Source organism: Microchirus variegatus (assembly GCF_963457635.1).
Source record: "Microchirus variegatus genome assembly, chromosome: 16".
In the NCBI taxonomy this organism is placed as follows: Eukaryota; Metazoa; Chordata; class Actinopteri; order Pleuronectiformes; family Soleidae; genus Microchirus; species Microchirus variegatus.
Window position 1 is genome coordinate 10,962,364 of NC_139817.1, and position 143,266 is coordinate 11,105,629.

Genomic DNA, 143,266 nt, shown 5'->3' on the forward strand with positions numbered 1-143,266 from the left:
AATCATGTGTGTACTTCTACCTTCACTAAAACATTAAAAAATTACACTAAAAAAAGAACCGCAAAAGGAGAAAGAAAAGAAAAAATCACCCCCTAGTTCTTGATCCACAATGAATTCAGTGCACGGAATCCACGAAGTGTGGTCTCGCATCAGAACTGCTTCTGCAATACCACAAAATCCTTATATACACAACATAAGCGGCCGTTTCATTTTCAAAAGTGCCATCAGTGCTGCCAATTAAGTACAGGTTACACTGATTCAGAACGACACGGGTGACAAACAAGGATTTGGATCTGCAACAGGACAGGACTCCAGCTAAGTGATGTATATATGTATATACACACACCTATATATGAAGAAGTCAGTGTGCAAAAGAGACAAATCACATCACTTACAACAACGCTTCAATCACTCAGCATGGGAACTATCAATAGATATTTGATGCTACAGTTCTGACTCAGACTTGAGCGAAAAGACACTTTTATTTTAAAGAGAAGCTGCAGTGGAAGGTAATGCATGCCTGTCCAGCAGCAGCAGCAGCAGCAGCAGGAGCTGGATCAACCCTCCTCAGACACCACCACCCCCCCAACCCCCACCCCTTTTACCCTGTAAATTATAGCAGCACTTTAGCTAATGAAAGAGTTGAAGACCGGGCACTAATAAAAGCCATTAAGTGAATAAAGCACTTCCCCCTCTAACAAAATTAAAGAATCTACCCATTTGGAGAGGGAGGACTTTGTATTAATATTTATGAAATGCGGAACCAACGGCCCCCCCAAACTCCTCGACCTGCGTCCAATCCCAGCCTGACCAAGTCCTCCTTGCCATTGCACCTATCCCAAGAGAACATCGCCAACCCCTCCTAGCTTGAAGGAGGGGCAGTGGATGGGGACTTGAAGGGTGCTGAGGACGCAGACAGGACAGTCTGTCTCAAGTCGAGCAAGCTGGAGGACTCCCCAAGACAGCTCAGCACCATCGCGCCTTCGCCCGCCCTTCAACCAACACCAACCTAGCATCGACTTCTGCGGCCAGCGGATGGGGGGAAAAGGTGGGTTTCTTTGGGGAGAGAGACCACAAGCGTAGAAGAGATCTTCTACAGACAGAAGCCGGAGATGGTCAGTAAAATACAGAGTAAGTTATTACTAAAATCTACCATTTTTAGCTTTTTAAAAAAAAAATAATTTCTTGGTATAAATTTGTGCTCTAAATATAGATAGTAAAAACTGTGGTCATTCAAATTTAAAGTCAAATTCTGAGATTTGTACTCAACTTTGAAACTCCAAATACAAGGTAAGAGAACATCCATAATGTCTCACAATCATTTTTGTTTCCATAAAAATCCATCACACCATCTCATCAACCACCAAGCATTACTTCAAAACATCCTCATTGTTCTGTTTCCCCAGCACCACCACCATCACCATCACCATCACCACCACCATCACCATCACCCACCACCACCATCACCACCAACCACCACCATCACCCAAACTACTCCCACTGTCATAGCACTTGGTCACGACAAGCACCGACTTTTCCTCCATGATACATTCATACGTATTAGGGTGTAATTTCATCACGCAGAGTGGCTCAGTTGCCCGAGGTCTAACTTGATTATCGCACCATGCTCTCTCATTTTAGTAAGACGTCCCCGGGGAGCTGAAAGAACTGCAAACAGAAGGTAACAAGATTGTCAAACGGGGGGGAGAGAGAGAGAAGCTATCCAAAAAGCTTGACATGACTCTTAACCATTGCACCTAAATGACCGTTAACACAGTTAGGAATAGAAGATTTGGAAGAAGCTTTGTCTCGACAGAAAACGTCCTTAGAAGGACAACGGCAGTTTAGCTGTAACATCAGTCTTGAGTTCATTGTGCGACAGGCCAACCAGACTTCTTTTTTCTTTTTCTTTAGTCAATTACAAGTAAAATGTCACAGACTGAACTCAGTGAGATGCGACTGAATTATCCAAACTCAGTTTCCATTGATCAGTTGGAAAAAAAAAACCGACCAACCGACTGATGGAGACCCGATTGGATTGAGCCTTGAACATTCTCTTCAGGCCTGCTGTAAATGTTCGAAATGTTGAAATGTTGAGTATTTCTACAAAGACGTTTGTAGATTTGATTTAATTTTGAAAAAAAAAAAATTGTCGTGTACGATCGAGTCAGGCGCTAAGAACAGGAGGGAGGGGTTTGTCGCAGTTCGTGCGCTGGAAGGGTGTAGCCCTTTTTTCCCCGCAGTGAGTTTGACCTATGACTAATCATTGTCCTTTTCTTTTCTTTCTTTTTTTTTTTTATTCTGAAGATGCTCTTAACTGGATCTGTGTTGCATTTTATAATCGTCATATTTTGTACGATCACCTTTGGACTTCTTTTCCGTTGCTCGTAGGGCAGATAGCACCGAATCGTAGGACTGTCTTCAATGCTGCCAAGAAACCAAGAAAAAGAAGTTAACAAATGCAAAAATATAACTTGTGTTTTTCCTTTTACATCAATTTCCCATTATTTTACCCCATTTAACAGCTTCCAACTCCCTCAGATGCCTCACACTAAACCTGGATCGTGTGTTGGGTTTTTCCTTCTTTGCCCATGACTCCATTGTGCTTGATCTAACCATGCAGTGCATCGTCTGTCCATGGTTGTGCCAAGCACCCTGGAGGCTTCGGAGCACTATCAACCTGTTGTCGCGAACATGGAAAAAAAAACGATTTTAAACCACCGGTGTGCATTTGAATTTGAAAAGAAACATAGAAACCTTGCAATAAAAGATGACATTTGTGGCGCCAACAGCAAAGCCAAAGATACAAAAAAAGATGAGGTGAGGTTCATTTTTATGAATCACAGTTGGTCATGTTTTTATATCATGATGTATGAAAATGATCAATAAATATCTTTTATACATTCTGTGTCTTTTACTGGCGCAAACCTGTGTGTGTGTGTGTGTTACGGTGGTTTTACAATAATAAAAATGTCATTTTCTACAAGCTGTTCGGTTCCAAAATGGTAGATTTGTGGAAACGATCAATTACGGTTAAGTGCTCAGTGGCTCTTAACTGTGGCTAATACTCCCAGGTGGTCGAGGCCATATATATTAAAACAACGTGCACTCTGTTAAGACACTGGACACACCACAGATCTATAAATCAAAGAACGACACGTTGTGCAACACCTGAGACGCACGCACGTGGTTTTAAGGGAGCGTGTTAATAAAATGATATAATTGCTCTGGTTTACTTATTGTGAATTCAGTCAGCGATGTCTCACACGTCAAAAATCTAAACCAATAAATTTGAAATGATTAAACCCTGACTCATTTCTTCAAGTTCAAGTTTTTCGAAGCATAAAATATTGGGTTTTCGTTTTGAGTTGCTTTCATTAAGACCATTACAACAACAGTGTTGATCCTGGATTTATTTTAGACACCGCACTACATATTTTCAGGCTTGTGGGAAACGCAGTCGTCTCGACACTGCGGTTAAAATGATGGATACTGCTGCTGATAGTTCCAGCTGTTATTAAATCACACTGCCCTCTGACCACGGATGAAGTGATATGCTATTCCTCATTTGAAGTGGTCATCCTAATGCAGCCAACACCACTATATATGATGTTTTGAATACAATTCATCAAATAAAGAAAGTAGAGGACAGACAGACTCTGTGTTATTCAAGTTTCTCAGGAGACTTTTCTGTAGCTGAAGCAGCTAAATGGAACGTTACCTTCATTAACACAACATTAAAAAACAACAACAGCACAATGGTCACAACATTTCCAACACTGTAAGTGACACTCAAAGATAAGCTGTCGCACTGTGGAAGATCAGATTCAACAAATTCATATTATTATTGGTTTTTTTTTTGGGAGAAGTATAATCAGGTTATGCAAATGGTTCTAACAATTTACTCTTGTAACATGTTGGATCACAAACCAACAACTTTGACTTCATGAGCAGGAAGAACCGTCTCTATATGGACTTCTGATTCCTGATTGGATCAAAAGTATAGAGCAAAAAGTTTCTCCTGCGTTCATTTACACTTAATTTACTTGTGAAGTTGCATTTTGCAGCTGAAAATCTTTCTCCTCAGCCTATGAAGCCTTCAGTTAACATCAAAACTCAAATTATTTTTTAAGAACACGGTGGTCCAAAATGGCAGCCACCATAGATGCATCCCAGCTCCTGCTATAAACATAAAAGGCTCGTTCAAGGTAATAATAACGTGAAACTACTATTACTATTTTGTCATCAACTTCTGCCAAGTCAAAATAAACTTTGCCTACCTTTGGCTCCATCGCTCTTTCCTCTCTTTCATCTTCCAACTGCATCAGGAAACTACAGTGGCCTTTGCATATTTTTTTTTATGTAATAAGCTTCTGCTTTAAAGCACGAAACACGCACTCCAACTGATCTTTCTGCACCGCTTACTTTTACATTGAAGCATTTAGCAGACACTTTTATCCAAAGCGACTAACAAAAGAGGAATAAGCTACACAGAAGAAGTCTTCCACTAGATAGGTTCCTTATTTAATATAGAAACATCCATCCATGAGGGTTGCTGTGCCAATCCTAGCTGACATAGGACCAAAGGCGGGGGGGGGGGGGGGGGTACACCCTGGACAGGTCGTCAGTCAAACACAGGCCCACAGAGACAACCATCCACTGTCACATTATACCTAGTCAATTAAGAGTGTCAAATATGCCTAATCCACAATTCTGCATGATTTTGGACTGTGGGAGGAAGCCGGAGAACCCGGGGGGAAAAAAACCCTCACACACAGAGGACATCTGGTCTTCTTGCTGCAAAGGCAGGAGAGCTAATCAGACTCAAATTACTTTTTCATTTTAAAGCAGTCATACATGTATACAAACATACTAACTGTAAGGGCAGTACATAGTAGTTCCGCTGATAAACCATCCTTAATGGTGCACACTAGACCTTTAACAGTCTTGTAAGATAAGGCTGATCAGTTGACCAGACAGTGCTTCCATTAAACCGTGCAGCCCATCACCGATCTCATGCCCAGACAGGAAACATAAGATTAAAGGTTATATCCAATTAGGCTGGAGGCTGATTTGCACAAGCACAAGGGTAACGCAAAGTGTTTCAAGGACACAAGGTTAAACCCCCGCCATGTCCTCAAACACCCACGTGTTCAACAAGAGACACACACGGCTAAATCGCACTTTGACACACAAAGATCTGTTTATTTAATCGGATTAGTCGCTCTTCCATTTCAACAACTCCTGAAATCATGGGGTTACACAAGTGCACAAGCTCATTATCCGAATCACGCGGTGACAAATCAAATGTCAAGTGTCTGCAGAAAGAAAAACAGAAGCACGTCAAGACGGTTGCAGGTGGCATGCAGAAATCTACACACGACAAATATGAAAATGTTACAGTCTCACGCTTAACAAACAAATGTTGAATTTTCAATTCGGTCATTTCATGAGTCTCAGTTTTTAACATAGAAGCTAAAAATCATTTCCACAATTTCCTTCCTCTTGTACCGCAATCGTTTTAAAAATTAAAGAGCAGTAAAAACAGAAGATGTTGGAAACATTAATACTGGACACTGGATTTCCGATGCACTTCAGCTGACTTGCGTTGACGTACAATGTAGGGACGTTACATTTCAGTGCATGAAGTTGGTGGAAGAGATGGAAATTTGAAATACTTGCATCAGATTGTCATGCTGTAAACAGTGTACTTTTAATAGGCGATGTTTGACGGTGGTGCTCTTAGTACATTCATAACACCCATGGCAAAAAAGAACACGGGGGAGAAAGAGCTCGTTTTTAGGTGGCAGGAAATTCACAGCGAGTTCCAGTGCACGGAATATGGCGTATGAAGATCGAGTGCTGTAACACGCAGAAAACACAAACACTGATGTTTTCTAATAGTGCAAACGTAAATGATAACTGTTAATGCTGGGATAGCAAAATAATTAGACAACGCAAGGTTAGTATTTTTACCGTTATGAAATGTTAAGTGAATTTCTGTTTTTTCTAGAAAGGGCACGGGTTTATTTGTCTGCAGGAGAGCCGTGAAGGAGCACATTAGTACCATTGAATCTGAGGATTGACTTGGTTGTTATAAGACACTGTGGCCCAAACGCTGATGGACTGGTTTGCTGTCACTCGGAAGGCTGTTTTGTTTAGTCAACACTGGCAGTTTTTAAAAGTCACACAGTGCGGCGGACAGAGTGAAACCTCATCTGTGCTTGCATTACGCCAATGCTCCAGCCCCCGACACACACACACACAAAAAAACACACAATATATTACATTTTGAATTCCAGGTGTTCCAGTAACAGAAACATTTTCAAATTTCATTTTTTTCAATCCATCCCATCCAGTCATATGACAATCAAACAAGCACTTATTCTGTAAGCAAACAGTTGTGATCAGTTGCTTTGTTAAGCAATATGTTAAGCTGGGGGACGCACTACAAGATTTTGTTTGCCCAATTTCACCAACGATTCACAGTTGGGCAGAGTCGGCACCAGTCAGCACTAGTTGGGGTTGGCTAGTTGGCACAGAAATCTCTTGAGGATAACGGGCACAACTTCAGTCGCAACCAATCAAACTTTTTTGAGCTGAATCTGGACGTGTGACACATGTTGCCAACAGCCAATGAAAAAGAATAGGTCAAACACAGGAAACAGCATCAGAAGACGAAGGCGACAGGGACTAGCGGGAATATCAAAACAAATCAGTAACGACTGTGAACGTTGTGTAATGTGTCCCCAGCTTTAGAAAGCATTTCTGTCGAGGGCTCTCTCTTGGTGCAGGCCTTCATCTGTCTGTAAAGAATATTTAGCTCAATGTTAAGCAGAAGCCAGTCATATAGTTGCTGTCCTACCGTTTCCACTACTTTGCAGCACATTCCCATGGCAACTGACCAAAATGATACCACAAACACTAAGAGAGTGACAACAAGGCTGCTGGCGATCCAGACGCGTCGAGCCTTGAAAAAGACGGGACATTGATTTGAGAGAAAACCGTTTTTTTGGCAAAACACCATCTCCACAAACATACAATTTTGGCTTAAGGTGTCCAATGGCTGCAGGACATGATATTATTATAAAGGAAGCAGAAAATGTGATGTGGCATTGGTTGGCTTAGAGAAAAAAAATTTGGGCCAAGGCCATCGGTCTGGACGAATGTTTCCCTGGGAACATTTTCTGCAAAGGACAGTGACACAGTCGTCAATACAGTGCATTGTTCTTGTGATAAATCATCTATAACCACTACATCCATATCTATGGATGAACTTTCACTGTATGCGTTTTTAACCGTTCGATTCAACTTCCAGTTGCAGTTCACACAATGTACCCACGTAGCTGCTGCTGTTGGAGGGTTTGATCTGCATTCAAGTATAAGTGAAAACCCTCAGACACATAATGTGATCTGTAAAATGTCCATTTCAAGCGTAGATCGGTCCAGGACCACCTGTGTGTGTCTTGTCTCCACCGAGGCGCTCCTTGCTGGATTTAATGACACCTACGTAGTCGTGGATTCCAACTTCCAAGTTCTTTGCCCTCAAAGCAGCAGTGTGCAGCTTCTGCAGAAATTCAGGCATACCTGCCAGGTGCAAAGGGAAAAACCTCTTAACTCTCAAGAGAATGGCAGGCAAACATGATTTGTATGAGGCAGAAATACATTCACAGCGTATACAATTGTAATGTACATTGACTGTCAAGAGTAAGGGTTAATTGCTCACCACTTGACACCATCCAGCTCACACAGTAACGGGGGAAGACAGTCTGAGGGTCGTCACTGTAGACGAGCAGGTAATCGAATCCATTCTGAGAATAGAAACAACAAAATCAGACTCACAGGCTGCACAGCAGAGGAGACTGGCTGAAACGTCCATAATTCAGTACAAACCTCATCGAAGGACTTGTGGGGGCGAATGACCATCCTCGACTGGTATGAATGGACTCGCACAAATTCCTGACTCTCGGGAACTCTGGGGTGCTGTACAGCTCTGTACAACAAAATTACACGTATAAGGTAACAAAACTAACATTTAAAGTACTGTAATATCGATCAGAGCTGACGCTAACAGTACTGCTAGTGGTATTTTTGGGTAAATTTGTCATTTGTCAGTCACAGATTTTCGCTGTTCACAAGAGAAGATATCTCTGTGTGTGTCTCTGTCCCCGCCTCCTGCATGTTTGTGCATGCAGCCGTATAGTTGGCAGTAGCTAACAGATCATCCACATATTCTCAATTTTAACAACATTTTGGTTAATCCCTGCAGCTGATGATCATGTGTTGTTAAAAAAAATGGCAATTTGAGCATAGTAAAAAGTTCTGTAAACAAACATTCTATGAATATTAAACTTCAAAATAACTGCTTTAAAACAGCACTGTTTGAGTTCTCCTAAATGTTAATGAGAAATAAAATGATATCATATTTTAACTCTTACCTTGATACCAACACCATGAGGTTGTTGTCAACATCAACATCATAACGACGCACATAGACGTAGTCTCTTGAGTACAAAGGATACTATGAAAGAAGATTAAACAATATTACATTAAGAGCTAAAGTGACTGATTAATGTAATATAATATTTGGTCATGCACTAAGTGTAATTTTAAATGACCCTCACACTTGGCTTGTACAACAAAAGGCAATGGTGTCGTGTAAATACACATTAGACAGAATAAATAGGCTGACACATTACAGGTTATACACATAAACTCACAGGAAAGTGCGTTGCCCAATGCACAACTTCAGAGCCTGAAGCACAGTCTCTGTCCACAACTTCAAGCTTGATAACTAGAGAATCCCAATTCTTCCTGTACTCGGTATCCAACTAGAGGAAAGGGGAAAGGCATAAGTCAAGGGTGTGCTTAATATAGTTCACAGTGTCATAAAAAAACAGTTGCTTTTGTATTGCATGTGTACAGCTAAGCCCTGCAAGTTACGCAAGAGCAGCAATGGAAAAGGTGCAGAACAAGCTGTAGATACCATACAGGCGTAAAATAAATCAACATGTGAAATCCTCACTGCTATCAAGCATTCAACCTTTCAGCCATCAGCCAGGTACACTTACATAACTGTATCTTTGTTTCAGTAATACAAACATTCCCCATGTTTCATGAGTTGAGATAAGGTAAGGAGGAGATTGCTGCATGTGCCAAAAATCCAGATAAAGAGGTATTTGTGCCCTTTTTTTTGTTTTTTGTATTTATTGCAAACCCAGACACCCAAGTAGAATACATTTTCACTTTATTCCTTCTGTACCTGTACATTGAAGAACTGTCTTGGTGTGACGTCATTGTAGGAGCCCAACACTGCAATTACCAATACAGAAACGGAAGCCGACAAAAATTGGATCAATATACTCAGAACCAGAAGAAAAAAACAGACATTTAAATTTTCCATGATTAAGAAACCTGGTGAACCATGTGACACGAGGACTTAACTGACCTCTGTATTCATAAAGGTGACTGTTAGGAATAGGCCGCCTCCACACTTTGAAGTCTGTCTTCTCCATCACACCTTCCCAGCCATTGTCAGCCTGCTGTCCGACCACCAACCCTGAGGTGGTGCTTGGGCTTCTTGCCGCCTCAAGCTGCTGCAGCTCAAGCCCACACCTGCATATACCAGGACAGGGTATTCAGAATAACACAGCTAAGCTTCAAGATAATAGTCAAATCAGCATGAAAGGCTGCAAGTACACATAGGGAAAACTATGCAATGTGGATTAGTGAATTGTAGAGTCTCAAAACAATGTCAATGCTACATTGCAGATTCTACAGATCCTTATATATATTACTTCCAAAGGTTTCTCTCTAATTCATTGTTTTTGGTTATATTGACGGGTTTGCTACTTGTCAACTGTTATAGTTGTCAAAATTGTAAAAGTATAAGTATACCACATTTAGTGCCCACTGCTAATATCACAATGTGTAGTATATATCAATATGGGGCTGCAACTAATGATTTTTTTCTCGACTTATCGAGTGGTTGCTTGGTCCATAAAACCTCGTTGATCAGTGTTTCCCAAAATATCAAAATTATGTTAGGGTTGTCTTATTTTTGTTTACAAACCAAGATCATCCAGTATGAACAATTTATTTATTAAATGGAGCAAAGAACCAGAGAATGTTCACATTTAAAAGGCTGCAAAATCTGAGAGCTTGTTTTCATTTAAAAAAAAACAAACAAACTCAAACTGATCAATTATTTGTCAAAATGCTTAAATTCAATTAATAGTTGCAGCCTTATGAAACCAGTGATTTCATAGTGATTTACCACGTGTATCAAATGTGCAACCCTCACTCATCTTCTGGACAAATTGCATTGTTGATTCTACTGTTCACCTGATCATAATCCAACCATGTGTACGACACATTTTAGGAAAGATTACTCACCTGCGAATATCCTCATCTTGAATCTTCTCACTTTCCCACATGAACACACCAGCCAGAGCCGCGAATAATCTTCCAGAGGGGGCATGCTTGCTCTGTAATCTGCGCCAAATATTCCCAACCAGGCTCCACTTGGTACGCTCAGAGTATAGATTAGAGTAAAGCTCGCCGACCTGACAGGCGCGTCTTAACCTCTGTCCAGTGACAAAGCCGCAATGGTCCGCAAAAATAGAGAGCAAGCCTTTCCTCTTCTTGTCAGAGCCCGCGGCCTCGCGGGTACCTGCCCTCTGGATCCATGACAGCAGCAGGCCCACGTTCCTGCCAAGCCACGGAAACCTCTCCATCTGAGTCGGAGTGGTCCGCCTGAGTGACCTGCTGCTCTGAAGCCTTATCGTATTGACGCCGCTTTCGCAGATCAGACGACTGGACACAGGGTGAAACATGACTGCTGTGACCGTGACACAAGTTCTCAAAGACAAACGAGATTACCACACGCTGCCTAGTGCTGCGGCTCGCCAATGCACTTCGTGGCCACGAGACTACAACTTTTACGAGATACGAATCACCTCGAAAAAAGATGACGGTACGGCACGGCGACCAAAAACAGCGATTATAATCACGTCCCCACGACAGTTACTGAGCTAACTGTGAGCATGCACCACGGGATGCTAATGCTAATGTTGTTTATGTTGTAGTGCGACGCACCGGAACACAAGACAACATAACAACGACGTCACATTTATTTGTGAAACTAAATGTAAAATCTATTGTTTACTATTATTCCAACATTATTATCTACCTGTGTATTCCTGCTGGAAACACACACACGTTTCTGAAAGTCCTGCGCTGCATTTGACCTCCTCTTCCTGCTGTCTCTCTCACGCCCACCCGGAAAGCCCGCCTCAGAACTTCCGGTGAGAGCGCTGATTGGACGTGTGTTCTCCAGAGGCGATTTTCATTGGTCCTTGTGCTCGTCTGTTACAATCTAGCAGCAAGATGCTTCTTCGCTGATTTGGGATCAGACTTCGTGTCTCAGTCTCTCAACTGAAGCTCAACGATGTCCAAAGTCCACTTATTCCCTCACGTACTTCACAGAAAACAAAAAAAGAACAATCACAATGACAGGAATAAAACTACCCCACGGAACGCTGCATGTATGAATGAAGTAAAGTAGACAAAGCCGTTATAACATTCTTCCTAATGACGTCACGTTCTCCCTTTATGTGTCGCAGGTTTGACCTCAGTGACACATTTATTTCACTTTACAACAGAATTATGACACAATTACAACTCGAGACATCAAGAATTTAACTAGGACTTGTCATAATTCCTGTTGAAAATGCCAAATGACTTTTAGAAATAGATTTTTTTTAAATCAGCTTGCTATCTACTGACAAGAGCGACTTCACTTAGGGACCACCAACAAATTAGCGTTTTCTAAATATCTTTCGACTTGCGTCCATGTAGCAAGAAAGTTGCACTGCGAAAATTGCACGAAACAAGTATTGTGTGAAACAACTGTGATCATTGCAAATATGGCACAATTCATTCAATCATTTATTTATTTTAAATGTTTCAAATCTAAGTTGGTGCATTTTTGTCAATAGCTTTTAGGTGTCCCTGTAAATAAAGGAATTAGACACACCTCTTTATCTGTATTTCATTGGGCCTTTTTTAACGGAAAAATCAAAATAAATATATATATTATTATATTCCAGGTCATGTGAAAATTAATAAAAAAAAAAAAAACTTACTTAACAAAAGTACACTGAAAAATATTAGGGCGAAATTAGGAATATTATAATGACTAGTTTACATTTTAACTAATAAACTGTATAAAACTGTAATTATAACTGCTATGTGATGTATTAATTCATGATTTATTTAGCCCTTACATTGCCATAAATGAGGGAACGTTAGAGAGAGAAATCATTCAACGAGTATCCAGAGAATTTGATTCATAAGACATGAGTCATATTTGTGTTACGCTCCCCAATTTACATCCATTTGTGTTTATATTGTTGAGTTAAAAAACAATGCAATAATATTCTTCATGGATTACTGTGTGTTGTCTTTTCTAAAAGAAAAAAAAACATTTCTGAACCTCTAATGACCAATAACAATGGGATGATGGACATCCAATACACACAAGAAGTCAAACCAAGTGCAGTTTAAAGATGAAAAGAACAGAAAGATGAGAAAAAGAAACCCAATCTACAACCATCAAACGTGTTGCAAAGATTAATTTAGCAGCCCTTTTGTTTGTGTTACTTCATTTCCCTAATAAAGACAAACATCTTTTTAGTTTGTGACTTAATTACATGTGAATTTACCTTTATGTGTATGGAATTTGGCATTTCTCTGTGGAGAGAAATTGTGCTTGTAAATCTGTGCCCACGGTGTTTGCTGCCACTGAAAAAGGAACAGAGGTTTTATGTCATTGCACATTTCAAGTAGAGGTGAGAAAAGGTGAAACTGGACACATAAGACGTAGATGTAGACAAAGAAAGTATTATTGAGTCGAAAAATGTTATATGTAATATACACAAGGTGGTGCTGTTGAACTATATGAAGAGTGGGAAAAGACCCATCTCATGGAGGCTTTTTTTGCTGTGAGCGATTTGGGATCAGTGTTTTTTCATCACTACAGACACTATATTGACTACACGTGGCCCTGAAAAGGCCATTGTGTTATCAGGCTCCACATTCTTTCAGCCACTCCTTCAATTAACTTTTCCTGAATTCATCTGGTCAAAAAAAACAAAAAAACACAAATAAAAGACAATCAATATCAAAAGGATCGGATGCCCTTCAGGCCCTGCACTGTTGATTTAAAACTCACATGTGTATTGCTCATGAAAGCCGATGAAGAATCATAAGACCACGAGACGAGATGTTTTTGAAGAAATAATGAGGCACACATCACGTGCCTCTCATTGTTGACTTAGCTCAAATGCAAATATCCTCACTATCGTCAGTATTTTGACTGCTCCAGGGAGCTGAGCACTATTTGCATGCAGGATGTCTATGAATATAATGTCGCCTTAAGGACAACTTGTTTGTCAAATTTAATATAAAGTTTCATTTAGTGTTTTGAGTCCATCTGGTCTCGGTCTATTTTATACCCTATCGGGTCTGGTAATAACGAAAATAACAGTAATGAATTCCCTCTTTGACTTTGACAGTAAATCTAATCTGTGATTAAAGTGAGGTCACTTTCCTGGCTTACAGATAAGCGCTCTTTCGAAAAATATGTCCCACAAAACTTCTACATAGAGTTGGAAACGTTTCTATACCGGAAAAAATATTACAAATACATCAAAATTAAACTCCAAAAAGAAATATTGTACTTTGTACTGCTCTTTACACACACTTTTAAGAGAAATATCCCTTTCATTTATTTCATTTATTTGTAATACTTAGATGAGGCTATTGAATGCTCTGATTCACACTTTCACTGACACTTTTCCATGTGCCAATGTGCAGGATATAGCCAGTGTGTTTAATGTTTTTACCATTACTCACTGCCTCAATTGTCATGCACTCACGCGTCAAATAAATGCCCAAGAGCAAATAAACATAGCCCACACAGACAGACCCAAACAGGCACCCATAGTAACCATATAACACTGGTGGGGGTGATGTTGACTGTGTGAGACAAGTGTCATCCATTGTGCAATTGGTTGGAAAATGATAACAACATTCACTCTTTAACAAAGGTCAACATATGCCTGCTTGTCTGTCTGTCTATTTGTCTATCTGTATAAGTCCTGTGTGAAAGAACTGTGGTAATTGCAAATATGGCACAATTCATTGATTCATTTATTTATTTTAAATGTTTCAAGTCCAAGTTGGTGCATGTTTTTCAATAGCTTTTAGGTGATGTAATCGAGCAACTTAAATGTCCCTGTAAATAAAAGGAATTAGACACACTTTATTTTGTATTTCATTGGTCCTTTTTTACGGAAAAATTAACATTTTGAAAAACGTTTTTAATTCCACTCAATTTAAGATATACTTACTGGCCTTTTATGATATCTAAATAACAAAAGTAAACTGAGAAATATTAGGGAGAAACTAGGAATATTAGAGTGACTTATTATGAATGATATACGATATAGTAATCCTTGATAGTTAAATGTAGCCCTTACATTGTCATAAATGAGGAAGTTAGAGGGATCAACAAGTGTCTAGAGAATTTGACTTATATGACATCCACTTGTGTTTATGTTGTTGAGTTAAAAAAAACAAAACAATGCAGTAATATTCTTCATGGATTACTGTCTGTTGTCTTTCTAAAAGAAAAAAAAATATTTCTGAAGTTCTAATGACCAATAACAATGGGATGATGGAAATACACACAGGAAGTCAAACCAAGTGCAGTTTAAAGATGAAAAGAACAGAAAGATAAAAAATGCGTGTGTACCAGAAACAAAAAAACGCAATCTACAATCATCAAACGTGTTGCAAACATTAGTTTTGCAGCTCTTTTGTTTGTGTTACTTAATTTCCTTAATTCTGTGCCCACTGTGTTTGCTGCCACTGAAAAAGGAACAGAGGTTTTATGTCATTGCACATTCCAAGTAGAGGTGAGAAAAGGTGAAACTGGACACATAAGAAAGATGTAGACAAAGAAAGTATTATTGAGTCAAAAATGTTATATGTAATATACACAAGGTGGTGCTGTTGAACTATATGGTGTGTGGGAAATGATCAGTATCATTGAGGCTTTTTTTGTTGTTGTTGTTTAAATATTACATTTACTTTTATTAATAAAAAAACAACAACAACATAACTATAAGACAATTAATGATGCCCTTCAGGCCCTGCACTGTTGATTTAAAACTCACATGTGTATTGCTCATGAAAGCCGATGAAGACTCATAAGACCATGAGACGAGATGTTTTTAAAGAAATAATGAGGCACACATCATGTGCCTCTCATTGTTTACTGAGCTCAAATGGTAATAATGAAAATAACAGCGATGAATTCCCGCTCTGACTGACGGTTAATCTAATCTGTGATTAAAGTGAGGTCACGTTCCCGGCTTCCAGATAAGTGCAAGAGAACAAACAAAGATGCTAACGAAACATTATGATGAATAAGTTGCAGCTGTTTATGAGTGCACTTTTCCAAATTGCTAATGTGAAACACCTTGAATTAATAGTCTTGAAACAGATATTCTATACAAAAAGACGCTGCTATTGTCGCCCACTCCTTCATCTGTGGAATGCTGCCTTCAGGTGTTCGGACAAAGTGTACAATTGCATGTATCCTGGTAAACAGACTAAACTGTTCCCAATACAGTGTGGGTGCAGGAAATTTTCCATGATCTTCAAGAGCAGTGATGTGCGCAAGTGGGAGAAGACCAGAGTGAACTGGTTAGGGTTAGGGTTAGGGACACACACACACACACACAGACAGACAGACAGACAGACAGACAGGCAGACATACATATAGACAGATAGGCAGACAGACAGATGTTGGCCTTTGTTAAAGAGTGAATGTTGTTATCATTTTCCAACCAATTGCACAATGCATGACACTCGTCTAACATAGTCAACATCACCCCCACCGGTGTTATTCGGTCTGTTTTGATTGTATCCTTATGGTTACTATGGGTGACTGTTTGGGTCTGTCTGTGTGGGCTATGTTTATTGGTTCATGGGCATTTATTTGACGCGTGAGTGCATGACAATTGAGGCAGTGAGTAATGGCAAAAACATTGAACACACCGGATATATCCTGGAAAAGTGTCAGTGAAAGTGTGAATCAGAGCATTCAATAGCATCATCTAAGTATTAATAATAAATGAAAGTGATTTTTCTCTTAAAAATGTGTGTAAAGAGCAGCACAAAGTACGTCATTTCTTTTTTGGAGTTTCATTTTGATGTACTTGTACATTTAACAGTTTTTCCAGTGCAGAAACTTTTCCAACTCTAAGTTGAAGTTTTGTGGCACATATTTTCTAATTCACATTTTAATATTGTGTTTATTTTTGTAAATGCTACATGGGGCTTCTCCAATGGCGTGCACAGACATTTGAAAGGGCAGGGTATGTACAAGGGCATGTATAGTCAGACTCTGCAATTGCCTGTCTTAGTCGGACTACGGCCTTTGTTCCATTAAACTGTGCATGTAATCGTACTGAGTGTCTTATAGGGGCAGTAGAAAAACTTCATAGCAGCACCCTTTTTGATCCTTATTGGGCACTGCATCCTTTAGAAACAATACTTTTTTTATATTTATATTTTGCTTTAAAGGCCACATATGAATGGCAGCCAGTAGGACACTTCCGCCTGTTTGTACCACTCATGAGGGCACATTACTGTGTAGTGTTAGTGAACCAGGGCTGGGGATTCCACCCCCGACCCCTCCACACGCCACTGAGCTTCACAGTTATTTTGATGATTACTGAATTCTGGATTTGAAATAGTGATTATAAATTGGTATGAAGGACAAACAACATTCTCATGTCAGTGTTATCTGTTGACTTCAATAAACGGGGGCTCGTGAGCTTTGCTGATCTTTTAAGCGGCCTCAGGTTTCTGGACTTTTGGGAAGCCCTGCTGAAAAGAAGAGACCATGCACTGAGCACATGATCAGTTAAAAAAGGGGAAGAGCGAGCGAGAGAGAGTGGGGGGAGGAAAGAGGTTGTCTTGGTGACAGCTGGACGGGGCGGGGCTTCGTGGTGGGTGTATCCAATAAATAAAAGAACCTCCTGTTCTATAGACCGGCACGAGCAAGTTCTACACATGCGGCACCGAAGCTCCATCAATTGAGGTCGTCCCTGAGTTTGTAAAGACGGATTTATTACATTTCGAGTCTGTCAGTCGTCGATAATAACCGTTTTATTTTATTTTTTTACGTAAGGCAGCTATTTATATTTTTCCGGGAATATATTTAAATTTCGTAGTCAGTTTTTTTCCCTCATTATCCCGCGCGCGCTATCGTAGCGTTGAGTGCGCGCTCTTAATTAGCTTACCTGCTAGTAGCAAGCAGCCGTTCTTCACAAGACTGACAACTGCAACGTGTGGTGAGTTTTGACATGTTTTTGTCTTTTAGTTTGAATTAATAGTTCGTCGTGTGTCACCCACCGGACATGTATGATGATTAACGTCGCCATTCAGTGTGAATATGAAGCTAAGGCTAATAGTTACATTGAGTAACAACCGGTAGTATTACGTCTTAAACAATAATGGCACGAGCCGAATGATTTATGAGGAACTGACGTGTTATACGAGTGAATGCGGGCACTTTTGGAAGTGAAAGGTATTGTTTGGACGACGTTAGATAACGAGTGTTGTCAGTGTGTTCCCGTTATCTCCAGGTCTGGGTAACATTTGGATCGGAACAAGGTTATTTGGCGCAATGAAAGCCGTTATTGAATGTCAACATAGTCTTATCAATATTGACTGTTAGTCCTAGATTATTTTGCAGATCGTGGCTGGACACACGGCGGAGACTGTCCTCTGTCCTCCCGGTCATCAATGGGAGTCACATCCGGTCTACGGTTACGGCCCCCTTTTTTTTTACGGAAAATTACGTCATTTAAACATAAACACGGATAATAAAGACACGAAGCAAAAATTGCTTTTATAATTTCGATAACAATAGTCGTCATGTTTGAAGTTGACGGTCCTGGTTGTTTATCTTTTTTACGGGTGCGTGACGGCGCTCGTATTCAGGGTCGTGTTCTATGAATGGATGACGACACGTGCGCACGTAGGATATATAATGCCCCGTGTACAAAGAAGGCACGCCTTATCTTTTACGGATTAAGTCGTCAATTATTCCGAACGAAACAACAGTAAACGTTAATAAGTGAAGTAGCCGAGTCAAATGTGATGACTCTGTCGTATATCAACACACGGCTCCTTCCTGCGTCACATACTAAAAATGGCCCCGAAATGGCGTTTCTAGACAAGGCAGTCGCCAGATGCTTCTTCCGGTCTTTTCGTTTACTACCGGCGTTTCCACACTTCTGTGTGATTTTACTTTAATTTGACATGTACGTTGTGCTATAACACAAAACCTTGAATAAAATAAAATGAGGCAAAAAAAACAAACTCTACAGAAAAGTGCAGAAATGGAATAGAAAACACTCGGGAATAAAATCACTTAAACATCACATCCACATATAGTCCATTGTAAAAAATAAAAGATTCCATGTCAGTCTTGCAAATAGCAAAATTGTTAAGGCAGCAGTCGTTTTTGTGTTATAATTTGTGCTAGTAAGGAAATAGAAGACCGTTTGGAACCATTTAATCTTTACACTAGTATCCCTGCATTAATGGTAGTTAAAGGGGTTATTCTATTTCTCCATCTTGATGTGAATCAAATCACTTCTGCAAAGTCTGTCTGAAAAATCCCAAGTACATGATTCACTTGTGTTGTTCAGCTCTATTTACTTGTGATGGTATGTGGAAGTTATTATTAAAGCATGCATTTTCTGTCTTTTGTCTTTTCAGGATGTACACCTGCTCATCTGCAGTTACATTTGCACAATGGCTGTCTCTTCACTCAGCTTGATAGCTCAGCGCCCTCAAAACAACAACAGATCTAGTTTAATTACAGGATAGCAATAGGCCCTCCTCCTATCCCCCATAATTGTTTACCTTAATTGTTTTCTGGTCAGTTCCAGATAAACATTTTTACCAATTTGCACTGCTGAATCTGCTGAAATCCTGTTTTAAGACAGTGAATCTGTAGAGAAGCTAATTATTTATTTTACCTAGTACCTCTTTATTTTACGAGCTGCTGTCTAGAAATAGCATTATACGTTACATTCCCTTTTAAGATTGTGAACCAGTTACATAGACTACAATCATGGTTTCAACAACTGCAGCAACATTCATAGTGGTCAGCACAATAGCAGCAAGCCACACAGCTCTGACAGAGTACATGTGGCTGCTAATTGTTGGCTTCATCATTGCCTTCATCTTAGCTTTTTCTGTTGGTGCCAATGATGTTGCCAACTCGTTTGGTACAGCTGTTGGCTCTGGAGTGGTCACCTTGCGACAGGCTTGTATTTTGGCCACAGTGTTTGAGACTCTAGGCTCAGTACTCCTTGGGGCCAAAGTGAGCGAAACCATCCGGAAAGGTATCATCGACGTGAACATGTACAACGGCTCCGAGCATGTGTTAATGGCTGGATCGGTCAGTGCCATGGTTGGTGAGTATTTCTTGGTGAAACGTAGAGCCTCCTGAGGAGAGCCCTGGCCTTACAATGTCTTTATGCATAACAATTCTATGAAAAAGCTGTGATGTCTGATGTCGTCACGTCATTTACTCATTAGGATCTGCTGTGTGGCAACTGGCTGCCTCCTTCCTTAAGCTCCCCATATCTGGAACACACTGTATTGTTGGTGCTACTATTGGATTTTCACTGGTTGCCAAAGGCCAGCAGGGAGTCAAGTGGTTTGAACTCCTACGCATCGGTAAGCCTGACACTGATTATCTGACCTAGAAATGTCCTCTTTGTTTAGGTTGAAGTGCATCACATGCATGTGTGACATGCAGTGTTATTGTAACACATTAACAAATATTTTGTCATGAGTTTATGAGCCTTTGTTAGTTTGGAGTTTTGTCAGGTTCAGTAAAGTTAAATACACTACACCACATGGAAATATGTAACCGATTTGAAATGTAAAACTGCTTTGATCCCAGTATTTCCTGGTTTACGGTCAAATGAGGCATTATTGTTTAAATAATGCTTCATTTTACCAATACCCTTCGACTATTCACGGTAAAAGTAATTACTAAAATAGCCAAAGGATGTCCACCATATAAGGAAAATTATTTAGTTAGGATTGGCAAGTGGTATAACTGAGATTTCCTGTTTTCCAGGCTTATCAGGTATTTAATTTCCTTGAAACAAAATGCCATTAGATTTCCCAGAAGATGATTAAGGGGGAAAGCATTTCAATATTTCCACGAAGTTCCTCATACATAAAAAAAAAAAAGAAAGAGATTGTCTCTGTTTATGCCAATAATATAAACAGTCTAAAAGCCACATCCAGGTTGATTTTGTGTTGTTGCCGATTACATAACTCATAAACTCTACTTTTATTTCTTTCATTTGCAGTTGGTTCATGGTTCCTGAGTCCCCTTTTGTCTGGATTAATGTCAGCTGTTGTTTTCTACTTTGTGCGCGTTTTCATCTTACACAAGGTAAGTTGGCTCTTGTCAACGTTGTGGTAGTGTGTGTGTGTATTTGAGTAAAATGAGATACATCCGGGTTGATGTGTGGGTCAGTTTCAACACTGTACTTCCCCACAGTTACAGTGAAATGGAGGACATGTTTGTAATAAAAGTACTGCTCGATGACACAGTCATTTGCATCATTTTACCACCAAGCCCCTGTAAATTGTTACCAGGCTACAAAAAATTGTTTTGTTGTCACTGAAAACTTAATGTCTGATTTGGTGCTGTGCGTTGTCCTCTGTAGAAAGACCCTGTTCCAAATGGACTGAAGGCCCTGCCTGTCTTCTATGCGGTGACCATGGGAGTCAACCTGTTCTCCATCATGTACACTGGAGCTCCGAGTGAGTATCATTGTTTCAGTCATTTTGCTCTGCATGCCTGCCTCCAGCCACAGCTTAAAATAAACTGCTCCCTCAGACAGCCGGATGCCCACACGTATTCCAGACTGAACCAGGCTGTGTTTACCATTTTCACAGAAGCTGTGTTTTATTTTAACATGTTTTTTTTAAGGCTTTTTTGCTTGTGGTTGTATGTGGGTCATAGCTGCAATAAAAGTTTTTAAAGTGGAGCACGACAGGGAGATGGAAAAAGGTTTTCACTTAACTGTTGACATCACTGACTGTGCCCTTCAGACATGGAGGAGGAAAAGAAGTAAAGAGGGTATTTGCAATGCTCGTAGTATGTACTGCTGCTTAGTAATGCTCTGAATACTTGTCGTCCTCCAGAAACGCTTTATTAAATGAGCAACTTTTGCTCCTTTGTTTGTTTTTCTCTCTACAGGGCCTTACAGTTCAAGATGTTAGCTGGCCTGGGCCATTAAATGGCTGCTACAGGCCAGAGTTTGACAACATATGGTGCGTTGATGTGTGCGGCACATCAGCGCACTCAGTGGAGATCTCATGCAGTTCCAGCATGGCCCATAACTGGGGTTATTGAGGCACATTCTGTACAGTTGTGAGAAGTCACCTCAACACAGTGTTCATGAGGACCTGTACTTGGGTACCTCACAGACAAAAAAGGTGCGAGATTGCATTTAGACACCTAAAGAAACACCTTGCAGCACACTAGCCATACTTTCTTAATACTGTCGATGAGGACACATTGTCAGCACACACATAGTAAAGCCTCAAGACTGCATTGAAGCCAGTTCAACATTAGGATAATCCTCTTCAGGTTAGCCATAGACGTGTCGACACAAAGCAACACAGCTAATTTATGTCCAGTGATTAACTTAAACACACTCACAGTTTCGTCAGCCATTCCATCTTTATATCATGGTACGCCACGCTTAATGCGGTAGCAGTATCTGCAGCCAACTTAGTGGAGTGTATTTGGGTTCCTGTGATAGGAGTGAAGGCCACGTCCCTCTTATTGACATCGTATCGCTGTGGTGCGATTGGACACCAGGCAGCCCACAGCACATTCCAGTACTCGGTATATGCTCAAGCGCCGGAGACCTCAAGTCAGCATGAGTCAAAATTTGGGCCAAAGAATTTGAGGGTCAGCTGACGATTCTTTACAGGCGTATAGTGTGACCTGGGTTCTTCACACCTTTATAAAAGATTCAGTAGCTGTCACTCCACTGCAGCCCCATCATTGTGAAGTGAAAATCTACCCAGATTTATACATGGCCTTAACTGCCGACCTCTTAAAATGTCAGTCAGCTGGATGTGACCATCAAGTCTTCTTGGCATCTTAGAGATACTAGGTTCGGTTCAAACATCTGCTGCCTTCACAGAGAAGTGTCAGAGCCTGCTTCTTGTGCACACAAAAACACTTTTTGTTTAGCATAGTGCCGTGTGTTACACAGGGTTGGATGTCATGGTGGTGATGTAAATCACACTCACACAGTTTTTTTTCAACTTAAATGTGGGATACATGGGTTACACTTGGTGGCGTTGGTTGTTCTTGGGACACAAAACAATCAACTGTGTAACTAATACATCACACTTACAGAGGTTTTACTTAAACCTAAGCCATTATCCTCAAACAAAGTCTAAAGTTTCCCTTGTCAATCAGGGATAGATGCAGATCCATTCAGTGCAAATGCAGCTTAATTCCTTAAGTGCTACACTGGGTTGTAGTTCCAAAAAAAACACAACAGGTTCTTTGCCAAGTGAGTCATAAACCGCCACCATAACTGTAATTTTAATTGAGTGTAGTGGTGAGTGGCACATATTCCAACCTGGGGGAAAAAACAAACATGTTGTGAAATATAGGCCACGGGATACAGAGGTTCCAGGGAGGGGTGTGGAACGTAGCCGTGGTTAAATTCCATTTCCTGTGCAGACCTATTCATCCCACGGCATGGCTGTGGTGTAAATCACTCCCTTTTGTGTGGGAGTGTTTATCGGACGCCTAGATCTGGGCTTTGTCTTTTATATTTTGTGAAAAGTTATTTACAAAAGAACTCTTGGTGAAGAGTTGCCACATAAATACAGTCCGGCTCACCAGTTATTTTTGGTGTTTTGTGTCTCTTTTTAAGAACACCAAGTTCCCATGTCTACTGTACTGGCAGTGTCACAAACCAGTGAAACAACCCCTGTTGTTGTCTGTCTCACCACATGTGAGCTGATGTACTTTAGAGAAAAGACCTGGGGGCTCAGTTGTTCCACAGCCACCTTACAGTGTTTTTTTTCCTCATCCTTGTGTTGTCCTGTAGGAACGAGCTATTGCGTAACAAAATACACATGAGCGAGGTGCTTTTCGGTCTACTGCTGCAGCGTGACACTGAAGAGAATGCACCATGGACTCTGCCCTCAAACTAGCACAACAGATGAGACACTTATCACATAGCCTTGGTCCTCATTTCCTTTTGTTTAGCTTAACATTCCCAAACAGTTCCAAGCTCGTGGTATTGTTATTTTTTCTTTTTTAATTATGCATGGCCAAGGTCACCTAACCAGAGGTTTCATCTGGAGTTTTCAACAGCTCCTGTTTTGTTTTTCTCCTCACTGCTCTGCTAACATATACCCCTGCTGTGTGATGGAGAAGACCATGTCCCCAGGGAAATTAAAATAGTTGTTTCTTCCAGCATAATCTGCATTACATCTATACCTCTGCTGCATCAGCTTTGCTGCAGTCTTGGCAAGTGGCTGCTTTTATTGCTACAGCAAACTGCTCTGATGTACGAGTACACCACCTGCTCAAATAATGTGGCCTTTTAAGGTGCATGCAGTCCATGTGTGCAGTTATTGGCAGGGTTCTTGGGGGTCATGGTGACGTTTTTGCTCCTTCACCTATTCGCTATTGCATAACTGTTCAAATCCAGGGCCACACATGCTTTCCATTTTTAACAGGACGTGACACAAAGAGGGCAGTGCTGTCAACAAGTCATGTTATGTTATATTAGTTAGCACCTTGTCCTTAATTCAGTGAAGCTGTCCATGTTTTTTAACACCCTCTTAGCCACTCCTTTTTTTTTTTATTAGTTTCGTTAAACTGTTTAGTTGTAAAACATATTAAGATAGTCTTATTGAAATGTAAGTTTGTGTGTTGTCCTAAAGAAAGGTAGCACATGCTGCCTTGTTTTTTAAAAACTGCCTTTCTGCTTGCCTTTTGTGTATCTGATTCTGTCTGTGGCACCTGGCGGTCCTTCAGTGCTGGGATTTGACAAGATCCCTTGGTGGGGCATCCTGCTCATCTCATTGGGCTGCGCACTGCTGACTGCCTTTGGGGTCTGGTTTATTGTATGCCCTCGTCTCAAGAAGAAGATTGAACGTAAGTCACATTTAATTTTTTTTGTTATTTTTCTTGGGGGGGGGGGGTACCTGAAAATCCCAGTGGTCACCAGTTTGTGCTGACTACTACTGAGAGGCTTCCTGTGAGGAATTTAACACTGCACATGTAACCTAAGCCTATTCACACTAAGGGCTCGTATTAATTCAGGAAAATGGAGTTTAGAGACATAATCCAATGAAAAGTCTTTAAAAAGTTGTCACAAGTGTTTCCTTATATAATCCTGGATTAATGTAAAAAGCCATTTGTACACTGTGGCTCTGGGCTAAAAATCCTGTCAGTAAAAATGAATGTTTATGTAGTTCCCTTGTTAAATATGTCAATATTCAATTTTCTGGTCAAAAGCTTTAGTCTGACTTTATTAGCTTTGCTTAAAACTAACAAGAATAATTGGTATATTGGTAATAATGGCAGTTTCTTTAAACAATGTGGATAAACCCGTTTATTGACAAACAGACGTGGCTGTAAGAAAACTTGACATAGTTATACTGACTTTACAGGTTATGTATTCGCTCTTACTCTAAGAGAGAAATGGCAGGTTTGATTTGTAAAGTCTAGATCAGCCTCTGTTCTGTTAATTGGCAGACTAATTGACTAATAGTTGTGATCCACCAATTGGTCTTTGCCTAAAATAATCCATGGTTGATTTAAGGTGTTGCCATGGCATTACTGTGCAGTTGTTGTGAGAAAGCTCAGGGTGACTTACCAACTACTTGTATGATTGTTTCTGAGAAAATATTGGTACTTAGTATCTGGATTCACTTTAGAACCACAAACCGCTGTCATGTGATCCACGGGGTATTATTGCTCGCCATATGTAAAGCTGCTAGTGGTTGTGAAAATATTTCCCTTGTAAGGTCATAATCCCTTCTCTGATCCTGGGAACACAGGCGCTTGCTTTTGAACACAGGTAACGTCGCAGTTTTAGGACCAAATGTTTTCGGTGGACGGTGGTTATGTTATTGTTCCAGCTTGAAATGAAACGCATGTGCTGTGCTAGTGTATATGTTTGGACATGACCCAACTAACATCTCGCTCCAAACTCCTCCCTGACCAGGAGATATCAAGTCCTCCAGCCCCGCTGAAAGCCCGCTGATGGAGAAGAGGGAGCTGAGAGAGGCTCACTGTCCAATCCTGAAACAGACTGCCAAGGAAACCTCTACACTAATCACCCCAGCTGTCAATCAAAGCACTCCTGATCTGGCCCAACCGCCATCTGAGGAGCGCAGGGTCGCGTTTGACATTGGAGACTCTGAAGATGTCGACAATAATAAAGAACGCAGGGTGGCATTTGACATTGGAGATTCTGATGACAGTGACTACAGCAATGCTAATGGTGGTGAGTGTGCCATTACATTTTATGTAATGTTGTCACTTGATAATATACATTATAACCCCTCAACTGAATGATTGCTCTGAAAGATTACTACAGAACTAACAGGTTTCAATATTTTTTTTTTGCAGCACCTAAACCGGTCCAGGCAAACGGCCAGGACCAGAACCAGCAAGCCCAGCACACCAACGGGTCAGCAAATGCTCCCACTCAAGTCCAATTAAACAATCAGGCTCAGTTCAACAACAGGCCAGCACAAATGCCAAGTAATGGTTACAGCCAGTACCACACGGTCCACAAGGACTCCGGTCTCTACAAAGACCTCCTGCACAAACTCCATCTGGCCAAGGTTGGCGACTGCATGGGTGAGGGTAACGACCGACCAATTCGGCGCAACAACAGCTACACTTCTTACACTATGGCCATCATCGGCATGCATGGAGACTTCAGGCATAGGGAAGGTGACTTCCGTGCCAGCGAGGATGGTGACAAGGGCCCAGGGACAGGCAGCCAGGAAAGAAAGCGCATCCGTATGGACAGTTACACCAGCTACTGCAATGCTGTGGCAGAGTACACGACTCCTGAGGGCTTGGGAGCGGGAGACGTGGCAGTGGAACTAGGGAAGGAGGATGCAGGTAGCAGCCAAAGCTCTCTGGAGGATGATGGGCTTGAGGCAGACAAACCAGAAGTCTCAACTCTCTTCCAGTTCCTGCAAATTCTCACTGCCTGCTTTGGATCCTTTGCACATGGAGGCAATGACGTTAGGTACACACACTGTTGTGTTGTTTTTGTTTTCCTGGAAAGATGTTTGAAATAATTTTCACCTCAAAGTCTCGGAGTCTTGAAGTGACCTAATTTCCTCCCTTTGCAGTAATGCCATTGGACCGTTGGTCTCGCTGTGGTTAGTTTACGAAACCAGCAACGTGAACTCAAACAGGTCTACGCCCATTTGGCTCCTGCTGTACGGTGGTGTGGGCATCTGTGCCGGACTCTGGGTCTGGGGTCGCAGAGTGATTCAGACCATGGGCCGGGACCTCACTCCCATCACTCCCTCAAGGTACGGACAGACTTAGTCATGAGACCACATCCTCTGCAGACGTTACCAGTCTTTTGAATTTAGCAGGCATGCTCAGAGACTTAAGTGTTGTTGTTTTTCCTTCCCCCACAGTGGCTTCAGCATTGAACTGGCCTCAGCCCTGACTGTGGTGGTGGCCTCCAACATTGGCCTGCCTGTCTCCACCACCCACTGCAAGGTAAGCTGGTCAAACACTGTGGTCTGGCAGGTAGACTCGTCTAGACGCTCTAAATGTGGAACTTTAAAGTTTTTAAATGATGATTTGATGACCTGACAACTGCTGTGTTTCCAGGTGGGCTCTGTTGTTGCCGTAGGATGGCTGCGCTCCAAAAAGGCAGTGGATTGGCGTCTGTTCAGAAACATCTTCATGGCGTGGTTTGTGACCGTGCCCATCTCAGGCCTGATCAGCGCTGCTATCATGGCCCTATTCTTCTACTGCATCCTCCCCCTGACAGCTGGTTGATGTTGGAAGGCCAAAATACATTGCTTACCTCAAACCAACAGAGAACGAGGGGGGAAAAAAATAAGTGTTGAGGACGTGATATGGGCCTGTGGTTCTTGGCTGCATTATTTTCAACCTAGAATTTGCCGTTTGTTCCATTTGGCCCACAAAACTTCCAGAGGGAAGCTTGCATATCTTTGTTCTGACTTGCTTTTTCGTATCTCATCATTCTGTAAGAGTTAATCTGAAAGCATCAGCTGATTTTGTTTTCATTTTTCTATTGCTCATTCTTCCATATCATTTTTTTTTACATTGAAATTATGTGTATATACAACCATTCTGTTTTAATTTTGTTTTAAAGATCATACAGAAATGAACAATAAAATGCAGCATTAGACTTTTGCAGACGTAACTCCCATCATAACACGCAGAAAGTAATGTTAAAGCGAAAGGAATATATTTAAGTGAGGTAATTGAATTGGTGTGTAGATGTTTTTCCCCCAATTTCAAGACTTTGTTGCTAAAAGATTTTTCTTTGCATCCCTTAATAAGAATGCTGTGCTGGAATTTTTTTTTTTTTTTACTTTCAACTAAATTTGAATTTCAGAGAGGCTGGTGAACCTTTATCCACATGAAGCAGTCTGTAGATAAAGCGCTAATTGTAAAACACTGGATAACCAGCAGCAAAATAACATCAAACGTATTAAAGACAGTAATGAGAATCTCCTAAGGCTCTAGATTCTTGAATGGGCACATAAGTGACCAATTGAAATATCTTTGGTGACTTGAATTAGAGAAACTGTAAAACCACAGAATGTCAACTATTGCAAAAACATGCTGAAAAAAACAAGACCTGAATGATCTCCTGTTAAAACTTGATTGCATTGATGGTTAAATGCTTTAGGGACCTGCTTCAGACTTGTTTTTCTAGTTCACCTTGTAATGGCTGCTTCCGAGCTGGGTTGATGTCCCATCTGCCCAAAACAAAAACCATCATCTCCCTTTGCCTCCCTCCCTGTTTCCCTCTCAGCTTGAGAAGCTAGAAGTTACAGCGTTGACGCGAAAGAGGAACAGGAACCCAAAAACAAAACTGGAAGTCACCAGAGTGATGTGGTGTGGTGCTAATCTGGGCAGGTTAACATATGTTGCATGCCATTAGTGTGTGGTCATTTGGCTGCAGAACTAAATGCATTTCAGACCTGAAAATGCTGTAGTTGCCTTCATTGTTTTTATTTTCCCTTAGATACCAAAGACGAGGTTGTTTTCTTTTATTTTTCCTTAAAAAAAAAAAAAAAAAAATACACATCATACTTTGGTCCACGTTCATGGATTCCAAAAGAGAAAATAAAAATAAAAATGGGAAAACACTGGTGATGACTTTGAATGAAGCCTTTTTTTAAAACTGTACGAATGTTGTGTATATGAGCACAAATACCATTGCTGTGTTAATGTTATTGTATCACGATACAAGCATAAAGGATGACACAAGTTCTGCAGAGAGGTGGGACGTGTTCCCTTTTTATTAACCTTGAATTCAGTGCAGCTCAGGCATCAGGTGATGAGTCAGTGCTGGTGTCCACGCGCTGCAGCGTCTGCCCCTCGCTCAACTACCTCTGTGACGCAGGGACAGACAAAAGAGAATTCCTTTACGCTAGCTTTCGATTGCAAACGCAACAATTCAGTAGTTTTCCAGCTCCCCGGCTCGTATAGAAGAAAAACATGAATCGTACGTCCTGGTTTTTTCTAGAATGACTCACTTGTGCTGCTGAATGATGACAGCACTGCTGTAAAGCACAATGCCAGTCCTGTTCTAAGGATTTAATACCCCTAAGTTGAGTTTATTTTATGTTTTTACAACAGAGTCTTATCTAACACAGAAAATCACCCAGTCGACTTATCGCTGCGTCCATGACCTTGGGTGAAAAGAATCAAATCAATTCTGTTTTGAAAAGAAAAAGGCCTTTCAGCCTCCTTCAGGACAGGGACAGTGTATCTATTGGTCTAAAAATAACCAGAAACCAATGATACATTATAAATCAAGCACAATAAGCAGCAGGGGACGTCTCGGAGTGCCCTGGATTCTTGTCCTAGATTTACTCACATACAAGGATAACTGTTTGTATTCATCAAACCTGGGGGAAAAAAAGGAAAACCTTAAGGGTTTTTGAAAGGCTAGTGGGTTTTAAATGTGTAATTTACTCAGTGTTTTCCTCACGTAGAAGTCAGCCAAATTGGGGGTGATTTGGTCTGACACTATTTAGGTCTAGGCCAAACTGGCTGTGACTGGCTCTTTCTTTTCACTGTCCAGTTGATTGCACAACCTACAATTTTCACTTTTCACCGAGTTACACACTAAAAAAAACACCACATCTTGCGGCCACAGCAGGTAATTTTGCGGCGACCCCCCCCCCCCAAAAAAAAAAGTTAATCGCCGTCTGGATGATGCGAGCAAAAACGCTCACGTGAGCCTCTTGATGTGATGTGATGTGATGTGATGTGGGTGTTCAGTACTCACGTAGAGTATGGGTGCAAGATTTACACCTTGTTCTTGGGTCGGCTCCTCGTTGACTTCATCTGCAGAGAAGGAATGGAAGAAAAAAAAAACGGGATTATATGTGAGATTCATAAGTGTAGTCTAGTTCTAGTTCTCAGAGGCCAGATTTAACTCAAAGTCTTACCCAGAGTGCTCACTGCATCATGATGCTCTGGGATCACATAGAAAAAAAACAGTTTTAATTAGACTTTAGCAATAGTTTTATGGAACCTAGAAAACCTAAAGCACGGGGTTCACATCTCATTTCTATAAGGGGACCCATTGGGGTCAGGGCCCCCCTAAGTTAGACACCTTTGATGAATAAAAAATGTAACGATAAGACATTTGAATAACTGATAATAAAACCTCATGTTTTACACATTTGTTTTACAAATGAGTACATGTGTAAATGAACGTACCGCGCCTCTGTCTGCCTGCCAAAAACAACGAGAAAGACAGGATTTATGAGACTGAAGGTCAAAACTTTAAAGCCTTAACTAATGTGTGATGTCACAGTCTCACCTTCGACTTCCTCAGAAGATTCAGATTCTGTTTCTGTGGTTAACAGATGCAGGAAATAAGTCAATATACATATTCAATATATATATATAGAGAGAGAGAGTGTGTCATTGAATTGAGAGGTGCAGTCCTGCAGTAGTCTCAGTCCTCGCCTCTCTGTCCTTTGTTGCCATCTACAGGTCGAAATTCTCTTACCCTCGTGAGCTGCAGTGTCAGAGTGGCCGCCTCCCTCTGCTGTAGGAGGAGGAGGAGGAGGAGGAGGAGGAGGAGGAGGAGGAGGAGGAGGAGGAGGAGTTCACAGTTACATAATGTTGGATATTAGATAAGAAAAAAAGGGTCACACTGTCCGTCAGACACCAGCCAGATGCTTCACTCACCCGTGCTGTCGACCTCAGGCTCAGCGCGCTCCTCCTCTGTCACAGACATTAACACCAGGTCACTCTGACTTTCAAAGCAAACACGGTCACTGTGTGGAATGAGAGCGACTCACCAGATTCATCCTGAACGGCCTCTGTAAAGGGGAACGAAGATGTGAAGGAACTGCGTTAGCAACTGAACCCGGAATCTGACTCACTCAGATCTGTGTGATGTCAGGTGTCATGCAATAGTCTCACCGAGGTAGTGGACGTCCTCGCTGGGCTCCGTCTCTGTGCCTGTTCAGGTTAAAATACGTGATGAAAGAGAAAGAGTCAAGTGTGCATATGTACCTCAACGACACAGTCCACTGTAGTCTGTGAGTTTAAGAAGATAATTTACCGTTAATCTGAGCCTCACTCTTTTGAGCAGCTTCAAATTCAATCTGGTCTGAAAAAGACAAAAGCAACATCCAAACCAAAGTCATACATGGACGGTGATAAAGAGACGTACAAAACAAGTTCATTTAAAAACATTAAACAAAGGAATTGAACATATTTGCACAAAAGGCTGTTTTGTAGGTGTTGGATTAGATTAGGGTTTTTTGTTTATGATACTTGTATCACACTACTGGTAGGGATACTGAACGATACTGATTCCCATAGGAGAAAGAAAGACACAACGACACAAAGGGTCACAACAGCATGTAATAACAGATAAATAAGATTATTATTAGACATAAGAACAGGCAACAACATGTCAGAAAAATATAGAAATGCTATATACAGTAAAAAAAAGAAAAAAGAAAAATGCATTGTACACAAATAAATGTGATATATGCATTGATAAAGGACACCCAGAAAAATGAACACACCCAGACTTCAACATAATACATAAAACTAATAATATACATTATGCATATAGACATTAAAAAAATGCATTGAAAATTAGCTGCACCGTACCTATTTTCTGCAGTTCAGTGAGCCCGTCTGCATGAAATTAAACAAGAGATCAACTTATATCAGTTCGAGACGTACAAATATCATCACACTAAATTCTTTTTTATGTCATTTCTCACCATACTGGGGAACTTTCTCCTCTTTTTCCTCTTTCTCTGCAGACTCCAGAGATGCTGAAAGAGCTGGAAGTCGCAATAAACACACCAGTCAACATACTGGAATTCTAATTTCATTAAAGCCTTGTTGACATTAAAAACAGTGGCATCTTTAGGGGATCAGCCTTAAATTCTTTCATTCAACATTAAAAATTCCAATAACTTTCTGATTCCTTTGACAATCTTGACCATAATCAGTGGTCGTTTCTTACCGCTGTGAAATGCTGCCACAGTGAGGAAAACAAGCACAGGCTGTAAAAACCTCATGGCTGCTGCTGCTGCTGCTGCTGCTCTGTCGGCCGTGGAAGAGTTTGGATGTCACTCTGGGATTAATTTGGTTGCGTTTGTGTTGTTGTCACTCCACGGCCGCCTCTTATACCTCGACTCACATCACATGCTCTGCAATGACAGGCGGCTCTGGTACGATTGTCCCTCCACTACCTGAGAGGACAGCTGGGTGTCACATCGGCACACAGACGCGTCCTTATTCAGGCCGTCAATGAAGACTATTGTTGGCTCCTCGGTCACATGCGCCGCCGCCGCCGCCTCTATTTGGGATGTTTCTGTGTCTGTTTGATTTAAAAAAAAAAAAAAAACACAACAAAAACAAAAAAAGAGAATGTCCTAACCCTAACAATGTTCTCTTCCAAACAAACAGATCATTACTCATAAATTAATCAAAGAGATCCTGAAATCTCAGTTGTTTATTGTTCACCTTACATATATATATTTTTAATGATAATATGAAAATGAATGGAATTTTACTGATGAATTAGACAAAATAAGAATCAACAGCAAATTGGAACATAATTATAGTATGAAACTGAAGATGATTAATAATTCCGGGGTGTATCTATGGACTATTTTCGGGACTAAAAAAAAACATTGTAAAATGATGAAAACTAACAATTATTTTATACTAGTTTACCGTCATAAAGGAGCAAAAAACCCCAGAAAATATTCACGTTCAAGAAGCAGCCGAAATCACAAAACCTTGTTGTTAAAAAAACACACAAAAAAGCGATTAGTTGGTTTCCATAATTGAGTCATCGATTATTAATTGATCTGTTGCAGCCCTACGTAAAGTGTATTAAACCCTCATTCGGGTGACACACACGCACACACAGGTTTGCACAGCTATTCTTCTTGGGACACTGCATTAACTTTAATTCATCTAGAAAGCGTAAACAAAGCCGTGTCCCGAACCTAAACTATTCCTAACCTAACCAACATTTAAATCTTAGCTCTAAACTTAACCTGTTCGTCAGAGATAAGGTTCTCTACTACTGGTGTTAAAGGTCCTAAAAAGGTAACAAATACAGGTATAAAGTTAGGCAATAGTTTGATCTTTATTTCATTTTGACTTTTTGTTTTTAAAATTAAATTTTTTAAGAGCGAGTTTGCTCATTTTTATTTTTTGTAAATGCTTAGTGTTAGTTTAATTTGTATTCGTTTTTGTGTTATTTTCTGTAATATGGACTATTTGCTAGGTGCAAGATTCAAAAAGGTCATAAGTATTGTACCTCAAATACAACCTTTAAAAACACATTTTCGCTCCAATTTTAGTTAGTTTTATAAACACACAATTCAGTTTCAGTTAGTTATCTTTTTTTTTTAATTCTATTTTTTATTATTTCAGTTCAGTTTGAGTTTTTGTTACCTATAATAACCTTGGTACACACACCATTTGAAGCACGTTCACAAAAGTAAATCTATACATGACTAAGATGATGATGAGTAATCTGTCAATAAGTGATTCACACATAATTCAGTTCAACATACACTGTTTGTCTGGTAGGATTGAAAATCTAATTTATTTGTAATTAAACATCTCACTGGGGTTGTTTTTTTTTTACATTTGCAGATATTTGCAGTATTAAAGGTCAAAGCGGAAGCTCGATTAAAGTGCATGAGAACAGTACGTCATGAAGCACACTCACAACCACAGTGCCCCTTTCAAAAAACTACATTCTAGAATACACACATACACATTTAAGTGTGCAAAAAAACAACAATCTGCAAATGTGCCCAGAGAAGGACATGGGTACAGTGTCTATGTTACATGACATCAGATAAATCCCAGGTATAGAAAAAACAACAACAAAATACAGAAAGGAATAAATTAGCCTCACTACAGTTTGGTCATGTATTTAGACTTCTCACTGCATTATAATAAAATTTAAAAAATTTAAGAGACTTTGCTTACAGGCACCACATTAGTGTGATTAGACTCACTCCACTTACATTAAAAATAACATTATATTCTTGATTTCTAAGAGTAAGAAAATACATTAATTTCTATTTTTTAATCAACGTCAAGTTGTTCACAAAAATAACTCTTCTTGCTCACAGCTGCCTGTTCTCACCATCATGTACTGTAATGAATGAATGAACATGAACGCATGAAGGACCATCATCCTTCAGCATGATAGAGAACGCTACGCAAGAATAATTATGGTTGAAGGGGAACTCGGATGACTTAGACGTTCGCTTTTTAGTGTTTAACCACAGCAACTATTAAATATTGATTAAACTATGTGTTCCCATTCATTAAAATATTGTTTTTGTGTTTCATTTCTTCTCACTTTCAGCCACCAGGGTGATTGTGACATTCACTATATTCTTATTATGATCTTTAAATGATGTCCTGGTTCAGGTTTAAATGATAGTGCATGCTGCCGTTAAAATCAGACTAACTACCTCAATTTCAGGGGCACTCACTTAAGAGCTGTATCCAAAAAAATCAGTTTAAGCTGCTTGTTTAAAAAAAAAAAAAAAAAAAAAAAATGTTTTTACTGCATTGTCTTGTCGTGGAATCTGTTGCAATTCCATCCAGGCAGGCACTGATTAGTTATTAATCTGTCAGATTATTTTCTTGATGACTAATTCAAGTTTGTCCGCATAACAGTTGATTAGCAGCATTTGAACAACAAATAGCGGTAAAAGCGACAGATTATGGCTTAATGAGCCTCTTCTGCCATGTCTCACATGGAGGACATGAATGGAGACAGACACCACCCTGGCTTTCCTTTATGCAGGTTACCATGGCAACAATGGAGTTACGCACCTGTCAAAAAGAACACACCAGTGTGTGCAGTGTACTTAGTTTGGATAAGAAATGGTAAGGGAACAGGTACGAGTACGTCCTTGTGTAAAACAAAGGCAGCGATTAAATTCTATGTGAATAATCACATATCAAACCTGTTGGAGATCTTATTCTCTTCATATTTGAATTCAATCATGTCTAATCTACTGCCAATATCTGAGAAATAGCAACAGAGGACAAAATTGCAGAAGAATGCAGTCTTTCAAAAGTTTGGGGTCACTTAGAAATGTCCTTATTTTTGGAGGAAAAGCACTTTTTTTCAATGAATATAACATTAAATGAATCAGAAATACACTCTATACATTGTTAATGTGGTAAAAGACTATTCTAGCTGCAAATGTCTGGTTTTTAATGGAATATGTACATAGGTGTATAGAGGCCCATTTCCAGCAACCATCTCTCCAGTGTTCTAATGGTGCATTGTGTTTGCTAATCATGTTAGAAGGCTATTGGATGATTAGAAAACCCTTGTGCAATGATGTTAGCACAGCTGAAAACAGTTTTGCTGGTTCTTTGACGAAAGGGCAAAATTATTACTTTGAACAAAAATCATTATTTCTATTTGTCAATGTCTTGACTATATTTTCTATTCATTTTGCAACTCTTTTGATGAATAAAAGCGTGACTTTTAATGGAAAACACAAAACAATTGTACAGGTGACCCCAAACTTTTAAACGGTAGTGTAAAAAAAAAAAAAGGTCAAAACAATGAGATACCTGAGGAGAGGTTTTGAGGTTTGCCCTGACTGGAGTTCTGACAGTGCAGCAGACGTGTCTTTGAGCATCTGTATGGGCGACGTACACCCATTTTATTGCTGGTGGTTTTTCAGAGTTCTCCTCTCAGGCGGGTGTGCAGATCCTCCTGGTCGATCTTGTCGACCTGTCCGTGCCAACGATGGTGCGCCAGCAAGGCCACGTTCCTGGCAGAGATGGCGCTCATCTCCATGGCGCTCCCTGCCCACTCCACAGTATTGAGGTAGTACAGCCGGTTGTGCAGGGTGAAGGGAGGCGTCTTGCGTTGTGGCGGGCGGTACTCGGGATACGCCAGCCACCGGGTCTCAGACACAAAGTCCCAGGAGAGGAACATGTTCTTTAGCTGCTCCTGAGACAGCGGCTGCGGAGAGAACACCTTCCAGACTTTGGTGTGGCTGGCAGGGGGACGTTTGTACCCAGCAGGGATGTGCACCGGGTCGAGAGAAGACATGCTGTGGACAGCAGAGCCCTTTGAGTCAGTAGTTAGGATATCAGACACGGTGAAGTCTGAAGCCAGCTGCGTGGTCCCGAGGTAGGACATGTTGAGCAAGCCGTGGACCAGAGTTGACACGGTTTGGTGGTAACGTCCAGGATAGTGAGACGGGATGGGAGGGGAGAAACCTGAGAAGGTGATGTCAGATTTTCCCTGGTGCAGCGGCGTTGCAATGACTACAATGTCGTAGAGGGAATGAGCTGAGCCCGACTCCTCCACATAATTGACCTCATAGAAACTGGCCGTGGAGCCTGAGAATGAGACAAAAACATGAAATGTTTAATACTGTAAAAAGAGAGCGAGAGAGAGAGAGCGAAGGAGCTTTTTGTCTTCTGCTCAGTAAGAGAAGACTTTTGTTTTTACAGAAGTTTGGAGTTCTGTGTCGTATACATTTTAATATATTTTTAAAGACACATAAAGCACATATTTTCAGTGCTGGACGATCTTATAAAAATACGATTGTGTCCACGTTTAGCGATTGGATTCACCTTTTATGAAGCTTTTACAGACACAGTCCATCTGTATACACCCACCTCACTTCATTAGCGATATGTAGCTATGGATTTCAATGCAGCGGACAATTGTCTATATTTAAAAGTGATGCATTACAGGTTAAATTAATACCCCCCTATTTCAAAACATTTTGTGCTGCGCTAAACTCAAAACACCTCTTGCTAGCTGGATTGTTGAAATAAATAAACAAATCCAACTGCAACATCTCTCATTGCAACTGTCAACCAATTATTTTCTTCTTTTCTCTGCCCACCATGTAGTTATGTAGTAGTACTTAAAGTGTATGAGGTTGTATGATATGCTATCATATTGGGAGAAAATGATGAAAAAAATGATTTAAAAAAATTTCCTTTATGATGAGCTCCTGGCGAATTAAAACTAGCACAAAAAAAACACACAGTTCAAGCAGTCTGCAATATGCATAATATGCGTGTGGGTCACTATCATCACTGTGATAATACATTTTTGATATATTCTGTATGTAAAAAAAAAAAAGAGAAAAAAATCACATGACACACGCAACAATAAGAGAAACAGAGAATTTTTGTATCAAAGTGTGCGTGTTACCTGTTTTAGAAGGTCGAACCTTGACGGAGATGGAAGTCACTCTGGCCGGGATGAGCTGACTCTTACTGTGGTACAACAGTCCGTAGCAAACTCTCTTGTTGCCACCGTCCACTGCCCACAGGCCTGAATCTGCCCCGGCTAATGCAATGGCACCTGGACGACAAGATGTGAGTATTAACCTCCATTTTTTAAAGCTATATTGCGTACCTTTTAAATCCTTTACATTCAAAAACCACTGTCCAATGAGTTTACACAATCCCGATTAAACCTATGTGCTCCACACCCGTGTCCCAGTGACATTCAACCACTGCACACAGGAAGTGACTTTGTTTGTTGAGGCAAGAAGAAAGAGCAGCAGCAATATAATGCTAGTTGGCTACAACAGCTGATATGAAACAAATTTAATTCTACGGATACAAAAATCATGGATACCATTTGACAGGAGAAACTCTTCTAGCAACCTGGTAGCAAGATCACGTAAGCATACGTGCTAAAAATAGTGCTTACACACAATAGAGGTTACACAGTGGAAATTTAAAGGTTTCCTTCCAACAAAAAAATGCTGTATTTTTATGTTTATGCAACATACCCACAAAGCCGTGGATGCGAACACTTTGACCATAGTTGACGCGAGTGATGGGTGCGACCATGTCGTTCATGTACATCTGTGAAAACCCATCGCTCATCATGGTTTCCTCCAGAGTCTGATTCATCAGCGAGAGAAAGCGGTCGCCGCCCATGGCGTGCAAGAGGCTCTCCACACTGGAGAAGGAGTAACCGTACTGCTGGTACTGGTAGATCCTGTGAACAACCAATTTTTTAAAAACTAAGAAACCCAGACAAAATTCTGTGTCGATATTCCTGGATGAAATTCAGCTGCTTTTGCTCCTTACCTCATAAATTTGTCCAGTACACTCTCCACCCACATCTTCATTCGAATCAAGTTGAACCCATATCTCCAAAGCATGCGGAAAAAATTAATTATGAACCAGTCACTCTCTTCAAACGTCAGCTCCTTCCCATCAAAGATTGCCACTTTAGAGGAGACATCTTTACGTGGAGGAATACCTAAAAAACACACAGAACTCAGAGTGGAATATTCTGGATTTTATGTTAATGATACATTTATTTTGGGCTCTGTTGACTGTGTTACCTAATTTTTCAATGAAGTGCTTCATGTGCAGGTTTAAAGGATGGATCACTGAACCTCCCGTCTCATACTCATCGTCCCCAACCTTCACTGTCGCGAGTCGACCGCCAACGACGCCGGACTCAAACACGTCGATCTTCACCCCGGGTCCAAACTCCTGTCTCAGGTAAAAGGCAGCTGCTGTGCCGCCAATGCCTGCTCCGACCACAGCTGTAAAGGAACAATGACAACAACGATGAGCCATCTCCGGAATTCGTTTTCGACAAAGTTTGCATGATTTATCTTAACAGCTTTTAAGCAACATGGCTATTTGAGGCTATATGTCAAATAGTCCTGCAACACGTATAATATTCATCATTTAATATTTGATTACTTCATTCTCAACTATTTTGATAATAAATTAATGAAGTTCAGTGGTTAAAACAATTACAGCTTCTTAAATATGAATATTGTTTGGTTTGCTTGTTTGTTCCTTTATGGCAGTAAACTGAATGTCTGTGGTATATGGACAGAACAAAACATTTACAAGCATCATTTTAAATTCGATTGAATTATTACAAGTTGCTAACATAGACCAAACATTTCAGTTTCACAACTTCACATTAATAGAATGTAAATAAATATTAAAAAAAACAAAAAAAACTTAATGAGTTAAGCATTAAAACACAGCCAGATTATTTATTTTTTTACTAAATGTTATGCATGTTGCATGTAAAGTTGAGTTTAATGATTATTAATAACTCTTTATAACCTTTTTTGTGGCCCAAAACCAAAGTCATTTACAATCAAACACATTCGTATGTAGCTCTGTCTACTCTGACCACCAACCACTCCATTTTCGCTTCAGCAGAAACACCAAGTAATGCATATTATGGGGTTTGATTATCTCATATATGAACTTTAGGCGCATAGATTGTGTTTTTCTTGCATATCTTTCCATATAATAACGTTTCTTAGGGCAATTGTATTCTGGGTAAACACTAGGGATTAATCATTTTTAAATAAATGCCTAATTGTGATTGTTTTGACCGAAATTGCAGTGCGATATGCGACGTTAGAGGGATTTAAAATGACTGCTGTGTGTGCAAATTGGTGCAAAAACAAATATGTTTTATGTGTGTAGGTCAGGACGATATTTAATCTAAAAATGGTACTTTGATATGCATTTAGACATCAGAACTTCCCACAAATCAACCTCAGTCACCCCAAGAAGGATACTGCTCATCTAACCTGAAGTGGAACAAACATTAGAAGATGAAAACATCAGACTGAATAAAGGAGATAGTTATGGACAGAACGACAGCTTTGGTTTGTATCTCTGGTTGCAGCCTGGAAGTTGGGCGCTCACCTATCTTTTTGGGCTGCTCCTGCTGCTCTGAGGCTGAGGCTGGATTTCTGCTCAAGCTCACCAACAGCCACAGGAACGACAGAGCAATTAGTGACAGGGTTTGACGTCTCATGGTGGATGTTCTTTACAGTTCTGCACTGAGGAGCATCTGTGAGAGAGAACACACACACACACGCGCGCGCGCGCGCACACACACACGATAAGTTATTTAGTTCTTATCAGTTCAGGTCAAAGATTACAGGGTTTCAGGCTCAGGCAAAGAACAAACATAGAAACTTGAGTTGTTTTTACGCAGTTATCATGTCTGTTAACTCGTTTAAACTTTATAAAAAACACAAGTGTTGAGGGTTGCAGAGATAGGACTCACTATTTAAAAGTCGCCACAGGAGGGCTGTCGTCGTATATCCAGAGGTAAACTCCCACACACGTATCTCCAACGTCACACTTCGACGTTTCGTTATTTTCAAAACGAATTCGGAATAAAATACATGAAAAAAAAATCAGTAGAGCAGAGGTGGAAGTAAACTCCCTAAACTCGTTCCACTATTGAATCATGTCGGAGCTCAGTGACGTCACTAAATATCGAGCGACCTTTCCGGGCACGTTTACGTTCGCTTTTCACAATAAAAGCCTCGGCATAATGTGATTAAATAATTCGAATTATAATTAGTTATTTTAGCACACAAACCAATTAGTGATATTTTAATTGACCTCCGCATTTATCTTATCCTTTTTGGACGTACACAAGCCGGTGGTAGGAGTCCAGCACTGGCCTGTACCGGGATTTGAACCGGCGACCTTCCGGTTATAACAAACGTAGCATACATACAACAAAATAATCTGTCATCCAAGTGGGATATGTGCTCATCCTCTCGGATAAAATCGAAACATTTTGTCCAACTCCACAAAACGGAAACAGATTTTATTTTTCTGAAGCCGAATCCGGAAGTAAAGCGGAAGAAGCTCTTCTTGAACCATGCTTGAATGGAGGTGACCTTAGATATCAGCAAATAATAACGTAAAGAAACGCGGCGGCTGCGTCGTTGTGGACTTGGTAGTTGCCAGGTGTCAGATGCGACTGAATCACACATTAGTGAAGACTTAGAGAGAAGAAGCAGCAGCAGAGATGGCCGAGGCGCATCAGGCACGAGTGCACACTGTGGTGGAAGACATGGTCCAAATCCTGGAGAGAGACCACATCCGTAAAATGCAGGTAGGGGACAAACATGGGCATGTGTATGTAACCACCCCCGGACAAAGATGGGTATAATTCTATACCTAATCCCTATGTCACCCCAACATTTAAAGCAATAGCCCCTAAATTGTCTGTTTACACATATAAATTCTTGGTGGCATCCTCAAGGTTTTTAATCTCTGCAGACTCTTGGTTCTCAAACTGTGGTACCTGTGCCACCAGTGGTACGTGAGCATCCACTGGTGGTACTTAGAGGACAATCGGAAACACTATTCTACTGTATATACCAGGGTCAAGGAAAAATAAACAAAATAATAAGTAGAGTCACTTTATCTCGTGAATAAGTAAATCAACTTATTTTGAATAAATCTGCCTCCTGTGAAAAGTCCATAGCTGACTTTGCTTGGTCTATTTACGCCACTGTATTCTAAGGTTGGTGATCATGGTGTTACTTTGAGCACTTGATTTAAAAAGTTCAGAAAAAAATGAAACCACTGATATACAGTAGATTATAAAGGTGTAATCTGACAAAAACCTTGGAAAAGCCTGGGTTATTGACATGTAATGGGATCAGGAAACTGGGAAACTGGCTACTAGTTTTTTGGGGAGACTCATATGGGGTCAAGGCCTGTTTCGGCTACATTCAGATTTCCAGGCTTAAATAACTAATTTCCGAATTAGATTTGTGGCACATCAGTATGTGGTGTGAAAAACAAAACTTGAGTCACATATGAGCCAAAGCAAATCATATTTGTCCACTTGAGAACATAGTATTTGTTCCGTCACTGCAGCTTGAGTTACCAAGCCTTTTCCAAAAGTTTCCCAGCAACCTGCCCTCTTTTGCTACCTTGTCAAAACTGTGCATGCAACACTTCATGTCTCACGTCTGTGTGCTCCCGTTGTGTAGGGTCGCATGTTCAAGTGCAGCGCGGACTGCTGCGATCGTCCCACAGACTCTATGAGTCAGGTGCATCACTGCATCGACAGGTGTCACGCGCCGCTGGCCAAAGCTCAGGGAGTGGTCACTTCTGAGCTGGAGAAGTTTCAGGTGGGTAAACTTGACGTACACTGAAAAAACCTGTTCAAACGACAAATATACAGTGATTGTTAGAAAGACAAAGCAGCTATTTACGTTTATTCAAGCGTCAATTTTAATGAATTGGTAAAAATATTAGGTTCGGTTTTTCACTTTAAAGACCTGACACACATAAGTGTGTAAAGATGTAGTCGGTTTGTAATAAGCATCAAAATCTGGACAAAACAGGCACTGTCGTGACACTAAAACAAGTTTTAACTTCTAAACTATTAAAAAAAATAAAGAAAATGAATGTGCAAAAAAATATACAAAACATACACCCCAATTCTTTCATATGCTGCTACTCGTCTGTCCTTTGTCACTTGGTCCAGAAACAGAAGTCATTTTAAAAAAAGAAGAAGATATAACCTTCTAATGCTTCTAAAAACGTTATTTCTTCTCCTCAGGATCGTCTGACCAGATGCACAATGCACTGCAACGATAAAGCGAAGGATCTTTTTGACTCTGGCGCTAAGGAGGCAGCCGTTCGATCGATGATGGACCGCTGCGTGGGCAGCTGTGTGGACGACCACATTAACCTTATCCCCAGCATGACCCGTAGAATCATAGAGAATCTGGACTCTTTAGAGAAGTGATGAGCAGGGAAGTCGGAGGGAGTGCGGAGTTTAGAATCAGGTGAAGCCAGGTTTTCAGAGGCGGCGTCTCTTAATTTAATCCACTGTGACGTGTGTTATTGTAATAAACTGGAATCTGTTAACAGCAGCCTCTATGGACACAAGGAGCTGAATGTTTTTATCTTGTTAGTTCAAAATCCAGTGATAAATGTGGCATCATATCAATGTGTGTGAGTGAACAGGCGTGCGTTTGTATTTGAGCATCTTCTCAAACAGCGTGATTGAGATGTCTAATTATTTATGCACAGTTCATAAGTGCTTTATGTGGTTTCTGAAGTCCAGCATCATGAGCCTCCTCATCCCATCATGTTAATCTTTTTTATTATTATTATTTCTAATAGTAACTTGTTCTGCAATTGTCTCACCTCTCACAGTGAGATGTGTTCATGTGACCCAATTAAAAGTACTGTAGACGTTTCCGGTTTGGGACTGCGTTATTCTTAATTATATCATGAAATCTAACGCCAGACACCAGTGAGACTCTTCTACATGTATTTAAATGACTTGAATATTGTCAAGTTTGTACAGGAAAGGCATCACAGTGAGGTGACGGACTAAGAGACAACATTGTAAACACACTGTGCAGACCTGATCTAAATCTCAACCAGTGCATCCACTGTCTGTGCTCATTTACAAATAATAGAATAATATTACATCTAGGCCAGGAATTAAGAGTCAGCAGATGATTTAAAGCTGCAGTGAAATAATAAAACACATTATCAACGAGGGAATCGCAGCACACAAGTAGTAGTTTTCTGATAATAGTTACTGGGATGGAGCTTATTTGGGGGGACAAAACACCAGCTTTGTACTGCGAATAACAAATGATTTGAGAAAAGGAGGAGCACCAACCTTAACTGAAGAGTCTAAAGAGACATTGAAATTTGAGCCACTGAGGAAAGAGCTATAAACTGACATTTAATTTACTTTTTACATGGTAGTTTAAATTCATAATCTCTCTCGACCAGGCACCTTGTGGTGGAAATATTGCCACTTAATACTGACCTGTTGGAAAAGAAGAATTAATTAGCAATAATCCTAAAATCTGCATGTTAACAAAGAAAATGTAAAAAAAAAAAACCTGCAGAGATTATGTTGTGTGAGAGGAGCTGCTGGGCTTTCTAATAATTTGAATATGGTGCAATAAATATTTTCAAGATTAATCATCGCACAATCCAGTCAATCCAAATCTAAAGCGCACAAATAAGCCGCTGTGTTAAATGCACAAATGTCAACGAATGCCATGTTCTATTGAAATTCAACATTTAGCTGTAAACCCAGAAATAACAACAGAACTGAGCAGGTTTAGTGAAGAACTACTGTAAAAAACAGATCACGGGATATAGCACCACAGCCCACACCTATGGGCATTTTATTGGCAGTTGATAGTACATCGTGTAGGTACATATTTTTACCTTTGCAAAAACAAATCTGTACAAGTACGAATGAATAAAATATAAATAAATGGCAAATAAAAAAAGAGAAACACCTTTTAGCGTCTTAACCTGATGTCAGTTCAGAGGCAAAGTCAGACTGAGTAAGAATTGACTTACGTGTCAGTTTTCAACAGCATGAGGTAACAGATGTCCAAAATTAGAAAATAAATTGAAACCATTAAAAAAAAAAAAAGAACAACATAACTGTAAATAGACTTCATGTGACAAAAGGGGGGGGGGGTTGTTTAAAAAGGTGCTCATAAATACTTACACAGCACAATATACAGTTGATATCATGAAATGAGCAGACTGCAAAAAAGAGCAGACTGTTACTGTTACCAAATTCACTTACCCTTAACCCTAAGGTGTTTTTTTGTATTATTTGACGGTTAATAGGTCCGGTCAGGTCAGGTCAGGTCCTATTGGGGGCAGTGATGCCACTTTCTTTCTAGTGAAGAGGTGGTTGACGTCGTAATCTGAAAGCACCTTATATATAAAAAAAAAATCATGCACACAAGCCTGTTTTAAGACTGAGAAAACAAAAGTGAGATTAACCCATGGACCCAGTGGAGTTTACAGACTTAAAACAGTTCCTGTTTTCACCACATGTGTGTTCAGTGTCATCAGCTGTGCCCCGATCACCTGTGCTGGTGCCACAAGTAAAGATGCATCGTAGATGGAGAAAGGTGATAAAATCAAGTGTAATATGACACTGAAACTCAAACAGCAGCAGGTTATAGATGCAATGATTAAACTCATATCGCTCCTCTTGTGTGTTCACCCTTTAGATTATATCACAACAGATATTATGATGCGTTTACTAGTGCAGATTGTTTTTTTAACCATGCTATGTGTATACAAATAATTTTAACAGTGCCAATTAAAAACAAAAGTGGAAAACAGGTTCCCCAGATTTGGTTGAACACACCCATCAGTGGAGGAAAACACCCCATGTTAATGATCATTAAAGCAATGGATTTAAGAACAAAAATCCATTACAACAGCTATTTTTCAACATTTAAATTCATATTAATCTCACTATCAGGATTATTATGAACTGTAGAATCCAAATGCTGATGACAGCTCATCTCACAGGAAGCACAATGTTCATCTGCAGTTTGTCAGAGCTTTTCAAAAGGTTCAGTTTCACCCTCTGGTGATGTTCCCACATTTCCAGAATGATAATGATCCCCCGAGCACGCACACACACACACACACACACACACAACTGTTCCAAGGCGTTTTCATTACCCAGGGTAATACAGTGAAACACCAGGTCTATAAAATCATGCAGCCATTTAAAAAGTTCTGTCGAGTGGCGTCCAAAGCAGATTTCCACCATTTCAAATGAACGGAGGATTTCCTTTTTGACAGACGTCCCAAGATCTCAGTGTTGACAGTTAATGACAAACATCTTAGGAGAAGTGAAGCTGCTCTAAAGGCACTGTGACAGCGTCTCCATGCACAGGTAACTCTGAATGTGCCAGAAAGACTGAAAATGTGGTTATAAAACATACTCCGGCCACACCTGCAGACAAGAGGTCTGATGTGGAAATGCTGTTGAATATGGTGAACTGTACATACTGTACAAGCGTGCGTCAGTGTCTCGGCGTTGCCATGGGAATGGAAACTGTTGGACTGGCATCAAGACACGATGCGAGCAGGGCTTTCTTGCTCTGAGGAATCGGAACGGTTGTCCAACTGGGGCGACGTGTACAGGAAGTTACAGCACACGTAGAGGGGGAATGATAACAAGCGGCTGTCCAGGTTCATCACCACATACTCCTGAGTGATTGAAGGGAAGAATATTTCTTATTGTATAATAGAGCCACAACTGAGCCATTTACATGCGCATCCATGTTCTGTAGATCTTAACTGACCTGGTCTTTCTCGAGGGTGAGGAGCTGGTAGCCTGTTGAGCGACTGCAAACCAGCTTTCCACGAGTATCAAAGGAGGCAAGACGTAACCTGAAAAAGGGAAAAAAAGAAATGATGATACCACGTGTACACTGTATCTTCGAATAGAATAGAATGTAAAGCCTTTATTGTCATCACACAAGAGAATATGGTGAAATATTCATAATCAAATAGTCAGTGAAGTAGTTCATTTTAATTCCTCTGCACAACTGACATACAGTTTGTCTTCATGCTAACATTTCCATTCCTCTGAGTTGATTGTGAACAGATTCTGTATTCTCCAAGACAGAAGGTCATTTTTTATTTTTAACATACATTAATAATTAATAAAGTGCACAGGTCCACTACGTTGTCACATTTAAATGCCCGTAGGTTCAGGAATAATGCATTACTTGGTTCAATATAATTAGAATAGGTGATTATTCTGATAGTGATTTTTTCACAAAATAAAACTTTGTTTCTAAAACATATAGGCAAATTAAGACAGATGCTCACATGTTGGAACAGACAGAAACATCAAAAATGGGGTTGTGCATAAGGCTGAACGATTTTGAATAAATATCTAATTGCAATTATTTTGACAGGAATTGCGATTGCGATATCCAAGGGAATGGTGATTTTTTTTTTTACTCATTTTAATTCAAAAAACTTTTTTAAAAGGATTTTTGTCTGATATTTGTGCAGATCTGTAAGAAATAAACATGTTCTCTTCAGTCTGTAGAGTAAGATGTGTATAGATCGAGAAAATAATTTATCAAAAATGACATTTTGACACACATTTTGGCTTTAACAAATATCGTGCCTCCTGCGATTTGAAAATTGCAGTAAAATTGCAGTAGGCCGTGTTGCGATTACGATATAATATCGATGAATTGTTCTATTGTCCTAGTTGTGCACTGAGGTGGACGCCTTTACATGAGACTTCTGTGATATTATGGAAAAACTTACTGGATGTATTTTCTCAATAGATCCACAAATTTGCAGCACGGTTGTGAGAAATGACTTTGTGCCTTGCCAGGAAATGTAGCAATGACATGTAAGTCTAAATCCAACCTCCTCACAGCTCAATATTTTTTTCAGAAAACCAGTTGCATTCAACATGAAATGAAAAGAAATGACTTACACAGACTCCTTATCAGATTTGCTACTACGTGTAAGGATTAAAGGTTGACTGTGTTACTGACCTGTATGCCAAATGCCTTCGTGGTTGTAGGCTTACAGCGCCCCCACATGGCTGACTCAGAGTATTCCTCTTGAAGACTATGAAGCGGTTGGTGTAGGTCACCAGCAGGTCAAAACCGAAGTTAAAACCTGTCCATCGCCAGCAATACTGAGGGGAGATTAAAAACATAACTCGTTTTTAATCTGTGGGAATTTAACTACTATGTACAAAGTGTATGAGAGTCAAAGAAAGTGTTACAGTGAGATTGTTAGACTCACGTCTCCATCTTTTGTCAGTTTCCTTCCACACCTCATGCTGCTCAGCTCAAACTCGTCCTTGTTCGCTTCCTGGGGACTGGTGACAAATGAGTCGCAACTTTAAAATGATGCAGTAGTTGAAAATGATTGTAAATCCACCGACTCTGTCGCGTAAAGAAGTTTCAGATATACGCACCCGTTGTCATTGTCAAACTCTGTGCGGAGCATAGCGAACCACTGGTTTTTATACACCGATGTCAGCCAATCTGGAATATGAACAGAAAACTGCTGAGGCCAATAAAACATTGCTATAAAATGTCTACTCTTACACTGAAATTAGAAAACTAAAGCAACTGAATCGAACAGAGAATATTGACAGAAAATAACATTAAACACTACATTTTTCCTTTGAGTAGCTTGAATTAAATTATGCACCGTGCTCCAAATCACTTAACTTCTGTGATATTAGGAAATTCAATTTTCCCGAGAGCATAGAAGAAGCAAATGATGACAAAGCTATTATATCAGGCAAAAACAAATCTTACCGGGTGGCAAAATATTATCTCTCTCGAGGATACGTGCAGACGCCAAATCGTTGATGATATACTGCAGACGAACGTATTTGAACACGGAACCAAAATGCGCACCTTCCTCTGTGTTTAGGAAGGGCTCTTTTTCACACAGATCTGCAGGTCAAGTGAAAACAAGGGTCAAACGTCTCTGTGTGTTTATAAACAACACTGACAAAGCAACAAAAGACACTTTTTTTAGTACCAGTCCTGCGTTTGCATAGCCAGGCATCAGCGTCAGCCAGAAGCTGCTTAATGGGACCGTCCCACGATGGATTGAGCTGCAGGAACATCCACTACAGAGAAACAGAAATATTAGGTGAAAAAGTCTGATTTAAAAGTGACTTCAAATAGATGTAATGTTTTCTTGTACCTTTTTCAGAGCAGTGTATACATCCATCTCCACCTGCATGACAAACAGGTCTGATGACTGAATGAGCTGCTCCATCACCTCTGCCCTACAAACGCAGAACAGAAAGAAATGCTATTTTCAGTCATAGGAATTCCTTGACCTTCAATGTCATGAAGGTCATAGGGACATAACATTTGGTCTCATTATCCTCAAAGGAGAGACCGAACCAGAACAGTAACACGAGAAAGGACACATCACAACTAAACTATGAGCGGTGAACACACATACCCGAGTTCTTTCATCAATTCTACATTTTGGTGAGTCATCAGGTTGTTAAGAAGCCACTCTAGACACCTGCAGGAAGACATATAAAACAAATGCATTTATTAATTATAAATATATCGATTCACTATAAATCAAACTATAAGTTGAAGGACTAAAGACAGACTTTTTCATGACTGAATCCAACCCGTAGATGCTGGCACAGGCATAGTAACCACACACAGTCTTTGCACTGATGTTTTCCTTCATGGTCTCTCCACACTGCTGGATCAAACCATCCTGTAGATGACAACAAACCACAAGGCTGGATTAGGTTTTGTCGCATTTGACTCCAATTATGGAAAATATAAGCAATAAATGACTTCTTTGAACTCACTCACCAGTTGCAGCATACAAGCAGCAGCCAGAATACTGACGACTCTGCTGGGCTTGATCAGAACATCGTCTCGGTACAGGGATCCAAATACAACCTGTAGAGCTACATGCACAAAAAAAGTAAATCAGTAAAATCTATAAACACACAATCACAACAACTTATCTCTGCGACTTAAGCACTCTCACCTTCAGTGTCAATGTTCTGGTCCGGTATCTCCAAGTTGATTTCCATCATGTTTGACTCCTTCCAAGAGCCACTGAACATACTGGAAAAATACCCTGACTGCACAATGCAAGAAATAGAAAGAGCACCTCTTAAATTGAGGATTAAATCACTGACCATCTTTTGAGTGGTTTGTGATCTTTATGAGTGCACAAAATTGTTTAATTAATTTATGCTGGACACTTGAATAATCAATCAATCTCTATATTTATTTACCTGGCAGAGGTACAGTTTGTGTAAGTTCCACTCCTGTCCAAGAGCACAGATGCGAATATCACTGTTTTCTCCATTCAGGAACAAGGTTTGATAAATGTACCTTGATGTGCTTTTCAGTTTCTTCCTGCTCAATTCAGAAAACACAAACAAGCAACAAAAGGACAGACCAAAACAAGGTTAAAAAATAAGACAAGGCTAGGCTGATGGACTGATGACTGAAACACATAAATGAATCACAGTTTGTTTTGACTGAACGTGCCTGCGAGGGGTATCTAATAAGGTGTCATCCTCCTCTGCTTCACTGTCACAGTCACACGGGGCATTTCTTTTCCTCTTCTTGCACTCACAGCTGTGCTTGCGGCTGGTACTTGTGCCCTCTATAATGTCCTCTGGTCCCTGAGGGAGGGACTGGAACCTGCTGCTCAGATTTCCCATCTTTATCCTTTCAAACGAGACATGGAACAAATATAACAGGTCAGCTCTATTTTATCTTTACATTGCAACAGGGCTATGCAAGTCGATATGAAATCAATTGCATGAGAGCCAATACCGCTAAGGACTTTGGCTTTAGCAATGTTGTGATATAGCATGTTATTTCCATTAACAATAGACCCAGGTCCATATTTGATGGACAGAAATGTCAGAAAATCCAAAGGGATATTTTCATATTACAAGTTATGTATCTACAGCGAAATGTATAGTTTGAACTGAAGATGCCTCCAGGATGAGAGGTGAAACTTTACTAAAGTAAGTCCAGTTGCCTATATCTAAACTCCTGAAGATACAGACTTGGATGGCTGAGAACTATACGACATGTGTAATTTTTTGACATCTCTTAACTGACAGATTATCAACATAGCTGTTGATTAATTATCTGTTGAAATACCAGTCTATATATTTTTTAATTACCTTAAAATTGCATGAACTTATTTCTCAGTAAGAGACAACATTGCGTTTAATGATACCGTTGTATACAGTAGGGTAGGGATGCACAATATTGGGCTTTTTGCAGATATCTGATATTGCAATATTGGAGTGCTTGGGCTGATAACTGATACTGATACCGATATATGTCTTTCCTGTTAACATCATATTTTAAAAAAAAATATGTCGCAAACAAATGTGGATATAAAATCTCTTCATTGTGCAAAATAAGTTAGTATCAAAAAATGTTTTAGTCATTAATCATATTGTCTGTATGTTTTCTGATAATACAGTAGGGCTGTACAAATAATCACAAAATACACAACTGCAATTATTTTTATAAAGATCACAAATGATAAAAGGCAACATGAGGGTTTCAACAATACAATAAATATTGCTCTCTAGATGAGAAAATACGTTTTGTTTGTTGACAGATTACAAGGAATGTCAAAATGATACTTCAGATTTTTACCATATCATGCATTTCTAGTATACTAGGTATTCTGTAGACATCCAATCAAACCTGTGATGTTTTATGTATCCCCTTATTCAAATGAAATTCAAATCAAACATCTAGGTTACAGAAGTAGATGCCTTGATATTTACATGTTTATTAGTTTGTATTTATTGTGCATTTGAAGAGAGAACATCAAGGCTTGATGCTATGACTTCCTGCCTTATAGTCTCTGTCAATCACACAGTTTTAAACAAAAAAAAGATGCAGCATCAACCCACCTGTTGTTCAGCAGCGGGCACACTGAAGCAGAGAAGCGGGTTTAATGTGTCTGATGATCAAACTCAGTGTCAGTCACGCTATGGCGAGTCCACAGAAGAAGAGCTCACAGCCCACACAGCTAGCTTAGCTGCCGAGCTAGCTCATGTATTCCCAGCGTCCTTTAAGAGCAGCTGCTCCTCGACACGAGCCTCCAGGGAAGCTGAAGCCTTGCTGCCTCCACTTACATGTTTGTGGAGCAGAATTAAAGCACATTAACGCACAGGCGACAGATGATGCTACAGCCCCGAGTCTGTGCCTGCTTTTGTTTTTCCTCTTCTTCTTCTTCTTCTCTGGATGTTGGTAACGTGGCTACGTCACAAGCGGCTGTACTGCTCTAGTACGCCCCCCTACGGTGGAAATGTTGAACTGAGTCAGAAAAATGTTAGAATGTAAGATTTTCCTAACCACTGCCTTTCTACACGAGTTATAGATCCAACACTGTAATATGTGTTATATACAAGGAGTACATGTGTTCTGTATATGCGTTATCAATAAAGTTTGTTGAAACAACAACAACAACAACTGCTGTGTCATATCTGTCAGTTTTTAATTTTGTTTCTTTTCAGCTGGGGCTCGATGGTCCGGTCGGCAGTTGCAAAGTTGCAAGGGCCTGGAATCGAACCCACCACCTTGTGGACTCATTCCCGTGGCTGTGAATAATAATAAACCATTTCTGACACAAATTGGGTCTCTTTTCAATCTTCACTTTGGATGATGACCTTTAAAAGGTCCTGGTCCTGACAAGAACTGAACCCACAACCTCAGCAACTTCACAGCAGCGTTCTTGTCCACTGACAATTTTGGCCATTTTTCGACGACATACTATACGATAATGTTTTTGACCAATTATGGACGACATACACAGCACACACATTTATATGTACTTGTACATAGATATAGTTTTACATAGTGTAAGTATATATGCATAGTTATGTACTGTATCATGTATATACCTAATGTATATACAGTACATGTATATATGTACACAGACTGTGTGTGTGGAGAGACAGAGTTCCTTCCAGACAAATAATGAAAAGTAAAGAAAAGTTGAGCACACACACTGTTGTTTGGCAAGACGGTCATCACTGCAACCAGGTCAACCAGTTCACAAGGATGTCTTTCATGTTTTTCCAATTCAAACCATTTTAGACCACAACCTTGCTGCATGGAGCCTAGTAACCTCTGAGCTGAACAAAATGTTTAGTCTACAACCACCTACAATGTTCAAAACAAACCGCTGGTTCCTACAAACATTTATGATTCAACCGCAGATAGAACCAGCTCCAAAAACTATTTCCATAAATACTTATCTACCCATCTCCACCATGTGATACAATCTTGATTTACGTGACACAATAATAATTCCTCAACTCTTGCCAGGAGATTGCACCCACAGGCACAGGAGAGGACCTTTTCTTCAGAGCCTCTGGGTCACTATGACATGACTGCCCTCCAGTGGAATCCTGCTGTATTGTTGTTAAAATGGACTGGAAGTGTCTGTTCATTTTAGGGTCAGTAAGTAATACGAGATGGTGTTTCTGTGAAGACCATAAAATAAGATATACGCATTATTCCTACATGGCTTAATCTCTTGGCACTTTAAGGCTAATATCTCCACACACACATAACCTATATCACAGATAGATAGATAGATAGATAGATAGATAGATAGATAGATAGATAGATAGATAGATAGATAGATAGATAGATAGATAGATAGATAGATAGATAGATAGATAGAAGAGGAAACACAATTAGAACAAACATCCTGACTTCTTCTGAGATTAAAGCTACAATTTGATTGAAAGTCACAACTCTGACTTTAATCTGAGAATTCAGGATTTTTTTTTGATTTGTTTTTGTTTCCTTTTTTGGCCCGAATCCTCTTCCGTAATTAGCAGCGAACTACGTGTCTGCAGCGAGTCTAACACCAACAGCACAAATAACGTTTACAAAGATGACGTTTACAAAAATAATAAAAACAACACGTACATTATCAAGACACAATGATGATATAAAGGAATTGGAAGTATAAGGAAAGAGAGATACAGTCAGTCACTTATTTTTTTTTCCATCGTTTTTTTCTTTTAGAAAAGCAGGATGTGACGTATAATGTGTTCCCTTTAATGGGCGTGGTCTTAGGAGGAACCAACCAATAGACGACGAGTGCCTCTTTCACAACATTCCACTCTCTCCCAAACCATCCTCCTCTTCCTCCTCCTCCTCCTCCTCCTCCACAGCGACCAGAACTGTCTGTGAGTGTCCGTGCGCGCGTGCGTGTGTGCGTGGACCTATGACACGTAAACTTTGTGACCAGACAGGACACCCCACCGTGGACCCGGGAGAACAAAGACGGAGCGTTTTCGCAGAATGGAGGCGAGGGACGCAGCGGCAGGTGAGCGGTTCGAGTCGGCGGTGACAGCAGACCTGAGTGTCGCCGAGCTGCGGTTCAGTCACTGTAATAACCAGTTAAACCTGCATTTAACCAGAAATACGCTGCTGTATAAACTGTAGCTCAGTTTTGGTGCATAAATATGGCTCAGGGTTGAGTAAATTACTCTGTGGGTTTTCACGTCTCTCATTAAATCACAGTAGGCTTAGCAAACATTATCTTGCTCTTACTCATGAAAAAAAAAAAAAAATCTCAATGTCAGAGGCGTTTCAAGGTACTGTGGGGGCCCAGGTTAAAGTACCAGAGGGGCCCCCAAAGTTTAAGGTTGTTTTTTTGTGTGACTTGCAGGTATTTTGGATTTGTGCTTAAAAACCTGAAAGGAAAAAGTACCAAGCAAATCTGTGGTGACACAGGCTTTAAAAGTTTGTGACACACACTGTTTATCTTAGTAACTTAACTCCCATTAGCAGTGGAGAAAACCACACTTTTATCTGTATGGACAGAGACACGTATATAACACAGTTACTTGCATTTGCTTCCTTCATGACTTGACCTATCGGCTGTGAACAAAAAGCCACTTGAACACTTCATTTCGGGGTCTCTGTTAGTCTCACAACACAAATCCCATCTCTGTTTTTTTTCCAGCATTCTTGTTTCTCGTTAGTAGTACTTAATCAAACGAAGCAAGCATTTGCAGAGGAGAGAATCGGCTTTGTGTTTACACCGAGCTGCACATGCCCAGTGTACGTACGGGGGACATTCTTTTTAAATTAAAACAAAGTAGTACAATGTAGCCTGAGGGCATTCTCCCTGTTGTTGCTGTGGACTAACATTATCATTCTTTGCCCCCCCCCCCACACTTTTTTAGCTTGAGCCCCAGGCATTTACCTCCTGTGCCTCCCCCCCGTCACTAACACCCCTGCTCATTTTCTTCTTCAATCTCCAGGTGCTCTTGTGAGCAGTGATGGAGAGAAACAAACTGCAAAAAAAGGTACGGCTCCGAAGAAAGACAAAGCACAGACTAAAAGCAGAATGGAGCAGATCTTTGGGTTCAGGAAAGAGGACCTGACCTCCTGGCAGAACCTGGTGACCCTCCTGAATCGTCCCTCTGACCCGGCATCCCTCGGCATCTTCCGCTGCTTGTTCGGTGAGTCCAGTTTAACACAGTCTTAGTTTTGGATGGCACTCAAACCTTAAGGCCAGGTTATACTTAAAGCATTTTTTGTCCCTGGAGAACCCACTTCATATTTGCAGTTCTGTTTCAGTCTAGCATTCCATGCATTTGGTCTTGATCTCATATTTGCCTTCCTTTGCATTTACTTGCATTGTTTGTGCTCTTTGAACTCTTTATATATATTATGTTGGTGGGCACCAGTGGATTTAACCTCAAGCAAGTTTCCATAATTACAGACGGTCTTCTTTGACCAAAATAAGAGCGTTCCACCAACTGGACTGCAAAGTGTTTGTTCTACAGGGAGCATGCACTGTACGTGTGTCCAGTCTGCGCCAACTGGAGTAGTTTCATCTACACAGACCAAGATGACCAAATGTTTGTCACATGGACTGCTCATTCTGATCGTTAAAGGCTAAAAAAATGCAGTACATGTTAAAAACAACCGTAAATCTCTCAAGTAGCCAGTGAGCGCTTGTTGATGTGTGTGGTGGCGTCTGAGAAAATAGACCTGTCTTTGTATGGTTTGCCTGCTGATGAAACATGGTTGACCTTTTCTAATACCACAGATGAAAAGGACATAAGTGACATCAATGTCCTCCCTCTTCCTGCGTCTTGCGTGCAGGTTTGCTGATGGTCATTGACATCACACAGGAACGAGGCCTCAGTCATCTGGACTACAAGTACCTGGACGGCGCTCCTGTGTGCCGCTTCCCCCTCTTCAACTTTCTGAAGCCCCTGCCGATGGACTGGATGTATCTGGTGTACGTGGTGATGTTCCTCGGTGGGTCACGCTCCTGTGTATTGTATTTAAAGCGTATGTTTAGAAAATTTAACACTGGAAAGTGTTTACAAAGGTCTGGAGAAGAAAGCTGTTCCCCCCCTGCTCTTACGAGACTGATGCTGTTGTTTTTTAGCAGACAGTCTCTGCAGGGTGGCTCTCTATGGTAAAGATGAAAGCAAATATTCCAGACATGCAGTTTCCCGCTTTTACTTTCCCCCTTCAAGTCAAACGGCTAACTGTGCGCGAAAAGAGTTTATCAGGGACTGAGTGACTTAAGCAAGAAGGCAAACAGAGAAACAGAGGAAAATCAAAGTAACTCATTATTGATTAGTCACTAGGACAACACACCACATAGACCGGGCCTTGTCAATCATGCAACCACACCAACACTTTTATCCTTTCCCCAATGTTAAAAAAGTAAAATTAAAGTTCCTTTCATCTGTTTTTCCAGATCCAATATTGAAAATTGATTACTATAAATTGTAATGCAAGCAGTCGAGACTTTTACTTAAGGTTTGTTGACTCGGTGGTCAAAATTCAAACCAGGCTTCTGACCTTTTGTCCTGAACATGGGTCAGACATCAAACTACATTTCCCACAATGAAACAGGAACAGATTTCATTGCTCTCTCAATCTCCAGATCTTATGACACGTGTCATTCCTTTCGCATCACTCAACATGTTAACTAGTTGACAATAAAATACATATTACTGTTAATGATAGTGTCATAACTTCAGTTGTGTGTGTTTCTGTCTCTAAATGAAGGCGCCTTGGGCATCATGCTTGGCTGTTTCTACCGTCTCTCCTGCCTCATGTTCATCTCAAGCTACTGGTACGTCTTCTTTCTGGACAAAACGACGTGGAACAACCACTCCTACCTCTACGGCCTCATTGGATTTCAGCTCACGCTCATGGACGCCAACAGATACTGGTGAGATATCATGTTTGTGTTGGGCAGTTGTTTTGTGCATTGCTGTCCTCGTCTCTGCACACGAGTGAGAACTTTTGAGCCTTTGCCTGTTTTCTAGGTCAATCGATGGATTGAGGAGACCTTCCATAAGAAACGCTCATGTGCCTCTGTGGAATTACACCTTGTTGAGGATACAGGTTTGGTATTTCATTTTTTATTCCTCCTATTTTATTCACGGGAATGGATATATACAATTTATATTTTCTGTTCCTAACAGATATTTATAGTGTACTTCCTTGCTGGAATAAAGAAGTTGGATGCTGACTGGGTGGAGGGATACTCCATGTCATACTTGGCACATCACTGGCTTTTCGATCCATTTAAGTAGGTATAATGAAGCAGCTCAATCCAAAGATATTTTTGGCTGTGTATTTATACCTCATTGCTACCACTCTACTATTTCTTCATTGTTTTTACAGAGTAATACTCCCCGTGGAGTTAGTGAATCTGCTGGTGGTGCATGGAGGAGGTTTGGTTCTGGACCTGAGCGCCGGCTACCTGCTGTTTTTTGACGCCACTCGACCCTATGCCATTTTCTTTGTCTCCTACTTCCACTGTATGAACTCTCAGCTGTTCAGCATTGGTGAGTCTATCGCCTCACTTCACTGGAATCTCTTAAATGTCCAGTGAGTAGAATTGAATGCCATTTAAAGTCTCCACACTGGTCCTTTAAACATGTTTCCTTCTGCCCTTTTAAATTTATGTCATTTTATCTTAACAGGAATGTTTCCCTACGCTATGCTGGCCACATCTCCGCTCTTCTGCTATTTTAATTGGCCCAGAAGATTCTTCTCCCATTTCCCAGCATTCCTCAGGGCAGTCCTGCCGTTCACCTCACAGGAAGTGCAGCCCAGCTCCTCTTGTGTTTACCCTGAGATCCAGAGCAGCAGCTCTGAACGCAGTGAGGCTACCACGCCTGTCGCTAAAGCCCCCAAAATGAGACTGAAACACAAGCTGGCAGCCATTTTTACAATCATCTACATAACTGAACAGCTCTTCCTGCCGTACTCACACTTCATCACACAGGTATATTTGCCTCTCATGGTTTCACATTTGATTTAAAAACCTTTTTAGTTAATATTGGCATACATTCATTTTAGAACTTTTCTGCACTTTCTGCACTTTCTGTTGACAGTGATTGTACACAATGACCAGAAAAGGCCTCATAAAGGTTCAGTGTGTATAAGTGTACTTAAGTACATATAAAAGGATTTTACTAAGCTTATGGAAACCAAACGGTTTCAATTTCAGAGCATTATACACTTACACAAGCATATTTATGGGTAGTATGTTCAATGTCTGCAAGAAAACACGTCCTAAATGTTACACACTGGACCTTAAACACCAAACAGAGAGTTTCTCAATCAGAGTCAACATTTCATTGGTCTACAGCAAACAAAAGCTCAGACTGGTGATTTCATCAAAAAGCCCTAAAGACATGTACACTTGCTCCTTTTTTCCCTCTTTGTTAATTACGTTTATGTTTTTTTTTTTTTTTTAAGTGATAAAAACTTAATTTAGTAACATCATCATTTTCTGAAAATGATATCATTGTCCAGGGTTATAACAACTGGACCAATGGCCTGTATGGCTACTCTTGGGACATGATGGTTCACTCTCGCAGCCATCAGCACGTTAAGATCACCTACAAAGACGGAAAAACAGGAGACATCGGATATCTGAACCCAGGGGTGAGTTTCTGACAAGAAAATGACTGAGAATTCTTATTATTTATACCACTTTCTTGCCCATTCTTCTGTTTGCTCAGTCCTGATACACTAACAATCATGCTGTCTGTGCACTGCAGGTATTCACACATAGCCGACGGTGGAAAGACCACGGGGACATGCTGAAGCAGTACGCCACGTGCCTCAGTGACTTACTGCCTGGCTATAATATCACTGATCCAGAAATCTATTTTGACATCTGGGTGTCCATTAACGAACGCTTCCAACAAAGGTAAGAGGAGCTTTTCACACACGCAATACAAAAAAAGAGGCTATTAATGAGGGATACGTACTTGAGATATATCGTGACATATCTGTATCTGCTGTGGACTCTTTCCCGAAGGATCTTTGATCCTCGCGTGGACATCGTAAAAGCCGAGTGGTCGCCGTTCCGGCCGAACATGTGGCTGATGCCTCTGCTGGTGGATCTGTCACCGTGGAGGACCAAGTTCCAGGAGATCGAGGGTAGCCTGGACAATCAGACAGAGATCGTCTTCATTGCTGATTTTCCAGGTCAGGAATGTTCTCTCTATTCACACAGATGGGAAAGTATAGTTATTAGAATGTGAATGTCTTGAATGTATTTTAATTGTTTCAGCTCTAATAGTTATGCTTATTTATTTTTGAGTAATGTGAGCAAACTGACAGCATTTCTTACCTTTCAGGTCTCCACTTAGAAAACTTTGTGAGCGAAGATCTCGGCAACACCAGCATCAGCGTGTTGCAGGGCAAAGTGCAGGTTGAGATCGTGGACGAGAAGAAGAACTACAGTCTGCAGAGTGGCGAGCAGATGAAGGTACAGCTGCACACGATTCAATGATATCGTTATATTACACTGATATTAACACATGTTCACATCAATGTTTTGCAGGTACCTGCCGGGGCTTATCACAGGGTGTACACGGTGTCCGAAAACCCTTCATGCTACATGTATATCTACGTCAACACGACAGAGGCGGCGCTGCATGAGAACTTCACCAAGCTGTTTGAGCTCCAGGAGCGCATTCGCAACGGGACAGGTGAAAACATGTACAGGCAGTTTAAGGGATATTGCACTTGGTTGGTTTCATTTGGCTTATTCTGTATGAGGCTCCACTCTGGGAACCAGCCTGACACGTGGATACTCACTATGTTCTCTAATTCTCATGATTGCAAATGCTTGGTGGTAAAATACTCCCTTTCCCACACCAAAGTCCATAGGGATTTTACATCACAGTAAACACAGGCGTGGTTTATCCACTGTGTACTCCCTCAGTAAGTTCAAATATGTTATTTTGTGTCTTTGGTGTTTGAAATCCTTCATTCAGATACACACAAGTGACCCAAATTGTCAAAATGTAGTACTGAGCTAAAAATGTCAATTTTCTCTATTGACTTTGGTGCTAGAGAGCGAGTGGACCTCAGTTACCAGTTGCCTGAAGGCTAAAGTGGCAAACACTTTCTTGAGATATCATAGACATAATGAGGCATAGATGTTATGAGGTATTTTGGCAAAAAAGCTACTATCCCTATTTCATGCTCGTTTTCTGTGCCAGCAGGGGGCGCGTTCTGCTCAGGCAGCGTTCAGTTTCCCACCTCAGTGTGTCACATTGCTCCAGGGATTGAAAATGATCAGATGCTGACTTCATTTTCATCCCCGCAGAAACCGAGCCACTTCCTCCCGAGCTGCAGCCCCTCGCTGCGGACGGCGATCAGGACGAGTCGGAGGTGGACGTCGCTGACCCCATCGTGCGTCTGTTCCTGAAGAGGCAGCGTCGTCTGAAGGAAGTGCAGAAGCGCAGGGAAGCCGGCGTGCTGGAGAAACTGGAGCGGTTCTCTGTGAAAAAGTACTACACGATACGTAGAGGGTGAGTTAAATGACATGACAGGTTCTGTTTGCATGTGCACACCGGGTTCCTACCGAATTTACTTTGTTCCATTTACCTTAAAGGATCCTGATGGCGGCCATCGCTATGAGGAACTTGGCAGTGGGGCTTCCTCCTATGGAGCAGCTCACGAGAGAAGTCGCCTTCGCCAACATGAAAGCACCTCAGGCTGAAGGGAACCAGGACGAGCGGCTCAAAGATGAAGTCGGTCACGGAGAACTTTAAAAAGCTTTTGCTGGAACAGAGATTCTTGACGTGTGTGTGTGTGTGTTATTACTACTGGACTGTTACTGCCCTGGGACAGTGTTGCCCAGAAATCAAAGATTCTTTTTTTTTTGTAAATTTCCTATGCTTCTGAAATATACTTATATTTTAGATTGTTTTTTTAGAATTTTGTGAATTTTTGCAGAAAAAAACCCAGAATACTGTACAGTAACTGTGCCGTGCAAGATTACATTTCATGTTTATTTAATTTTTACTGAGGAAATTTATAGACAAAAAAAAAACGCTGACAATATTTTAAGAATTATTTAAAGATCAGAGCTTTATGATGCTGGAATATTATATATTCTGATGATTGATCTGTTAAACCATTAATGCTACTTTGAGGTGGAAACATGTGACTGAATGATGAATGAATTTAAAAAGGGGCCAGACTTTTATGAAGTATACTGACATGAAGGGGATCAGATTGGTCAAATCCTGTCCGTATGTGTTCGTGTTGTTGCTCAGTTTTGCTTTTGGAAAGTGAGACAAATGTAAAGGTACAATCTGGAGATTTACATCTCTGTACATGTAACCCTTTAATGTGATTTAAAATAATAACCAAATATTTTTAAAGTCACTTTTATAATAAATAATTCATGCTGTCAAATAAGGATGATATTTTAATCAAAGGTGCTTTGTGAAAATTAGTTTTATTGGAGTCAGTCTTTTTTTTTTTTACACTTTGCCCATTTTAAAGTGCTACAGTTGAACTTCTGTAGGTTTTATATATTATGGCACTTTAACGATATTTTTTCACATAATCAGAGCATGAGGAGCACAATGTCACATCATATAAACAAACAAATCTACAAAATGGACGAGTAGGACCGCGTCAAGTGTTTACAAAACATAAAACCATGTCTAGCAGAGGTCGGATGCTCAAGATTCATTGGTTAAAACACATCAAATGTGCAGTTATCGTCTTGCTGTAGTGGAGGTCACATGATAAAACACTGACAGCAGCTCAGACAAAGCGTTAGTCCTGACCGCGATGTGATGTTCCAACACATTTACAGTGATCACAAAAAGAGATGACTTATAGTTTTACTCACATTTATCGTTAATAAAACAGGGAACAAACTAAACAATGTCTTATTCATATATATATCGTATTGCACAGTTCTATTTTACAGGTTCTATTTTAGGTCGACGCCTTCCTCGCACATCCCTTTTTTTTTTTTTAAACTGACCTGAATAAATTCAAAATTAAACACAAAATGACGAGTGTTAGTGTTTGACACCGACCATGAACAACTTTTACAAGTCATTTTCCTGACCCTGTACTGAATTGAGCTGGATGTGAAAAATCTACAACAGTGCAAAGACCATATTTGTGCAGAGTGAGGCTGGTTTTTCTTTTCCCTCACAGTCCAAGTAAGAGAGAGGTTGTATGTGTGTGTGTGTGTGTGTGTGTGTGTGCATGTGTTGTGGGAGAGCAGGTCAAACCCTATGATTAGTTCCAATAAATATCTCCCTGCTTCGCTTCTTTCCTCATACTTCACGTGGGCAGAGCTACAGAGGGAGGAAGATAAGCAAGTTCAAGAAGTACAGAGGAGGAAATGATCCTCTTTAAACGCTACTTCAACATCTAGTTTGTTTACTGAATGTACACTGCCGTTCAAAAGTTTGGGGTCACTAAGAAATGTCCTTATTTTGGAAAGAAATCACTTTTTTTTCAATAAATATAACATTAAATTAACCAGAAATACACTCTATACATTGTTAATGTGGTAAACGACTATTCTAGCTGCAAACGTCTGGTTTTTAATGGAATATGTACATAGGTGTATAGAGGCCCATTTCCAGCAACCATCTCTCCAGTGCTCTAATGGTACATTGTGTATGCTACTCGTGTTAGAAGACTATTGGATGATTAGAAAACCCTTGAAAACCCTTGTGCAATTATTGCACCTTTGCACCCTTGTGCAAGAACCAGCAACAACAGTTTTGCTGGTTCTCTGACCAACGCAAAATGATTATTTTAAATAAAAATCATTATTTCTAATCTTGTCAATTTTGACTATATTTTCGATTCATTTTGCAACTCTTTTGATGAATAAAAGTGTGACTTTTAATGGAAAACACAACAAAAATTGTATAGGTGACCCCAAACTTTTGAACGGTAGTGTATCTCTGCGCAGTCCGCACTCACAGGTTGTGCCAAATATTTTTTTCCTTTGTTTCCTGGTTGAATTTGGGACACAAACACACTCTGAACTGTGCATGTGTAAAGACGCTGCCCTGTAGTCACCGTCACTGTAGCCACAGCCTCCTCTACAAAAACGCCCTTCAAAAAAACCCCATTTCCACCCTTGTCATGTGACTGACGCTGCTCCACCAATAAACTCCTCCTGGCAAAACAACAACTCTCCACGTTGACCCACTGCACTTCCTTTAGCTGGCTCTGCCTGACAGCTAAAAACAGGCTGGTGAGTTGGCACTTCACCGTTTATCATCCAGCTCCACTCTCTGACATCAGCCACTGCTGGAGCTAAAACTAAAACTCATGATAATAGTCCCTTCTTTTTTATATTTACATAATATACTAAATGTTATAAGAGCTTTTTTCTTAATTATGATTATACAAGTTTCACCTAGTTTAACTAGACTTTAGTGTTTCATTTTTTGTTATTTTCTGTAGCTCGTACATAACTATTAACTCTATTCTAGGAAACACTGAATAACAGGTAAATCTGGTGGTCAGTACAGAACGTTATGTTGTTTTTAAGTTTGAAAAACGTGTAAGTGATGTACCGATGTTTCTTATATAGCGTCAGGCTCAGTCAGTGCATTTTTTTAACATGTTATGTCCGTGCTGATGTACACCGAAAATGGCGTGAAAAATATATATATGAAGCCTCTGTTTGCAGAGAAAGCTCTTCTTCTTCTTCAGCTCTACCTTGGATGAAGATCGGGGTAGAAAACTCCGTGCACCACAGCGTCGATCACAACATTAGAAAACGCGTCTGAGAGTCAAAGGAGGAAAGACAATTAAAGATATTATGTACGGCCGTGTTATTATAGGTAATCATCTAGGGAACATAAGCCATGATAATGACTATAATAACGCACATAATAAGCGTGAACTCACCGTGTGCGGTTGGCAGCAGGTACGGGTCCCGCAGAAACAGCATTACAGGCTGGTGTGAAAGTTTACTGAAAAGACAGAACAGAAAAAGGATGAAGTGATGAAGTTTTAATAAGGCAGACTGATGCAGAGTATAAAGTAGTAAAAATATTTAAATGTTCACAAAAACCGGAAACTCACCTGGATTCCTCTGATTCTGTATCAAACGACCTACGAGGTAAAAATAAAAGATTAGGACAAAAGGTCTTTCAGCAGCCTGGGAGCAAAACTAATCACACAATCTGCCTTTTATTTTGGAGGAAACTCGACCGTCTCGACTCACCCGCAGCTTTCCGTTTTTGGCACTGAAGGAAAGTGGCGGATATTCAGGAAATCCAAGAATATCTTTGGAAGGACCTCATTTTCCATAATTATAGCCTGAAAAAAACAACACAAAAGCAAATTGCAATGTTTCCATGAAGCAGCGAGCAGGGGGCTGAACTGTAAAAGCCTGTTTTTTGCGTCAGTCTGGATTTGCATTAGCGCTCGCGGTTTGCACACTGTGTTAATGTGTTGATTTAGCGTCGGCAGGTAACGTTTGGTTTGTTTTGGAAAGGCAGAAAGACGGGATTGTAGATGAGGTGGAAGCATACCTGCAGGTAGAGCTCCAGACCATGTCTCCTCTGCTCCAGGACTTTGGGAACCCAGTTTCTAACGTGTTTAGAAGGCATCTCAGGAGGCTTTATACTCTTCTTTAGCTAAAGGGATTCAAAAGGAGAATCGAAAGGGAATTAAAAGACCTTGTAAAGTATTACATACTACTTTAAATGCTTATACAATTTCCATCCATCCATTTTCTATATAAATGGCACATAAAATCTTGAACCTTAATCCCATCAGAATAAAACAGGTGGTGCTGGAGGCCTGAGCAGAGATTATTATACTGTAATCCACTAAATTCTGCATAAAATGTACCCTAAATATACAAAAGCTTTTGTTGCAGTAGTGTACAGTGGTAATATTTCCTTTTAATGCTAATATTATTTTCAAATTGAACAGTTAAGGGCCAGGATAAGAGCATCTTTAAGGGGAGGCTGAGTACCAGACTGTAGGAACTAGGAAGACTACTTTAGGTACATCATCCTTCTCGATAGATGTGGTGGGGAAGTGGAATTCCCTTCCCACTAATGTTCGAGAGTGAGACAGCATCACAGTGTTTAAAAAACCGTCTTAATCTTTGGTTAAAATCCACTCAAACGTATAACCACAAATAAATGTAATTGCAACAAAGTGTTTCAGGACAGACTGCGATTTTTTATTTATACTAGACAACACTTTTAGGTCATCCAGCTATTCATATCCACTGTTTTGAATCTGCCAGATTATCTATATTGTGACAAGTAATCTTATGTATTAGCAAATCTGATAATTCAATTACACCTTTGGCCTCTTAAAGGTAATATTTATTGTCAGAATTTAAAATATTAACATATGTATGTTGGAAAATGTACATCATTGCTTTAAAATAAAAACAGTTTGGTGTTTATAGCCTTAGAATAAGTGTTAAATATATACTTTAGGCAAGGCTTTGCTTTATGAAGGTGGCTACTGTGTGTGTTTTGAGTTTGAAGGGGAAGCTTATAATACAAATAAAGATGAATGGCATCATTTCTGGTATCATAGGAAAGAGGATAGTGAACAGAGGAGTACTCTTATTGTTAAAAGGGTAAGAATTATCTGTTTTTAGCATTAGATTTTAATAGTTTGAACGCACTAGACCTTGAAATATGAGGCGTCATCCACGTTCCAAGTGTCTTCTTTGACTTATTGACACGATTTTGTAAATAATGATGTGATTTTAGGCGTAAGACTGTAAATACCCCCATCTCAGATAGGATACATATTTTTTTTTTTATGAGAGAATGTTTAATAAGGTCATAGATGATGAATGAATCCTAAGTCACGAGGAAAGATGCATGTCCTCATAGGCACATTGAGAAATAGATTACAAGCACTGTATGCTGGCGAGTTGGACAGATTTTCAAGTCCCTCGCATGGAACTTCGATGTTTTTCTTCATTCACGATGAACAGAAATGCAGCTACCGTCAGTGCTTTTAATCCCAATAATAATAATAATAACTGTCCCATCGCTACTAAATCTCACCATTTTATGCAAAGTGTGGAATTCACTGTAGCGTTTCTCGACAGCATGTTGTCTGCCGTTCATCAGCACGTCGATTTTAAAGACCTGTAAGACAGACAGAAAGAGAGGGAAAGTGAGTTCTTCTTCAGTTGAGGGAGTCATGAGTTATCTCCACACACAGAGACGTCCCTCCCTTCGCTCACACGATCGGTGTCAGTTACGGCTGATGTCAGCATGTTACAAAGTGGAAACATCTGGCTGCGTTAGCAGAATAAAAGCGATCTGTCAGAGTCACTGTTTAACATCCTTAAAACAGACTGTGTTCCACTTCCCTTCACTCCGCTGGATTCCTCTGTGCGTGCGTGTGCACAGCACGTAACTGTGTTTGCCAGTGTTGTGCAAAGAAGGAAATCAACTCTATGATGACGGCCGTGGTGTTAATGCAACTCTGGACTGGTGGTGTAAACACATAAAACTACGGCATATCGGTAAAATGGTACCGTTTACTGTCAGGGAAGTAAAAAAAAACAACAAAAAACTAAAAAAACAGTAACAGGGTAATGTGAGAAGTGTCCAAATATGTTCATTTGTTCATTGTGTTTCCCTCTTGTTTCCCAGACACTGCTTGATTTTATATGACTTTGGTGAAATAATATGCAACACATTTTTGATTATCATTTACAAATTATGATACATGCCAAATAATTAAAGACAGATTTTAGCTCCCACGTGCATCACAGACAATAAAGTAGACGGAGATTCTTCACAAACCTGGTGTAGAACATTCAAAGCAATTCTGTTATACTGTAAACTGTGATGTACTGTAGTATGGATGCGTTTGTGTAATTAATAAAAAAAAACTCTGAATCTTTCTTAAATTGCAATTGGACCATTGGTGGATCATAACATTGATTCGGTGATATACTGTCGTCCTTCCTCGTTTAATACGATCATCAACACACCAGGTCAAATATCGATATTTTAATAACTAAATGCAGGTTGCTCTAACAGTCTCAGCCAGTTTAACTCGCCGGGCGTCACTACTTCATGTCTCCATCCACGCCCAAAACCCAGACTTTACGTACTTTGCTCTCCATGTTGTGAATAAATAGAGACATCCTGCACTTTTCACTGCCCTTATGTTCGATAGATATCGTGATGTATCGCTATACGATTGTCTGGCAACATATATTGACGATCACAGAATCGTTGTTTCGCGATATTATTGTGTATCGCGTATCGTGTTGTGAAGTGAACCCTGTGATTCCCACCCCTACTGATGGATAGAAATATTACAATTCCTCATTGTTTCTCGATGAGTTGCAATGAAGGGACAACAAAGAGAGAGCAGCTGTGGAACATTCTCACTTCATTTGTTTGAGTCAGATAAAAACATTACATGATTTTACATAAGTGCAACATACATGTACAATATCTCATATTCAATCCTGGTTATACTGGAAACACCAAGCACATACTGTATATATTGTGGTAACTTAATGTTTTGTTTTACCTTTATATTGTCTTATTGTCAATATTGTTCTGTAGTGTGCATTCACAGATGTGAACTGATTTACTGTATTTGCTGCTGTGACACTAAATATTCCCATTCAGGTTTAATAGAACTATTTTATCTTATCTTTTCTTATTTTATTTAAAAAAAAGACAACAGAAAAATGGTGAACCTGTTCTCTATCTTGTCTTCACCTCAGTGGATTGATGCTGCTCTGAGCTTTGCTGTATTTGTATTCAAACAGTCATTTTTCAATGATTCGTGACATTTACAGTAAGTTATGACCGAGGTAAAGGAATAATAGCAGAGTTGTTGTTGTCATTGGAACCGTGATGACAGACTCAGACTCTCCCACACACACACACACACACACACACACACACACACACACACACACACACACACACACTGTGACAGAGGTTATATTAGACAGCAGCTTACCGTGAATCCTTTCTCGATTGAGTTGTTTTCTGAACGAAACGACGGAATCGAAACACTCACCGGATGCATTTCGACTCGCAAAGACGCGAAATACAGACAGTAAGATGTGTCCTTCTATCACACAAACACAAACACACACACACAACAACACACTCACTCACACTCTGACTGAAGCTACTGCTGCTGCTTCTGCTGCTGCTGGTGTTTGACTCCTACTTCTGCCTGTCTGATAAAAAAACAAATATCCCCAGTAGAGCCCCCTGGTGGAGCGGAGGGGGAAGACACGGGCAGGGAAGAGGCCACATGTAAAATTTTTTTTTTTTTTTGAAAGAAAGTAAAAAAAAAAAACAGTATGAATTATGAGAAAAAAAAGTCATAATTCTGAGGAAAAAGACAGAAGAATTTCATTCTGACAGTAAAATCAGATTTTTTTTTTTTCGAATCTCAGAATTCTGACATTAATCTCAGAAGTCAGACTTTTTTCCTCAGAATCCTGACAATAATCTCAGAATTCTGACTTTAATCTCAGAATTATGACTTTGATCTCGAATTATGACTTTAATCTCATAATTACCTTTTCTCAGAATCATGACTTTAATCTGAGAATTATGACTTTAATCTGAGAATTATGACTTTTTTCTCAGAGTCATGACTTTAATCCCAGAATTATGATTTTTTTTAAATCTCAGAATTATGACTTTAATCTCAGAATTATGACTTTAATCTCAGAATTATGATTTTTCTCTCAGAAAAGGTTGAGACTACAGCTTCCATTAGACTTCTACTGTGTCTCTATATTTAATTGTTAGCATGTGGATGAAAATGAGAATGAACAGTTGATCAGAGCCTGTCTGTAAAATAGTAAATGATCTGTATTTATACAACACTATAGTTTTGCCATTCACCCATTCACATAGCACAACTATATGTGCACAATCGCTCGTCTTTCATACACATTGGACAAGGACACATTGGCATGTAGACTAGCGCAGTTGGTAATTGAACCGAGTGTCATTCTGAAAGTAAAATGATCAATTACTGGACTAAAAAATAAGAAGGAAATAAAACTCTCTGGCGTCAGGTTCTTTAATCTGGGGATTTCCAATTTTTTAAAAAGTAGAAGTTAGTTTAATGTTTTGATTGAGCCATATGAAGATTTGGGCTTTAGGAACATACCATGATCACTGGATGCTATTTTTCTTTTCTTCAAAACTGTTGATTCTTAAAGAGGAGTAATACATTTTCACAAGGGTTTTATTCAAGTTTGAAAGAAAGTTTTCTTCAGTCGCATATAAATAAAACAGACATTTTCCCTTTAAACAAGTGATTCATTTAAAAATATACTGAAGTAGACGAATGAAGTTAACTATTTAACTATGACAGCTTCCAAATAGCATGGATTCTAAACTCTAACATCCCAGAAGTGATATGAAATAAAAGAATGACATATGATGCAAGAAAAATGAAGAAAAAAACGAAAGTACATGTTATACTTTTCAGACACACAAGCAAAGAAGAATTATATCTGGCATTATGATGTCAGATTATAATTTTTTTCCTACGTTGGAACTATTTTAAATAATACAATGAGTGCAGGTGTCGCAGATCTGAGTGACTGCTGCACTTTGTCCTCGTCTCAGCTGCGTTGCTGTGAATGACTCTCTCTGTTTAATACCTGGAGAAAAAAAGAAGAATAAAAGGAATATAAAAAGTCAGCAGAACAAAAATGATCTACCTAATAAAATATTTTTATCTCACACACACACACACACAGACTGAGATACTTACGGTGACATGTGACAACCTGACACATAGGCATAGTTGCCCGTGTAGCGAACCTCGCAGCGCACAATGTTGTTGCTGTAGTCTGATTCTGGGACGTGGTAGTATGGATTTACACTGATCTGTGGAGGACACAAGAAAAAAACACACACAAGAATCAGTGACACAGAGACAAAGATAGTATCAACAAACAGAGACTTTAACCCACGTCGATATCCTGCAGCTCTATATTTACTTTGAAGTAAGATAGATGTATTATTGTTATAATAACAATAATACATCTATCACATGATTAAATGTATTAAACTCAACATTCAATTTTATTTTCTGGTATTTTAAATACAATTGACTACATTAAATATATATATATTAATATTATCTTTTAAATGTTTTTTGTTATACATCTATATATAGATAGATATACACTATCTATCTATCTATCTATCTATATATATAGATAGATAGATATATATCAACATTTTTTTTTCAAGGGTGCATTCACCAAAGAAGCAAACTGCCAAAAACGTAGGCCATATGCAGGAAGCGGACTACAACGCAGGGCATTGTGGGTAAGCACAACCAAAACATACACATGTGTATGTTAACATAAACATGTCATGCTCCATGTTTTGCTCTTATGTGGCGAAAAAACAGTTTTCTTGTTCACCGACCATTTGTCTCGTCCTCTCTTTCAGTAATTCTTGATGCAGCGCCGCTTCAGGCGAGGAGGGGAACGCGTTAGTCAAAAGGTTCGGTTCGTTTCTCTAAAGTGCGAAAGTGTGAACGCAAACTTGGACCGGCTGAATGTTGCAACACCCAATGGACCAGAGTCTTTCAAATCACTAAACAGTTAATTTTTCCCTTGGACCACCCCTCCTGCTGGCAGACTAGAAGTTCATTTTGAGTTTGAGGCTTTGCTTCACAAAAATCAGGGAAAAGGCAGAATATCATGCATTTTTTTTCCTAACAAACCTTAAGGACATAGTTCCCAGGCGTCACATCAGTGATGTCGATCCACTGGCAGTCGATGTCTGCGTTGTAGGTGTCATAACACCCCGGACTCAGGCCCTGCACATGAAACAGTGTCGATAAAAAACCCTCTAATACAGTATGCTGTATAGTCAAATACATTGGTTCTCAAAGTGTGGCCTGCGGACCATTTCTGGCGGCCCGCAATGAATTACAATTGATAGTTTTAATCCAGGAGCTACTAAGCTTGTTACATGTTTATTGGACACAGACCAATAAGTGTAAACAAAAATTCTGGGTATACACCTGGTTTCTATATGGTGAATTTTAGTGTATTATTGGGTAATAAGCAGGAAGCTACAGCCCCCAATTACTAGCTATTTACCCAGTAAATATATGGTAACAGAAATGTGTTGGATATTGGGTATTAACCTGTAATTAGAAGGTAAGAACAATGGCCAAAATACTGGGTAATTACCCAGTAAATTATAAAGCGTTATTATATTAATGCTTAAATTACATTATATTAACGCTTATATTACTTAACGCTAAACTGTAGAACTGCAATCTGGTCATTAAAATTATTACAAATGGGATTTCTTTCTGTTTTTTGTTTTTTTTCCTGGCGGCCCTCAGTCCATTGGCCCTCAGGTATCAAAACTTTGAGAACCCCTGGTCTAATATATAATGATAATACTCAACAGCTTATAACAAACAGAGATGATTTGGAGGCAGTGTCAAAGAAAAGACAGGAAAAGGAAAACATTTTTTAGCCAAACGCAGGAAAAAAAAGATGGAAATGGAAACGTGCAAAACATTTGATCACAGACTATCAGGCAGGTAGGTTCATCTCGCAGAAGGAATAGGAAATCGTGAATTCACCACAGGCTGATAGATAAAATAAATACTTAAAGGCAGCTGCCTCAGTCAAAGAGCACACATCTATCCCCCCCCCTTTTTTTTAAATTTGTAAATCACAAATCCTGTGACATTTACTGAATAGTAGGTTAAATGGGAAGAATATTTTTAGAGCACACGGCTGCTTTGAATGTCCTAATATGGTGAGCATTTCGACTCGGTCTCACACAGTCATGTGACCAGAACAGAGAACATTTATAATGTTATCTGAAAAGTCAACATGTTGGCTGTGACAAAGGACTTTTGTGGTGCCCACGGGGAGGGAGCTGCTACAGCGTTCACCTCTCAGTCTGAGCACGCGCACGCCAAAAAAAGGGTTGTTGTTTTTCCGATCAGTGTGGTCATCGTGTGAAAACAATGACGTTGGTTCCTAAGATCAATATTCGCTCCCCTTTACGCTCTGCTTTGGTCTTGATCTTTGGACAGGACGATTTCTGTGTAATTCATCAACCAAAGCTGTCCATTTTTGGGCCATACGGCCAAAAACAGTGAAGCTAAAAAACGCTAAAATGTCTTCAATACCTTTCAAATACGGAGACATTAAAAAAAGTGACTTTAAAGGTCCAGTGTATGATATATAGAAGGTAGAAATCTAATATACTGTCACTAATTCTTACACAATGGACCTTTAAACTTATATATAAATATTTTTTTAAATAGTAGTTGTATCTTTGACACCTGGGTATGTGCGGTGCAGGCGTACCGCCTGTAGTATCCATAGTCACAGGACGTGTCCTCCAAGCAGAAGCTGGCCTTGTGTCCCTCGGCCACAGATTGCTGAGTGGACGAATCCAGGAGGTCGTAGTGGCTGAACTCGTCCATACTGTGGAAGTGTCTGTGGATCAGCAGCACAGTGTTCAACAACGTTCACAGAGAGTTATTTAAAAGAAGCTGTCAGCAACTTATTGGCTTTAAAAACGTGTTATCGTAAAACACGCCGAGATCTGCCGATATGACTGATAACTCCAACAGTCGGCTAAATAGGCTGCTACCTCCTGTATTTGAGAGTTTTGCGTTTATTCATTTTGCTCAATGAAGAAAATATGCATCTACCAATTCAGATACCACCACTGATACTGATGTCAACAGGTTTCCAAATCATACCTGTGCTAAAACAGATACATTCAATCAGAGCCTGAGCTGGTGCTTTAATAATTAAAGTGCAACATAAATATTAACATTACAGTTATAGTTAGTTAATTTCACTAAAAGAGACTGAATGATAGGGATGAGTATCGGTGAGTTTTGGTATCGGTCCGATACTGGTCAAAATCACTGGAGCGGATATCGGTCAGATAAAGATGTAAAATCTGATACAATCCAAAAAGCCAATATATCGCATGCGTCACTATGCACAAAAAAATGATGAGTCATGTTTGGGCTGTTTTCTTTTGGGAGAATAATATTTGTTACACTGTTGTTACAATGTCTTAGAAATGACTCGAGTTTGTGATATCAGTATCGGACGCAAAAAAAAGTGTCTTCAAGTGCCTTGACATTACTGACATTATTTTTTGTCGCCCCCTGGTGGCTATTTAATACATTGTTACTTCCTGGTTGGCCTCATCTGGGGGCTGCGTAGCGTCCACTATATATGGTCAACGTTTGCAGATCTACATAGATTTTCAGTAAGAATGACTTGTAAAATGTGAATTGTAGTTTTATTTCATGCATTTTTTTTTTTTTTTGAAAGTGAAGTAATCAAGAACTGATCTATGGCAATTCTTTGAGTGATTATCATCAGCATATTTGCAGCAAATGTACAAATGACGAAAAAACGCCCAGACACCGGTATAAATAGGTAAATCAGATATTGGCAAAAAGTTCATTATCGTGCATTCCCTAATTATACACAATGTGTCTAATGTCTGCCATTGGCCCAATAGGGATAAGTCTTCACGTGCATTGGACGATCGGAGACAAGAAGACATCCTCCATCACACAAGCTCTGAGTCTCTAAGACTCTGGAGCTTCTCATTGAAACTTTGTTAAGCAAGTGCAAGCGTTTATTCAAAAACTGCTCTCAGTGCACTCAAGTTATAGGCTCTTATTTTTCCTTTAAGTCAAACCAGGTCTGTTTTTTAACCCCAGTTGACTTTCAAAACACTGACAAAGAATCTGCACCATCTACGTCAACCATTTAGTGGACTGCAGCCATATGTGAGCCATCTTGGGGTTTTTTCACGGTGCTTCTTTCTCAACATAACTATGGACTGAGGTAGTTTCTGTGGAATAAGGGGGGGGGGGGAGAACTTGACACGTTTCCATAACCTCAAGTACGTGAAACCACCAATTTCCCTTTTTGGCTAGAAATCACATCATCACATGACTTTTATTTTACAATGTCTGCTTTTGAGGCAAACTGTCAAACAGCAGAATATTCAGAGGTCATGTGAGGTTCACACTTGTCTCTTTGACAGTGTCCAAAGCAGGTTTGTATTTATCTGAGTCTGTAAACACAGGAAAGTAACATGTCTAAAAGTCTCAAAGATGCAAATAAAGCATGTGGCAGTGTTTTAGCTTCTGATATCAGAATCTGCACAAAACAATAAAACAGCCAATAAAAAAAAAACTATATCAAAAAGCAACACAACTGTGATTCAACAGGGGGCGCCACACCACAGCTACACACTGTAGACGACAAGCTGTGTGTTTTTCATTCTGAAATAGAAAGTTAAGTTAATTCAGATGTTTCCAACGACCTTGAGACATCATATTCTTTATATTGGAGCTGTCATATTTACACACCTTAAATGTCCTTTGAATGAACACTGCATGAACACAGCTCTCATTAAAACCCACTTTTATCTGTGTATGAACTGGGCATCTTTCTTTTCTTTATACTCACACAACTGTATTTGTATGATATGCAGTGACCAGTTATATATAAAAAAAACATATTTTAAAGTGCCAAGGTGGAGCTTTTCCCTTCTATCTCATTTATGGTCTGCGGTCCGACTACATGAAACAACTAATTATTGACATTTCCTGTGGTTTGCAGACAAGTGGCGAGCAGTAGCGATGCCACCCATAAAACTCGGAACTTCCGTTTCCAGGCCTTGAAATTACTGACATTATAAATCAAGTGGGATGGTTTTTTTTTGCCAACAGAAGACTCATCTCCCCCTGGTGGCTATTTAGTATATTGTCACTTCCAGGTTGGCCTCATCTGGGGACGTTGGCAGATCGAAATAGATTTTCATGTGAATTATAGCTTTATTTCGTGCATTTCTTTTTTTTCTGTACTTTGTTTTTAAATAGTGAAGTAATAGTTTTACAACCAAGAAGTGATCTATGTAATACTTTGCACAAATGTATGACACCTGTGCCATTGCCTCGTGGAGAAAGTACAGTTTAAAAGAAGTTAAAGACAAAGTGATGAATGAATTCTTGAAATAAGATGACAAAATAAAGAATAAGGGTTGAAACCGACACGCTGTCCACTGAGAAAGAGATGAATCAGAGTCACGTAGACAACACTAACTTGAGGTCACACTCACTGGTGACAGCTGTGCCACTCCCAGGAGTAGCGTGGCCTGCTGGGCAGGAAGTCGGCCGTGCCCTGGTTCTTGACTCTCTGAGGGAACCTGAGCAGCATGCGGGTGTCGTAGTCTCTCACACTCGACCTGTAGGCTGAGCTGCAGGCACAAACCACACAAAATCGGGCGTCAAAAGTGCAGAGAAACAAACAAAAAAGAAGAAGAAGTGGGCATATTTGAGCACATGCAGCATCCTCTCCCTCCCTGTGTGAGTTAAAGCATTTGAGTGAGAACCAGTTATGTGTAAATAATTGGTGGGTGGAAAAAAAAAAAGAAAAAAAAAGTTTAGGGGCACATGATTGTTTGGGTTTAGTTTTCAATGTGTTTACTGTTGGGGCTTTCTCTTCTCAGGCAATCTATGATTAAGCTGTTACCGAAATCCACCACTCCACCCCTCTGCTCCATCAGTGGCAGGAGTCGGTTAATTTTACCTCATCTCGTGCTTCCACTGGGCAGCGCTCGCCCACAGACACTTTAGATGGTTGTTATGGCTCTGAGTTCTCTGAATCACACTCAGACTTGGCTCAGAAAATATATATTTTTTGGACTTTTTCTTCCACCCTCCCTCACCTCCCTGTGTGTGTGTGTGTGTGTGGATTAATCCCGACAGCAGTCTTTACCTTGACAAACAGTTTTCTTCAGCTGCACATCTCAGGTTATACATGGGGACTCTCTGGGCGTAAACCGACGCTTGGATATAGTATGGATCGGGGACGAGATCGGGGAGACCTGCAGCAGCAACATGACGACAACAACAAGTAAATAAAGGTGGTGCGTTAGGCAACGTTAGTCAAGAAGACAGAAAACAATCATTTAAACACATTGTAAATGGATTATACTGTAAATCAGTCATGAGTTAACTAGATTATTACTATGAGAAAAAGACAAAAGTACACATTATGGTGCCTGAGCTGTTTCAGATCACCACAAGATTAGGTGTCAACGACATTTAAGGTGTTAATGGCTGTTTTCCAGCCTGAAATTCATTATTTGCCTCACAAATAAATAAACTGTACTTTAATTATTAAAGTACCAGCTCAGGCTCTGTTTGAAAGTTTCAGTTTAGCACCAATATGATATTCTGCTGCCATCAGTATCAGTTGTGGTATCGGGATTGGTATCGGTCACATGAGATTCCCTGGTTTCTGAATCACTTTATATCACTATAACAGTTTCCTGCTGTTTTGACTCTCCACTCTTACCGTACTGATGATACCTTGTGCCATATCCGGGTCTCGGCCTCGGCCTCGGTCTCTCATACGCGTCATAATAATTGTAATATGGATTATCACTATCTGATGACTTGTACGGGTCGTAGGGGTCGTCGCCGACCATCATGTCTTCTCTCCGGGGCAGAGGCGGACTGAGGGTGTCCTGGGTCGCGTTGGCCGTGCTGTTCCTCTGCGTAACCGGGCGCGCGCTGGACCGGTTCTGGTGATGCTGGCGATGCTCGGGTCCTCGAACGAGTCTTTGGAGCAGGGGCACATGGCTGCGGGAATCGGACGCGGCGCCTGAAGACTGCTGCTGCTGCTGCTGCTGCTGCTGCTGCTGAACACCCTGCTGGCTCTGGGTGTCCGCATCTCGGAGGATGGTGACAGTTCGTGGCTGCACTTGCTCCTGAGGAGCGCCTCTCCGCCTCGGTGGCTGATACTCCGAGCCCTGGCTCAAAATGCTAAAGATCTGACCGTTGTGTGACCACTGTAATGACTGCCGCACCGCCGCTCTTTGGTTATTCACTTGTCGTGTCCCGGGACTATTCTGGGATTGGGCAGCTTGCAGGATGAAAGCAAATAAATAGACGCACGCATACGCATAAAAGCGCGTGCCAAGTATGCGTAATCCCATTCTGGACGCAGGTAAAGGTGGACACGAGGCACAGATATCTCAGATGAGCCCGGGTTTCCACTTGTCTGTCATTTAAATGTCTGTCATCACTCTTTGAAGGACGCAGTGAGCACAGAGAGGAGAGACGCTACGTTTCAGCGCATCCGTGTGAACTCATTGCGCTGTGCTCCTGCTGCAGCCCGCAGATGCGCACAGGGAGATGATGAAGAGGAGGAGTTCAGCGTTTGGAGATTCTGAATGTGCTTTTAAAAGTCTGTGGGTCATATAACCATTGGATACGTGAGGTTTGATCATGCTCTGTGACGACTGTCTGACCCTTAAATGAGATTTATGTGTTTGTGTAACAGTTTGTCTGCTTCATACATCATATGGAGAGCAGTCAGCCACAGAGGCAGAGGCTTTTTTGTGTGTTCTACTTAGTTAAGATAACATATAAATATTGTTTACACATTTCCTAGAAACTGCATTGTCTGCTATTTCTTGCAAAAAAATGAAATGATAAATCACTCTTCCCTCCTTGACTGTTGGATGATCTCCAAACCAAATTGCAGCACTCTGTGCCAGGCATCTCTCCACTCATCCTTTCTCATAGTCGGATCTCAGAGACCTAAACATGACTCTTTGATGGCCCTGCAACATTTTATTTGTTTCCTTTTCCCTGGTAAACCATCTCCCTTGAACCCAGCCGCGCCTCACTCCCTGTGTCTGCTGAAAAAGTCATCACATGGGTCTTGCAGTGAGCTCACAGAGCTATAAACAACGTGGAATGAGGTGGTGGTGATGTGTGCTATCAAGACCGATGAGCCAACGCATACTTCATCTCATCTGATCGGCTTAAATCCTTTTGTTGCAGTTGAAATAAATCACTGACCTGCCGTTAACACAAGCGGGTAAATGCATCGCTTGGGAGACTTCGCCCAAAACATTTTATTTTTTGCTCTGTACAGCAAACCAACATCTACATAACCGACCACAGACGAGGCGGCTGCCAAACCACGGCTCACAATATAGTCATAAGGCCTTTACAACTTCTCAAATTCACAGAGTTTTTTATGAGAGCTGCAGACTTTAAAAGTAGAACAGATCATCCTTCATCCGAAGTTCTGAGGAAATGGCTTTTCAACACAACTTCATGATGAGAATAGATTCAGTGCCAAGTCAACCACAGTGTCCTATTTCTTTACACTGGGGGGGGGGGGAAACACTTGGGGGGGGAAACACTTGGGGGGGGAAATGCTGTTTTGTTATTTGTCAAACAAGTGACCGGAAACCTTAAAATACTCAGACGCACTGTAGAAATCATTAGTTAAGACGAGTCCAGGAGGCTCGGATTTGAAATATTAAAAGCAAACCAGTGCTGCTCAGAAAAGGCAAAGCTCTCTTTTGTTCACACCACATTGACCTGGAAGCTGCCCAGCACAGTCACAGTCCTCCACAGGGTGGAAGACTCCAGGGAACCTCAGTGGAGGGGATGATGGAGGAGGAACATGCTCTTCCACTTTCACTGCTCATGCTCATCCATTGTGTCCTGCAGCTGAACTGCTGATTATTCACAAGCCTGATTTTTCTTTTTCTTTTTTCTTTTATAGCTGCTCACGTTATGTGTTTTTTAGCATTTCTCGTCTGATACCACTCCCACCTCAGCTGGTTTAAGGTTTGTAGCTCAGCCCGTAGCTTGGGAAAAGAGTCTGAAAGTAACAAATCTGATGCCAAAGATGGTAACATGATGTTCTTACTTACATTTGATTACTGGACTTTCACGGTCACTTCACATTATGATCGGACATGCTGTGCAGTCTTTCTCAAGCTCTTTCTTCTTTTTGTTTAATATAGGATCATTTCTGTGGCATTTGACATGTGCCAAAACATTTAAAAACCTCTTTAAAAAAAAAAAAAAAAAAAAAAAAGATATATCCAGAAGTTGTTAGCAGCCTTTATCCTCCCCTCATTTACTGCTGTGTTTATTGGAACAGTTATGCACTTCTCAATAATTGGAATAATGTGTAGATGAGGCCACATTGTGCACAGCGCCTCGAGTGGCCAAAAAAAACCCACAGGGCAACTTTAACTTTGTTGTTGCACATGCTCTGAAGAGAGAACCTAAAGTTGATTTGTGATCTTACACAGATATATGATTCTGCTTCAAATCATGCTGATAATGTTGCCTAAACTGTGAGGGTGCGACGCTTGAATTCTGCCCCCTCCGACAAAAAAGACACAAGTGGCACATTGAAATGTGGTTTCATAATAATCAAATCCTGAACACTTGAAAAAAAAAGAAGCCCTAATCCTTCCAAACTAAATGAAATTATGACTTCATGTGCTTCATCTTCTGCAAGTGTTTTCAGTTTCATACTCCGAGTTGGCCTTTTTCTGTGTTTGATTTAAGGAGAAGGATTTGTTTTGAGAACAAAAACCAGTCATGGGGGCCACTTCTTCTTCTTCTTCTTCATTCAGATGGGATAGCATCCTCGCTAAGGAGGATGAAAAATATAGACCTGTGTTGTTCTGCATACCAACGGCTTCTCCAGAGAATGAAAACTATGTGTTCCTGGCTTCCTTCCTCTCTCTCTCTTCCCCTAGAACACCAGACAGACAGACTGTCAGAACCAGCTGTACTTGGCCACCAGTGTTTTTCACTCATAATTCATTGAACTCTCTCCATGCAGAGCCCCCTTTTTCCCTCGTGACGGCAAGGGCAGCTCACAGTATTTCCACAAAAAAAAAACCAGAGTGCTCCGAGACACACATCTGCAAGGAATTAGACAAATTCTTTTGTCCACGTTGCTGGAACTCACTCCCGTTTCTGATTTTTGGGCATTCGAATGAGCCGAAAGAATTTGAATGAATCCACGTCCGAGATGCAAAATTAAGAGGGGGGGGGGGGCAGTGAACTCCTACATCACAAGCCATGTCATTGTGTAAAAAAACAAAAAGAAAAAAGAAAGTCTCCATCCTTTCATGATGCTAAATTTACCATAAAGCCAACACCAGTTTTTTTTTTAGTAACATCAATGAGTCAACGTCTGGCAGACACAGTCTCTCTGCACTCGGCCAATGTGTTATTTAATTTAAAACACTTTCATAAGCATAAAAAAAAGTGTTGTTTTTTTTCCTCCAATGAGACTTGAACTCAAAATGCCTCACGCATCAGCTTCATTCTTCATTTCCAGTGAATAAGAAACACATCCACACAGCATCTGCACCAAACCCTCTCTCTCTCTCTCTGACCTATTCCCAGTGTGGTGTCTCCACTGTCAACATCCCCTGCTTCTGCTAAACTCCTTTTTCAGCTTCTCATCACACTCTGACTCTCTTTCATTCTTACAATTCCCCTCTGGTTCCCCCCGATTTCCTCACAAATCTCGCAGCTCAATGACAGAAACAGACAATTCAAATATTTTCTGCTCTTTCTCTTAAATGCTGGGTTTCCATTACTCTTGGATCACCAAGTTGGGGCTTGCACCACACACACACACACACACACACACACACACACTTTCACACACACACTTTCACTGGTAGACTACGTGGCACTCTGCACATGCAATGAAGCCTCTGCAACCCGGAGGAGGAGGAGGAGGAGGAGGAGGCCTTTATCTTGACACAGCCCACAAAACTTTACATTGTGCAGTGACTCCAGCAGATGTTCTCCTTCTTTTTCCACTCTGTGTATATCTGCATCCAACGAGAGATTCCAGTAACCCCAGTGATTTACTCGCCCCTCCATAACACATTTTTTTTTTTTTATTATTATTTATTTTTTTAGTGGAGTGTTGATTTATACTGTATATACATCTCTATTTACAAAGTCAGGAATTGAATAAACCGTGGAGTCGACCAAAGACGTAAATCACGCTTCACGTCAACATTGTTTGGCGAAAGTGGGGGGGGGGGAAAATACCTTATTTTGATTTTCACTGTGTAGAATTGAGACTTTCTATCAAACGTATACCTGCGATAAGTTGTTTAGACACTTGGGGGCGACAGAAACACGTTATAGTAAATAGTAAATTATAGTAATTATAGTTTTACACACTGAACACAATCATTCATTTAATTTAATTGGATTTAATTGAGTGTGAAACAGGCATACCTGCTACTTTTTTGTAATCTTATAGTTGGAACCATGTAATAGCCATAATCTCTATATGTAAATGTAAATGTGCTTTGCTGTTTCTATAGCAGAAATTACAAAATAAAAGCATTCAGACACACAGCATTAAAAACAAATCAATTCAAAGTAAAAAATAAGACCACACTACAGGTATTAAAAGCCTGTATAAATTGTGTTTTAAGTTTGGATTTAAATATATTGGAGTTGTTAATTGTCCCTGTCAAATATACTACATCCATAAGAAAGATAAACAGTAACATTTTAATATATACAGGTCTTTAAATCTTTGATTTTGAGACACTAAAGTTAAAATATCAAATGAATAAGAAACATTATAAGTTGACTGTGTAAATTACAAAGACACAAAGACTCTCTCATTCTCCATGTTTCCCTCTGCACAATGTGTGTGTGTGTGTGTGTGTGTGTGTGTGAACACATGCAGTCCAGGTGTCTGCAGAACACACACACACTACATTAACCACAGGTGTAAATGTTAGTGTGTTAGTTTTACCTTCGTGTCTGTTCTGTCTGTCCTTCCCACGCACGGTGGGTCACTTCATGGTGGGTATGTGACCACCTCCAACTAAGAGCAACATGATAAAGAGAGAGAGAGAGAAAAGAATGAATCGTTAGTGGAAAGGTTGAACTTTTAAAGATGTACAACAGAAAAGACAACATCATATACAAGTAGTGAGACAGATAAAACCAGTGCAAAACACGCAGTGCTTCCGGTGCAATGCTGTTAAGAGAAGTAAAGGATCAGTTTGTGATTTTGATGGCAAATCCATATTTTCAGGCAGTGTTTTTCTTTGTAGAAAGAAAGAAAGAAGCAATGGCTCCACCCACAGGTGACAAGAGCATATATGTATGCAATTCAAGCATAGATATTAAATAAGTCTTATTTGTTCATTTCTTTTTTTCATCCTGTGCTTTAAATATTAAAGTATTTAAATATTACATATTATACACAGATATTAAAAATCAGCCCAATGTCAAAGCAATAAATCAAACTAGTAATCATACAGTTTCTGGTGTTTTTTGTAAATGAAGACGAACACAAGACAAAGATAAAGACAAAGACCGCCGCTCAGCTCAACAGGTTTTTATAGAACATTGAAAAACTTAACGAAAGAAACGTACTTTCAAACAAATATTGCAGACAAAGCACAACACACACAATATTTTTCCATATCTCCATTCATAATAATAATAATATAATACTTCAAATATGTTTTTCCAGTGCAGATGGAGGCGCATGATACCAGCATTAAATCGACTTATACAACAATCACAACGTCATCTTCATTTAGCTGAAACATAATAAAATATTGGCTCCTTTCCCAGTAAACATTTGTACCAATAAAAGATGATTGCAGTGCAGAGACGCTAAGTATTGAAAACAGGTCCTAAAGCAGATGGACCACAGGCATTTTTTTTTTGTGTGTCACGCGCTGAAGAGCAGATGTCCTGAGAAGTAGCTTTTGGTGCTCAGGCCCGTCATCCCTCTGCTGGCCTCCAGCCACACTTTGTCCCCCGTCTCCAGCCGAAGCACCGTGTCCCCCGAGTACAGGTAGTAACCCTTCTGGTAAATCTTGGAGCTGTGCAGAACCAACTTGCCGTTGCACCACAGGTCCACGCCTGCGGCGAGGTAGGACCTGCACAGGAAGCTGAACTCATAGACGCCGGGCGTGACGCAGGTGAGCAGGCCCGTGTCTGCGCTGTAGAGGTTCTCTTCGTTGTAGATGACGTCGCGGAAGTGAATGATTTTGTCTGATGACGGCTCGTACTTGCCCAGGATGGCGGAGAAGGCAGAATATGAATGAGTGGCGTTGATTTGGAGTAATGGTTGACCAGGGGGACCAGGGGGACCAGGGGGACCAGGGGGACCAGGGGGACCAGGTGGACCAGGTGGACCCGGGGGACCAGGGGGTCCTGCTGGACTTGGAGGTTCTAGTGGATCTGAAGAGAAGAGTTAAATATTCACCCATATCATATTGCAGTGTTTTCAGCTCACTGCTAATTTGACTAAATACATTTATGATCAGATTATGACCTTCAGTGTGTGAAAGGTGTTTCAATAAGATATAGGTCATCAATTTAATTTATACTTTATATATATAGCATCTTAACTGTTGCCTTGCCTTGTTTTTCTGCATTTATAAGCACTCAGGTATAAATCACAACCAGACACCTGAGCAAAAAGCACTCAAAATGTTTAAAATCGGATTGAATTTGTAAAATTTGTAAATACCTCACAGTTCAAAGTTTTCATGAACAAAAAGAAAAGAAAATTATTATTTATACTTTATGTCACTAATACTTATACTGACTTATGAACACACATAACCAGGATGTCCATATAAGGAGTGTATTATTCCACATGAGCACGAAGGGTTAAACAAAGCATCGTTCTATTTCCAATAAACAAATCAAAATGAAAACTTAAAACAGAGCACATGTAGAAAACTGTTCTGTGCCCCTTGAAATCAGCAACACCTGAATAAAGTAAAATGACAAGTGACCTCAAATAACCCAGCATGACCCTGGACCAGTGTCAGCCACAGGCGGAATATAAGAAATGAAATACAACCCCCTAGTGGTTGGAGGGGGAAACTTACAAATAAAAAAAAATAATGAGACATGGCTCGTACACAAATGCACTTGCACTGGTTTACTTTACTTGATGCTATTTGCAAGAATAAATATATAATAAATTTATTCGGATTAAAAAACTAAACAAACAGCCAAAGAGTCTAAGCTGACCCACTGTAAAATCGTCAGAAAGTACACTACAGTTCAAAAGTTTGGAGTGACTGAGAAATATCCTTATTTTTTAAGGAAAATACCTTTTTTTTCAATTAATATAACATTAAATGAATCAGAAATACTCTCTATACATTGTGGTAAACGACTATTCTAGCTGCAAACGCCTGGTTTTTAATGGAATATGTACATAGGTGTATAGAGGCCCATTTCCAGCAACCATCTCTCCAGTGTTCTAATGGTACATTGTGTTTGCTAATCGCGTTAGAAGGCTATTGGATGATTAGAAAACCCTTGTGCAATTATATTAGCACAGCTGGAAACAGTTTTGCTGGTTATTTGATGAAAGCAAAATTATTATTTTGAATAAAAATCATTATTTCTAATCTTGTCAATGTCTTGACTATATTTTCTATTCATTTTGCAACTCTTTTGATGAATAAAAGTGTGACTTTTAATGGAAAACACAAAGAATTGCATGGGTGACCCCAAACTTTTGAACAGTAGTGTAGAAAGTGAAACGGTTAAAAGGTTACCTCGTTGTCCAGGAGGCCCGGAAGTTCCACTGGGTCCGGCAGGGTAACATTCTGCGTATCAAATGAAATACATTTATTATCATAATCTTCTTAATGTGTCTGATTAGATTGAAGACCATCATCACCAAGATATGAAAATAGAAAGGAAGGTGTCCTCTTAAATGTGACAACTACCACATGTTAGTAAAACTAACCTCTGCTTCATTGACCTTAATACAGTTAGCACCCGAGCCTGAAACAACACCACATACAAAAGGGTTAGTGTTTTCATTCAGGTGATTTGTGAGGAGGAAAACACCAGGTTAATAAACCAAGGAAGAGTATCTTCCACGGGCGGTGAAAGACGTTGCACCTGGGCAGGGTCTGTCCCTCCACGCCGTCAGGTCCACGCTACGGATGTTGCCGCAGCGGACGATCCGGTTCCTGCTCGACACGACGTCGAAGACGTCCATGGGGACGGTGTTGATGCCGGTGTTGTCGCAGATAATCCTGGCCAACGTGGCGGTGGACAGAGCAGCTCTCTGTCTCGGGGTGAAGACGCCGGGATTCTCGTGCCACAGCCTGAGGATTTCAAACAAAATAAGGAAGGTTTAAAGGAGACATATACCCTATTTCTCCGAGTTAACCTAGTTCCCTGGTGTCCTAATGAACATGTCTGTGACATGCTTTGGCCAAAATACCTTAAGGATGAAGCACCACAGCAGTTCAATCACCCTGACAAAACAGCCCTGTTCAGAACGCTCGCTTTTGAGTGCCTGTCTCTTTAAATGCAAATGAGACACAGGAAACTACGTCAGCGACACTGAGGCTCAGGCAGCTAACAGCAGTTAGCATTTGGAAAAGCCATCATTTGCCGACTCTAGCCGGCACATTGCCGTCATATATAAAATGTATCCACTGGACACGTAAATCCTCTGAGGCTGGAAGTTTGTGTAGAACTCTGTGCTGCACTGCAGCAACACTTCGCCGACATCCGCTTTCCGGATACTATCGTCCTCGCCTGCACTCTCACATGTTTTTAGGGACAAAGCGGAGCTCCACGAGACAACGATTCCAGGAATGTCTCATTGTGACGTAGCTATGAGTGTGGAAGTCAACATTGTGTGTTTTATCTCCTGTACTTAGACTGAGGAGGACCACAAAAACACGAGTGAGTCTGGAGTCATCATCCAGAGTCCCAAATATAAGTATTTAAATGATTAAAAAGTTGATTTCGCATCATATATCCTCATTTAAACATCAGAAACATCTGTATTTCACGAGCAACTCTCTCTGTCTCTAGTAACACAAAACTGATGCACGTGTCAATTTTCAGTCTTACCATTAGTTTCTCACACACTTTAATGAAGTGCATAAGTTTCACTTAATTCATGACATAGTCAGATTCCAAACAGCACAAATCATGTTCAAAGGGATCAGGGATGGGGCAGAAGGATCATTTTAGAATTAATAAAATATGTACAAATATTAAAAGATTCATTCTGTGCTGTAAAACTATGGAATAGTAAGTGTGATCAGTTGAAGAAAATGTACAAAATACAGGGATGAGAGTGGGGGTGTGATCGTCACAGGAGGACGTTAACTCTTTTCTTTATGTACATATATGTTAAATAAAGTATTTATACGACTGAGTGTCTGTTTATTTACTAACTTATGTTCAGTTTAAATTGATTCTTCTCTGTGTTTTTGTTTGGTCCATTTGCCTATGTGTGATGATGTGTGTATTTCAAGTTGTTTATTAAAATTATTATAATAATAATAATAATAATTATTATTATTATTATTATTATTATTATTATTATTAATAATAATAATAGTTGTATTATTATTAGAATTGGCACTAATTATTACAGATGCGGAAAAATAAGAGAGATAAATAATAATTCTCCCCACTCCGCGTCAACTTGCGTTAAGTTAAATTGATTTTGTTGTTGTTTTGTTGATTCTTGTTGAAGAAGTCATAAAACAAAGAAGTCAAATTTAACTGTGATGAAAACAAAATTAGATTGAACCATATGCCTTAAAAATATTCCAAAAATAGCTCATAAATCCAGCGTATGCAGGCACATACTGACCTATCACCATTACGGGTGCTTCTAAACTGCCTCGCAATGAGACAAGCGAGCAGAGGCCCCACGCGGCCGCCGGGGACAAACGGCTCTGCCACGCCTCCCATCCAGACGTCGATGTTGTCGGGCGTTCCGTAGAGCTGCAGCAGCCTCCGGGCAAGGTTGTTGTTGTTCAGAACCCGACCGAGCTCCGCCTGGTTTCTGGGCTGAGACAGACCACAGAGCCTGCGCCAGGAATTGTAGCCTGCAGCAGCGACAAATGACAGGAAAAAACACACAAAAGGGTGTGTAATTGAAACAGAGGTGAGTAAAGAATACATACGATTCATAATGATTTCTGCTTCAATTTATAGGTGTACAGAGGATGATCTACTCCAGTCTGCTTTGTCAGACAGAACGACAAATGGAGACATTAAAGTGTCTTTTTCCAGATTTATTAAGTTTTAAACATTTATTCATGCTGAGATGGAATTGTTGTAACTGTTGCATACAAGCAATATCACATACTGCATAAGTAACACAAGTAAAAGTGTCTCCATATAAAAATGAATTCTGGGACATTTTAAATCGTAGTAAATGAGAATCTCGATTCTTATGTGAATCGATTTTTTTGGCACACCTCGAGTAAAGAACATAAAAAAACCTGAAGAGCGTAACGTACCGGCCAAGCCGTGTTCACGTCCCCTCTGCATGTTGAGAGAGCCCAGGTCCAAAGCCAGATGCTGCACAAACTGGAACAGCCTGTCCCTCAGAGCGGTAACCATCATGTTATCCTGAGTGTTGAGTTTAGCAGGACGGCCGATCAAACCACGCAGCAGAGAGTCAATGCCACCTGAAGAGAGAAGATGTTACAGCTTAATGTCATTGTCCAACCTTCTGTCTTCTTACCAATCTGCAGTTTTTATTGAATTGAAATGTTTTCTTTCAAAGTGGACACCTCTTATTTAGAGATAAAGGCAAGATATACACTACCGTTCAAAAGTTTGGGGTCACCCATGCAATTTTGTTTGTGTTTTACATTAAAAGTCACACTTTTATTCATCAAAAGAGTTGCAAAATGAATAGAAAATATAGTCAAGACATTGACAAGATTAGAAATAATGATTTTTATTCAAAATAATCATTTTGCCCTTTTGTCAAAGAACCAGCAAAACTGTTTTCATCTGTGCTAACATCATTGCACAATGGTTTTCAAGGGTTTTCATCCAATAGCCTTCTAACGTGATTAGCAAACACAATGTACCATAATACATTGGGCCTCTATACACCTATGTACATATTCCATTAAAAACCAGACGTTTGCAGCTAGAATAGTTGTTTACCACATTAACAATGTATAGAGTGTATTTCTGATTCATTTAATGCTAAATTCATTGAAAAAAGTGCTTTTCCTTCAAAAATAAGGACATTTTTAAGTGACCCCAAACTTTTGAACGGCAGTGTAACTATATAATGAGAAAGGTGTTGTGTTTTCCTGTGTTTGTGTTCTGCTCACCCTCAAACACGATCCTCCAGGGTGTGAAGAAGGCCTCGTACAGGGGCACGCTGGGGAACCGAACATCCTCCCTGTAGTTTGCATTCAGACGGGACAGGACTGGCTGGATGGCCAGGTGGGCGAAACGGTAAGCAGCTGTTGCAAAGACGTTGGAAATTCTGGGGTCGATGTTGGGATTGTAGCGACGGTACGGTCCGATCTGTGTGCGCACCGCGTTCGCGCCCAGAATGTGAGGCAGATAGTCCCTGAACACAAACACCTGAGAGAGGCAGAGAGAGAGATTTTTTTACGCTGCATGAACATGAAGACGTCGTGAATGCATGGATGAGAATTGCTGCTCATTCTGGGGGCTACCTGTGTGTAAGCCCCCATGATCTTGCGGGCCTCCTGGTACAGCGTCTCACTGTCCCAGTGTGGGTTGAGTCTCTTCAGGGCGCGAGCCAGTCGGTTATGCTCGCGCAGGAACAGGGTGTGAATTGACGTCAGAGCGACGTTCTCATCCACACGGACGTCACCTTCAAGAAAAAAGCAAAAAAAAAAGGTTAGGCTGCATGTTAAACATGTTTGTTATCAATATTATCAATATTCTGTTATTATAACTACACTACCGTTCAAAAGTTTGGGGTCACTTAGAAATGTCCTTATTTTAGACGGAAAAGCACTTTTTTTCAATTAATATAACATTAAAGAATCAGAAATACACTCTATACATTGTTAATGTGGTAAACGACTATTCTAGCTGCAGACGTCTTGTTTTTAATGGAATATGTACATAGGTGTATAGAGGCCCATTTCCAGCAACCATCTCTCCAGTGTTCTAATGGTACATTGTGTTTGCTAATCGCGTTAGAAGGCTATTGGATGATTAGAAAACCCTTGTGCAATTATGTTGAAAAATCATTATTCCTAATCTTGTCAATGGCTTGACTATATTTTCTATTCATTTTGCAAATCTTTTGATGAATAAAAGTGTGACTTTTAATGGAAAACACAAAAAAATTGTATTGGTGACCCCAAACTTATGAACGGTTGGACTCTTCTTTTTGCAGTCGCGGCAGTCACCCCCTGGTGGCCATTCCAGGCTTCCCTCAGAAGACTATGAGCACTAATTATACCAACCTTTACAACTCGAACCATGACTCACCTGCAATGAAGCACGGCACCTCTCTGGCGTTGGCGTTGTTGGTGACGTTTCTGCGCGTGAAGCACATCTCCGCCTTGACAGTGGTGAAGGGCAGCAGCTCCCGCCCGCTGTCTCTGAACTTGTCGTTGACGAGCATCAGGCCACCGTCGTTGGTGAGGTCACGGAGGCGAAGGGCGAGGTTGTCCTCGGAGCCGTAGACCTGGCTGAGGTCCAGGAAGGCTGTCAGAGCGTTGATCTGCTCTCTCTTGTTGGCCTCGCCGCCAAAATTATAGGCCGAGAATCCCGTTCCGCAAACGGGGGCCGATCGGAACGCAGGGAGGCAGCTGTCTGGGCGCGAGGGCAAGCGGGGGTCACCAGGAGGAATCTGTTTCCGGAGGTTAAAAGGTCATGAGGAGAATCTTTCAGCCAACACAACATCTCAATTTTGAGAGTTTTGAGCTTGGACACTGACCGGGATGGGGATGCATGGCTCGGTTCGCTCGCAGCTCTCGTCACAGTTAATACCGTTGCTGAAGGAGCGGATGCTCGGGGAGAAGGGCGTGAAGGTGAGGTCATGGTCGTTCCACTGGCCAAACAACGTGACCATGTGAGTGAACTCTCTGTCGTTGACCACGCCTGCGTCTGTCGTCGCCAGGATGTTGTTGGAAACCTGTCGCACCTGAGAGCGGAGGAGGACACCTTTTAATTAAAACAATCATCTCATCGAGTGGATCAAGGTGATTCTTCTTGGAGGATTTCTCGGTCGTACCAGTGGGAGCAAGAAGTTGTTGATTGTCCGGTTGTTCCAGCCTTTTGGTTCGGAGATGCCGTCGTCATATTCGGCAGGCAGCCATCGGGCAAAGGGCGTGTTGGAGGCGCCGAGGCGAGGCTCATTTCTAAAGACAAAAAAAAATACAGAAACGTCCATGTTTGGAAAGACAGCTTGAGAAACGCCACGGAAGTGAACACATCTTCTGTGGCGTAAGATGTTGATTTCACAAGCGTGTTCTCCGATTGTCAGCGCCACCGCGTCCGAAAAAATCAACTGACTTGATGATTTATTTGTGGAAAAATGACAGTTTTGTGGTTTCGCGGTACTCTGACTGCAGACGAAGACAGATACTCACAGGTTGTTGCAGACACTGGTGATTGTGCGAAACGTGTTTACGTTTGCTGTGGTGCGACACTCGGGGATCCTGACCCGAGCTGAGCATCCAGTTATGTTTGCGAGCTTTTTCAGATCCTCTTCAGTGAGCAAATCTAAAGAAAAATGTGAAAGACGATACATCACGGAGTCACAGTGTGTGTCAGATGCACATCACGTCTGCTTCTCAGTTACAGCTTTGAAGTCAGAGCCACAATCACAACCAGGAAAAGCTGTCAGCGTGAGCACTATGTGTGTGTGTGTGTGTGTGTGTGTGTGTGTGTGTGTGTGTGTGTGTGTGTGTGAGTGATTACTGCCTGTCTGACCTGTTGCATTGAGTGAGCGCTTGTGCACACGATGCACTCTGTCGTGCACCAGACGGAGGGTTTGTGCCATGTAGTCTGCAGACCTCACAGCCGAGCGCGTGTCTCCTCGTGGCTGCTTCAGGAGGCGCAGGATGTCGTGAGGTCTCACCACCTGCCTGCGGACTCGCCTCAGACTCCTGGAGGAGAGAAAAGGCCACAGTGTTGTGTTGAGCAATCAAGTCCATGCTGTATTATTTAGTCGTCTTTGTTTTATTACAATTCAGAAAAACTGCATTGACTGAGAAATTGTCCTTGAAAAAAGAATCTAGTATTTACTCCACATTTCAAACTCACTCTTCTCTGGAGTACTTGTACGCATCGTCCACGAGTTGCTTTGCTTCCTCAAAGCAGTGTTGGAGAAAAGGACTGCCGAGGTGCACGTCTGCAAAAACAACACATTTTCTCAAATCACACATGGACTTAAGAGACTGAAGCATTACAGCATATTTGTCATAAGTACTTTTTTTATCAAACAGCAGAAAAGAAGCCAAAATTAATATTCAAATCAAAGAAATTCAATTCAAAAAATTGAGAATGATGAATTCTAAATAAAATGTCTTTTCAAAATCAGACAGAATTGAATGGTTCAGTGTTATTTGTTTAATCTTGTTTAAAGGGATACTTCACCGATTTGAATGTGGCTTTGTATTGCTAGAATAGCAGTAGTTTTTTTTTAGGAAATGTACTTCCCTCCCTCAGTTTTTCCCTGACTTGTAAAAAAATCTATTTTCCCTTATCCAAATGTGCCCTACTGTGAGTCAAATGACGCATTTTGCATCACAGTAGGGCAAATTTTGAAAATGAAAAACTGATTTTTTTACAACTCAGTGAAAAACTGAGGGAGGGAAGCACATTTTCTAAAAAAAAAACTACTGCTATTCTAGCAATACAAAGCCACATTCAAATCGGTGAAGTATCCCTTTAAGCTGGTCAGTATATTCATATAGCTGTGTCCTTCTCTATGCATGACACTATAACAGAATAGAATCAATCGTTCAAATTAAAAAGTTAAATATAAAAACACAGAGAATGTGAAGGATGCAGCGTACCTGTTGTTTGCAGCTGAGCAGGCAGCAGACAGAGGCCCAGCACAAGAACAACAGCAGAAAGAAGCATCTCTGCAACTAAAACATCGACACAACTTTAGAATAAAAGTGTACATTTTCTTTTCACGATCCCTCCACAACTGAACGTTTTCAGAGAAATATTAGTTACCTGTGTCTACGAGGATGATTCCTGTGAGATTCGAAGATGTGATGTGAGCAATGTTTCTTCTCATGTATGGACCGTGCTTATATATAGAGAGAGAGAGGCCGCGCCCCCTGGGTTTGTCCAGGTGAAGTTACTATCAGTGAAAAAAAAAAAAAAAAAAGACAGTTCCTTCTTCCTCGTCCATGACCTGAGGGAAATCGTTCAATCTGACTTGATTTCTGTTTCTGATATTTCAAGCAGCAAAATGGGACGATTGCTTCGGATACATGTATTTAAATATTGGTTATTTTCTTGATATCATTTTATTGTAAATCATACACAACAGATATAGTTCACGTCTCACTGGAGAAAGTGATAACTTTAGATGAAAGTAAAATGAGAAAAAAACAAGTTGTATTAGGAGACCTCGACATTAACATTCTTTGATTTCTGCACAGTTTAGCCGTTTTCTTACATTTCTCTCTTTCTCTTTCTATAATCAATGTATCTTTGTTATACACTTTATATGACCCCTTTGTACAACTACTGCTCATTTTCTACGCTAGTCGACCCATTTTAATTTCGATCAATTATTCATTGTTGTATTCATTAAACATAATTCATATACAGCCTGTTTCACCAGTGTTTTCTGAGCCTGGGGTGAGTCATGAAAAGCAGTCTCTGTGATGTTGTTTTCAGACTCAGCCCAGGTGACACATGAAACTGAAATCTTGGAAGTGCCTGACATGAAATGACACCGATGAATAAACGTTGACAGACAGGCAACTCTCACCATCCGGGAGCGTCACTGCATCACTGTCTGCAACCACGAGCTTTTTTCTTTGCACCAACCATGTGTGCAAAAAGCTCGACTAATAACAGACCCTGCAACCCTTAATGTGGAGAAGTCAGCAGTAGAAGATGGATGTTATAACAGCGGTGTCACAGAAATACAATTCTCTCCCTTGATAAACACCTGCACCCATATATACCAAAAAAAAAACACCTCTCTCGATTTCAGAATAACAGGAGCTGAATTAAACTCCACTGCAGCATCCTTGCATCGTCTCAACAGACGAGCAAACGCACAGGGCGAAAAAGGTCACAAACACTAAAGGTGAATCATTAACAGGTTGTTGGTGCGCAATGAGGAAAAGGGAAGACGGATATACGGTCAAATACGATTAATCTGTACGCGCGCGCGTGTTTAATTGCCGCCTTCACAGTTGTGTCATAAAACTGTCGTTGATAACAATACAAGGAACAGAAATGAGGTTAAAACACAGAAAATGCAATCACAAGGTTACTGTCTGTGATAAAAAAAAAAAAAATCCTCTCTTAAATATTTTATCTCACCGGGCTCTGAAAGCCTTGAAGTGCAAAAATCACAAATGGGCCTCTAAACACAAAAAGAACAGGTATTTAATCTAATCTAATATCTCTCTCTATATATTTATACAATACTAATGTATAATGTTTAATATAATTTAATATTAAAATGTTTAAAAATGCAGATTTTGATGAGTTAATGCCACAAAACGTGTGTTTAAACGTGCGTTACTCAAACCTAACACAACTCCAACAGACAAAAGGTTAGTTTTTCCATTTTGTGTGTGTGGCACTTTGATATGCTTTAAATTGTTGAATAAAAAGGGTTAAAGAGAAGAATAAAAAAATAATGCTAATAATATTTCAGTCTGGTTTTCACCTTGAGGTCAATGTTTGTCCACATAATTGTTTTAATGAGCATTTAAAGCACATCCTCATGAGGACAGTAACCATGAAACAAGGATATTATAATTGTGCATTATAATACATATACGTATACATACATTAAGTGTGTTTGCAACATCCTGCACAAGAGTTGCATCAGTTTCCTCTTTCAAGGAAGTTTGAAAGAAAAAAAAAAACAATTGCAGAAATAAACAGTAATGGCTACAACGTTGTTAGTCAACTTCAGGATTTAGCAACATACACATTTCACGAGTGGTCTGGGTCATTTGGTGAAACTGTTGGGAAATTCTGCTTTTACAATCGAGCAACAACAACAACTGCGCACACGGTGCTTAGCATTTTAAATATCACCTGGAGGAGCATTAACAATAATTCCTCGTACTTCTTCCAGTATTTGTTCTAATTAGTCAGTCCAGGAAGTGGAGCTGAATTAGAAACATGAACGTGTGAGTCACATACAGCGTTTTTGTGATAACAGTGACTTGTCTACACAGTTGAATAATGCGGGCGCCTTCTGTTTTATGAACATAATAAGGAAACTGTGGCCTGGGGCCGATCGTTTTGGCACCAGTGTGACTCTGGTTAATACAGCGTGCGGGAATACTTTACTTTTTATTATTGATTTTTGGGATTGAATCGTGAATAAATATTTGTTTAATCATCATGCAAGATAAGAGAGTCCTTTATGTGAAACAAGTGTATTACAATTATGACCTCAGTTTAAGCAGAGCAATAAATTCATAAATTAACTTTCCATGACTTGATAATGATGATAATTATTTACACTCCTGGTTATTGAGACTGGTGACATAATCAAAGGGTATTTGTTTGTCTGTCTGACAACAATCATTGTTTACAATCATAATTCTTGCAGACTTTCCGTAAATCGTATAAACTTTATTTCACTTCTCAAATATCACTGTGTTGTGTCTCCTATATCATTATATTTAACTGACATTTCTTATCCAAACAACCAATGATTGATAAAGGAACATCATGAAAATATACATGGGTGCCCACACTTTTGCATACCACTGTAAATAAAAAAAAAAAACAGTTTGATCGTGAACATTATTGTAGTAACAGCAGATTTTGGTTGAAGGGGTTTGTGTATACTTTATATTCACTTTTGAGTTTACAAAATCAAGGTTAATTACAGGAGAAGCACATTCACAAAAACATTTAAATCTGAAATGAGGGACAAATCTTAGTCATGGCCCCTTATCTCCAATTAGGACCTTGCATGTTCTGTGTGCATTTTCTCTCTCCCAGAGTCCAACAACACACATAGGTTATTTGGACCAGACGACCATGAACCCTAACCCTAACCCTAACCCCGTCTCTGAACGTTATGTTGGCCGTGCAGCAAACAAGTGAGCGTCAGCTGCACTGACAGCGTCTCAACGCTCACGTGCCAAAGTGATTTCACAAGCTGGAGTGAAAAAGTACCTGCCTGAAAAAAACGAGGAGGAAGAATCACCGAGTGGAAACAAAAAAAGTCTTGACGTGTCATGGAAACGGGTATTTTGAATTTCTCAACAGCACACGGACAGCGTTTGTGTGTGTGTGTTTGTGTGGCTGTCGTCTATTATTAGCACTGTTTGTGTTTTGTGTCGTAACTACAGAATCCTTTGAAGTGAGAATATAGGTAACACATATATGCTCGGAAGGAAGTGAAAATTATATTTGCTGGACTCTGCACCTCACATATGCCGAACGGTCAAGAGTGCATTATTTATGACACACTTCAGCTGCTGCGCCATTGTTCGACGAGTAAGAATTATGACAATGTGACAATATAACATTGAGCGGGCTCTCGCGGCTGCCGTGCTGGTGGCAGGTGTAGCAGGTGGCGCTACAGTATCTCCTTGACTACTTTCTACTACTTTCATGTGCTGATGTTTTCCGAGCGGGGCTCTTGCGTCACAGATGAAGTTTGAGCTGATCGGTCAATGTGCGGCGAAGTTAACTGGCACTTCCTGTTTCAAAATTCAATGATGTGTCTAATACAAATTGATCAGATTTACAAAATGTGCAAATCACCAAGAAGGACGCCAAATTCAAAATGGTCGACTTCCTGTTGAGTCAAGGCTATGGTTTCCACCAATATTGGCGGAATTTGGCGCCACTTAGTGTCAGGTTTGTTTGTCCTACCAGGTCACAAGTTTCAGGGGGCGCTACTGAGCCAGTAAGCACCACTTTTCCATATTAGCCTTATTTTATTAAAAAATCCGCTAGTTCTAATTTGTGTGCCAATATTCAATCGTTTTCACCAGCGTTTAGTGCCTCAAAAATGCGATCACCACTGTGTAAGTGCTCGGACCCCGATTGGCAAATACACTACCGTTCAAAAGTTTGGGGGTCACTTAGAAATGTCCTTATTTTTGAAGGAAAAACACTTGATTTCAATGAATATAGCATTAAATGAATCAGAAACACACTCTATACATTGTTAATGTGGTAAACGACTATTCTAGCTGCAAACGTCTGGTTACTTCCGCCAAGGACGTGATGTTTGTCTGTCTGTTAGTGAGCAACATATTTGGAAAAGTCACGGATAGATTTGGATGAAATTATCAGGAAATCTGAAATTTCCGCAATGGGAACAGGAACAAGTGATTACATTTTGGGCGTGATCCATAGACGCTATCACTGTTTACAAAACTTGCTCTCTGACCCAGGCGCGCCTGCAGGGTGTATTTTGTAGGCACTGAGCTTTTCTGTGCTCTCCGAGTGCTTTTCTAGTTTTTAATGGAATATGTACATAGGTGTATAGAGGCCCATTTCCAGTTCTAATGGTACATTGTGTTTGCTAATCGCGTTAGAAGGCTATTGGATGATTAGAAAACCCTTGTGCAATTATGTTAGCACAGCTGAAAACTGTTTTGCTGGTTCTTTGACGAAAGGGCAAAATGATTATTTTGAATAAAATATATTCTTTCTAATCTAGTCAATGTCTTGACTATATTTTCTGTTCGCTTTGCAACTCTTTTGATGAATACCCAAATAACCAAACTTTTGAACGGTATGAATACTCCATAAATAGCTCATAAATCCAGGGTATGCAGGGACATACTGACCTCTTACCATCGCGGGTGCTTCTAAACAGCCTCGCAATGAGTAGAGGACGGTAACGTCTAATAAAACTATAACAACAAAAGAATGGCTAGTTAATGTAAGTGGTAAAAAACAGAAGATACACACTTAACAAAAGGCTCACCTCATAAAATCCACACCCACTTACTGTAAGTCTTAACAACACCTTCACCACTTTATCTCACTGTTCCACAAACCTTTCCCAGGAGGAAACTAGTGTTTGTAAACCACTCACTCTCCTGCGCCTAAATCAATAAAGGAAAATCAAACCTCGGCCTCGGCCAATTCTCTCTTGTGAAAGAGGTTTCTGATCTTGCTAATCAAATCTTAAAAACACAGGCCACAAAAACGACTGAATCTGACATTTCTAGTTAAGGGTATAAGGTTATAAAAGAACCACAGCTTCCTCCTTTTGTGACCCAAGCCGTGTGGCTCCATATGTAGTAAGGAACTTATGACTGAACCTACAACTGTATTTTTGTAGAAACACAGTTGCAGCAATGGTTTCGAAGATACAGGAACTATGTTGATCACAGAAGGAGAAGGTTTTGCGCGTGGCGTCCATTAAAAAGGATACGCGACAGGCCATATTGAGTTTCTAATGATCTGCCGTTTCGTTTCTCATGACTCTGACAGATCTGTTGTCAAATACGTGACTTGGGTCATGTGACACCTCTGGGTCCGCTCTGAGTCCGATTTGACAAATGCTACCGAAAACACTTTCGAAAGAGCAAAATAAAGGGTTTGACGCATACTGTTTGAGTCTAGATTTAGTCTTTAAAAAAAAAAAAAAAAAAAAAAAATCAGGTTTGTCTGAATGTACTTTAGAAAGAGGAAGATAGAGGAAGTAAAACCTGCAAGAGACACACGGCTTCATGGGTGTGTGCATTTCCATGAGAGACAGGTCAGAGATCATGTCAGGGACTCGACTCAAGCAAATGGAAAAAAGGCATGTTTTGTAAATGCAAAAGAGGAAACTATGCGTTGTGTGTGTGTTTGTGTTTGTGTGTGTGTGTGTAACCAAACTATTTCAAGCAGGGGGAAGCAGCGAGAACTGTCAAGAAAGTTGCTAAAGATGAACCGGCTCAAAGACTGAACGCCAGTTAACGGCAAAATTTAAAAAAATGTCGGTGTGGACTGAACACAAATATTAAGCACCAATTCAATGGTTGAACTGTTAAATTATCAAATTAAATTGAATTGCCGGTAATTAAACTCAAACCTCTCCTGTTCAAAAAAAACATGGTTTAAATTAGGAAAGGACGAGACAAAGAAAGACTCTACTTCAACCATCTTTTCCTTAACCCGAACCAAATACACTGCAGTTCTTTCTTTGTATAAACTTAGGCTCTGTTGTCATGGTAACAACAAGCAGGTCAAGGTGTGGTCAAAGATCAGTGACACAACAGTAACAACAGTCTCTTGAGATGATTTCCATAAAGAAACACAGTATTTATCCCCAGTTGTTACAATTGTTACTGGAACAGTTATATGGGTCTTTTTCTGTGTTGAATAATAATATGACCTGGTCCAAAAGGTCTAGTCAGTCTAAAAAAAACAGGTTTAAATCTTCATATAAATCATCTTCAATCACTACATTTTCACTCTTACGTCTAATTTTAAAGTGAACAATCATTGTTGTGATACAGTAATATTCAGCAGCTTCGAGGCCCCTATATGTGTTTCTTACAAAAGATCGAGATAATGAATCTCTGCACATGTCAAACAAAAGATGTCACGTTTTTTTTTTGTTTTTTTTTTCACCTTGTCTGAGGAACTGAATGTGAAACTTGACTAATATTGGTATATAGGGCTTCAAAGAAAAGAAGAAGAAAAAAGGTTCCACTGTGTTAAAAACAGCTCTTATCGAACAAGACTGTGGTTGACCGAGGTTTTACAGGTGTTAAATACTAACAGCCCTTGTGCAGCACAGATCTGCAGAGGGAATAAGACGTTCATCTAAAAGCCTGACATTAACAGAGGAGGATGGCTTCGCTCAAGTTCATGGTCCTTCTCTCCATTTGTCTCCAAGGCTACGGTAAGTCAGAGCTCATTTTATAACATGAATTAATGATGTGACATTAGTGATGAACGCTAATCGTCGCAGGTCTGACTTCAGCCTTAAATACGGAGGATTTGGAGAGTTTTCCGGATGCGACGAGAACGAATGACGAGGCCGTGATTCATGCCACAAAAGTATGTTTTTCACCTTTAAAAAACGTAAATAAAAGTGAATTTAAAGAGATTTGATGGGATGCTTGTTGATTGAAAATGTAGTGAAATTCAACAATGAGTTAAAAGAAATGAAGGGATGTACACTCTTAGAAATAAGGGTTCCAAAGGGACCTTCGACACGGGCTGAGGTTCTTCCTGGAACCGTTAGCTTCTGAAAAACCCTTTTCCAAAGAAAGGGCATTTCAAGGGTTCTTGGTAACACTAAAGGTTCCAGTAAGAACCATTTTGATCCGGAGAACCCTTTAAAACCCCTTTCCTGAATAAAGGGATTTAAAAGAGTTCTTGGTGGAACCTTTATAAAAAGGTTCTACCTGAAGCCAAAAAGGGTTCTCCTATGAGGACAAGCTGACGAACCGTATATGGTTCTACTTAGCACTTTTATTTACTAACTAACCAACTAACTAACTAACTAACTAACTAAGTGACAGATGAACAGAGAACAGAGATTTGCATCCCTCTTGACAAACATTCACTCCTTATATACAAAAGGTTTCATATGTTTCTCAGGTTATAGATTTTGGATATAGTCGAAATATTAGAGCGTCTCCATCATAAAATATACTTTAGATGAACAATTTCTGGTAACAAGTGATAAATCAGCTGATGGTATAATGATTTCGATTATTTAATTTACTTTATTTTGACGCAGACAGGTGACGTCTGCCAGGACTGCACCCAAATATTTGGACTGCTTGAAGATCTGCTTTCAAACACGGACATCGAGGTCAGTGTATAACATTTGTTTGTTTTTTTGACTGATAATATTAGTCAGTGCTATGTCTCAGTGCTATCTCGGAAAAAATAAAGAAAATCTCTTCCTCGAATCTCTGTGCACCTGTTTTATCAGGTCAAGTCCACATGTGCAAAAACCTCGTTATCAGTCGTGCACACCGTGTGGCCGCAGAAACCTGACTGAGCACACATCCCCTTTCTGTTGGTTTGGTGCAAGAGCACATCCTTTTTTCTGTGCCAAAAGGAAAAGTTTTTGTGTGTCTTTTTTTTTTTTTTTTACCAGAACTCCAAGAGTCTCTCTTCGTGTAGTTTATCCTGGTCAGTGGAGGAGTCACGTCTGACTGCAACGGAGACAAAGAAAATCATGTTATTAATGTTGTTACTGGCACCAACACTGGAAACTTTAAAGTGTCATTTTAAAACTCACTTTTACTCCTTGGCATTTAACCCTGCATGAGAATTGTCTGGCTGACTTTTAGTCGTTTTAGTCTTTTATTCTATTTGAGTCTTGTTTTTTTTGGTGTTTTTGGTGACTTTAAGTGTAATTTTAGTCTTAAATCTTAAGACTATCAGAAGTCCTGGTATGATATCGTACACATTGTGCTCCACTGGGCAAAACCTAATGATACTACAACAGAAGGTGTATGAAATTGTATGAATACTGCATATAAATGGTTTCATGAATACTGCCATGTGCTCCACCAACAAGGACATTCCAAAGGTCCAGTGTGTTTTGGAGGATTTATTAGCAGAAAACTAGTAGAATATACTACCCATAAGTGTATAATATAATCCATTTAAAATAAAACAATAGTTGGTTATGTCCACTTAAAATATAGATCTTATGAACCACAACCAACAGCTTCAAATGCAAACAAAGAAAACAGGTCTGTCTTCATAAAGCAACAAAAAAGAAGAAGAAGAAGGGGAAAATGTTTATGTCAGTTCTGGAATGTGAAAGTCACCATAGTTCTTTGACGTGTGTGGGTGAGGGAGGGGTGAGTAGAGGAGTCCCTCATTGGTTGCAATCTGCAATATCACCACTAGATGTCACTAACTCTTACACTAAGCAGCAAATAAAGTTTACAGGAAGTTCCATCTCCACAGAACGTTAATTTACTTCCAAGAGCAACTGTACTAGAAAACATTTTAATCGTCATTCATCTTCTACCGCTTGTTGCCAGTCCATCACGAGGCCACATAGAGACAAACAAACTCTCAGACTCACATCTACGGCTAATTTAGTTTGTCCTAATTTACCTAATCCTTAAATCTGTATGTTTTTGGACTGAGGCTCTTGTTCCAACTGGGTCACAAGAGAGCGAAACCCCTGCACTAACCGTGTGACCCACATTTTAATCAGTTCAATAGAAATGAATTACAATGACACACAAGTTGTTTCTGTTTCTGAAACACTTAGTGGTCTGTGCACAGAGACTAAAGCTGGACGCAGAAGAACGGACAGAGTTAAAATAAAAAAACAGGTACTTTTGTGTAAAGAAGGAATAATTAATGGATTATTATTTCATTACTAAGCGATTAATTGGTTTGAGTGTAATGTTAAATACTTTAAATACAAGCTATCTGATTTTTCAGTATTTTCTTTGCTCCAGAAAACAAGGACATCATTAACAATGGGAAACACCAATCAACATTTTCTAACATTCTACAGATCAATCTAGTATTGTTAGTGATAAACGATTCATTTATTTTTTTTATTTTGGTTAAAGCTTTGCCTCTAAGCTAATCTATATAGGTATAAAAGGAGGGGCTCAAATTCCCTCCGTTCACTGACCACAATGCACCTCTGCACATGATGATGACCTGAAGAGATCGTTGGCCCTCTCTTCTCGTGGTGCAGCCTCTCTTTGTCCTGCACAATCAAAAGAAACAATTCAAAACAAAGAAGAATTCATTAATTAAAATCCTCTGACCCTCGTTTCGCTCTGTTATTGTAGACAAAGATGATAGAAGGCGTTGACCATGTGTGCGACCACTTGCCTGGTTCGTCCGCTGCTGCCAACTTCTGCAGAGAAGAAGTGGAGAAGATGCTTCCACTGGCCATCGCCTTCATCACCAGTGCTGTCGTAAGTTTGAATCTTTATTAAGAAGAGTGTAAGGTCTAACTTAACTTAGCAGAGGCCTGTTCAGGTGTTGAGCTTTAGTGACTTTCTCTTTCTCTGCAGAAACCAGAGCAGGCCTGCAAAATCATGGGCCTCTGCCGCTCCTGTGACAAACAGGAGAAGATGCTCAGCTATTTTGTGAAGGAGGCGCTTCTTCAGGCTGCGGTGACGAGTGACAATGTCTGTCAAGCACAACACAAGAGAGAAATATTTACAAGACATGTTTTGTGACAACAAAGTGACCTCCTTGTGCTTTACTCCCTCTGCTGTGTGTGTGTGTGTGTCTATCAGAAGAAGCCCATAACACACTGCTCCTTCTGCCTGTTTCTCATCAACACTCTGGAGGACCTGCTGCCTAAAGAGAGGACAGAGGTGAGTCACACACACACACACACACACACACTGAGGCAGTGAAAGAGCAAACGTGCACGTGAACAGGCACAGAGTCTCTTTGTCCTGAACACAGACACTAAAATGCCACCAGACGACAGTGCGGACCACAAGGTGCCTGCTCATGTTCCTGTACTTTCCATCCTGCTCGTCTGCAGCAGAGTGCTGCGGGGATCGAGGTGGAGGCGACTTTGTTTCCCCAAAGGATGACCTTAAAAACTTACGACACCAAACTGCACACATTTTCTTCAGCCTCTTTGTTTTAAATGTGGAATTTCACATGACACATTTTTCACGGACAATAGGGATTATCTGAACTTCAGGTGTGAGGAATGTTTCACAGATAAGACACTTTAAAACACTTTGCCGCCGTTTTTATATTGACTTTTCAATTTTTATGTTCTCTCACTTCATTTTTTTTTTTTAATTGAAAACACTCACCAACCACTTCTGTGGGTGTAGTAATAAAGAGTCTGGTCTAGTCTTCTGCTATTGTGGCCCATCGTACCACTATAAAGTCACCTAAATCACTTTTTCCTCCTGTTCCATTGCTCATTTTTAACTTCAGCTGATTGTCTTGACAACAAGGGCCTATCTGCAAAGAGTTTGCATGTTCTCCCTGTGTGTGCGTGGGTTTTCTCTGGGTTCTCCAGCTTCCTCCAGCAGTCCAAAAAACATGCAGATTTGGGGATTATGTGAATTGGTCACTCTAAATTGACTGTAGGTGTGAGAGTGAGTGGTTGTTTGTCTCTATATTATGTGACCCTGTGATGGACTGGCGAGCCGTCCAGGGTGTATCCCGCCTATCGCCATATGTCAGCTGAGATAGGAACAGCTCCCCCCACGCGACCCTCCAGTGGAGGATAAAGCAATAGATAATGGATGGATGGATGGTTGTTTTGATCATGTTTACATGCCTAAATGCATTGGTTTGTTGTTTGCATTAAAGAGCAGTTAAACATGTGCACTTTATGAAGTGGCTGTTTCAGATTTTGCACAAATAATTAATGTGTAAAGGGAAAAACAGGTGTGTTTTAGTCATACACAGGTAACCCTGCTGACAAAAAAACAGATCTACACTGAATTTTTTTTTTTTATCTCTATTGTCCATAAAGGCCCTTGTGATGAAGCTTCTGGAGGAGATTTGTGAAATTATCCCCGCCCCCTATCAAGGCCAGTGCACGGACGTCATAAACAAGTTCACTAAGCCGGTTCTAGACGCCATCCTGAGCTTCGCCACACCCAAGAACGTCTGCAAACTCCTCCGCATGTGTAAAGGCCAGGAGGCAGCTCCAGTCGGTCAGTCCATCTCTCCACAGCTGAGGACTAATTTTAATTTACTGATACTTATTCGGTAAAAATGTGAAAAACCCTGACACAGCAACCAAAGAGCTTTAACATACAACATGAAGTTACACAATGCTGAAGAATGTAACCAGCAAGTTTATAGTAATCAATGATCAGAATGGAGATTTCATGTCAAGTCAGAATTTAATTACATCTCCCCTTTTCATTCCCAGATCCATGCATTTTGATAACTCACAGGTGCAGAGACGTCAGGACGGCCCTCAGATGTGGAGTAAGTTCACGTTAACGAATGATTTCAGGATTGATCGCATTGATCTCATCCATGTTTACTTCATCTCCTCTGCTCCACACAGACTTTGCTCTACTGTCAGAGATTTGTCTGGAGGCCACAACTCGACTACAACTCGCTCTAAAAAAAAACAGTGTGGTGAGGAGCAACTTTGTGACTTTAACATATAAGTATGAACACAAATAAATATTAAATGGCTTTAATTTGCTATTTCCAGTGCGAGACCGAGAAGACGAGTCATTGTTGGAGCCTGCATGCGTGAATCAACCTGCTCCACACGTGTCAGGATGCTGTTTTTGGTGATTTTGCTTTGTATACGAGCTAAAATAAAAGATGCGACCATGATTATTTGAAGGAAAATCCTCAATTATACAATTACTTTGTATACTTCCCTTTCGAATCATTTCAATTAAAAAGTTTGTATCAACTCTCCATGTACAAACACGCGCTGAGAGTCTTTTTTGTGTGTATATTATGGCCTGTGAAAGGTCTGTAGGAGCAGTTTTCAGATTTATCTTACATGCTGATAGTATTTTATTTTTCTCTGTATTCCTGGCTTAAAATCTCAAACCTGACAATAATTAAAGTAAGACTTTGGAGATAAATAATGCTTCCTGTTCTTTAACTTTACTATTTAAGGTTCCAAAGTGAAGGGAGGGGGAATGTTTTTAACTACAACATGGAGTCTTACTAAGACCACAGGTTTTTGTCTGCTTGTATCACCTGCCTTCACGTTTTACCTGTTAAAATTTCATCTGACATTCTGTCATCTCCTGAAAATCATTGAAAGTCATTGTTATACGACACAAAATTATCCAAAACCATGTTCCGTAAGCATGAGCAAGTGTACAGTTTATTTGAAGGGTTTAAAAGAGAGAAACTCGACATCGAATCAGAGTCCTTGGTTTAAACTACTAGCAATAGCGTGTGTCTGTGTGTGCTGTAGATTAGGAGTCAGCTATTTAGGAACATTAAGGGAAAAGGGGGGTTTGCAGAAAAGGCACTTTTACACATTTAGCAACCACAAAAACAGTAACTTCCCATCATTGAACAACTATTGGCAGGAAAAAAAAAAAAAACTCTTAACAAGCACCAACAGACTATGTAAACCGGCTGGTTTCTCTGTACAACACCAACCAAACGTGTGTCTGTGGATGAGTTAGAGGACGCAAACGTATTTTTGAGTAAGCAACCGCAATGCTCTATGGCTTGTGTGAGTCTCATCTGCAATACACTCTGGAACCACAGGGTGGTGCCAAAACAGTGCTATCCGACCAAACGTACAACAAAATAATTAGAATTGTTATATTTAAGGAGATACAGTGCCTTCGAGCTACATGAAGGAGTCATTTCAAACAATGACTGTGTACTAACTTACAGTTGATTTAGCCTTCTTTCTGTTGTTTATCAGGGAGGAAGCAACACATTACACTTACTCAATACTTTGTGTTCTTAAAAACATGTATATTCAGCCATATATGTATATATTTTACATCAAGTATTTGCTAAATGTAAAGTCAACATATCAGATTTAAAGCCTCAGGGTTAAGAATTCTATAGCTGCTAGCCAAAACTAATTATGCATTAGCCTTTTTGCAGCTTTCACAAAGAGATCGCGTCCTTCACCTGCATCAAGAGCAGGTTGTGGATGATGTCATTGTACAAAGATCACAAACACCCTACTTAATTAAATAGTTTTAGGTGATTATTATCAATTATACATCTTATTTATGGCACTGGTAGGTGGGACCGTTTCTACATCTAGTCAGTGTTTGACCCAAAAGGGAAAACTTATTTCAAAGCTGATTTTAAAACAGGGGCCATTTTATGTTACTTGAGCTATCCTGCTGTGCAATTCCTGTAGAAGACTTAAAATATTCTCACTCAAACAAAACTCTCATCTTACATTCAGTGAGCCGATTGTGCGCTGCCTCTCGTCTCTTTGTGTCCGCTCTTTATGGTCTATCATAACAGTCAAGTATTTTTATATTATGTGCAGGTGTGACTGAAAGTTTCGGGATGTGCAACTGAGTGGTGAACTGCTTTTAGATACAGTAACTAGTACATTACCACTTCGAGAAAAGTCTCGCTGCAGATAATAAAGGCAGCCATTGTCCAAAAAGCAACTGAGCCTGGGTTTCTCTGTAGCTACACCCAGAGTCAGTCTAAGAAAGTGTAAGCGCTGGATTACACCTTTGCTTTTGGTCAGCAAAACATTGACATTATCTCAAACATTCACATGACTTTTAAAACAATATAAATTACGAAAAAAAAAACATTGGAGTGGTTTCATGGTACAGCTCAACACAACCAGGAGTTATTAGCTGCTTCCGACTTCTCTGTAAAACGTCAGAAACTCGTGGCCTGAAGAGACCGCACACAAGGAAATGAGCTAACCGAACTACATTCAGCGAGTGTTGGACCTGTTTGTGCCGTCTGAATTTTAAAAGAGCCAACGAAACACTAAATGGCTATTAACCAATAATTAAAGCTACTCTCGGTCACTCAGTGTTAGGAATCGGACATGTTGCCATTCAAGATAAATCAGAGGGCGCCACACCTAACTACAATGACTTTATGGATGCCAGAAATGTTTGCATTACTGGTAACCACATGGTTCCATTAGAAATATGTCATAAACTCGTTTTAATATGAATGAACAACATAAGTGTGTGGACAACTAAATGTTAACTGTTAACCCTTCAAAACTGTACGTGAGCGTAATAGTTAGGGAATCATTTCTCATATATGTATGGACCTCTTCTAGGTAGAGTACACAACCAGCAGGTGGGAATGAGGTTTTTTAGTGTAACAAAGGCTGTCGTGACATGGTTGTGTGTGTGTGTGTGTGTGTGTGTGTGTGTGCGCGTGTGTGTGTGTGTGTGTGTGTGTGTGTGTGTGTGTGTGTGTGTGTGCGTGTGTGTAAGGAGGAAGGGAAGAAGAAGGAGAAAGTTGGGAAGATAAATATGTTTAGCTGTTAGACACCTAAGGCCATCTGGAAGATTAGGAAACAGGTTCATAATTTCAGCTTCTTAGGCACCTCCCATGGAAAGATGTCACGGCCAAAGTGACCGTAAGCTGCTGTGCGCTGATAGATGGGCTTCTTCAGGTCAAGATCCCTGTGAAAGAAATCAAATACGATATGAAAAAAAAACCTGTAAATGTCTCCAAGATGTATTTGATGGGATTTTTGAAAATACCACGACATACCTCACGATAACTCCAGGGCGAAGGTCAAAGTTTTTCTTCACAATGTCCAGCAGCTGCTTCTCACTCATCTGAGAGGTCCCATAGTGGAAGATGGAGATGGAGAGGGGATGGGCCACTCCGATAGCATAGGAAACCTAAAACAGTCACAACAATTAATATGATCAGCTTTGAACCTCTTATGACCATTATGAGATTCTATTTATTTTGATTTTACGGCTGTAGAATTGTCAAAAATGTTCAAGGAGTGAGTGCTTCTGCCTCCTTTTTCCAAGATAACTTCAACTTTCGATATCTGGCAGTTATTCAGCCGTTTAGGAATTATGGTACTGAGAAGCTGACGTTAACAAACGTGCAACTGGTTGGTGAATCTTGTCTTGTGATTGGACGGTCGTTCCCCGGAAGTGCTGAATGCTACTGTAATGACAAGTCCATGGACGCAAGCTCTATGTCTCTGCTTTCTGGTAGTTTTTGAATTTTCTTAATATCACAAACGGTCTAGGAGTTATGGTCATGAGAATTACGCATGCCAGCAAACAGAAGGACTTAAATAAAAGGAGTAGAAACTAAAAAAAAACATTTAGCATACACTGTGTTTTATGTGAGCCAAAATGTTACAAATATTCCAGTTTTTAACAGTGTTGTGAACTCACCTGGACCAGTACACGCCTGCAGAGCCCAGCTTTTACCAGAGATTTGGCCACCCAGCGGGCAGCATAAGCAGCAGAGCGGTCTACCTTTGTGTAGTCCTTTCCAGAGAAAGCTCCGCCTCCATGAGCGCCCCAACCCCCATAAGTGTCGACAATGATCTTGCGCCCAGTCAGACCAGCATCACCCTTTGGGAAGGAACGGGTAAAATACGGGGCTTTAAAGTTTATGAACATCCGAGGCAAATACGTCTTAGAACGCTGACTTCATACTTTTAAGTCTCACCTGTGGTCCTCCAATGACAAAGCGGCCACTGGGCTGCAGGTGATATACGGTGTTGTCGTCAAGGTACCCACTAGGAATCACAGCAGTCACCACCTGCTCCTTCAGACAGCGACGCATCTCCTCCAAACTTACACACTCATCGTGCTGCACAGACACGACGACAGTGTGGACTCGTATTGGCACCATGGCACCTCGGTCCTGCCTGTATTGTATGGTCACCTGAGGGGAACATGAAAGCAACTAATAAATATTTAAAGAGTGAGCTGTATTGACATTTTAACAACAAAACCATCACTAAGAATGTAAATCTAGTTTTCAGTTGTTTTCACTTTAAATATTTACTGTAGAGACAGTCCAGTGCAGTGCAGTGCAGTGGCCGTACTGTTTTACACCAAAAACATGTATGTTATTAATAGTTATTGGTTGTCAAATAAAAATAACTCTGGGCTCCAACAACTTGCAACTTATCTTATAACAGCCAAAAATAATTACTATTACTACTGATTCTAAGTGGTAGAAATATTAATCTGTGCACCATCTTTGAAAAGTGTGTAGGAACATATGGTTAAAAATTGACTTTTCAAGAACTGCAGATGTACAACCTGAGTTTTGGAATCGGGTCGGAGCCATGGCAGGGTTCCATTTCGGCGCAACTCGGCTATTTTGGCATTGAGCTTGTGAGCCAGGACAATGGTGAGGGGCATACACTCGTCAGTCTCATCGGTGGCGTAGCCAAACATCAAACCCTGTCAAAAGTGCAGCCGATAAATCGCAGCATGAATACAGGAAAGTAGCACTTAGGCACAGTGCCAGCTGTGGCTCAAACGCAAAGCATTTATGTAAGAATGTGCTGACCTGGTCGCCTGCTCCCACGTCCTCTTCTTTTCGATCCAGGTGAACACCCTGAGCAATGTCAGGGGACTGCTGCTCCAAAGCCACCAGCACATTACAGGTTTTATAGTCAAAGCCTGTAGAAGAGGGGTCCTCGGATAGTTAAGGTTCCAAATATATCAAATCCAGAAAATATGACATTTAGTGTTTGATAATAATTAAAACATATAATTTTCTGCACCCAAGCTCAAACTTTTGAAATGAACATGTTCATTACCAACATCAGTTGGGCTGCAAGGGTTTTACAAGTTTACTCAGTGCTGATTTCCATAAAGATCATCATGTTCATAAACAAGAACGCTTGTGGGGCAATTTTAATCATGTAATCGTGAAAACACACAAATGAGACACTCGTTCAAACATTCAGATGCAGAATTATGCACACTGTGATGAAACAAATGTTTGACTTTGCAGGTGGGGATTTGCATGATGATGATGATGATGATGGTCAGCCATCGGCTACTGATGTGATCAAATATGATGTACTACAATACATTTTTAATTTGAATCTTAGATTATAGTTCAGGACTATATACAGTACTTGTACTTTTAAAATAGAGCAAGAAGTTTTTCTAGTTTTACTTTTTTGATGAATAATTGATCTGAACCCACAACCTCCATGGTTTCGTCTCTGTACCTTTAGAGGAATCATCATAGCCAATATCTCTGATGGTCTCTCTCACAATCTTCTGGTAGTCGACGTTGGTCCTGGAGGTGATCTCCCCAGCCAGCAGTATCATCCCCGTCTTAGCTACGGTCTCTGAGGACACAATGATACGCAGTGTGAGGAATTCAAGTGAAAAATAAATATAGATTAAATTATCCCCCTTATTTTGTAGACTGATTATTTATTTTGTCTACAGCACATCAATAACATGTAATAAAAACATCCACAAACCCCACAACTAATAATATGAAGGAAACACCATGGTATATTTTACTTATTTCAACAACAATAAAACAATTTCCACTATTATTTACTGCAATTTAAGACAGGTGGCCTCATGTATGTATGACTGCACAGCTTTCATAATTAAAGATAGTGTACTAAAAATTGTGTAAAAGTATGTTTGGAGTGTTTGAAACATTGTGGACTAGTTCAAGGCAACTGTCAAGGCAACATATTGATAGAGAATATGGAGAATTCTGTCGGCAAGACTTACCACATGCTACTTTGGCATCCGGGTCTTGGCTGAGGTGTGCATCCAACACTGCATCACTGATTTGGTCACAGATTTTATCTGTAGAGTAATACAAGAGTAAACGGTTGAAAAACATTGTAATATACATGCAAATAGTTTTGTTGAAATTCCCTCTGGCCTCCTCCGATTCAAATGTCTTACACATTATTTTAACATCTACTTCAAATGCAAAGTAGCCTCATGATCACAATTAATTACCTCTCTTCTATGAATTTCTGTTAAAGTAACTATCTTTACATCTCTACATATTATATTTCTGTGAATTATAGGTCTACCTTGGGTTTCATCTACTTCAGCAAGCTTTTGATGAGTCTAACCCTATGGACATATGGAGGCGTTTCATGCCATTATTTACTTCTGGAAGAACAGAAAAATCTGCTACTGGTTATGGACACACTGCTGGGATCTCGCTTCTGCCTGAACTTGACAGGGTCTGTTTATTACGTGACGGTGGGGCAAAAGAGGCCTGTTGAATTATTCTGTGTGTGTGGCACTGATAAACACTACTTTACACCCACAGCTGAGCAGCAGCCTCTGTAATACCTAGGAGTACAGGTAAGCCTATTATCCCTTTTATTAGAGCTGCCCCCACTGCAGTGCCAGACAGACAACTACAATGCATCATATGATAACGTGTTGAACAGATCTGCAAATGAAATACAGATGATTTAGTATATTATATTAACTAAAGCAATCTAATACTATACACTGCTGCTACATGGATTTAAAATTGGATGATTTGTTACAAGTCTATTGTATTAGACCAAGTTTTCTTATGAACACATTTGTCTATAACACTTCTGACTATTTTACTAACATCTCTGCAACACCTAACTTTATAACATGCATGTAATTTACAATATACATGTATAAATATTACGTAAAACTTGGGAAAGTGTGATTTGTCAAACCAAAAAAGTCATTAATGGGCTCTAGGAACGTCTCTATCAGACACTCAGATTTTACTTTAATTTAACAGCAAATAATAGTATGTTTTACTTTTAGGCTACGTCAATAACAGGTGTGTGCGTTAGAGACGTATGTTGACACACTAACACGCACGCGACCTCCTTACAGATGCTAACAAGCTAATTATGATTGCCTTGCTTTAACCTGCTCACTGACTCCAAAGACAGTGTAAACTTACCGGGGTGTCCTTCTCCCACTGACTCAGACGTGAAGAGGAAGCCGTCTTCGCCCCAGAAGAAGTCGTCATGGAAGCCGTTGACGTTATGGCTCATTTTACTCACTAACAGGAAGCTAACTTGGCTAGGGGCTCAGACGCTACACACTCACTCACACACACACACACACACACACACACACAGACACTCACCTGCTGCCGTTCAAACACAGCTCTTTACACAGGTAAACTGTCTGTCTCAGACACAAAGACTTAACGCTGTAACAGGATTTAGTCAGTAAGTTAACCCCTGAACCAAACTCACTTGCTCTGGACGACTTCTTATGTGTTTACTGAGCCTTCGAGTAATTTCCCAGCAGCCAATGTTGTTGTTGAACATAGACCATGTGGTGCGGGAGGGGGCGTGTCCCAGTGACAGCGACGGAAGTGTTCTGTTGTTTATGCATGTATGTTATTATAATTAGGTTCCTGCACCGCAAGGCATGCAAGGCATATGAGTTCATCCATGAGTCATTTAAATGTGATCGTTATCCTTTGTTTAAGCAAGGTAGAGCGACAAAATTAAAAGTAATAGAAAAAAAAGTTAACTGTTTTAACCCACTGCTCCAACATCCTCCTTCACACACCACAACAGGTCAAAATGAATATCCTGAACTGTCCCTTTTTTGAAGATCAAGTTCTGTCAAAAGACAGATGTAATAATAATGATAATAATAATAATAATAATAATGAAAATGATAGCATCCAGAATGCATTTATTTGGCAAATAAAAGTAAAAGTGTCAAACATTTAATCAGTAAAATGGGAAAATTGAAAAACAAATACTGTTTTCTGTCCCTTAATCAGAGGAAGAGATGGAGAAGAAAATCATAATCTTAATCTCCATTAAAATCACATTTTCCTTACTGTAAACCCATAGAAAAAGGGGGCAGTGCAGGGCTTGTGTAGCCTGTATCCTCTCTGGTATTTCTCTGTGGTTTTAGATCTGCTTGCTAATCCGAGAGTGATTATCTTGATTACAAACATCGGGACAAACTGTATAAGCTGTTCACGCTTGTCCATGCATCAATTACATTGTATGGAGTTGGTTGACTTTTATTTTGATTGTTCAAAGCTCCAAAATGTGGACTTTCCCCCCCCATTACATAACTTCATTCAGAAGTTAAAATTTGATTTGCTACACACCTTTTAACAACATCATAGTTAGTGTTGGAAATTAGACCGTAGTGCAAGAGTGAATAGTTATTTCTTCTAAATTGAAAACCTTTGTACATGAAGAAGTACAAAAACTTTCAAACTTTATACATGATGTTATCTTTTCATTTTTATAATATAATACTATATATGTATATATATATATATATATATATATGAAGATTGCAAAACCCGGGTCTAGTTGTTTATTGTTTGTTATAAGAAAACTATATGAAGTCAGTCCTATAGTGACTAACTAGCTAATGAGCAGTACCATCTCTTCACAGTACGAACCTGTTACTGTTACTCAACATGTTGAATATCGGTTTATGTTTAAATATTTAACAGCAAATAATTGTATGTTTTACTTTTAGGCAACATCAATGAACAGGTGTGTGTGTGTGTATGTGACGTGTATTGACACACTAACACACATTCACACGACCTCCTTACAGATGCTAACAAGCTAATTATGATTGCCTTGCCTTAACCTGCTCTCTGACACCAAAGACAGTGTAAACTTACCGGGGTGTCCTTCTCCCACAGTCCAAAAACAAGCAGGCAAATTGGACAATTTAGACCATAGTGCAAGAGTGAATAGTTATTTGTATCTATATGTGGCCCTGTGATGGAGTGGCGACTTGTCCAGGGTGTCAAATTTGCCTATGTCAGGTGGGATTGGCACCAGCGACCCCGTGACCCTGATGTGGAGGATAAAGGTAGAAAATGAGTGAGTGAGCGATTGAGTGGATATGAATATACAGTTAGGCCCATAAATATTTGGACATCGACACAGTTCTCTTTATTTTGGCTCTATACACCACGACAATGGATTTGAAATGAAACGAACAAGATGTGCTTTAACTGCACACTTTCAGCTTTAATTTGAGGGCGTTTACATCCAAATCAAGTGAACGGTGTAGGAATTACAACACTTTCTATATGTGCCTCCCACTTTTTAGGGGACCAAAAGTAATTGGACAATTGTGCTCTAACAGCAGTTAGAGCACATCTTGTTCGTTTAATTTCAAATCCATTGTAGTGGTGCATAGAGCCAAAATAAAGAGAACTGTGTCGATGTCCAAATATTTATGGGCTTAACTGTATATTATTTTTTTTTTCCATAAACAATGACTATTTTCTCAGGCCGGTTGCTCTGGTTTTTATTTGCACACTCACGACGACAAACAACAGTGTTTCCTCGAAACAAAAGAAACCCATAAGTCTGAGCATCCACTCGCTGAGCTCCATAGAACAGGGGCTGTATTCACAAAGCTGCTAAGAATAAGAGCACTGATCTAAGATTAGTCATGTGGTCACGAGTACACTTCAGCTTGATTGGGCTGGTAAAACTTTTCTATTCTTGTACGTTCAAATACTTTTATGAATACAGACCCAAAGCTATAGAGTCCTACGGTCCAAACAACGCGTTGTTTTACACAATAAGGTTTAAACACATAGGTCCACACAAACACACACTCTTTCCCCATTTGGACTATGACACTGTCAATATTTCTAGTCCAGACTGCTCACAAATATTGCTGTCAATAATAACTTATCACATCCTTTGCAAGTTTACTGAAATTTCACATTCCATGTTTGTCTCTAAAAGTCTGTTAAAGCACTTCGTCTTCAGGAGTATGGGCACACGTGTCAGTCTGAGATACACACAGTGTATGAGATGATGGTCGAGTCAGAGAGATTAGAAATGCAGGGCGACTAAATGGAATGTTTGTTAATGGTAAACTATGTTAGGAGGAGTCGTTCGTGTGCCAAGCACAGTGACAGGCTGTGTCTAATTCTTTATCTACTGATGTTTAAGCGTCTGCTTCCCCTGCCTTCCCTATCCGCCTGACCCCAGTGGGGCTAACCTGAGCTGGTCTGTGTTCACCTATGATGGCAGCGATCAGAGCCTCCGGCGCTGTCACTCCACAACCCGGAGACACAGGGCTGCGAGGGCTGAGCGGGCTGAGGGATGGCGACGACACAGTGTCGGGGGACAACACCAGCCGCTCCTTCTTAGCAGTAGAGCAGGGCGAGCGGCTCTGCGTTGGGCCTTCTTTAGAGCGAGGGCAGAGGCTGAGGCTCTGCAAAGAGGGGAGGGGGTTGGAGGAAAGAGCCGGAACGGCAGGACTGCGGCTGCGTCGGTGGCGATGGTGGTGGTGGTGGTGTTTTCCAGTTTTGGGGCTCGGGCTGCGGGAGTTTGGAGCCAGCAGGACAAGAGTGCTGTCATCTTCTGAGCTGACATCGGAGCTGTCGGAGCGACGTATGCTGGGGCTGTGGACTGGTATCCGGATCTGTTGAGGATGAATTATTTAAGAAGGGGAAAGTTGGGTGTTAAAAGGAAACCACATGAGAAACGTATACGGCACACTTCTCTTTCTCATTTACTGAAGTAAAAGAAGACGTCACAGTGTAAAAATACTTAACGACAAGCAAAATATCAATATTTACACAATTATAAGCTAAATATAACCTCAAAAACAAAACCTTTTCATTGTTTACTAGTTATAATCTTTATAATTAGTACAATATTTCCCTCTGAACTGGTAGAGAACAAATTGGCACTCATATACACTAACATTCAAAAGTTTGGGGTCACTTAGAAAGGAAATGCACTTTTTTCAATGAATATAACATTAAATGAATCAGAAATACACTATACATTGTTAATGTGGTAAACCCTTGAAAACCTTTGTGGAATGATGTTTGCACAGCTGAAAACAGTTTTGCTGGTTCTTTGACAAAAGCAATGTTTGAAGGGCAAAATGATTATTTTGAATAAAAATCCTTATTTCTAATGTCTTGACTATATTTTCTATTCATTTTGCAACTCTTTTGATGAATAAACGTGTGACTTTTAATGGAAAACACAAAAAAAAACCTGTAGAGGTGTCTTTTGAACGGTAGTGTATATTTTATAACATAAAAACAATTAAAACTGTTTCCTTTTTTGTTTGTTACCTACCTGGACAGGTGTCGACAACCCAACTATGCTGTTCATATTATTGCTGTAGTAACCGAGCAGGTATTCACATTCATCTCTCGGCAAATCTTCCTCTGAAAATGTCACCTAAAGAGGGAGAGAAATGAAAATAAAATAAATCAGGTGTGAGTTCAGGTGTGGCACAAAATATATGGTGGTGTATTTGTGTCTCTGACACACACCTGTGTTACATTCTCTCCCTTGGCCCACACATAGGCCTGGTAATCTTTGTGATGTCTGAATCCAACCTGTGCAGAAAGAAACCATGTTCTTATAAACACTGACACTGGACGTCTATACAAATTGTACTTATTTAGAAATCGTATAACTTTACAGATTTGACTTCATCCTGTTATGAGGAAAGGATCACCTTATATATTGCTATCCAGTCCCATGAGCTGCGCTGATACGTTGCCGCAACAGTGAATATGACAGTCGCATCTGAGACTTTACACCACTCCTTATTTACCTGCAGCTCCACCAGCGGCATTTCCACCCTGTATGGGAACTGTAGGAAAAAGAGCACATGGCAACAGAATGAGGAACAAACTGTGGGGAATGAATCAAACATCGATACAGATGTGACAAAGTCAAATAACATCATCTCACATGCAGGGAAAACAGGGCGGAGACAGGCTTGTGGTCACTGACAGTGTAGCCCATGTGACTTCCATAGGTGTGCTGTGTCACTTTTGTTGCCCCGCCCAGCCATGAGGTCAGGCCACGCTGCAGCGCTGCACTGTGGGAAGGAACCGGCGAGCCGGTGCGTCGGAGGCGCCAGAGGATGCGATCTGTCCATGCAGGTTTCCTCTTTTTAGCACTGATACAGGAGACAGATGACAACCAAATGAACAGGTCTTAATTTAATACCACAGTGTTATTATTATTATTGTTATTTTGCCTGTGTTTAGTCTTTGTGAACATAAATTACTTGTGAAAACAGGCTCTGTCAAGCAATACTATCACACCTGACTAAAGGAGCAATCAGGACTGTATGAACTCAATTGAATCAAACAGGATTTTTTTCATATTTAAAATTATACACTCCAGCTTTAAAGGTTCAGTGTGTAAGATTTATCATTTGGCAGCAATTGAATAATAAAATAGTTATACTGATGATTTTTGTTTTTTTTGGTTTATTTGGACAATAATGGTTTTGGCCATGTGCAGAGGAGAGACAGTGGACAAAGTATGGAACTAGCAGGCAGGAGGAAAAGAGGAAGGCCACTGAGAAGGATGTTGTGAAAGAGGACATGAGGACAGCTGCTGTAACAGAAGAGGACACAAGAGAGTAGGACAAGATGGAGGCAGAGATAGATCCGTTGCGGCGACCCCTAAAGGGAGAAGCTGGTAGAATTTGAGTGGATGAATGACCTGAATGAACAAATTGATGTTTTAATTCCTGCAGAAAACCATTTGCATCATTGCATTTGGAAGAGATTTGTGAGATATTCAGCAGCAGCATACAACGATGTTTGTGTCAGAGACTGAACAAACCTGGTGTCGTACGTGTGTGTCCCCACGTCAAATTTGTAAGTCGGCGGGAATTTGAGCGGTCCCTCCATGAAGCCCTCCAGAATGGACTCTGTGATTTTAGCCATGTTGAGCTGTAAGAGTAGATTAAAAATAAGAGCATAAGAGTTTCATCTCATCTGACAGACAGAGGTGTACATGCGAAAGCATGCAGTGCAGCGCCCTCTGTTGGCGAAGAGAGAGATAAACAAGTGGTGTGAAGTCTTCCGGTGCCTCTCACCTGGTCTCGCTCCCACAGCAGAGGCAGCTTGTTGCTGTCGATGGCACATTTCACCACATGGATGTCGTAGTCTTCAATTCGGAAATTTAAATCTCCAAACCAAAACACAACACTGGAGAGAGAGAGAGAGAGAGAGAGAGAGAGAGAGAGAGAGAGAGAGAGAGAGAGAGAGAGAGAGAGAGAGAGAGAGAGAGAGAGAGACAATACACCAGAATAACACACTGTCAATGACATTTTTATTTATTCACGATGCCTAAACTATTAAATAGTGAGAGTTTAAAGGTGTTTTTAATATGTATTGTAATTGATTTGGTATTTATGTCTCATATTAAGGTCTGAAACACCTGGAACCTGGATATTTTAAGTTTAGTTTCATTTATTTGTATCAGGGGCAGAAAAATGCATCGCTCTCGATCTGTGGTCCATGGTCAGGTCAACAATAAAATATAGAAACAGATACACACACACTCACTAGCACGTTGACTAAAGGCAGGACATTAAAATATCAAAAATAAAACATGTGTGTGTGTGTCCAGTACAGGATATTAGAATTTAAGATGCATGTATCTAGAGTTAGAAAAAGTTAACACTGACAAGATTGATGATTTAAAATCTGTTTTCACATGGAAATCTATGAATTAATGAATAAATGAGGGAAATAAAACTCCCAGTGGCACCCTGTGTGTTTTTTCTGCTGCTGAAGTTTCAACAACAATAAGGAGTTATTTAAATTTTTTCTGTTGCCTTTCTATCATTTTGCAACCCGTCTGGCCATTTTCTTCTGACCTTTGACCTCTCATCAACAACAGAACTGGATATTTTCTACTTTTTTTCATTGTAAACGTTAGAGATGGTTGTGCATGAAAATCCCAGTGGAGATAGTTTTCTAGACCATATCTAAATCCATGGAAATTGCTTTCATTTGATTGTCTGATTATGTATGTTTATCAATCAAGGTGACTGACTTGCACCCCCCCCCCCCCTTTTTTTTAATATATATATATTTAAATGTAAAAATGACGTCACCCACTCGTGGTCCAGGACACCGGTGGCAGCCCCTCCGTCGAACTGCTGCTGCTGCAAGATGCTCTCAAAGTCCTCCATCCTCTGCTCCAGGTTCCTCATGTGAGCCGGGAGGTGACAGTTGAGGAAGCACACGGGGTGTCCGAACATCGTCATCCTCGCACTGACGCCGCCTTTGTTCCCCTGGAGAAAATAGGGAAAAGAAAAACACGGTCGTACTCTAATACATGCGTGTGTGTGTTTACAATGATCCATTGGTTTGTGTTTTTTAAAATTGCTTGAGAGACCCAAAATAATCCTTTCATCCTTTATTTAAAACAGGGAGGGAGAGAAAGCTCTCTTTACACTTATAGTGTATATTAAGTATATAATATACTTATAATAGTATATAGTATATACTATTTGAGGGATGAATTCCAAATTCCAAGGTAGAAGAATAAGAATAGCCTTTATTGTCATTGTATTGCATACAAAAAAATAATTTCTGCTTGATTTTAAATTGTTTAATGTTTTAAATTGTTTTATATAATTGATTTTTTAATTGATTTTGTTTTAATTTCCAATGTATTTCCTTACAAATAAACTTGCCTAAATTAACACATTTAAAAAAACAGTTTAAAGACAATTAAAGCAATGTGAGAATGAAGAGGTGTGGTAGCATATCTGCGTTATTAATAGTTATGATAAATATAAATTAATAATAACATGAATTCCAAAGTTCCTAACAGTTAACAGTTAACTGGGATGCATAATATCTAAAAACAGTGTTTTTTAAAAGTCAGGTCGTTTTATGACCTGGTGCAGTGTACAAAATAAACAAAATTACATGTATCCATCAGATCTGTGTTCAGGGACAAGGTCTTTTTATTTTCCTGCTGCTGCTGCTGCTGCTGCTGCTGCTGCTGCTGCTGCTGCTGCTGCTGCTGCTGCTGCTGCTGCTGCTGCTGCTGCTGCTGCTGCTGCTGCTGCTGCTGCACTGACCTCAAAGAGAAGGAGACTGCGCCAGCAGCAACCAGGTTTGATGCTGACATCAACACGCGCTGGAAGGTCACACACTGACACACACAGGCGCCCATGCATGCGTGTGCCTGCCGGCAGGAGGGGGGGCCAGCCACCTGTCCGCATCTGACCTCATCCCTTCTAAAGCCCACTGACTCCACCTCAAACATGTGCTCAGCGTGAACAAAAAAAAAACACATACCCAGTATCCTCCGAGTCCTGTGCGTGTCCTCTCCGTCTGCACGCCTCTGAGGAACGGGAGATGGCAGGACTTGGAGAAAACCAGCAGCAGCACTCCTTGCATTCGCTGGGACGCCACCTATGTGCGAGGAGAAGGAAGGTTATGAGAATTTGATTCTTTTATAAACACATAACATTTTATGTGTGAGGAACAACGTTCAGTTTCACTGACCAGAACATATCCAAAAGGGCTGAGGGTGTCCATGCAAAGCTCGCTCCACTGGTCTGAGAAGAGAGCGTCCTTTAGCCGCTTGTTTATCATGGAGTTCACCTCCTGGAGTCTGGAAGGAGAGAATTGTCATTAACATCTATCTATCTATCTATCTATCTATCTATCTATCTATCTATCTATCTATCTATCTATCTATCTATCTATCTATCTATCTATCTATCTATCTATCTATCTATCTATCTATCTATCTATCTATCTATCTATCAACAATTTTACATATATCTAAGTGCGTTGACTGAAATTGCAATTGCGATATGAGAGGGAATAGTTTTCATTTTTATTATTATTTCTGTGTGACATTTGTACTGCAAATCTGTGAGAAACGGAGATGTTTTCTTCAGTCTGTAGAATAATAATGTGTAAAGGTTGGGACAATATTAATACATTCAAAATTGTAATTTGACACACATTTTACCGACCTATACCTACCTACAAAACAATATACAGCCAGGTCCATAAATATTGGGACACCGACACAATTCTCTTCTTTTTGACTCTATATATCACTACAGTGGATTAGTAATGGGACAATTGACTGAAAAGCTATTTCATGGACAGATGTGGGCTATTCCCTCATTATGTCATCTTCAATTAAGCAGGTAAAAGTTCTTGAGTTGATTCCAGGAAGTGACATTTGCATTTGGAATCTGTTGCTGTGAACTCTCAATATGAGATCCAAGGAGCTGCAGTCAAAGCACATATTGTTTGTTTTATTCCAAATCCATTGTAGTGGTGTATAGAGCTAAAAAGAAGACACTTGTGAAAATTACCAACAACAATCCCAACAAATGTAAAATAATTCTGAGTAGGAATGATAACAGCATTAAAACACGACAACAACACAGCTTCACAGCATTGAGACATCAAATGTAAGCGTGTTTACGAATCGTTTTTCATCATTTGAATGATTGGAGACACGGTTTCATCTGAGATTTAAATACAGATAATTCAGAATGTCTTCTGTGAGTTTGTGTTACACTGCGTTACTAGATTGCCGTTTGTTTTATGTTCTTTAAAGGTTAATTCATGGCAGATGTCATTGATAGGACTCTGTAAACATTAAGGGAGAGTGATTGTTCTGTTCTGAGAGGCAGCCATGTTTGTAGTTCTGCAGTTTGACTGCTAATTTAATATCAGTTTGAAAACAGTGGATGTATTTACAAAATACAATTTGATGTGCATCACTTTGTGACTGTAATAATAATAATAGTATAAGTTTTTAAAGGTTTGTTCACTTTCCATGTAACCCAACACTGGTTCTTAATGATTTAAGATGAGTCATGGATTAAAAAGTCATGAGTCACGGATAAAAAAGGACAGTGATGGACAGCAGGAGGGGAACACAGATGTCCACAGTGAGTGGGCTCTCACAGTTGTCTCTTTGGCACTTGAGCGCCGGGAGAAAAACTCGCTTACCCGATGATGAACATGTCAACGCTCCCATCTGAAACATTTGGTCCGAACAGAGAAGTGATGTCATCTGGCGGCACGGCTGATCCCACGTTCCATGTGACAATGTACACCCTTTCAAACAGATACGGACAGAACGGCGAGAGTGCTGCATTAGATTAAAGTTCTGTGTATGATGACATAATCCGAGCTGTAATCCTGTGCGATATTCTGTAGCATGTACAGTTTCTGTGTATAGAAATGAACATGATTAAAGCACCGCTCTACCTCTCCAATGACTTAATATTGTGTGTGTGTCAGTGGTCGATGAGAATTCATCAGTTTTCTGAGTGAATCGCATAATTGTTTCATCTATAAACTGCCAGAAAATGTGATTAATCAATGAATGTCATCCTTATTTTTCATTCTATTTCAAAATCTCACAGCTGCTTTATTTCTTACTGTCTGTTTGTAGATTTTCTTTATATTTTCCATTATTTCATCTAATTTTATTTCTCCTGTACATTAGACTTCACTCTATTCAATGATACTGTAGATAGATGCAAAAAAAAGGTTCCAAAGTTTGGCAAGTTACTCATATTTGCTGATTCTCTATATAATATAATTTGAAATATTGTGACAGTGTGTCTGCAGCCAGAGAGGAGAGAGATGGAAAAACATGCCTGATTTGGCCTGATTTTGCACATTGAGATCAGTTTTTTTTTTATTATTGTAAATATGTTTTCTACTGTTAAAATGTTGTTCATGCATAACTCAAGTGTTTTTTTCTAAATAAGACTCTAAAATCAATAATTTTTCAACATTTGAAACTGTTAATACACACTTTTAACGTACAGTAAATTGTAAATAACTGCCAGATATTGAAAGTTTTACATATTCTGCAATTTCTGGTCCCTTTATGATTAAAATAAGCACACAAAAAAAGTGCAGATGGACATTTTGAGGCTCAGGTGTTAAAGGGTTAACGGACAATTCTAAAAATTGATGTATACATGTATGATTTCTTCTAGTTTTTTTTTCTGAAACTTGAAACTTAATGCTTTTGTGCAAAAACAGCACAACTTTTAAGAAAATCATATAGCTTAATTCGTATACCAAAGTATATTAGATCAATATGATCTTTATCACAGTCAGAATGGTAAGATCTGACATCCTTTGTTGCAGCTTTTATTCCACGTAGAAACACAGCTCTATATGAAATCTAAAGTGTTTTCACTGTTGCGGCAGTTGTTTATGGCTGAGGCCACAACACAAGTGTGGCTCTGGGAGGCCTGCCAACAAAATGTGGCTGCAGTGTCACTCTGTCAGCTTCATAAAGCTCTTATTGAATTTCTGCAGCCTTGATTCATGTGACAGGATCTGGTACACGTCAGGTTTCTTACTGCGGGAGCTGTATTTGGACATACAGTAAAAAGTGGAAACTGCAGTCATAGTGGGTAAAAAAGAAGAAGAAGAAGAAGAATCTGGAGTAGCTTATATAAAAGTTGTTATATTTGTCTCACCTGAATTCATTATTGTCTCCTCCTGGTTTCTCAGACGGCACTTGGCTCTGGTTTGAGATCCCTGGTGAGAGGGTCCTCTGCGGCTGAGGGCTGAGGCTGGATTTGGGGCTGAGGCTGGTGGGTGAGTTCAGGTTGGACGGGGACAGACTGGGAGTGGGACTCAGGTACGGCTGAGGGCTGTGAGGACTCTGAGGGCTGTGGAGAGGGAAGGAGCTCTCGGTCTGTGAGTGCAGCAGGACGTTGGCACTCTGAGGTCCTGGGATGCAAACTGGGATCAAATCTATTTCCTTCTTGGGTGGATCCACTGAGATTCTGTTCAGCTTTTGAACAGGTTTAGTCCCAAGAGCGGTGGGTCTTGGTCGGCTTATGCTTTTCAGGGCTGCGTGCCCAGAGTTGTTGCGCCCCGACTGCATTTGTTCCGTCACTTGGACGGGGCTCAGATGAGACTGTTTGTTGAGCGTTTCTGACGGACTGATGACGACCGACTCCTGCACTGCCACCTGCAGAGGTGAACTTGAACCAGGGCCAATCAACACACAAGGTCGCGGTTGCACAGCGGGCCCACGCGGGGCGTTGCTGGTCTCTCTCTGCTGCATGCGATCCATCGACCTGAAACATTGTAGTCTGTGGTTAATCATGACACGGAACAATCTTGTGTTTTTAAGGTAGAAAAAAATCAACATGTTTTAAAGGTGCCATATGTAAGAATATGGCCAAAAACGTTTACTACATTCAAATTCTAAATAACGAGGTCTTTTAGGTTTCGTTTTCTGATGTAACTGGCAAAGCGTAGTTGCTCCGCAGCTGAGACTCTACTGACTGCAATGATTGGTAGAGGGCACTAGGTGGCGCCACATGCCAAAACATGATTTCAAAACATAAACATGATTTGCAGTCTGCAAAATATTTTTTTTAATGCAAATATTTTGGCTGTACTGTTGTTGTTGGTGAGTTCAGTTTGTTATATGAACATTATTCCTGAGTCTCTGTGACATATTAGGAGGATTTTATGGCCAGTTGCTTTAGATTTATTACATAATGCACCTTTAATGTTCGATTTTAACGTCCAAATGTTGAGTGTCGAGATATGATGCTGATAGTCTCTTTACAAAACTATACTTATTTATGTGTCTTTTTTTTGTCCTCTTATGTTATCTCAAAATATGTTATCTCAAAATATGTCAAAATAGCCAAATATGTCCAATAGAAAGACTGGAAACTAACTAAGCATTAATTTCATTGAACTCTTTCAAATCCAAATAGAGAGTTCTTGAGGCCGACTCCACAATATGCAGTTGATTTTCCCATAATGTGCTTGTAAATATAATCTTGTAAATTATTTTTATTTGTTTTCTGCTTGTGTTTTATCTGTGTAAATGTGTAATGTTGAGTGTTTCTTATTTTTTTTATCTTGGCCAGGACTCCCTTGAAAAAGAGGTTCTTAATCTCAGTGTGATTTAATCCTGGTTAAATGAAGGTTAAATTAAAAAAAACAAACACTGATGTTGAGTGTTGTATCCATCCATACCTCAAAAAAACAAAAAGTGTAGCCTGCAGCTAAAATATCAACATATATCAGTGCCTCCTTTGTAAACAGGTGCACAAGAGGATTGAGTGAAAGTTCTGATGATGATGAGGAACTTTAGACATTGTCCTGAACTGCATTGTTGTTGATTTAACCCCCCTGACCCTTTTTATGAAGCAGAATAGTTGGTGATTACTGTGGAATGGTACAGCGCTTAGACCGGGGCTGTCAACGTCATTTTAAGTTCAGGGGCCACATGCAGCACAATTTGACATAATAACCTATGAACAACACATTTTTCCCCCTTTGTTTTACGTTTCAAATCTTTTTATAAAACATATTATGATCAATCTGAAATGTCTTGAGGGAAAAATAAGTGCAATTCCGACAATATTACGCCTAAGTTAACCATTTAGTTACAAGTATCTGGCCCCCATAAATTCATGCGAGGGCCCAGATTGGACCCACTGGTGGGCCGGTTCTGGCCCGCGGGACGTACGTTTGACACCCCTGGCTTAGACCTGTGTGTCTTTGAACTCAGGTTTGTTTGAAGGGGAAGCATGATGAGAAGGTTTGGGAACAGCAGACAGAGACAATGTCAACAGATACTGTAGGTCACACAACAACGAGAGCCTCCCACCATGTTGCTGCTCGTGCTCCCTCCCTCACAGAAATGTAACACCTCTTTTAAACATTCATGACATGCAAATTAAGAGGGGGGGGGGGGGAAATCACGTGACCATAGCATTAGATTTGCCAAAAAACAACATGGAGTCATATACAAGTTTGTATTAAAACCACTGTAAAAGTGATAATGCACTTCACATTTGCCAAACTTGTAATGTGAGGAGGTGACCCAAATGCACAATGTAAAGTCTCACTATTTGTAATTTCTGCAACAGCCCGCTGTTATTTCGAAGAGTTAAATTTCAATATTAATCAAAAAAAAGAATCGTAATTTAATTCCATGCATGCAATTTAACACTTATTCAAATCATTATTCAGTGCATAATCTACAAGTTAATCTGGTAAACCGACAACATCTCTGTGCACCTGTGTGTCCTGACCCAGTCTGTGCTCTCACATGTGGAATGACACGTTAGAGCAGACTGAGCAACATCATAAAGGATAAGTTCAATACATTAATAAATATCAACACGTAGCTGCAGCACAGTGGGTCATCGGTGTGTATCACGCATCTCGTTTCATGTCTTACCTTTTTTTTTTCTTTTTTGTTCCTCTCCAAGGTGAACCGTAAAGGTGAACTCAGAAATCCACAGAGGGGAAAAGCATCAGTCAACGTCGGTCACACACACACACACACACACGCACGCGAGGGGAGGGCAGGGTCTCACTGATGATGGTCTGGTGTACAGACCGACCCCGCACAGCCTGCGGGACGGATGCGACCCGGTCAGTACCGTGGACAGCGAACGTGTCCGTCACGGTGCAGACCGCGCTGCGCCGCGCCGCGCCACTGCCGCGCTGTCAGGACAGAAGGCGGTCGCGTTGGATGTGCCCGGGCTCTTGCATGCTGATGTTTATGCTAAAATACAACTGCTGATGATGATGATACATTATCCTTCTTATGGTGTTTGACTACAACGCAGCGGCGGATTCGAACAGAGAAGCTGTGCGCTTTTCAGTCAGCATCCTGCCTGCACCCCTCTCTCTCTCTCTCTCTTTCTCACAACGCTGAAGTTGGCACCACATTCGCCTCCGGTTCTCTTTAAGTTTCCGTTCCACCTTAAAAAGTGCAAGTTTCAGCCACTGGGTGGCGAGCTATTCTGCAGAGCAGTGCTGATCACACAGCTGTTGATGTGGGGGTGTTTTTTTGTTTTTTTTGGTTAAAAAAACTTGCCAGCACATACAGGTGCATATACATACAATAGATAAAAATATGCTGGTGCATACTTGTATTTATTAAACAACACAAACATTAAACACTTTAAAAGAACAGCATTCAATAATATTTAGTCATTTTAATATTTAATCATTACTAATATTGATATGTTTTTAGTTCTGTGAGGGGGAGATTGTTGATATAAATTGTTATAATGTTATTGATATAACACTGTGGAAATTTTGAGAAAATCCATTTCAAAAATCAACATTTTGACGTTTTTGTTGCAACAATTGCTGACTTTGCAGTGCCACCTAATGGACAAATATTATCTGATTATTTATTGCCTTCTCACCTTTCCAGTGATGCCCCATATGTCCATATTTACTGTGGAAATGATGCACTGCACATGCCAGGTACTCACAGGTGACGTAAATGAGCAGGTGATTAGGCCAACCACTGACACCTGTGTGTGTGTGTGTGTGTGTGTGTGTGTGTGTGTGTGTGTGTGTGTGTGTGTGTGTGTGTGTGTGTGTGTGTGTGTGTGTATAAGTCAACTCCTTCAACGGCTTCATTCTCCGCTGAACCTCAGAAAAAAACGTGTCTTTGTTTTTTTTCTCCCTCTTTTTTTAAAAGACTCTGCGACTGAAATACTGCTCATCCTCGGTGAGAGCCAGAAACCAAACCCTGTTCAATGTTCTGCCATTTTTGTGAACTAACGCTTTAATAAGTGACTCTCCTTCCAAAACCCTTGTATCTAGGACTTGTTCCGGCTCCAGTTGGATCCAGCGGAACAATTCGTCTCATCGACATTTGCGAAAGATTCCCACCTTTCACTAACACTTTAACTTTTATTTTCATCTATTTACAGGTTCCGTGAACGTGACAAACCAGTCCAAACTCCAGCGGTAACACCGAGACCCACGAAGGAGGTGTGTAGATAATGACTTTTGATAGAAAACTAGTGGAATTCCTTTTGTGTACGTTTGTTTTGTTTTTTTTTTGCCATGAACTTGCATCATTATTCATCACCAGGTGAAAGAAGACGCCATGACACACGGCCTGCAGACCGGCCGCTTCTTATTTATTCCGCTTCCGCCCGGAGTCAGCGTCACTTCCTGTTCAGAGTCACTTGAACAAGGAACAGACTGCACACAGGTGAGAGTGGACACAGCACATACTTTGCTTTTGTTAATTTATTCTTTGTATTATAATACTTGTTCTTAAGCTTAGTGTCTTTGTTTAACGTCTTCTCTTTGGTCTGTTTCAGAATCCTGGTTAAACTGAAGACAGTGATGCACAAAGTGGACCCATTTAACTGTAGCTCCCTGTAATCACAGCATTGTCTGCATGTTTCCTTTGTTCTAATCACATGTTAGCTCAGTCATAATGCTGTGTTCTCTGACCATTTTGTTTTTTACTCTCTCACAGGTTTCAGAAGCAGGTGATTTGATTTTTTTTTTTTTTTTTGTAACCACATCCTCAAATGTGCTCACTTGCTCACAGCAATGGTGGCAAATGGGGATTTAAGCATGTTAAACTTAGTCCCTGCACCATCTTCCACAGAGAATTGGTTGTTTTCACATCATGGCACACAGGCGTTAAGCCAATGCTATTGAAGTCCATGCAGCCAGGTACGAGCTGCAACACTGAATTTTTTTTTTATTGTTTTTTTATGTCACATTCTCCTCTTTATTTCTTTAACGTATTTCTTTTTCAGGATTCCTGGCCGTGTACCACTTCCTGCAGCAGTGGAAGCTTTTGTCAACAATCTGCCAGAGAAGCAGGTAAATCCCCATCCACTATCTGTTCTGTTTCGCCACAAGATGGCGCCAGAGGGCGGACTTTAATCTTGTGATTTCCTTTATTGGCCTTTTACAAATGTTCTTGACCCTTTTGTCTTCATTTCAGACTCTGGGCATGTCTGAAGGAGTCATGCAGGAAGTCAACCCCTTCAAGTAATCTGTATTACTTAATAAACATATGCTCAAAGTTACTCGTTTGATTTGAGGTGACGCATTTTGCTTTTATTTAATCTGGACTCTATTTTTTCCATTCACTACCATAGTGCTTCCTGTTAGCCACATTCATGCAACAAGCTGCTAATTTGTAAGATGTTGAGCTTTGAATACTTGTTCTCATGTTGGCTGTCATCTGGAGATGTTTTTAAATGGCCACACTCTGTAGTCTTCTCTTCACTACTATAGTCCTTGTGTCCTTCCTGTTACCCACAATCCAAAAAGGCTTTAGGATTCAAGTCGTTCATGCAACAAGCTGCTAATTTGGAAGACCTTGATCTTTAACTACTTGTGCTAATGTTGTTGGCTAACGTCTGAAGAAAGTCAAATTATGTCCAACTTGGTGTCTTGTCTGCTGCAGGATGCTGTTGAGATGATGCTCCACTGCACCATCATGCGAGTATGTGGTCTTGCGACATGTCACCACACAGGAGGTGTGTAGATAATGACTTTTAGAAAAAGAAAACTAGTGGAATTCTGTTTGTTTTTTGCCATTTCACCAGGTGAAAGAAGACGCCATGACACACGGCCTGCAGACCGGCCGGTTTCCCATTTATTCCGCTTCCGCCCGGAGTCATCGTAACTTCCTGTTCAGTCACTTGAACAAGGAACAGACTCCACACAGGTGAGAGTGGACACAGCACATACTTTGCTTTTGTTGATTTATTATTTGTATTATAATACTTGTTCTTAAGCTTTGTGTCTTTTTTTAACGTCTTCTCTTTGGTCTGTTTCAGAATCCTGGTTAAACTGAAGGCAGTGATGCACAAAGTGGACCCATTTAACTCTAGCTCCAGGTAATCACAGCATTGTCTGCATGTTTCCTTTGTTCTAATCACATGGTGGCTGTCATAATGCTGTGTTCTCTGACCATTTTGTTTTTTACTCTCTCACAGGTTTCAGAAGCTCCATCCTGAGTCGCTGCAGCAGACTTTCATCAGGTGATTTTTTTTATTTTTGGTAACTACATCCTCAAATGTGCTCACTTGCTCACAGCAATGGTAGCAAATGGGGATAATAGCATCTTAAACATAGTCCCTGCACCATTTTCTATAGAGAAATGGTTGTTTAAATCATGGCACACATGCATTTAGCCAGTGCTGCCTTGACTAGTGACTTAAATGTTTGGGATTCCCTTAACCGAATTAATTAACCATTTAATAATGTTTTTAAAGTTCACATTCTCCTCTTGCTCTTTATTCTTATAAACCTGTATTTTTTTTTTTCAGGATTCCTGATTCCTGATTTTTCCTGCAGCAGTGAAGCTTGGACAATCTCCAGCTGTCACTGTCTGACCACAAGATGGCGCCAGAGGACAGATTATAATCTGCAGTTTTCCTTTATTGACCTCTTACAAATGTGCTTGACCCTTTATTCGTGTCTTTACTTCAGACTCTGGGAATGTTTGAAGGTGTAATGCAGGATGTGAACCACCTCAGGTACGCTTCACAGGAACTGTTTGCAGTTGTGTTTAATAAACATGCTCAAAGGCATTTAAACAAAGTTACTTGTCTGTTTGATTTGAGGTCAAGCATTTTGCTTTTATTCAATCTGGCATTGATTTTTTTTTTTCACTCGCATGGTCCTTCCTGTTGGCCACAAATGCAATTCATGCAGCAAGCTGCTAATTTGGAAGATGCTAAGCTGTAGGCTAACATCTGAAGTTGTCATTTATAAATGTCCTCCATTGTCCCCTTGCTAAATTTGGAATAACTGACTAAAAGTTGGGTTTAAATTGCTTTAGTGTCACAGCTCCTTGACTAGTGTCTAACTTTAACTGCTTTAGAAATTGCCCATGTCCCCAAGTTAGTGACATATGTTGCGTCTTCTCTTCATCACTATAGTCCTCGTGTCCTTCCTGTTACCCACAATCCGAAAGGGCTGTTAGATTTGAGTCATTCATGCAACAAGCTGCTAATCTGCAAGACCTTGAGCTTTAAATACTTGTGCTAATGCTGTAGGCTAACACCTGAAGATGTAATTTAAATGTCTTCCATTGTGCCCTTACTAAATTGGGAGTATCTGACTAAAAGTTGTTTAAATTACCTAGATGTGTTTAGTGTTAGTGACTTATGTTGCATCTTCACTGCTATAGTCTGCGTGTTCCTGTTAGCCACAATCCAAATTATTGTGAATACCCAGCCTTATGTTGACTGCCATTGTGTCTCCCATGGACAATCTTTATTGGTGTTCTGCTAAACAAGGGTCCATTTGTCTAACTTGGTGTCTTGTGTTCTGCAGGATGCTGTTGAGATGATGCTCCACTTGGCTGAGAAACCAGAAGCTCCTTGAAGATACGACTGCACCATCATGTGAGTATGTTGTCTTACAGCATGTCACCACTTCTGTAGTGTTTGTGTTGAAGTTGTGGTTCTTTGTCTTCCAGAATGAAGATGGACTCTTGCAAGAATTGTTTCCTCCAAAAGAACTTCAGTTTTTTTGTCTTTATTTGTTGCCATTTGGAAGAAGAGTGTTCAAGAATCCCTTGAGCGCTCATTGTCCAGAGAGAAACATGCGTTTAGATAGTGCAATGCAGGGATTGTTGTGTTTCAAAATAAAAACTTGAACTATACTTTGTTTCAAATTGTTTTTTCAAAAATATTCCAAGCATACTTTTTTTTTCATGTGTATCTTTATTATAAGAAACAGAACAAGTAAAACAAATTTACTAAGTACATTCAATGAACCAGTTAACACTGGAGCTAAGGACAACAATTATAACAAAGTACAAAAACCAGAAAAGCTGCTGAATTAAGTAAAGTTAAACACATTAGAACATAAAAAAAAAAATTACTAAGTATTAATGTAGAGTTACAAGTTAAACATTAACAAGATTAAATCTAGAGTTAAAGAAATAAATTTAAATATTTGACTAAGTATAAACAATATAACTAACAAATCTGTCTCAGCCAAAATAAAATGCTAAGTTAACAGCTAACTAACAATTGTCACAGAAACATGTTAAGCAGCTCTGTCAGTGATCAGTGACAACAGTGGAGACTTGCACTTATCATTAAAGAAGTTCTCTTCAGTGATAAGTTTAAGACTCCAACACTGTCTCTGCAGTTGTGTCACTGATCACTAACAGAGCTGCTGAACATGTTTCTGTGACAATGTACAAGTGTTAGTTTGCAGTTAACTGAGCATTTTCTTTGGCTGAGAGAGAGAGGTGGTCTTCACCTGCTGAGACACACTGACACTATGGTTTAGACTGGATGGGCAATGTAATTGTGTGGTTATTTTGAATTAATCTGAGTTGGAAAAATAAATTGGTCTAAAAATAGATCCCAAAGGGACTTGTTTAGATTGTTTAATAAATAGACAGTACACTTTATTTAATGCTGTAACTTTATTTTCACTCTTTACATTTACAGTTTACTGTTACATTACTCAATGATTATTGATTGAAATCTTAACATAAGTCACTGAAGAACTGATAATAGTTCATGTTCAGTAGAGAAGGAAATGATAATATTTAGTTTTGGTCTAATAATCAGTTAAAGTAAATCAATTTGTATGGTGAGCATGGGATTAAAGTATCTTTTTTTTTTTTATGCAAGATTGTATAATTACATTTTTTTTACATAATGATTTTATGCATTTCCAAAATTGTACTTCTTTAACAACCTAATATTATATTAGTTTTACATTTATTTTGTGAACACTGGGTGAAAATTATTGTAAAATCTAGAAGCAGCACGGTTTTCAAAAGACGACATTATTATGTTTGATTGTTGTAAAATTATATATAAAAAAACGTGATAGAAACATAGTACAATTAAGATTTTTTTTATTTGGACACAAATTGTACAAAGTGACAATTCACTTATTTAAAATATAGATACTATACAGAAAGATTAGTTTAATAATTTTATTTGGCAGGTTAAGCAGGAGAATTCAAAGTCTCTAGTGACAAAGACGATCAATTAGTTTTAGCTATTAATAAAAACAGGAATTTAAAGTTTATTTGAGGAGATTGTGAGAGTAATATCGTTAATGTAGTTAAACGTTTAAGACTAAATAAAACCATTACTTATGGTCATTCTATTGACAGGTCACTGATAAAATTAGAGCAAGTAAATATTAAAAGACATTTGTTGTTTTTTCCCCCACAGAAGGCTTATTTAAAAGTGGACAGTATTAGCTGTTATTTAGACAAATCAGGATTCATATGAGAAGACACTGGTCTGTTATCTTACTAAAATGGACTAAAATTATCATCACGTTATATTTAAGAGCTTAAATTACATTTTAATCAAGTGAGAAGTCGCTCATTTTCTCATAGACTTACATTACATTTGAATCGAGTTAATTTTCAGCATTATCAGAATATGTCTACGTAATGCAGTCTGTTTTTTAATAATAGAATTGGTGAATATAAATGAAACTACATTGATATGATGTCTCAGCGTGGTAAAAGAAGCCGCTCACCGAGTCTTCATGGCGGCTCGTCGTCTTCATCCAGCGTGGCTTCTCCAGCAGAACATCCGGGAACTCTTGGCTTTGGCCGACACGAAACGACAGCTTCCTAAACAAAACGGTCACGGTCAGCGTCACAGTATAATATAGAGTCTTCCGACATTAAAAACAATGTGTGGATCATTTTTCAGCACCAGTTACCACCACATGTTTTTCCGTGTGTCTCCTCCTGCACCTGCGTGCGCGGAAGTTCTGAATGACAAACAGGAAGTGGAAGATTCCAAAAATAATTGTATCGATCATCAACTGTTAAACCTGCCCTCCGGTGGACACACGTGATATTACATGTAGATCAGGGGTCTCAAACTCAATTTGCCTGGGGGCTGCATGAGTTAGAGTCTGGGTGAGGCTGGGCCGCATCAAAGGTTTCCCGTTGAATGTCTCACCTGATTCACATACTACAGCTTCTCACCTTTCCAGTGATGCCCCATATGTCCATATTTACTGGAGAATTATGGAGAAAATCCACTTCAAAAATCATAATTTTGACACTTTTATTGCAACAGTTGCTGACTTGCAGTGCCACCTAATGGCCAAATAAGGTTTCCCGTTGAAGGTCTCACCTGATTCACATACTACAGCTTCTCACCTTTCTAATGATGCCCCATATGTCCATATTTACTGTAGAATTTTGGAGAAAATCCACTTCAAAAATCATAATTTAGACGTTTTTATTGCAACAATTGTTGACTGTGCAGTGCCACCTAATGGACAAATAAGGTTTCCCGTTGAATGTTTCACCTGATTCACATACTACAGCTTCTCAACTTTCCAGTGATGCTCCATATAACCACATTTACTGTGGAATTTTGGAGAAAATGCATTTCAAAAATCATAATTTTGACTCTTTTATTGCAACAGTTGCTGAGTTTGCAGTGTCACCTAATGGCCAAATAAGGTTCCCCGTTGAATGTCTCACCTGATTCACATACTAGACCTTCTCACCTTTCCAGTGATGCCCCATATGTCAATATTTACTGTGGAATTTTGGAGAAAATCCATTCAAAAATGATGCACTGCACATGCACAGTTCTGCCCGAAATAGATGCCCGATAAGTGTCCAAAGTGCTTTGCAATATATAGGAGTGGAAGGACTTGCCGAGAAGGACATTGTGCCCCCCACAGCACGCCTAACACCCTCTCCCATCTCTGTCCAACATGGTCAGTTGTATACAGCATATTGTTATGGAGCATAGTGATATTATACACGATTGGACAGCTTGGAGTCTTGGAAATCCATGCATGACAATTTTGTCCAGTGATTTACATTGTCAAATTAATCTTAATTACATTTAATAATAAAATGACCACCCCATTAATACGTTTTATGTTTTAAAATAAGTTTTTCTTTTATATAAAAAATGTTATGGCCGTTGTAATTCTGTGCCAGCACATCACCTAAGAAGCCTTCTAAAGAGGTCAAGCATTTGGTGTTAGGCCAATATAAGTGGGAAAGGTGCCCTCAAATTTGTCACTGTACAACATCGGTGAGGAAAAGTCTAGAAATGGCCCATACAAGATCATGTTAAGCCAGTAGCTTTGCTTAAGTGTGGCACATCAGGCAGTGACCAACATGAGGACAATCCACCCCATAGATCATGCAATTGTTGCAATAAAAGTATCAAAATTATGATTTTTGAAATGCATTTTCTCCAAAATTCCACAGTAAATGTGGTTATATGGAGCATCACTGGAAAGTTGAGAAGCTGTAGTATGTGAATCAGGTGAAACATTCAACGCGAAACCTTATTTGTTCATTAGGTGGCACAGCAAAGTCAACAATTGTTGCAATAAAAACGTCTAAATTATGATTTTTTAAGTGGATTTTCTCCAAAATTCTCCAGTAAATATTGACATATGGGGCATCACTGGAAAGGTGAGAAGGTCTAGTATGTGAATCAGGTGAGACATTCACCGGGGAACCTTATTTGGCCATTAGGTGACACTGCAAACTCAGCAACTGTTGCAATAAAAGAGTCAAAATTATGATTTTTTGAAATGCATTTTCTCCAAAATTCCACAGTAAATGTGGTTATATGGAGCATCACTGGAAAGTTGAGAAGCTGTAGTATGTGAATCAGGTGAGACATTCAACGGGAAACCTTATTTGTCCATTAGGTGGCACTGCAAATTCAACAATTGTTGCAATAAAAACGTCAAAATGTTAATATTTTAAATGGATTTTCTCCATAATTCTACAGTAAATATGGACATATGGGGCATCACTGGAAAGGTGAGAAGGCAATAAATAATCAGATAATATTTGGCCATTAGGTGGCACTGCAAATTCAGCAATTGTTGCAACAAAAACGTCAAAATGTTGATTTTTGAAATGGATTTTCTCCAAATTTCCACAATTTATATCAACAATCTCCCCCTCACAGAACTAAAAACATATCAATATTAGTAATGATTAAATATTAAAATGACTAAATATTATTGAATGCTGTTCTTTTAAAGTGTTTAATGTTTGTGTTGTTTAATAAATACAAGTATGCACCAGCATATTTTTATCTATTGTATGTATATGCACCTGTATGTGCTGGCAAGTTTTTTTAACCAAAAAAAAAAATACACCCCCACATCAACATCTGTGTGATCAGCACTGCTCTGCAGAATAGCTCGCCACCCAGTGGCTGAAACTTGCACTTTTTAAGGTGGAACGGAAAGTTAAAGAGAAACGGAGGCGAATGTGGTGCCAACTTCAGCGTCGTCTCTTTCTCTCTCTATCGCACACGCGCGCACACGCGCACCTGAGGGGCGGGCTGCAGAGCAAAAAACAGGCACAACAACAAAGGTCTGCTTCCACACAGCCAGGCATCACAGCCATTATCTGTCCCATCAGTGACGACACTAATTTGCCTCAGCTGCGTCACTGATCTAGTGACTATTGATCAATACACCCCTAGTAATTACCCAACAGCATACAAAGAAAGCAAAAATCAAAATTATATTCATAATAATCGCATTTAAAGTCTGTTAAATGATGCATTTTATTGTGACATTTACATCCTGGAGAGACAAAAGACAATGTGACAATAAAAGTGTCCCGATATTGTGTTTTGGGAAAAGTATAATTGAAGAGTGTTTGTGTAAATTATAAAAACAACACAACACTATCCGTTTTAAACTCTTACATACAGCGCCTTTAATAGTCACAGTCAGGCCCCTCTACGACATCACTGATGCTCTATGGCTCTGACTGGAATTATTGCAGATGTGTAATCTCAGTGGAATGCACTGATCCCTCAGAAAGCACCAGCTGTCCACTGAGAGACACACACAGACACACGAGTCCCTGAAAACACACTCACACAAACACACACCAGTTGAAATACTGCACATTAGACAGTGCATTAACATTCACATGCTTTTTTACTCGGAGCAAATCTGGGGTCACAAAAAAACAATATTCAGTACGCAAAACTCATTCTGTGTTGTTTCATCGTACGTCACGTAAGCTTGTGTGTGACTTTTTTTTAGGGGCGCCTACAGTCGCTTTTTTGTTTTCACCAGGCCTTTCTCCACCAGGCTGCGGTAAAACTCCTGGATGTACGTGTACACGCACTTCCAGTCGGGCTCTTTCATCCGCACTAAATCGTCAGGGTCGAGCAGAGGGGGGCAGCCGGCCAGTCTCCTGCACGCACAGAGCAAAAATGTCACCGACAAATGGCACAAAGACAAACAATGACCCAGAGACTATCATTAAAAACACTTTAATCTGCTTAATCTACTGCTGGGGCTGCAAATAAGACATCTTCATCGTCATATAAGGAAGTGAGCGCTCACTCTGCAGTGCTGAAGGCCAGCTGGAAGTTTTCCCTGGGCTTGTTTGGGTTAAGGATCGAGTACTCGAAGGCGTCGGGGAAGAACCGGTGCACCAAGGCGCAGAAGGCTATGCCGTCTTTCCAACTGGAGGAGAAGTTCTGGATGTGCACCCCCTGTTTCATACCAGAGTGGACTCCGTTTAAGAAGAAAACGGTGGTACAGAACGAGACATAGGGGCCAGAGCTATGTATAGCTCCAGAGGGCAATAATTCACAGGCGAAGAGAGTCAGGGCATATTTACCTCATAAGGCTCTGTTTTGGCCCGGCACCAATCCAGAAGCATCTGTTTGACATTTTTAGCGTTGGGTGCTGCAGCAGGACATTTCTGGGCTGGGGCTGCAGCAGGACTGGCCTTGCTGAGGAGAAGAGACGGAGATGCATCAGAGTTATTCAGAGAGTTTAACTCGGTGAATGTTCCTGCACGCACAGAAATGTTTTTGTTTTGTTCCCTTTTTGGGTGGAGGAGATTGTGACACAGACTTTGCTCTGAAGAGGAAGTTGTGCTCCGATTAGAGCACACTGCTGCTGACACATGAAATGGCATAACATAGACTTCTCAACTGTGATTTAGGATTTGCAATATTGTTGAAAAACACTCAAAAAGCTCCAAATAGTTGCCAAATATTTATACAATACCTCGGTTTGTCGTCAGTCCTGATAGGCATGGAGTTTATGAAGTTTATTATGATAAAAGTATAGTGTCCAGCTGATTCAGGTGATGTAATCAACTAAACTCTAAACTAACAGTTCCCTCCCCTCCACTCTCCTTCATGCAGTGTGTTTTTCTGTGTGCTTTGGGTGGAGATTTGATAGAGAGCAAACGCGAAGGGCGTGGGATATACAGTATCAGCTGCTGAACTTTATTTAATATCATCTGGATTTTGACCAATAACATGACAAAATGACAGATTTAAGCGTTAATGTATACCCAAACCATTAATGCTGTATATAAAAAAATGGATGGAGCCATCCAGTTGTTAAAAGAGGCCTCAACATTCGTGAATTGACTGATGCCATGAGGACATTCACGTATCTCAATCACACTGGTGTCCACTCAAAAGTACCGTGCTTTGTTGTCCATATTCCTCAGAATGACAATATTGAAATATATTGACAAATTCTCTGGATTCCTCCCACAGTTCAAAAACACGCAATATGGGGATTGGGGAAATTGGACACTCTCGATGTGACTGTCAGAGTGGATGGTTGTTTGTTTCTATGTGGCCCTGTGATGGACTGGTGGCGACCTGTCCAGGGTTTACCCAACCTTTTGACCCCGTGTCAGCTGGGATTGGCACCAGCGTCCCCCGTGACCCTCATGTGGAGGACTTTTCCCATAGACTTTCATTCAAACAGACTTCTTTTGACAACGAGCAGAATCTGCTAGTTCACTTTCTAACTCAGTCTCCTTTAATATATAATAACCCAAACATGCATGATCTCCTCCTGTGCTGAAGTGTGACTCACCTGCCTGCTGTTCTGTTAAACGGGGTGGAGGGTGACGCTGAGGTCTGACCAGGTGCTTCTGAGAAGATCCAGGAATATCAAAATAATATCAGTTTTCAATATTTACAGGTGGTGTCAGAGACTAACTCCATCAATCAGACGTACTGTGCGTCGATGGCTGGTTCATGGACGCTCTGCCGACGCCCGTTGTCCCTCCTTTGCTCAGGCCCTGCTGTCTCAAGTCCTGCTGCCTCGTCCCTCGCTCCTGCTCTCGTTTATCTGACGACACATTTAGAGAGGAGAATTTAGAGAGCGAGCGCAGAGTCAAAAGAGTGACAGAGGTACGGAGACATTCGTTTTCTACCTCTCTTTTTCTTCAGCAGATCCCTTAATGCAGCACGAATCATTCGTCTCTCGTCGAAATCGGCGGCGTTGTCGAGCTGTGAACAGGATAAACAAATCAATGAATCAATTCACGTTTGGGGTCACCTACACATTTTGTTTGTGTTTTCCATTAAAAGTCACACTTTTATTCATCAAAAGAGTTGCAAAATGAATAGAACATATAGTCAAGACATTGACAAGATTAGAAATAATGATTTTTATTCAAAATAATAATTTTGCTTTGGTTAAAGAACAAGCATAACTGTTTTCAGTTGTGCTAACATAATTGCACAAGGGTTTTCAAGGGTTTTCTAATCATCCAATAGCCTTCTAACATGATTAGCAAACACAATGTACCATTAGAACACTGGAGAGATGGTTGCTGGAAATAGGCCTCTATACACCTACGTACATATTCCATTAAAAACCAGACATTTACCACATTAACAATGTATAGAGTGTATTTCTGATTCATTTAATGTTATATTCATTGAAATAAAGTGCTTTTCCTTCAAAAAATAAGGACATTTCTAAGTGACCCCAAACTTTCGAAGGGAAGTGTATGTCCCATCCAAATAAGGGAGGCGAAGTCGAGTGACATTTAAGAAGATTTGTCAGACTATATTAAAAAAGGACGTCATTTTGTGTGGCAGCTTGTTTGTTCTCACCTCCCGTATCAAACACTATTTGGTTCACCACCGTTTCATTAACATGGAGGTGAGAGGTCAATCATTGGCTCACCATCTTGTTGAGAACCTCTTCGTCTTCGACAGCAGCCAGAGCTTCACTGGTCAACGGCGCAGATCCACCGTCAGTCTTTGGCTCCATGTCTAAAAGAGAGGAGTCAAACACACGACTGGAATCAGACTTCTGTAAATAGAACAAGTTGGATTCAGAAATCAAACGTTCTATAAAGCCTGGATATGTCCGAATCAGCTTAAAAGGAAACAAAAAGGGGTTTACAAGACATCATCTGTTCCGTCTAATAATTCAAACGTAAACATCCGTGTGAGGTTGAGCAGACACAAACTGAGTGGCCATGCAAAAACAAACGTTTGTCTCAGTCGAGTATCTCTCAGAGTGCAGCACTGACGGAGGCAGAAAGCACGTACAAATATAGTAATGTAGTGGAACGAGACCATTACTGTGAGAATCTGATAACAGCGTAAAACTATGTGCTCAGACACACTGGAGAATAAGTAGAGAATAAGTGCTTAAAAGTATAAAAATGTGAAAGAAGAGATTCAGACGTGTTGGCAGCTGTCACTCACCTGTTAGTAGGATCTTGCGAGTCAGTCGTCAGTAGACGTCTCAGGGTTCCTCAGAGGTTTTCAGTGCTCCTGTGGGGAGAGCTGTGAGAGCTTAGGTCTGACACCAGAACCTCTCACCACAACTCATGTGTGGAGAGCGAGTGGAGGTCACTTACAACAACCACCCAAGATGGAAAGAAGGTGCTGGAGGAGGAGGAAGAAGGAGGAGGAGGAGGGAAAAACCACATCAGGCCCGTCTGTATGTCTGTCATTCTCGCCTCCTCTTGGCACAGACGCACGGACGGATGACGTCGTGTGAACATTTTCACTAATGAGGCCTTCCTTGAGTTAAACTCGCAGTTCATTTTCAGGATGAGGGAGAGTTCTGTGGTGGGAAACAAAGGGGTTAACAAGAGCAAAAAAAATATGCCTTATTAAGGCAAAATGCTGACCGGTGATCTGTATGTACAGAGACAAAGGAATTTCTCAAACAGAGCACAGAGTGTGCAGAGTGTGGAGGAACCTCTGGAAGAATACAGCAGATTTTCTGCAGGGTCTTACTATAAAAATCTAAATTTCTCCACAGTTGCACCACACTTTTAAACTTTAAAATGTTTTTGAATAATTTGGGACAATTTATATTGTGTCGTCAGAAAAAAAAGGACTTGTGAGGTTACCTCATGGTTAAGGAGGCCCTGTGCCTCCCTCTACTGGTAGAAGTGGTTCAAAACTGGTGTTAGATCCTCGTGTGACGATGAGCGATAAAGATTTCACAGAAAGCAAAAGACACGGACTGAGTGATGAGGTGTTTTTTGTTATTGTACCAGTCAGTTTATTTTTTTATTTTTGCAGACCATGACTGTAAAGTCACCCCGGAACAGAAGCACCTTTAAAAACGGCTGCTGTTGGCTTTCAAAACTGAAAAACCAAAATGAAAAAAACCTAAATAAATAAATCCTCCTTCCCCGTCTCCAGTGTGTCCAAATAAGGCATGAGGCAAACGTTTTCATTCCTAAAACCAGAAGATTATACTAGGCCATATATTATTATAAAATACATAAATATAATAACTATTTACATCCAAACTAGCTTTGCGAACAATCAAAACCAGTATATACAGTGGAACCCATAGACTTCTCACCGACTGCAATGCTTTGCCCCATGCGTCATCTACTCAGCATCTTAATATCAATAAAAATCTTTTTTTTTTTTTTAAATACCTTGATATGAACAAACACAGAGGCATAAAAAGTACTGTTTAAAGGTCCAGTGTGTCACATTTAAAGGGGGCTGTTAGTTGTTGGGATTTGTTGAAATGTAAGATCGCTTTAAAATAAAACTTGTCCACGAACATGGATGGATGAATCGTTTTTGTGATTTTTAAAATAAGCCTTTTTATGTGCACATTAGGCAGGAGACTTGTTTCTAGAGCAGCCCGAACAGTAGTTTCCTGACACACTGGAGAGGGAGAGAGTCTCACCATTCCGTGTCATGATGTAATTCTTACACACTGGACCTTTAACAGTTGAGGTATTAAAAAAAAAAAAAAAAAAAAAGTAAAAACATTTGAAAAGTGTAACCGATATTAAACCAACGTAGCAAAAAAACAACAACTTTCAACTTGCTAGGAATTTATGGAAAGTATTAGTTCCAAAATGAATTGTCAGATGGTACCAACTGTGCATCACAATGGCACTCTTGAAATGTAAATCTATGATATGTCAAGTACAAGCTCACCCGCAGGTGTTTGCTTGTGGCAAAATAAACATCGAGGGTTAGTACAAAGTGAAAGCCACACACTAAGCGAAACAAAAACTGGCTTAGTTGTGGCATGGATGCGTGAATGACGATCAACACAAACCGCTCCACCAGCGACTGTGCAAACATTTGGCATAGTACCATACGCAGAAGACGTCAGGCAAAGCAGCAGCATGCTTATATACCCGACTTTTCTCTAAAAAACAGAGAGCGGTATAGGAGACTGAAGAGATTACATCATACATTTCTGCATGTACATGACACAGCTAAAGATTACGATGGCCATTCAAAAAAGAAATAGTCTCTTCCAAAAAGTTATTAAAAGGGAGATACAATATGTGTCGTGACGAAATAAAAACCCTGTGAACAAATACTGAGAGATAACAGAACACTCTCCTATCTAAAGATGACAAACATGTACAAACATCACCTGGAACAAAAAAAAAAAGGCAGATGACAATGGTTAGGATATAAGAAGCACAACATAAAGGACAGCTCATTCTTTATTTCTCATCTCCCCTCAGGGAAAAGAGAGCTAAAGTAGAGTGGCTCTCCTTAGAGAACTCATGCGTCTAATTGTCGAGTTGCAGTGGAAGATGGAAATAATTGGACTAATTCTGCCGAGAGAGAGCGTCCTCTCACGCTGGTCAGAGATAAAATCTAGGCCTGAAGTCGAGGTTGACGCAGAACTCAAGCCTCTTATTATTGCAGAGAGATGTTTGCAGCTGTTTTATCAACTTCCTGCTTCACACAAAAACATAAATACAACAATTTAAAAAAACAAGCTGCCCCCAAATAACAAAAAAAAAACAGACACTTATTTTCAGCAGGGCCAAGTGAATGTCAGGTAACTGTACCAATAATAGAATCTTTTAATAAAAATAGAGCCTGTTCATATCGCCCCCCCCTCTCTGCGAGCCAAAAACATGTGCTTGTCAGCCCATTATTGTTAAGCAGGATCGGAGCAGCTTCACAGTGGACTATGAGAAACAGTGTGAATACCTGGTGAGGTATTGAACAGTGCGGCGTGCTCGGCCATGCATACACCGAGACTGCTTATGTACAGATGAAGGAGAGAAGTTAACCGTCACTGTGGAAATAGGAAAATAAAGGCAACCTTCTCCTCTAGTTTTATGTGACCAAAGTAGAAATGAATTGGCACAGTGAGGAAGTTGACTTCAAGTCATTAAATTAAATTTAGAAGCAACCGTCGTGGCCTTGTAAGGTCACAATTTCATGAGACAAGAGTGAACATTTGATTCTCTCCTTCACCCTTTCACTTCAGTCGATCTTGTCTTCCTGTTTACCGTCCGATCGTGGCTGATGACACGCTGATTCAGGTGTGACAGAATTTTCTTTGTGAACATCAAAGTGTCCCATTCCTTTCGCCGTGGCTCTGCGTGCGTCCAGGTAGCCAACGATGAACTCCGAGTTCTGATAGATAAGCATGCCCGACAATGTCAACACCACGCCGGCGCAGCTGAGGGCGGACAGTTCGCTGCCGAACAGCAGCTGAGACAACAGCAGGTTTCCCACCACGTTCAAGTTGCCGAGGATATGCAGAGTGACGGCCGAGGTGAGCGTGATGACGCAGCAGCTGGCCAGGTTGTACATGACGGAGCTCAGGCAGCTGAGCAGGATGAAGACCCACAGGTGGCGGTCGTAATGCAGCGGCGACTCCATCAGAGTCCAGTTTTCTAAAGTCAGAGCTGCCACAGTCAAGATGCAGAAGCTGGGAATGGACATCAGGTAGAGCAGGAACACAGAGTTGATTTTCTCCTCCTGGAGTAAGATACCTGAGTAAAAACAGAAAAGAAAAAAGACATGAATTGAGCAGTTAGAAACACAACTGTGATGGGAAAGACTTCTCAGTTGTCTCTATGTACATTATGGAAGACATTTATTGTTCTAAGTCCTAAAGCGACCATGATACATTATCGGAGATCATCAGAAAACACGTTAACCACTACAGCTACAGTAGTTAGCCATGACTCTCTGCTTGACTTTCTATTTTTCCTGACAAATCTGACAAAATTTATGGAAAGCGGCTCCTTGCTTCCAAGTTTTGGTAACTTTCTGCTCTAACCACTGCTCTCCTGTGTTTTGTACTGGGACTGCAGTACCTATTTTAAGAGCTAATGGCCACAGTTTTACATATTTTATATATAGCACTTTTAAGGGAAAATATATGGTGGACCTAAAGGGTTTGGATCCACCTACTTCCACAACTGGCTCCTCCTAAATGACAGGGAAGCTATTTATAGTTCCATCGCTCGAAAACAATGTAAAACACAGGAAATACATAAACATATAGATTCGTGCATGACTTGATTCTTTACATCACTTTGAAGGGTTGGACAGTTTCTGTAGACACGAGCTCATGAGCTGACAACACAGTGCGCAAAATCAATAAGATCATGATAATTCAAACAAAGCAGCGTTTCCTTAATAAGAAATAATACTGTTTGTATATATATTCTTTGTAATCAATAGAGGCATTGGTCTATGCAATCCAATATTTTGTTGAAAAAACAGAATTGTTCAATATAACTGATAAAGACTCTTGGGCATACAAAGCGGGAAAACTACAAGGAATTATGCAAAACTCGCATGATGGAAGGTTGCGTGTTAGTCTTTGATATCAGGAAGCAAAACACATATTTGAATTAAACCTCACACTGCAAGCTCCTCGCTACGGTCATGTAGCATACGGAATAAGACGTAGTCAAATTAGACATATGAGGGGAAACTGTTAAAATAACAACAAAGAGACAGAGAGAGAGAGGGGATGAAAATAGCACGATGAAACTTGAGACAGCATTGCTCGGCTAGTTTGGATCCTCAAGGTGGACATTAACTTTGAGTTCTGATGATTGAAAATGAAA

General features: G+C 40.2%; 13 protein-coding genes across 13 annotated transcripts in view; 3 read left to right on the forward strand and 10 right to left on the reverse strand.

The window, feature by feature from the left end:
* Window positions 1-5,218: 5,218 nt before the first annotated feature.
* stard7 (StAR related lipid transfer domain containing 7) lies at window positions 5,219-11,255 on the reverse strand. The gene is made up of 8 exons (XM_083903270.1): window positions 10,396-11,255; window positions 9,449-9,615; window positions 9,263-9,312; window positions 8,721-8,831; window positions 8,439-8,521; window positions 7,894-7,993; window positions 7,727-7,811; window positions 5,219-7,587 (listed from the first exon to the last, which is right to left on the reverse strand). The coding sequence occupies exons 1-8, from the start codon at window positions 10,833-10,835 to the stop codon at window positions 7,430-7,432; spliced, it is 1,194 nt and encodes a 397-aa protein (XP_083759396.1). The 5' UTR covers window positions 10,836-11,255; the 3' UTR covers window positions 5,219-7,429.
* A 7,949-nt stretch (window positions 11,256-19,204) lies between these two features.
* slc20a1b (solute carrier family 20 member 1b) lies at window positions 19,205-28,445 on the forward strand. The gene is made up of 10 exons (XM_083903179.1): window positions 19,205-19,568; window positions 19,693-19,833; window positions 20,481-20,566; window positions 20,844-20,940; window positions 24,200-24,319; window positions 25,395-25,676; window positions 25,802-26,435; window positions 26,542-26,727; window positions 26,839-26,923; window positions 27,038-28,445. Exons 1-10 carry the CDS (start codon window positions 19,223-19,225, stop codon window positions 27,206-27,208), a joined length of 2,148 nt encoding a protein of 715 aa, XP_083759305.1. The 5' UTR covers window positions 19,205-19,222; the 3' UTR covers window positions 27,209-28,445.
* Window positions 28,446-35,639: 7,194 nt separating this feature from the next.
* On the reverse strand, window positions 35,640-40,054 carry pcyox1 (prenylcysteine oxidase 1; the record flags this gene model as incomplete). Its single annotated transcript, XM_083902196.1, has 7 exons — window positions 40,005-40,054; window positions 39,638-39,785; window positions 38,293-38,499; window positions 38,033-38,207; window positions 37,729-37,940; window positions 37,140-37,292; window positions 35,640-36,310 (listed from the first exon to the last, which is right to left on the reverse strand). The coding sequence occupies exons 2-7, from the start codon at window positions 39,747-39,749 to the stop codon at window positions 35,640-35,642; spliced, it is 1,530 nt and encodes a 509-aa protein (XP_083758322.1). The 5' UTR covers window positions 39,750-39,785; window positions 40,005-40,054.
* Window positions 40,055-40,628: 574 nt separating this feature from the next.
* fam136a (family with sequence similarity 136 member A) lies at window positions 40,629-42,842 on the forward strand. Its single transcript, XM_083903068.1, has 3 exons — window positions 40,629-40,850; window positions 41,740-41,880; window positions 42,315-42,842. The coding sequence occupies exons 1-3, from the start codon at window positions 40,764-40,766 to the stop codon at window positions 42,501-42,503; spliced, it is 417 nt and encodes a 138-aa protein (XP_083759194.1). The 5' UTR covers window positions 40,629-40,763; the 3' UTR covers window positions 42,504-42,842.
* A 2,780-nt stretch (window positions 42,843-45,622) lies between these two features.
* Window positions 45,623-49,766, reverse strand: gmcl1 (germ cell-less, spermatogenesis associated; the record flags this gene model as incomplete). The annotated part of the gene is made up of 14 exons (XM_083902744.1): window positions 45,623-45,763; window positions 45,859-45,946; window positions 47,080-47,225; window positions 47,336-47,411; window positions 47,511-47,580; window positions 47,860-48,000; window positions 48,089-48,179; window positions 48,257-48,341; window positions 48,524-48,589; window positions 48,684-48,796; window positions 48,898-48,995; window positions 49,079-49,175; window positions 49,332-49,455; window positions 49,591-49,766. 14 exons carry the CDS (start codon window positions 49,764-49,766, stop codon window positions 45,623-45,625), a joined length of 1,512 nt encoding a protein of 503 aa, XP_083758870.1.
* A 3,596-nt stretch (window positions 49,767-53,362) lies between these two features.
* On the forward strand, window positions 53,363-60,586 carry ggcx (gamma-glutamyl carboxylase). The gene is made up of 15 exons (XM_083902112.1): window positions 53,363-53,425; window positions 54,369-54,569; window positions 55,219-55,377; window positions 56,143-56,308; window positions 56,406-56,484; window positions 56,565-56,671; window positions 56,767-56,930; window positions 57,069-57,373; window positions 57,907-58,038; window positions 58,155-58,306; window positions 58,418-58,587; window positions 58,740-58,870; window positions 58,946-59,093; window positions 59,717-59,921; window positions 60,005-60,586. The coding sequence occupies exons 1-15, from the start codon at window positions 53,401-53,403 to the stop codon at window positions 60,162-60,164; spliced, it is 2,304 nt and encodes a 767-aa protein (XP_083758238.1). The 5' UTR covers window positions 53,363-53,400; the 3' UTR covers window positions 60,165-60,586.
* Window positions 60,587-60,890: 304 nt separating this feature from the next.
* snx24 (sorting nexin 24) lies at window positions 60,891-67,534 on the reverse strand. The gene is made up of 7 exons (XM_083903218.1): window positions 67,372-67,534; window positions 65,439-65,522; window positions 63,927-64,031; window positions 63,617-63,711; window positions 63,475-63,504; window positions 63,298-63,362; window positions 60,891-63,172 (listed from the first exon to the last, which is right to left on the reverse strand). The coding sequence occupies exons 1-7, from the start codon at window positions 67,438-67,440 to the stop codon at window positions 63,102-63,104; spliced, it is 519 nt and encodes a 172-aa protein (XP_083759344.1). The 5' UTR covers window positions 67,441-67,534; the 3' UTR covers window positions 60,891-63,101.
* Window positions 67,535-68,238: 704 nt separating this feature from the next.
* loxa (lysyl oxidase a) lies at window positions 68,239-76,634 on the reverse strand. The gene is made up of 7 exons (XM_083902105.1): window positions 75,782-76,634; window positions 75,200-75,308; window positions 74,541-74,678; window positions 71,719-71,875; window positions 70,126-70,221; window positions 69,160-69,275; window positions 68,239-69,046 (listed from the first exon to the last, which is right to left on the reverse strand). The coding sequence occupies exons 1-7, from the start codon at window positions 76,422-76,424 to the stop codon at window positions 69,040-69,042; spliced, it is 1,266 nt and encodes a 421-aa protein (XP_083758231.1). The 5' UTR covers window positions 76,425-76,634; the 3' UTR covers window positions 68,239-69,039.
* Window positions 76,635-81,985: 5,351 nt separating this feature from the next.
* On the reverse strand, window positions 81,986-91,315 carry mpx (myeloid-specific peroxidase; the record flags this gene model as incomplete). The annotated part of the gene is made up of 14 exons (XM_083902312.1): window positions 81,986-82,500; window positions 84,193-84,401; window positions 85,916-86,153; window positions 86,571-86,741; window positions 87,405-87,663; window positions 87,759-87,919; window positions 88,549-88,912; window positions 89,000-89,206; window positions 89,297-89,423; window positions 89,655-89,787; window positions 89,998-90,173; window positions 90,331-90,418; window positions 91,086-91,160; window positions 91,252-91,315. 14 exons carry the CDS (start codon window positions 91,313-91,315, stop codon window positions 81,986-81,988), a joined length of 2,787 nt encoding a protein of 928 aa, XP_083758438.1.
* Window positions 91,316-106,097: 14,782 nt separating this feature from the next.
* On the reverse strand, window positions 106,098-110,761 carry mat2aa (methionine adenosyltransferase 2Aa). Its single transcript, XM_083902968.1, has 9 exons — window positions 110,515-110,761; window positions 109,329-109,406; window positions 108,803-108,925; window positions 108,130-108,242; window positions 107,877-108,020; window positions 107,275-107,493; window positions 106,995-107,177; window positions 106,345-106,478; window positions 106,098-106,253 (listed from the first exon to the last, which is right to left on the reverse strand). Exons 1-9 carry the CDS (start codon window positions 110,606-110,608, stop codon window positions 106,151-106,153), a joined length of 1,191 nt encoding a protein of 396 aa, XP_083759094.1. The 5' UTR covers window positions 110,609-110,761; the 3' UTR covers window positions 106,098-106,150.
* A 2,761-nt stretch (window positions 110,762-113,522) lies between these two features.
* inpp5ja (inositol polyphosphate-5-phosphatase Ja) lies at window positions 113,523-122,455 on the reverse strand (the record flags this gene model as incomplete). Its single annotated transcript, XM_083902313.1, has 12 exons — window positions 113,523-114,002; window positions 114,674-114,778; window positions 114,874-114,939; window positions 115,062-115,199; window positions 115,301-115,511; window positions 116,189-116,298; window positions 116,445-116,556; window positions 117,475-117,650; window positions 118,669-118,785; window positions 118,879-118,987; window positions 120,355-120,462; window positions 121,851-122,455. 12 exons carry the CDS (start codon window positions 122,453-122,455, stop codon window positions 113,523-113,525), a joined length of 2,337 nt encoding a protein of 778 aa, XP_083758439.1.
* Window positions 122,456-135,204: 12,749 nt separating this feature from the next.
* Window positions 135,205-138,201, reverse strand: smtna (smoothelin a; the record flags this gene model as incomplete). The annotated part of the gene is made up of 7 exons (XM_083902314.1): window positions 135,205-135,352; window positions 135,505-135,656; window positions 135,785-135,899; window positions 137,011-137,068; window positions 137,155-137,268; window positions 137,354-137,429; window positions 138,115-138,201. The coding sequence occupies 7 exons, from the start codon at window positions 138,199-138,201 to the stop codon at window positions 135,205-135,207; spliced, it is 750 nt and encodes a 249-aa protein (XP_083758440.1).
* A 1,241-nt stretch (window positions 138,202-139,442) lies between these two features.
* Window positions 139,443-143,266, reverse strand: part of slc35e4 (solute carrier family 35 member E4) — a 7,800-nt gene continuing 3,976 nt past the window's right edge. Inside the window, exon 3 of the mRNA XM_083902565.1 lies at window positions 139,443-142,177. Coding sequence (XP_083758691.1) covers window positions 141,663-142,177 — 515 coding nt within the window. The 3' untranslated portion in view covers window positions 139,443-141,662. The remainder of the gene's footprint in view (window positions 142,178-143,266) is intronic.

Excerpts from the sequence above, each read along its gene's own strand:
- stard7 (XM_083903270.1), bottom strand. The coding sequence starts at position 10,835 with ATGTTTCACCCTGTGTCCAGTCGTCTGATCTGCGAAAGCGGCGTCAAT. Across the intron at positions 9,313-9,448 it reads TCACCTTTATGAATACAGAG|TGTTGGGCTCCTACAATGAC; the intron begins GTCAGTTAAGTC and ends TGGTAATTGCAG. Across the intron at positions 7,812-7,893 it reads CCCACAAGTCCTTCGATGAG|AATGGATTCGATTACCTGCT; the intron begins GTTTGTACTGAA and ends TTCTATTCTCAG.
- slc20a1b (XM_083903179.1), top strand. The coding sequence starts at position 19,223 with ATGGTTTCAACAACTGCAGCAACATTCATAGTGGTCAGCACAATAGCA. Across the intron at positions 20,941-24,199 it reads CATGTACACTGGAGCTCCGA|TGCTGGGATTTGACAAGATC; the intron begins GTGAGTATCATT and ends GCGGTCCTTCAG. Across the intron at positions 25,677-25,801 it reads CTACAGCAATGCTAATGGTG|CACCTAAACCGGTCCAGGCA; the intron begins GTGAGTGTGCCA and ends TTTTTTTTGCAG.
- fam136a (XM_083903068.1), top strand. The coding sequence starts at position 40,764 with ATGGCCGAGGCGCATCAGGCACGAGTGCACACTGTGGTGGAAGACATG. Across the intron at positions 40,851-41,739 it reads ACCACATCCGTAAAATGCAG|GGTCGCATGTTCAAGTGCAG; the intron begins GTAGGGGACAAA and ends CCCGTTGTGTAG. Across the intron at positions 41,881-42,314 it reads CTGAGCTGGAGAAGTTTCAG|GATCGTCTGACCAGATGCAC; the intron begins GTGGGTAAACTT and ends TCTTCTCCTCAG.
- ggcx (XM_083902112.1), top strand. The coding sequence starts at position 53,401 with ATGGAGGCGAGGGACGCAGCGGCAG. Across the intron at positions 57,374-57,906 it reads ACTCACACTTCATCACACAG|GGTTATAACAACTGGACCAA; the intron begins GTATATTTGCCT and ends ATCATTGTCCAG. Across the intron at positions 58,039-58,154 it reads TCGGATATCTGAACCCAGGG|GTATTCACACATAGCCGACG; the intron begins GTGAGTTTCTGA and ends TGTGCACTGCAG.
- snx24 (XM_083903218.1), bottom strand. The coding sequence starts at position 67,440 with ATGCATCCGGTGAGTGTTTCGATTCCGTCGTTTCGTTCAGAAAACAAC. Across the intron at positions 65,523-67,371 it reads CAATCGAGAAAGGATTCACG|GTCTTTAAAATCGACGTGCT; the intron begins GTAAGCTGCTGT and ends TCTGTCTTACAG. Across the intron at positions 64,032-65,438 it reads TCCACACTTTGCATAAAATG|CTAAAGAAGAGTATAAAGCC; the intron begins GTGAGATTTAGT and ends GAATCCCTTTAG.
- loxa (XM_083902105.1), bottom strand. The coding sequence starts at position 76,424 with ATGGGATTACGCATACTTGGCACGCGCTTTTATGCGTATGCGTGCGTC. Across the intron at positions 74,679-75,199 it reads GAAGAAAACTGTTTGTCAAG|CTCAGCCTACAGGTCGAGTG; the intron begins GTAAAGACTGCT and ends TTGTGCCTGCAG. Across the intron at positions 69,276-70,125 it reads CTGGGAACTATGTCCTTAAG|ATCAGTGTAAATCCATACTA; the intron begins GTTTGTTAGGAA and ends TGTCCTCCACAG.
- mat2aa (XM_083902968.1), bottom strand. The coding sequence starts at position 110,608 with ATGAGCCATAACGTCAACGGCTTCCATGACGACTTCTTCTGGGGCGAA. Across the intron at positions 109,407-110,514 it reads AGTGGGAGAAGGACACCCCG|ATAAAATCTGTGACCAAATC; the intron begins GTAAGTTTACAC and ends ATTACTCTACAG. Across the intron at positions 106,479-106,994 it reads GCAGGCGTGTACTGGTCCAG|GTTTCCTATGCTATCGGAGT; the intron begins GTGAGTTCACAA and ends TGACTGTTTTAG.